This window comes from Carassius carassius, chromosome 3 (genome assembly GCF_963082965.1).
Source record: "Carassius carassius chromosome 3, fCarCar2.1, whole genome shotgun sequence".
NCBI lineage: Eukaryota > Metazoa > Chordata > Actinopteri > Cypriniformes > Cyprinidae > Carassius > Carassius carassius.
The window spans coordinates 7187526-7315302 of NC_081757.1; the positions used below are offsets into that span (position 1 = coordinate 7187526).

Sequence of the window (127777 nt, forward strand, 5' to 3'; positions counted from 1 at the left end):
TCACAGATTATCTAATCAGTATATGTAGAAAATGTGTTATATTGCTAATGTAATATATTAATTTATGAACATCACCACTGGTATAGGCATGAAGAATGAAGCATGAGAGAGAACATGAATGTTTGTTTCTCATCTAGCACATTATCACTGCTCTCTGTAGTTCTGTGCATCTTCATTCGGGACAGAAGCTTCTGAGCTTATATCTAATTCAAGAAGTCACTAGAACAAATGACTTCATCTTCTTATGGCATTTCTGGATGGGACTGTAGGCCTATACACAGCATATGTGCCTGACAGCAGCCACATAGCAACATGCTAAGAACCATGTATAATACCCTAGCAAACAAAAAGAGTAAAAATAATTCCTACTTAGTACATAAATTTACTTGAAAGGTACTAAGTTTTGTTTTATGAAACAATGTAGAACAAAAAATATATAGGCCTATCTATCAGTGGGGTAAGACAAATAATGTTTTTTCCCTTTGAATTTTTTTTTTAAAGATATTAGTAAAAATACATTCAGATAGCCAGAAATGAAACCTGAATTCACATTTTTTAAATTATGTGTGACTATATGAATACTGCATTACAGTGTTTCTTATTTATTAATAAAAGTTACTATACAAACCTTGCCGTGCTATTTTTCTGACCTCAACACAATCATAAACTCAGTTACAAACAAAACAAAGCAACAATCTTAGCACTGAGTCCTTTTTTGGTGATGTTTTGCGGTCGGTCGCGTTCAGTCCCTCCCCTGGTGAATGAGTATTATGTAGATGGGATGACTGTGTTGTGAGTTATGGGGTGTGACAGGTTAATCCGCCTGCACCCCTCATCTCCAGCCTCCAGCCCTGCACTTCTCAATCTCCGTCGGCTGAGGTAAGTCACAGCCTCTGAGGCTTATTAACGTTCCATGCTTGCTCTGTTTTAAAGCTGACAGGCTAAGAGGATACTGGGACTGGATTCAGGGTACATCAATTTATACTTAACAGAAGCTTTTAGTTGCATCACTTTTTTATTAATTGACCGAATACAGATCTTTAGCTTTATCGTAGTAGTATTTCAACTGTTGTAATTGTCTCAGAGGAAAATCACAGTTTTATACGGTTTCTCCTTAAACAGGCATATTGCTTGATGATATTAATATCTGAACCCATCACATTTAATAATGTGTCAGTTCGCTGTATTGTGTAATAGTGTTGTGCTTCTAATCCTATCTATCTATCTATCTATCTATCTATCTATCTATCTATCTATAAATGTTCAAAGTTAGAGGCTTTTTATGCTAAATATTGTCAAGCCAGTGTTCACTTGAGAAAAAAGTAAAATGGAGTTTTAATGACTAATTTACATTTGCAGGTAAAATCTTGTTAAATAAAAAAATATTATAATAAATTATATAATGCATTAGAAAATGTTCTGGGTTTATGTTTTACATCGAGTTTAACATAGACTAAAACTGTAACATTTGAACTACATTTACATTTAGTCATTTAATAGATGCTTTTATCCAAACTAAATAATTTTATATAAATGATGCACGTTGAACAATAATCCTCAAAATGCACTTTCCCATGACCTGTCTCAGATTAATACAGTATTTTGTTTAATTTTTTTACAAGGAAAATAATCTACATGCAACTTCCTGTCTGATACTTTATTTGTTTCAGAATTTACAACTAATATTCTAATTAAATCTAAATATAGACAGTGAAATATGTTTAATTTTTTAGTTTCCATTCAGCCACTGGAGGATCTCTGCATCATGGCTGCTGTAAGTAACTTTTCTTTCAGCTTCCAGAATAAACTCTATTGTTAAATGCAGTCGGAGGGATGAACTAATCTCTTGTTTCTCAAGGTGTTTCAGTAGGTCATGTGATGATGGGGATTATTCAATAATTGAGTTGGGGGCTCTCAATGGTAGACACAGGATTAGTTATCTTTAAACCCTCTTGTCTGTGCTTCTATCAACATAATAAACTGTGTTCTTTTCATGTTCATCCCATTAGACCGGAACATTTCGTATGGTGTCTGAGGAGGAGCAGGCGTTACGCACTAAACTCGAAAATCTGAGCGTTAAGGACCACGGGCCGGTTTACGGACCCTGTAAGAAACTCCCAGATCACACTAAACAGAAGGTACAACTAATATATTCTACAATAAAGCTTACAGTATATCATTTAGTCACACATAAATGTTAATTCATCTTCCTCTCTCAAAGGCTAAAGATGAACTGAATGAAACAGAGGAGAGGAAAGTGTCTTCTATAAAGGAATTGAGGGCCATGATAAAAGAAAAGGCAAGCGGAGGCGGCGATCTGGCCAAAGCTGTGCAAGAAAAATTTGAGAATGAGCCAGATTCCCTTCTTCTGAGATTCATACGTGCCAGAAAGTTTGATGTGACAAGAGCACATGAGCTTATGAAAGGTAAAGCATTTTATTAAAGGCATTTATGACACAGCCCCATTGTTTTAGAGCTAGGCCGAGTCATTGCGGTCATCTAAACATGCTTTTGTCTTCATCTATGCATTCTGAGGCTCTGGGACAGGGAGAAATTCTCTGCTTTAATTGGGGCTTTCTCGAAACTTTCAAAGAGAGCCTTTGTGCAGAAATAGGCCAGGTTCTCATTCTCTGAGAACAGACAGACAGGCTGGGCTTTGATGTTCTGTCTATTTCACACAAACTGACATTTCTAATACACATGCACGGCCCACAGAAACATGGCAAACAAACTCGCACACATGACTGAACCTTTCGATGCATGAGAACCAGGACGAAATACTGCAAAAGAGCAATGCTGCATTCACTAAGATAGTATAACAAGAAAGAGTATTGATATTATTGCATAAAAAAATGCTTGCGATGCAGAAATGTTATCAAAGATTGCTCTTCCATAGCTCCTGAAAATCTTTTTATAAAATATACATTAATTAACCCTAAAAAGTCTGCGTTGTTGTATTCGAAACACACATTTACAAATTAACTTAGCTGTTTTACACAATCGGCTACAAGCCTTTTGTCATCTGATCCATAGTTTGTATCATTCTAGGAAGCAAATATCATTTGTATTGTTCTAAAATTCATGGTTCATGTGTCTTTTTTCTGTAGAAACTGATTTGAATAAAGCAAACGTAAGAGTAACTTTTACATTGTTAGTGATATTTTAAGATGAGCGCTAACTGGACTGAAGCAGCTTAGGAGTGCTTGATTAGCCATTCATCAATTCATGTTAAAATATGTGTATTGAATATTATTATCAGGCTTTTGAGGAGTATTTTGTGTTCAGATCTCAATGTTTCGTCCCACAGTTAAAAACTTTGATCATAAACCTAAGCATTAAATACAGAGTGACTTCTGATATTTATATGCATTTTGTGTAAGTAGTCTGCTATACTGTTATCAGAATTTCATCATAATTTCTGACCATATAAATAACAGCGTCTGCACCAAATTGCATATTTTTGCTCAATTTGAACTCCATATTCTCACTATGTAATTTTATGAGTGATAAAAGCCTGACTGATGTCTTGGCAAAATTGAGAAAAGTTTGAGGCATTATTGAGATCTCTGAGTCTGAAAAGCACATTTTCAGTTGCATTCTACAAATGGTGAAGAGTCTTGTTTTTCTCTCTCTGACAGGTTATGTGCGGTTTAGGCGAGACTATCCGGAGCTGTTTGAGAACTTAACCCCGGAGGCTGTGCGCAGCACCATTGAAGCCGGTTACCCTCGAATCCTCTCCACCAGAGACAAGTACGGCCGAGTGGTGCTGCTCTTCAACATCGACAACTGGGATCTGGAGGAGGTCACTTTTGATGAAGTATGTGTGCTACTTATTACAGCCTAATTTCCATCCACTGTCCAAAAATATCTGTCTATCCATCCATCCATCCATCCATCCATCCATTTTAATGAACATGAATAAATAATAGCTAAAATGTTAAAATGTACAATCAATAATCATTTTAATTATTTGCATAAGATTTTATAACATAATGTACCATATATCTATAATAAACTAGGAAAACATATAATTTATATGACATCTCATATTTTCATATTTTAATGACAACAAAAAGATGTCGTTTTAACGAGAAAACATCTCGTTATTATGAGAAAACATCTCATTATTATGATAAAATGTCATTTTAACAAAAAAAATGTATTTCTAGAAAATATGTTGTTTTAACGAGATGTCGTATTAACATATCTCGTTTTTACGAGAAAAGATGTTTTAACGAGAAAACATCTTGTTATTACAAGAAAATTTTTGTTTTAACGAGATAATTATGTTGTTTTATCAACATATCTTATATAATAAGAAAATATGTCATTAACGAGAAAAAAAATCTAATTTTTACGAGGATTCATTTTAAAACATCTCATTACTATAAAAGATGTCATTAAAACTACATTATTTAAAACTCAATTATGTCATAATATCTTTTTTATAAGTAAACATTTTTATATGTACATTTTTAATGTTTTATTCTTAGCTAATTATAATAACCCTGTCTCAAACATAAATGTGTCTTTTCACAGACTCTGCGTGCCTACTGTGTAATCCTTGAGAAACTTCTAGAAAACGAAGAGACCCAAATCAACGGCTTTGCGCTCATTGAGAACTTCAAGGGCTTCACGATGCAGCATGCATCCGGCATCAAACACACCGAGCTGAAGAAGATGGTGGACATGTTACAGGTAAACACCTTATATCGCCTTCAGTCCACAACCTCATGTATCACATAGTACTGGATCACATAAAGCTTGTGCGGTCTGTACGATACAGGACTCTTTCCCGGCCCGATTCAAGGCAGTGCATGTGATCCACCAGCCCTGGTACTTCACAACCACCTATAACGTGGTGAAGCCCTTCATGAAGAGCAAACTGCTGGAGAGGGTGAGTGGAGTCAAGGGGAAAGAGAGGAATTCAAGTGGATGTGGGGGGAAAAGTGTTGAACAAGATGTTCACTATTCTGGCAAAGGGGTTCAAAAGGAGAACAAAAGATGCATGAAGTAACTATTTCCACTTTAGAAACTTAAACGCACACTCACTAAACCATTTAATTCTACACAAGAATCACACCATGTTGAGATCACATGACTAATTCGATGTGCACTTATGAAAATGTGTTTAAATGGGAAATTCGAACATGTTTGTCTACTAGGTTTTTGTTCATGGGGACGAGCTGGATGGATACTTCAAGGACTTTGGTACTGAAATCCTTCCTCCGGATTTCGATGGGACGGGTCCCAAATGTGACGGCAAAGAGACGGCGATCAAGCTCTTTGGATCTGAAGATACAGCTCTTTAAAAGAATCAAGCCAACAGCATAACACTGTGACCGTTTGTTTAAAATATGGTTAAGATGTTTTATAGAAACTATGAAGGAAATTATTAGAGTACTTTTAACCACTGTATTGCACTAAAAGTATAAGAAGGTAACAGGTCCTTTTAACACATGTACTGTTGGGATGATACTGTACATTATTAGACATCTCACTGGCCAATACATGAAGTGTCTAAACTTATCTGACATTTGTTTTAAACAGAGAAACTTGACGTGTCTTTTCTTCCTTGCCTTTTAAACGTCGGCCTACAATTTAAAAAGAAAATTTAGTACTAGTTGTGTGTAGAAAATAAGTGTTATAATTAGAATTAAATGCATAAACTTGATTACAAGCCTTGATCAAGAAATAATCCAGTTGTTACTTTGTTGTTTTAGGCTTAATGGCTTGTAGATATAATGTTGTGGTTATTGTTGTGAACCAATTTTGGTTCTTCTAGACCAAGAGCTTTGACATTTTCAATAAAGTGGGCAAAATGTTAAGTGTTTTGTACATCTGATGTCATGTGAAAACATGCAGAAAGTGTAAACTACTAATACAAACAAGACACACCACTGTTCAAATGTTTAGTATCAGTAAGATTTAAAAAATAAATTAATATACTTATTTAGCAAGGATGCAGTTGGAAGCAATTTATTGGAAAAAATAAATGCTGTTCTTTTAAACTTTGTTAATAAGGAAATTCTGAAAAAAAAGAAAGAAAGAAAGATTTAAATAGAAATAAATACAAAATTGATAATAAATGTTTCTTGAGTATCAAATCATCAGAATGATTTCTGAAGGATCATGTGACACTGAAGACTGGAGGAATGATGCTTAAAATTCAGCTTTGCATCACAGGAATAAATTACATTAAGATATAATCAAATAGAAAATTGATATATTCCAAAATATTACTGTCTGTACTATATTTCTGATCAAATAAATGCAGCCTCGGTGACTTTTTAAGCTTTAATGGTGTTGTACATATAATTTAGCCTGTAAATGACAGATTTTATATTTGATATATACATACATTAACTTGTAATATGTAGTTTGACTGAAATAGTTGATACCGACAGATTTAAAAATTAAATAAAAAAATTAAAATAAAAAAAAACAATGATTAATCCTAATAAAAGATATCGCTACTGGAAAATAAATAAATAAATCACATAACAGCAATTTGTATTGTTTTTTTAAACAAGAAAATAATTTATTTCTGGAACACAATAACCATTCTTGTAATAATTGATTTTTCAAATCACACACCATTGGTTCTCCAAATCAAAAACACACCAGTGATTGAGATATTATGCTGCATGGGGTTTTGAGGTCATGAAAAATGACACGTTCAAAAATCAGCCACCAAACACAATAAACCGTGATAAGAATGTGGGTCAGAATACTAGGAACAGATCTGGTCTTCAGTGAATAATCGCTAAAGTGATCTTACACTGACAATTGGCCAGCGTCAGTCTCAAAGCTTTGTGATTATTTTACTCTATATTCTGCATTTTTAAAATACATATGGCCTTTCACTTTTCTTTTACAATTCCTATTTGTGACTGCAGCATGAGTACATTTTCTCTAAACTCCATTTGACACAATATGTTCTTTGAGCATCTCAGTTTGGCGTGGAGCAAAAGAGAAAAAAGAATTCAAAGCATTATTGCTGGTCGTCAAACAAATTAAAGTTCCCCAGTTTCCATAAAGCATCATTATATAACAACTAAACACGTTTATCTTTTTACCTGCCAAAACAAGTTAGTTGGTAGTTTTCATAAGCAGATTTGGTGATATGATGCAAACATTATCACATACACCCATTTAAAATCATATTTCTGTACATAAGAGACCAAAAATAACATTGAAATTAATGTAAAGCACAAAAACAAACTGAATTTTGGTTAATGTCTGTAGAGGATGTACAACATGAGCCCATGTTTTCTGTGCAAAAAGTAAGTGGGAGGCAAACTTGATCAACTTAAAACAAAGATTAAATTTGTGCTGGTGCAAAAGGCCAAATAGATCCGATCGCCAGAAACAGCCAAACACTGACACCCAACCAGGAGCTTTCATACTCACGTTTACAACACCGTTTCGCTGTTTTCAAAAGATTCAAGAAATAAGACAAGAACAGCTTCACTGAATACAAAGACTTACAAACCAGAACGAAACCAAACAGAGGGGAGGTAAACTCTCTTTCTAACAACCAACAAATACTAGTTATCTGGATGGGATTTTATAAACCGTTCCAGTTGAGTGTGAAAGTTAACATTTACCTCAGTGCTTTTTCACCTCATAACCCACAGGGGGCGTCTTGACAATTGTAACACGGAAAATTACACTTTCATCAATATTGACAGCTAAACACTAATAATGAAGGCAATTATGCATGTTATAAATGCACATAGTTCACAACACATGACAGTTTTCGGCCCCCAGTGACAATATTTACTCAACTGTCATGTATACTAAATGTTTCATAGGTTATTTGATTGTTTTTTGGTCATCGAGTGGCTTTTTCAGATTTTATTTTTTTTTTTCTTGGAAACTCAAATACACTTTCTTTCACAGCTGCAGCATGATAATAAATCATTAAAGATTACAGAATCACAAAACATGGCAGAGAAATATTACCGAGCCATTTTGTAAGATTTACATGTATGAACGCTTCCCTGAAACAAAGCAAGTCTAACTGCACTAAAGTGCTGCGTCAACGTCTTTTAGAGTCCGCACGAGCCTTTGTTCCCTTCAAATTTCAACTGATATATTTTCCCCTCTGCATTAGATTTTTTTAATGGGTAACAAGATTAGTCCCATTTCAGACAAGTCTTGATTCTAAAGAAACGTAAATGCATCAAGTAATTGCACAAAACAGTGAAATGAACAAACAACACAAGGAAAAAAACATAAAAAGCATACTAGAGCACAAATCCCTTTAAGTAACCAGTTTTCACAGACGTGCCCCATGAAGTCCCACTGGGTCCCGAATCAAGTTACACAATCAAGAGATCTACCAACTTCAATGGTTCTCCACAAACACCAGTCAATACTGCAGCAACAGCGTGTGCTGCTCTTCAGCAGAATGGGATTTGCCATCTTAAACTGGGTCGTAGTGCTTGTGGGACGTTTTGGTAATCACAAGGGATCATGGAGTTCATTCAAGGCTTCCGGTCTCCCTTTCCTTTCTCATTCCTAGATTTAACGTTGTAGGCTAGTCTCAGATCGTATGGCAGATGTCATATAAAAGTGCATCGACTAGGAATGTGACTTTCTATTCAACTGACAAGTCTTCATGAATAATGAAGTTTCACACTATGGTATACTTGACAAGGTTTAGTTCGTTTTAAAATATGAGTGACATGAATGCTAGCCTGTAAACGGTTACCAGAACAAAAATTCAAATATCAAATGACAATATTCACTCAAACAGCGCGCCAGTCGTATCAATAAGCACATAGTGCCTGCATAACTCTCACTACCCATAAACTCAAGTGTTATGTACAGTAAGGTTTGTGTGTCATTTTAATAAGCCAGCTGGGTGAATCTCACAAAACCAGTCAAGAACAACAACGTCTAGATCATATTTTAATCCCAAAACCAATTAAAAAAGGGACATTTTTTAGCTGAAGGAAATTAAGGTTATTATATTTGTGCATTGAGACAATTGTGCAATTGTCATCATCCTAAAATAACTGATAATAAATTATTTATTATTGTTTAATTATAATAAAGGTGTTATTTGTGGCACTGCCTTTCATTAATGATGATTTATTAGTGCAACACAGTAAAAGACAGAGGCACACCCCTGAAATAAAAGAAAATAACAGAACTTTACCAAATCAATTGCCTTAAACAAAAACAGCAATGGGGAGAAATGTGCTTACATTTGAATTAAAATGCTGAATATCTTAATTGTCTAATAAATAAAGTACGCTTCGTTTAATTTATGCACAATATCATCCAAAAAATACTTTATTTTTGTGAGATTCACCAAGATCTGCTAGATCCTGTTTAGCATAGTGATAAACTTTCAGATTTCAGTGTCCTAATTAGAGCGCAAGAGATACTGGTTGTCTCGAAATAACTACAAACTACAGTAAATGGAAAACGCCGCCCTCGCTACACAGGTTATTTGATAGTTTTTTTTGGTCATTGAGTGGCATTGTTTTCTCCCGTGGAAAGTCATTACGATTCATGTTGATAAACCGTGATAAAAAGAGAAACAAATATCCCCGTTGACAGTAAACGCTTGAAGATGGTGGTCCGACCCCTTGTGTGCATGGTGAAAATGTCCCGTGGAGGTGAAACAGAGACGGGATCAGTTAGGATTTACTGTCTTGACATTTGCTTTCGATGGAATGGGCGCCTTGACTTTTGCACGGTGGTTTCTGTTTCTCCCACTGGCAGATGGCATTGGCGTAGCCCACGATGACCTTGTCCATCCAGGTGATGGGCTGAGGGAACAGTACAGCGCCCTCGAAGAAACCCAGGTGTCCACCGTGCAGCGTCAGAGCGAAGATCACGTTTGCTTTCTTTTCTGGAAGGTGAAAATGAACCAACCAATCTCAGAGTTTTAATACAAGTGACTAATTGCAAAAGTCAAATACACATTATGTATCTGCCACCAAAAAAAAAAAAAAAAAACAAGGTAACTGCATGTATATATGTGTGTGTGTGTGTGTGTGTGTGTGTGTGTGTGACCCTGGAGCACAAAACCAGTCTTAAGTCGCTGGGGTATATTTTATAGCAATAGCCAAAAAAAAAAAAAATATAATTATAGATTTTTCTTTTATGACGAAAATCATTAGGATATTCAGTAAAGATCAAGTTCAATATAGATATTTTGTAAATTTCCTACCGTAAATATATCAAAACTAAATTTTTGATTAGTAATATGTATTGCTAAGAACTTCATTTGGACAACTTTAAAGGGGATTTTCTCAGTATTTTGATTTTAATTTTTTTTTTTCAATTCCAACCCTCAATTCCAGATTTTCAAATACAAATTGAGAAATTGACCACCATGACTGGTTTTGTGGTCCAGGGTCACAAATATATTTTGAGAGCTACATCAAAATCTACCATTTTAACAATCGTCAAATATATATCGTAATACATCTGATTGCTACACTTCCTTTGAAGGAGTCATGTTTGTCAATCATTACATCTATCACACTAACAACAAAACATTCAGGTTTCCACTGCACACCAGATACTGACGAAGTCCTCTTGACACACTGCCACTGAGCAACTAAAATGGCTTTAATACTCCACCAGTGTTGACCTTTAGTGTCCAACACTCAGAATTTGTCATAGTTTGCATTATGACACACTTTTTTTTTTTTTTTTTCATTGACACATTATGCTTTTATATTTACACACACACACACACGAGTGTGTTTGAACAAATAGTGATGTCATGAATGTCACATGCATGCTGGTACACATCGATGTGGGGCTCTGGAGGAATTCTGTTTTTGGTATATGAGGTCATCGCCTAATAAAAGATCAGTTTATAAATAAGCTGTAGGTGTGCTGAAGTGGTAGGAGAAGCGGACAGAAAAGACTGCAGCAAAAAAAAAAATTTAAAAGTACTATTAGGTGTTGTGTTTGAGGCAAGCAATACTTTCACTATTTCTCATAAACTCCATCCATGCAGCTCCATGTAATCATGTGCATTCAAGTATTAGTTGGGTGCATTTATCCAATGTACTGTATATATACACACTGAAGGAATACATGGAATTTGCACACCAAAAAATAAATATATAAATGAATTAATTTTGAAATACATTATTTATTTCAGTCTGTTAATTTATTAAGCAATCAATCTTTTTTTCATATATCATAGATGGTATCACAGTCAAGCACCAATCTCATTTTCTTTGGAAGATGAAAAAAAGCAGTAGAGGATGGATTAAAATTGATCACTTTCAATAATACGCTCTCTATCTTTTAGACTTCTTTTCAAATCGCATGAAACTCTGATGGTTGCTGTACCTGCGAGTGTGCGAGGAATGGTGAGCAGTGAGTTGTGCACAAGCGGATCGTCACCAGAGTTCACTAGAAGCAGAGGCACATTTATCTGCAACACAGAGAGAAGAACTAGAGTCAGAAACAGGATGTTACACACAGATAACAGTATTTCCTTATAGACTCTCTAAAGCTATTCACTAAATAGCAATCATATTTTACTCACATTATGAATGTAATGAACACAGCTCTCCTTCTCGTAGTACTCCTTCAGAGAGTTGTGCCCATGGAATTTTCTAGAAAACAAATTGATAACTTGCTATACTAGGAAAACTATGGAAGTAAAATAATGCCATATGTCTTTGAAACAAAAAAGCATGTTGAATAGCACTAACTGAAAAATATAATGCATTGCATTAACAGTGATTGCATTTTAATGCCTTCCATTTTAAGGTCCTGAAATCTAACATAGTTGTTTAAGCTGTGAATATTTCCATTCAAAATATTTCATAGTTTCATAATTAAAAATTCAATAATTAAAAATTCTGCAAATTTCAGTCCATTTTATTTCACATTCCAAATTCGCTTCCACAAATTCAGTGGTTAAATGCTGCAGAAAATTTGCCATTGCACATCCGGGAGCTGCAGGAATAGCAGTAGAGCACAGATGGATGATCTCCATCTTCTATCAGTTGCTCACGGAATGTGAAATAAAATGGACCAAAATTTGCCTGTCGAATATTATACATCTTATTTTTAAACTGCCTGAATATTTTGGAAGCGAATTCTGAAAGGTGAATATTAATTATAAAATTTTTAATTATGAAAATCTGTGTGAAATATTTTCTACTGAAATATTCATAGCTTAAATAAACAACTATGTTAAATTTCAAGAACTAAAAATACAAGCCCTGAAAACAGGCAAGCATTGTTAATGAAATGCATTATTTTTTTTATGTTAGTGCTATTCAACATGCTTTTTTGTTTCAAAGACATATGCCATTATTTTACCTCCATAGAATACACTGCCTACTAAAATACAGAACATGGAAACTTTTCTACTGAACTTGCATGAAAATCATCATCAAAATTGACAAATTTAAAACATTACCATAAGATTATCAAGAACTGACAAGGATCTTTTTTATTTTGCATAATTTATTATTATTTAATTTATAAATTTACTACTTATGTTGTTAATCATTGTTCAGAATACGTTAGTGTTAATTAAAAAATATATATATTTATATATTTGATTATAAATCAAATATATTTGATTTATATATATATATATATATATATAAACATTATATATAAACATTAAATTTGATAAGTAAATGCATCGTTCACTGTAGCTTAATGTAAGCTACAGGGTTATTATCAAACTAACACCATAAAAACAAATTAAATGCATGTTAGCTAAACTAAAAAAATATATATACATTTTATTGTAGCCAGTTGCTAAGGCAACATTTCTCATTTTATTAGTACTTATGTTAGGTAAAAAATGTTAGCCTGATTGCACTGTAAGTCGCTTTGGATAAAAGCGTCTGCTAAATTCATTTATTTATTAAAAATTTAAGTAACTAAAACTGAAATAAAAATAAAAAAGAACTATATATTAATTCTAAACACATACATGCATACATACATACATACATGCATAATGATTAAAGGTCATAAAAAACTTTAAAGAATGAAAAACAATTATAAAATGACAAACTTTAACGGCATGCTTATAAGTGCTTTGTGCCACTCTTTATAGGAGCCTTTTGTATTATAATATTTTTGCACAATAAAAGATTATTAATAAAAACCTTTCTTGTTCTGTCCCATCTATCATATGTTCATAGTAATATTTATTCTCATGGATTATGATATACATACATACCGTAATTAATCAAATAAAAGCCGGGGCCTTTATTAACCTGAACTGCAGAAGGTAACAGGCTTTTATTTGAAGCAGGCTTTTATTAGAGGCAGGCCTTTATTTCTAATTCAATCTGTTTGATAAGTAATTGTTTCAAATAACCCATTTTAAATTAAAAGCGATAGCGTTCCAGCGGACAGGGATTATAACATTAGTACAGAATCAGTTCAGAATCAATCAACAAAAGAATCAGTTCGGTTCAGACGCGCTCTGTGTCCGTCTGCTTCACGTTGAATCATGCATGCACAGTATCATCAGCTCCTCGGTTCTCGAATCGGACACGTCCGTCAGAAACGGTTCTCGGTTCAGTGTACTGGTGATCCGAAAACCAATGCAACCGGTTCTTGACTTGAGAACGAGAAATGCTCCGGCAGTGGGCGTGTACGTCCGTTATCTGCCTCTGCTGCACATATTTTCCCCCGGCATTTATTTAAGACTGGCCTTTATTTGTCCGTGTTGACCACGCCCCTGGCCACTATAGACGGTTTCATCGGGCGCACGCGCCTGGACCTAAGTTAACTTCCGGTCTGTGTTGTGTATATCGGTCTGCCTAGCGGTGCCGTCTACAAACGCAGTTAAAGTCAAGGTGATGAGTAGACTGAAGTTGGGCTCAGGTGGTTGTGCTGCGGGATGTGTTTCCCATACATTTATTTATTTTTGGAGACTCGCCACAATTTTAAAACTGATCGATTTTCAAAAAGGCTTCGTTGAATAAACATGAGTAACATTAAGTACTGCACGTTTAATAATAATAATTCCGTACATTTATATGTTTAAATATCAAAACGAGGCACAGGTGTTTTTATATCGCTGTATTTCTGAAGGAAGACTTGCATGTTATATGCCTGATAAAGCAGCGTGTGAGCGTACGAGCTCTGCTTTGTTTACAACTGTTACTGGGGAAACCTCTATTTCTCGTGCTTTATGTCTGTGCTTTAAAACATCTCCTGCTGGCAAAGAATGAATTTGCATTTTCATTAAGTCCTCCTGATCCACGCAGCAAACATATTTTGTTTGTTATCAAAAAATATCTACTCTAGAGGGACTTGGCTGTTGTTATTGATTCTATTTGGAAGTCTACAGGAAGTTAAGTTAGGTCCGCAAAAGCGCGCATGCGCAGTAACATTTGTTTATGTTGTTACCGTTGAAACCGTCTATAAGAGGCCCGGCGTTTATTTGACTACCGGTTTTTATTTGAGGAATTACGGTATATATATATATATATATATATATATATATATATATATACACACACACATACACACATGCACGCACGCACACACACATATATATATATATATTTTAATTAAGTTGTCTATATTTGGTAGACTGGGTTTAACACACAACACAAAAGGCATAGAAATTCTACATTGATTATAAAAAAAATGTAAAAAACAGTACTGGTATCAGATCGGTATTAGTATCGGCCGATACTCAGAATCTTTGCTATAGGATCTGAAAAAAAAATGGTATTGGTGCATCCCTAGTATTTTATAACAGCACAAAATCTTTGAAAAGGCTAAAGATTCATTTTCAGAGAACATGACTTAAAATAACTCTAAACATGACTTAAAATAACTCAAATCTCAAGTCACAAAATGTGTCTTGTATCGGTTTCACAAGAGAATTTCAAAAACCACATTTAGCAATTTTCCTTTACTCACCTCATGATATTGTCATCGATCTGCATGAGAGATGTTGCAGTGTAGAGCCGGCTCAGATCCGCATCCACCATTGTAGTTGAGCCAACTCCGAATAACACGCCCCTGTTGAACCACAAAATACAACGTCTTGCTGACTCCGTTAAATCGACAGCTCAGTGGTTTGATATATATTCTCTTACCACTCAGAAGATAAGTAAATTTATCTTGTTTTTGTGTCATCAGAGAGAGCACTAGTGTAAGTTATTCTGAGGTCTCCTAATGGCTTGATTGCAAAAGAACACATGAGCTCAAAACAGTTTCAGCAGAAGAGTGAATATCACAGCCGGCCACTCAACACCACTCACACCGACGCCTGTCAGATCAACTGTACCTGTGGGACAAAATGATCTTCTTCATGTTGTCGGCCATCAGGAAGTTATAGAAACGACGGCACTGGTCCCACTGCAGAAACGTCTCCTGAGCCCTGAAGCGCACACACACACACACACAAAAGAATGCTTATTCAATGCTATTTAAACTACATATAAAGTTTGTCTTTCACACGTTTAATGTTTATAAAGTTATGATGAATAAGTTCACTTTGGAACAATAGTTTAAAAGTAAAAAAAAAAAAAAAAAATCTATAGAGACATACATTCAGAATTTTTTTTTTATTTCTATAATATATATAATATTATTTCTTGATATATATATATATATATATCAAGTCAATATATATATATATATATATATGATAAAAAATAAATTTAAATGTATAGACTGCTTTTTATTTATTTGAAAGTTTTTACAAAATTATAGAAAATGTAAATACAAAAATGTATTTGCAATAAATAACTTTATATGTACACACTCGCTGGCCACTATGGTTTTGGTATATAATATATATATATATATATATATATATATATATATAGAAGCCTTCAGGGGCAGAGAGAAAATGGGCATTAAAAAAATTAAGCTTTTAACACAAAATTAAACAAACAACATCAAAACTATAAAAAATATGATCTGCATGAGCCCTTTAATATCAATTCCAGCAAAATTCATAAGGTGCATTAAAAGGGATCAGATAATCAGGCAGAGCAGATTAGCAGAGGCTTTATAGATTCAGTAATCCTGTCTGAAGGCAGAGCTCGACTGTTTGGCAACATACTGAGGGCAGTGCCAAGTGTGCCGACGTGTTTCACAAAACCCCAGCAGAGCCGCTGGCAAACAGCACAGACAGCAAGGGTGTGGCTTTAGATTTACTGAAGCCCAAACACATCCACTGCACTGAAACCCACATCACATGCTTATTCACTCACAGCGATGTGAGATAGCTGATGCTATGGTGCTCTAATGTTGACATGTCAACATCCTTACAGCCAGTGTGCAAAGTTTGCAATCTCTTTTTTTTTTTTGCCATAGTAAGACAGACGTCAAGTTAGATATACATATCGCAAGAATTTATCTAGTGTAAACTAATAAACAGCAACAGTTCTTTGGCTTTGGTTTACATACTGACCAATATTTAATGCTTATTACAGAGAACTCACTACAGTGGCGTTCTGTTGAATTTTTGTAGCCAAATGTCAAAATATAATGTGTTGAAATAAAGGTTTTTAACACTTTTGACTTCCTTTGGGAGGTTCCGAACATGACCTATAAATTCACACACTGTTTATGCCGTAACATTAGGTAAGCACTACTTTAGCTAACAGAGATATGCTTATACAAATGTACAAACAGTAGGTTTTCCTTTGCACGAGTTTCATGCAACATGCAAATGTCAAGCGGAGGAAGCAGGTGGACATAATATGAGACCATCTGTGCATTTTAAATCACAAACTACATTGCACACACTCTCAGCAGTGATAAAATGGTCCATCTTGTACTCAAAGCAAGCAGGCAGCATTTTTATCTGGACAGTACACCCACAGTACACAACATCCAGTATAATGTAGCTTCTGTCTGGGAATAAAGTGGCTCACCTTAGTGCACTGTAGCCCTGGCACACGCTCACACAACACAGAACACGCTCCTGGTTGGTTCGGTTCTCTCCGAGGAACTTGCACACAATATTTCCCCCCAGACTGAAGCCCACGACAATAAGTTTGCTCTGGGGATATGTCTTTTTGATGAAGCCCACCATTGCTGCAAACTCCCACGTACAACCTGTGGAGAGAAAAAATAACAGCAAAACATTAAAACGGAACATGAACTTGACCAGTCACCAGAAGTGAATAGCTGAGCATTATGGAATGAATATCTATAAATTATTATTCAAATCAAAATCTGATAGAATATTAAATCTGATCAAATATAAAATAACACTTGATAAACCAAAATACAATGGCATCTGATCATATAAAAACTGATTAAATAAAATATAAACTGAAAAATAAAATATTATAAATAAATTAAAATGAAATAGATGTATGTATTGACAGTAAATGTATCATTGACATTTTATTGAGATTTACTGTATCCCTTAAGAAATATGAAGTTTCCTGAATAAACACATAATCTATGCACGTCTCGTACCATAGGTGAACATGCGAGGAGAGGTAAGCTCGATGTTCGGCAAGGCCCCGAGGTGATTGAGCACAGCACAGCGGTAGCCCTGTTTCTGCGAATGGTCCACAAACGTGCGGATATAGTGCTTTTCACTGTGGTTCCCAATGCCTGGACAGATGACCATGGTGACGTCCTCTGTCAAACCAACACAAAACATTAAGAGCACTTGCTATGGAAGCCATTTCACACATAGACAAATAAATGCAAATGTACGAAGACAAATGTTTGAGTCGCTCAACATTATCATACTGTTTATCTTTTCTTTTCCAGGTAATGTGTCACAATATTTGCACAGAGCAAGCAAATGCAAAATAGTTTATATAACAACATAGCTGCCAAAGTTCCACTTTCCAACACAGTGACATTGCAATAGTGTTTATAAGTATTTATGTATAGATGCATGTATTCATTTCAATTACATTTTTTGAGTTCTTTTCTGTGCTACGTTTATCTCAAAATTACATTCATGGTCTTATTTGGGGCAATTTTTTGGTTTCTGTTATTCCAAATTATTAAAATGCCTTTGTTTATGACATTAAAATGTCATAATTGCCATTAATAATTGTAATTTTAAATGTGGCTTTTCTTTAAACCAACTTTTTTAAAACTGAAAATTCATTTTTTGTTTTGTTTTTTAACAAAAAACATGGAAACTGGATCTTTTTATCTTTCATTTCTGATTTTTTTTCTCTCACAATTCTAAGTTCCTTTCACAATATATATATATATATATATATATATTTAAAACTATATGTGTGTGTGCTTATATATAAGCACACACACATATAGTTTTAAATATATATCACACTTCTACATTTATATCTCAGAATTACAAGAAAGAAAAAAATCCAGATTTGTAAAATAGAAAATCTGAATTGCGAGACCAATTATCTATTTTTTTTTTTTTTGTCATGGTGAAACTAAGCTTTTATTAAAAAGGTCACATTAGATAAAAGCAAAATGGCTTTTCATATACAGTAGATAAGCATTTCTGTAATTAATACCTCCTCTTCTGAATGATGATCAAGCAAACTCCTTGAACCTTTTTTATCAGGTTTCCAAACAGGAGTATAGTGTTACGCTCCAGCTAAGACTAAATAAACCCAACTACAAGGCACTGACCTCCGGACTGATGATCCGCCAGCGGTTCAAAGAGGTCAAAAGTTGCCGTGGCTCCATCCTGCATGGGCAGATATTTGCGCAGGCCAAACGGGTGTGGTGAACTGACCCGACCCAGCTTTCCATAGAGGGCTGTCTGCAGATGACCGCTTTTACCCCATAGAAGAGGAGGAATGTACCTAGAATATGAAACAATCTCAGATTTATACAGTGACATGTGACTTGATGAAATTATTTGCACTAAAAACTTTCATCAAAAGCCACTTTTCCACCAAAAATACCTGGAACAATTTGTTTTGCGAAAAAATGGTGGATGAAATACAATGCTGCGTGAACTCAACCAATCAGCATGCTCAGATTCTGATTCCTGCAGTGGAAACACACCGAGTACTGACCCAAAGTGCCTAGTTCCTGGGGAAAGTTCTGATGGTAACTGATCAAAAACATACAAAGACGCAATTGATCGCAGAGGGGCCATTGCTCACCAAGAGCTAAATACTTTGATTTTGATCTCTTAATTAAAAATTTACTCATGGACCAACAATGAGATCGCCAAATTTTAAATTAAGCATAACATGTTACTAATAAATATACCAATCTCTGTAAAAAAAAAATTAAAAATAAGGTAAATGACAGTGCCATCTTTCTAAAGTTACTGACCCCTACTGTAATTTGGCTCCAAATCTCCAATTGCACTTTTGATCCCTCTCTATAAAACAGTGGATTACTCTGTAAATATTCATCCATGGCATTTAATAATTTGGCTTTAAATCACTATTCATGTTTGTTTTTATGCAAAACAAAAATTAACAAAATCAAACACTTTACCTGGGGAAGTTCCTGAAATTTGGTTGATTTGACAATGACTCGTAGGTAGTTTTGAAAAACAAAGCAAACTGCTGTCTAGATTCATGTTTCATCAAAACAAAACATACAGAGTGTGCATATTTTCTGATGACTATTAACGAGAAGTGTAGCAGCCCATATTTTTTGCAGTTCTTCAGGTTTGTTTCTAGATCGGTGCAGTGGGACAGGTCACATTACTGCTGACTCCATCCGTCATCATCCCACAGCTGCACACTGCTGTTATGTAATAGTCCCACCCACCAATTAGGTTTGAACCAATTACACACTGACCCTTCTCTAAGCTCATAGGTTGCTTGGTCTGACAGTCTTATAGGAATGAAGTAATTGTGAAATCAATTAAAATGAAAGCACTAGCTTTGACACATAATTCACTGGTCATTTTCAGCTGTACCATTCAATAAAAAAAAAACTTTGTCCTGCTAAATAAAGACATCCAGACCAATTTAACAACGTTCGTTAGCCTAAAAACAGCAGTAAACAAAATCCACCGAGTACCTTCTTTCCTTTCTCACTGTCACTGTGATCTACTCCACACCTCCTTGGGTTTTACATATCATACTCTCATGATATAGCCTCAAGCGTAGCTACATCACCAGTAACTATTACATGTGATTATCCTTAAAATATCAGTTATGAGATGTGAGGAATGAAAGCCGACCTGGTTTAATCTGCTCACAATGACACAGTCAAATAAGAAGACAAGAGGATCAGTGCAAAGAGATTTACCATAAAAAAAACCATGTAATTTGAGGTGAGTTGAGTTCAGAAACCCTAGAGCAGATAAATTAGGCAACACAAACATCAACACAATGCAAACTTGCTTTAAATAACCAGGTGCATCTCTGGAATCTTGACAAACGAGGCTTAGGTGTTACTTAACGAGCAACAGAACCAATTGGAAACAGGCTTTTTTTTTGTTCCCTGTACAGCATCTTTAGCCATTCCTCTCTTTGATGACTGAGCTGCAGTCATCCACAAGCATAAAAGATAAAAAAACAAGGAAGCACGCAGCAGCAGAGCCGCGTTGGCGTGACAAGCCTAATAATGCTCCAAAGTCCAGACCCACAATGCAACATCACAGGCATGAGCGACTATTATCAACGCTCGAAAAAATAACCTTCAGATCTTCAAACTCTGAATGCTCTAAAGCGCTTGTTTTCCTAACAGGCGTTTTGCTGGAAAATCCTCCAGCAAAACAAACATGGGAAAAGTTAATTGTGCCACCAAGGAGATAAGGATAAGTACAGACAATAGGCTGTGTTTGTTGATTGATCTCTTAGCCCCCTAGTGTAGTAGATGTGCTGGAAAATAATGATTGCATAACCAGCCGGGAGTCACTTTGGAAACACCCACCCGCACTGTGCAACAGACATATAACTTATGAGGTCAACATGGGCAAAACAGCTTCCAGAAGACATGTTTCTCATTTTAATTGCAGATCGTGATCTACTGTAATACAACAAAATGAACATTAACCATCATGTGGAATTGAAACCAAGACTAACAAAGGCTTGATAAATTAGCCAGTCAAGTGTGTTACACACTTAACAATGGCAACGCAGGTATATAAACACTCCTGCAGATGTTATTGAAAAGGCATGCTTTGTCTTGGCCTCAAGTGTAAACAGTATAATAACCATATGTTGTTAGAGCTAGCAATAAACTACTGAAGCATTACCTCACTGTTTTCATAAACTGTTGTCATGCAATTTGAGCATGGAATAGAAATGAAATACGTGTATATTAAAAACCTTCAAAGAATGTATGAAAAAGCATTCAACAAAAGCGTTCAATATACCACTGATGAGCAGATTGGCATGAGTTTTATTGCATGTTGCAGAAAACAGACTGTATGGTTATTTTCATCTATAAAATGACCTTGTCGTGTTTTTATAGTTTAAACTTTGTGTTTGAAAGCAATGGTAAACACTGTGCAGTGGTAATGGAACTTGTGAAACCAGAAAGTGTGAATTCTGACACTTTCAAACTTCATTTAGAAGTGTCTAAACTGTAGCCAAACAACAACTGAACTCATGCAAAATTGCTCATATTGTATGAGGAACAATGTCGTTTTCTCTTTTCCCTACTTTGCATTTTAGACGGTTGCACCTGTACATTTTGTGTTTTTAAAGACTGACCTTTACAACAACAGCAACAACAAAAAACACTGAGATACAGTGCAGTGTTGATATTGTTAATTAAAGAACTGCAATTATTTGAAACAGGAATCAACTGCAACATTATATTAAGGTATTTACTGTTACTTTTAAGCAATTTACTGTGTCCCTGTTGAAAAAAAAAAAAGAAAAAAAAAGATGGTAGAAGAACAGTAGAGAATATTTATGTAAGAGATTCTAGGAACGCTGCATTAGTCTTAGCAACCATGTGCTAAAAGCAGTGCAGCTTCAGGAACAGCCTCTAAGCTATTCTGAGATGTGGTTTACTCAGTAGACACAGTAAGTGCAGTGAAATGATAAACTGAAGTGTGCTACTCACTCTTTGGTCAGAATAGGACAGGACTTGAGCAGGAAGTGGTTGAGTGCTGTATCCTGGTAAGTGAGGTCTGGTGGAGCTGTGGGACTTTTCAAGTTTAGACACCGAACGATGACGTAGAGAACGGTGGCCACCGCTGCCAACTTCATGCCGTCAAACATCGCCGGCATCTCCGGCGCCACCGTGTACACCTCCGAATCGTGAGTGTTCATATTTGCGCTGAAAATAAACAAGAACAGATGACTGATGCAATGCTTCAGTAAACTAAAATACGATAAAGCACAAACTAAAAAAATCACTTGGGGTTAGGACCTATGGGCAGGATCTGGTTTAAACTATTTCAGTGTTCTGTCAGACAAATATAAAGTGGCTAGCTGATAACTGAAACTGAAGAAGTCACTTACTTTGTAAGTTAGATGGGTCTTGGAATGCGATCTTGTATTGTCTGATATTATAGGTGAGGACTGTGCGTCACAGTGATCGGGTCAATTTCTCTAAGAAAGGGGAAAGAAGCAACAGTTACACATACACGTAACAGAAACGATAAGAGCAGATAAGGTTGATTACATACTAACAGTGTCAAGCACTAAGGCCATATTAATAACCTAAAAACTTGTGGCATACTAAAAGAACATTTCACCCAAAAATGGTGAATAAATAAAGAAGAAGCTTAAGAGAATCATTATAGAGTGCTAAATGAAATTAAACATTTTAATTAGAAATTGTTAAGGCAGTGTGTACGTGATCCAGCCGGGCTAACTAGAGAAGACTTCAATTTTTAATTGTGAGGAAATGCAACTGTCAACTTGATTCCCTGAGACCATGCTCATTTCTGTCTTAACATGCATGAAGTTTAATGGACTCCATGAGAATTTTGTCCCCTAATTAAATGAGGAAGACTGGATTTCTTTCTTTTGTACCCATCCCCGAGCTAATGATATAATGAATTAATGATATCAATGCAATTGTACATTACAGCCAACAGAATTTACTCCATGAAGTTAATCCAAATTTGGTGTCTAATCTCATTCAAATTTATTTAAGAGCAAGAATCATCTTGAGAAATCTAATTAAATATATATTACATACGCTTTTGTTTTACTTTATCAACAAACATGACTACATAACTTTCAAACATGAGTGTCATGAAATATGGATTTGTATAATGTTCATAAAATACCTATTTATATGTTCGTGAACAACTGTTATGCTTAAATACAGAGATTCTCATAAAACCAATACAGAAAAAGGCCAGGGCATATTTCACTTCAAAATCAAGGGAAAATAATAATAATAATAATAATAATAATAATAATAATAATAATAATAATAATATACATATAATTATTATTTATTAATTTATTAATTATAATTATTATTAATGAAATAGTATTATTGTTTTATTAACAATTTTTATTAGATTTGATATTTTTGCTTTTATCTGTTTTTTATTTATTTATTTAGTTATTGTTTTATTCAATATTTATATTTTATTTTTAGTTAAAGATTTGTGAATTTTCTTGTTCATTTTTTTCTTACATTTTATTTTGTTTCAGTCGACATTTGTTTTACTTGAAGTAACAACAAAAATCTGGTTTTAGTATGTTTAACAATAATTAACCATGTTTAGGATTATAATACATACAAATTTTAAAGTACTCATGAATCATGGTAGCATCTGTTGCATTGCTTTATACCAATTTTGAAATCATTGTATAACAGTATTCATTTACTGTAATGGAGTAATACCATAAGCTACAATATTATGTAATAAGACTCATCATTAAAAATAACAGAAATGCTAAAAGTAATAAGTCAAGGTTGGATTACAATAATAATGAGAATGGAGCGATAAAATCTGATTAACTGTCATCAAAGTAATAGTGCCAAATATCTCAATGCACATAAAAAAAGACTTTATTTTATATAAATAACCTAGACATCCTCTTGACAGCTTTCAGAAGAATGATCGGGACATAAGATTACAACCCACTGATTATGATTATAAATGATCAATATGTTAAATACCAACCAGTAATGTTAAATTAAAGCATATAAACACACTTCATGATGGTGTTTCGATGATCGTGACAGTGTGCAGATGTTTCCTGCAGAAATGGGCCCAGAATATGCCTTTACTTCAAAACACCCTTACATACTGAAATATCCGGTGGTTATTCTATTATACACAGTGTGGATATGTCTGTCTATGGAAAACAAGCGGCATTGCAGATGTCAACAGAGTAGAACAGGAATCATCTGCCCATCATTTACACTCATACTAGAGTGATGGAGAACATTACGTATATTACACGTATACAAATATCTACTTAAGGCAAAACACTCGGCTATCATGATGACAGAGGCTGTTATGTTGAAAATAACAAAATAGCGTTTAGATTATCAAAACAAGCAGGAAAACGAGACGACACCCAGACACATACACAAGTACAAAAAAACCCGCATCGATTCAATACAGATGAAAACATCATACCTCGTTTCCCCAATCGATCACAACCAAACCCGTTTCCCTGTACTGGCCAAATGTGGATTTGTGCGCTGTCACTAGGACACTGTCGTGTGTTTATTTAGCGTTGCATTATCCGTGGTCCTTTCTAGCATTTTCTTCTCTCCTCGTCTGGTCTATGAACAGCCATAGGCGTAACCTCACTTCCTGCTTTAGAGGAGCTCGTTTACATATTGCGCTCCCTATTGGCTTAATAAAAGGAGCGCCGCCTCCTTTTTTATAAGAACGCTTCGACGGCACGTTACAGCCGCAGAGTGCGCAGACGTGCATGTATTCATTAGAGCACAAGGGAAGATTGTTGCTTACAGGGCTCCAGACTAGCGTATGAGATCAGCGACACCAGTGGAACTAAGTCCGTTCAACAGATAGTGGCGCCAGAAGAAGATTTAGTAGCGCTGGGGAGGGGTATTAAAAATAAAATTACTGTTGTTTTGCATTAATAAGTGCAGTTAGTAATAATATTAGGGCCACTCCACCAAACGGGTGTCATTTGCTTCCAAAACTCTTCAAAAAAATAATTTTCTATCTTTTTTAAAGACTGAATCTAGTAATACACATATTTGACTACTCAAAATGTGTATTGATCCATATCAGGTAACTATTACATTTTTATACAATTTTTAAGTGGAAGATGGATGCATTGTTCTCAGTCCTTATGGTGTTTCTTTTAAAGAAAAGGTTGGTTTCACGGTCAAAAAAGATTATTTTAATCGTTAAAAAAATCACTATCTACACAATATGTATTTTTCTAAAGTAGGTCTACACAAACCCATTTTTTCTTTTTAAAGGCAACTCAAAGCTCAAGCTTATCAATTTTCTATGATGCAGTTTAAATGAGATAAATAACGGACCAAATTTAACTTAACTTTAAATTTTTAAGGAAAAACTATTTAGTAACAGGAATGAAACTGGGTAACAGGAATGAGTATCCATTATATTAGGTTTGACTACACATAAGAGATGTTAATGCCATCACTGATATAGTGAAAGTGTTGAACAATGACTAAATTTCTTTTAGCTGATCTCCTCGCTAAAAAAGTCCAAATCATGTTTCTGTTTAAATCTAGTGGTCTGCAGATGTTTTTGTTAAGGTTATTTTTAGGAGTAGAAGACGGATAATAAGATAAAATATAAATAACAAGAAAAAAAATACATATGAAATTAAAATTGCTATTAAAAATAAAAAACTTAACAAATAATATCTGTTCAGTTTTTATGTGGATATTGTTTTCTTATAGTGCAGCTCACATTCAATCATTCCATATATGAGTCTAATATATAAATGCCACAGGACAGAAATTTCAAGTACATTTTCTGTCATACCTGCAGGAATGTAATAAAAAAACAACAATGCAGGAACAACCATAGGTTTTCTCAATATTGTTGGGCAATAACATTGTTCTCAGTGTACAAAGAAGGCCAAAAGGTTGATGCAAAAAGCATGCCAAAAAAAAAAGCATTTTCAAATTTATCTAGATTCATCTCGCCACATGGAGTACAAGCTATATTATGAAAATACTCATAAGCAAATTATAGTGATTTACCAAACATTTTAATTTTTTAAATAAACAAGTAACATCTAAGAAATAATTTAGGTAAAAGGGCAGTATAATTATAATGACGCTCCCAGATACTGCTACAAAACCATAAAAGATAGAGAAAATAAAATAAGACCGTGCTTTCGATCATTTCATTGCCTCCAGAAGATCCAGATGTTGCAATATTATGTTAAAAATGGGTCTTGTGGAATTTTCTCAGTTTTAAGAAGGGGGAATGTGTTAAGGTAACAGGACTGAAAAACCTGGGGACACTACTAAAATGTGTATTTTATCCAGAGTATTATACATTTATTTTGAAATAAATGTATTTAAAGCACAAATGGGATGAGGAGGTACACACACAAACGAATTTATAACTTAAAGTTCAAAACTTTGACAATATTTGATTTCTTGATAATTTTATATTTTATATAATGATTTTATAATTTCAAAATATATAGCAAAAAGTAGAAATGTATGACTAATAACAAGCCAATAAGTACTCCTCTGCTGCCATCTTCTGGTTATAATGGTAATTCGGTGTATTTTTTACATGTACATAAGCGTTTACATAAACTATATTTTGGAGATCCCATTAAAAATGACATTTAAATTGGAGCATTTAAGTGCTGGAAATAGTTGTATGGAATACTTGAAAAGTGTTTGAATTTCTCTCTAAAAAGGTTGTAAAAACCCTTAAATTTATTATGTAATTTCTGCTATAACACCACAGTTAAGTTACAATTTGAATGATTCTAACTAGCTCTCACAGCAAACTTATTCATTCTGCGGCGAGTTCAAATGCTTATCTCTAGATCTCGCAGGGCTGTGCAGTAACAGCTTCGCAACACCAACATTGGTTCCCAGCTAGTAAACCTGTTCTGAGCTTGGTAAACCACTTTGCTTGTGCTGAGCTCAATTATTTATCTTGATTCTTGAACCGTAACCATTGTGTAGCTTCTGTCACTTTTGTCCAAATTGACGCTGGTTAGGTTGTCGTAGTCATCCAGGAAGAGCCGCTTGACATTACAGATCCTAGTCGCAATTTCACAGATTTTCTGCCACATCCACACTTTTTCATCACCATGTCCTGTTTCTTCTGGAACAGCGGGATTAGGAGCATCCCCTCCTACTGACGAGCCTGTGAGATGATGTCTTCTCCAAGACCCAAACCAGAGCCATCAGCAGATCAGACATACTGTGGTATCTGTCAAGGGAGGACAAATGTGCAGGTCATTCTTCATAACCTTCTAATCTGCTTATGTAGATGCACAAAAAACTGGATTCAGATGCAAACTCAACATATCCAGTTCTAAGATTAAAAATTTGATCAAATCTCAAACCCAAAGAGATATTCTTTATAAAAGTTAAGACTCGTGCAAGCCTTCCTAAAAAGCCTCATTAAACCACGCCCCCACATGTCTACTTCACCGTGTTGGAAGATTTGCATAACACCACGCAAATGTTTACGGAAAGGCGGCGTAACTTCTCGCTGTAGTATTGTTGCCGCCACCACCATGTCTTGGAGATGCTGTGTATTTCTAAACATGGTAAGGGGCGTAACATTTCTGTCACATGCTTGAGGTATTCAGCCAATCACAAAGCACTGGATAGCTGGCCAATCAGAGTATACAGTTCTCCTTTTCTTTTGTTCTTTGATTTACATCAGTGACAGACTTAAGCAGTTTCACTTTAAAATTGGCGCTATTTACCGAATTTCCCGCACTATAAGGCGCACCGGATTATAAAGCGCACCTTCAATGAATGGCCTATTTTAGAACTGTTTTCATATATAGGGCGCACCGGATTATAAGGTGCATAGAATAGAAGATACTGCATTCAAACGTTTGACTGGGTTTGTGTTATGCATTCACTAGATGGAGCTGTGCTAAAGGGAATGTCAACATTTTGACAGAGTGCCTTGATCCATATATAAGGCGCTCCGGATTATAAGGCGCACTGTCATTTTTTAAGAAAATTAAAGGCTTTTAAGTGCACCTTATAGTGCGGAAAATACGGTATTTTTTTTTTTAAAATGATGCACATAATGCGGATCTTACGCATATCTTCTCCAAACTCTTAACAGTCATTTAAAACTTTATAACTCATTTAAGACTATGCTTACAAGGTTACATGCTAAAACCGCGTGTTTTTACATAATTGTATGTTTTAGTCTGTTGAAGCGCTACTGCTGCACTGTCTAAAGAGGCTCGGCGTCTGCGTACAGCAGAATTAGCAACCTTTCATATGATGTTCCTAAAAAGAATTTGTATTTGGTGTAATTAAACATATTTATGCAGTTTAAGGTTCAAAAAACACATTAAAAACACGTTTCTCCTCTATGCCCCGACTTCTGAAACGCATCAATTTTTACAAGGCTCATCATTCTGAAAAGTGAGGTGTGCTGTGATTGGTTAGCTATCCAATTCACGATGACCAATCACGATGATCTTGACTTCGGAAAAGATTATTTTATTCGCTTACATCAGGAAAAACATGGACGTAGTGTCTGTGACGTCACCCGTAGACTCCTGAAGAGCGTTTTTGAAGCTCAAAGTGTGCAGAGCGGGCCGTCGCCACCTTGGCAGTTCGTCACCACGCGACTTTCCCGGACAATCTAAATTGGGCAAAAAGGCGGTGTCAGCAGCGGCAATCCACCTGTCAGTCAAGTGGCCACGCACTTAACTATGCAGAACTTTAAGGCTAAATATAATTTAAACGGATGAGTTATAAAAAAAATTCACCCCCCTCACAGTTGTCATGAAGGGTAAAATTAGCTATATAGACCAAAATTATTTTTTTAACCAGGCTGTAAAAGTTTTTTCTTCTATAAAGTTGGGCATTTTAACATGGGGAGTCTATGGGATTGACTCCCTTTTGCCGCCAGCCTCAAGCGGCCAGTCGATGAATTACAGTTTTAGTCACTTCCTTCCTTATTCTTAGGGTGCTTTCACACTTGGTTCACTTGCCTGGTCCGAACCCGAGTTCGGTTGCTTCCCCCTCCCCCTGCCCCCACTGGACTGTGTTCATATTATAATATTTGAGTCCAAACCGCGGTTCGCTTGCGTCATCAAGCCAGCAGCTGTTTAACCCGTTGCTTTGTAATGACAGCGCAGGAGAAGGCGGCAAATGCATAACATTTCTCTCTGCACTTTTATGTATTACGTTTTTGAACTGATTGTTTTGTTTATAAAGCTTCGGTAATAAAGCTAACGGCACTTGCGTCTGTCTTACGAATGTACTTCAGGCCTACCAAGCGGAGCTCTTAAAGGAACTCGATGAAGGGGAGGGTATCACACCCGAGGCCGTGAAAGAGTTACGACGAGCAACGGATTTGGCGCTATGCGCTACCAAACATACTGCTCGAGCAGTGGGCCGTTCCATGGCTGGTTTGATTACGGTCGAGCGCCACCTCTGGCTTAATCTCACTGATATCAAAGAAAAGGACAAATCTTTTCTTATGGACGCCCCTGTTTCTAAGGATGGTTTGTTCGGATAGGCTGTCACTTCGGTGGTGGAAAAATTTAGAGCAGTGAAACAGCAATCAGCCGCCTTCCACCAGCTGATTCCTCGCAGGCCCAGGGAGGTTGAACGCCGGCAGGCGCCCTCGCGTTCTCGCTCAACCTCCTCTCACCGCCAACGAGTTGCCTCACGGGAAGAGCCTTCACCTATGGCGCCCCCTCGTAAAGATTGGGGTCCTAAGGTTTTTCCACCGGCTCACCAGTGACAACGGAAGCGGTTAGACCTGAGCTCAACGGCTAATGCCTCTCGTTCTCGGGCCCCGAATAGCAGCTCCTGATGTTATCGCTGCTTGCCAGGGACTGTGCCCTCCACTAGAGAGCGCTGTTGGACCGCTTTTGTGCATCCAACCCTCTCACTGCAGTCCCCACACTCAAACACTGACTGGCTTGCCGCAAAGAGCGCCTCGAGCAGCATTGGATCGAGTTGCGGCTCCAAGGCGTTCGCGTTTTGAACTACTTAGACGATTGGCTGGTGATAGCACAATCGCAGACTCAAGCACACTCTCATCTGGATCTTGTGCTGAATCATTTAAAGGGGGGAGTGAAATGCTATTTCATGTATACTGTGTTTTTTACACTGTTAAAGAGTTGGATTCCCATGCTAAACATGGACAAAGTTTCAAAAATTAAGTTGTACGTTGTTCCAAAAATACTCCTTCCGGTTTGGCACAAGTTTCGGAAAGTTTTTTTCGAGTATGGGTCTGTTTGACGTTAGATGGAGCGGAATTTCCTTATATGGGTCCTAAGGGCACTTCTGCCGGAAGAGCGCGCGCTCCCGTAGAGCAGGGCGGAGCAGAGACATTCACTGATCAGAGCGAGAGAGCGTCGCGAAATGTCACAAAAGAAGTGTGTTTTTGGTTGCGAGGGCAAGACAACCCTGCACAGATTACCAAAAAAAAAAAAACATTAAGGGACCAGTGGACGGAGTTTATTTTTACAGATCGTCGATGGAGTTGTGCAAGTGTTTTTGTTTGTTCCCTGCATTTCGAAGATGCTTGTTTTACAAACAAGGCCCAGTTTGACGCCGGATCTGCATATCGTTTATTTAAGGATGATGCAATCCCAACGAAAAAGGGTCACGATCGTGTGTTGGAACCGCAGGCGGTGAGTAAAACTGCTTCAAATATCTCTGTGTTGTTAACTTAGCTATCGGCGCGTAAGCACATCAAGTAAACCTTGTACACCTTTAAAGAAAAAAAAAGACGACAAAGTGGAACTTAGTCATTTTCCAAAACCGCTAAGCAAATATATACAGTTTCAATACATACCACATAGAGACGTCCTGCTGTAGTCATTGCTGCTGCTGCTCTCGTTCAGTTTCAGCCTCGTGATCTGATTCTGGATCATAAATAAACGGCTGAATCTGACTGTTAGCCATGGTTTGTTTTGGATGATGGTTTTTTTTTTCCTCACGGTAATGTCACAACTTCCAAACGCTCTCAACGCAAAAGCCTACTCGCGCTCGTGATTCTTTAGCTCCGCCCACACGCCACGCCTCCAGACGCTCGTGTTTTTCCGGAAAAAATCGGCACAGACTATTTTTCTCTTATAAATATAATAAAACTAAAGACTTTTTGGAGATATGAAGGATGCAGTACTACTCTATAGGTACTCAAGATTAACAGGAGATTGAGTGAAAATGAGCATTTCACCCCCCCCCCCTTTAAACAGCCTGGGCTTACGCATGAATTTCCAGAAGAATGTTTTAATTCCCTCTCAACGGATAACCTTTCTGGGAATAGACTTGGACTCTCGCGCGATGACAGCAAAGCTATCTCTCCCGCGCGCTCAGTCGATCGGGTCATGTGTGCGTCGCTTCAAAGCGGGTCGCACGGTGACGGTGAGCTTGTGCCTCAGACTTTTAGGTCTAATGGCAGCGGCATCCCCCGTAATCCGTCTGGGATTACTTCACATGCGCCCTTTTCAGTGGTGGACGAAAAGACGGAACATTTCACCCCGTTGTCTTCCGCATCGGACAATTTCGGTGACACGGAGGTGTGTTATGTCGATAAAACTGTGGATGTCAACCGAATTTCTTCTAGCCGGTGTTCGGCTGGGAATTTGTGCTTCCCGAGAGACTGTCACGACAGATGCGTCTTTGACCGGTTGGGGAGCTGTTTGTCAAGGGCGCCCAGCCCACGGAGTGTGGACAGCGACACAACGCAGTTGGCACATAAACAGGTTAGAATTACTGGCAGTTTTTCTAGCTCTCCAGTATTTCTCGAATCTGCTGATCGGCCGTCATGTACTGCTCAGGTCAGACAACACAGCGGTTGTGTTGTATCTGAATCATCAGGGAGGATTACGTTCTCGCCCCCTGTGCAGGCTGGTGAGACATATTCTTCTTTGGTCTCAGAACAAATTCCTGTCGATCCGAGCGGTTCATGTCCCTGGACGTTTGAACTTCGGAGCGGATTTGTTATCCAGACAGACTCTGGAGCAGGGGGAATGGAGATTGCACCCCCAAACGGTGAACCTCTTATGGCAGATTTCTGGAGAAGCAAGAGTGGACTTATTCGCGTCGAACATGACTACGCATTGCCCGCTATGGTTGCCCTCCATCGCCCCTGGGCTTGGATGCGTTAGCTCACAATTGGCCCAAAACCAGCTTGTATGCTTTCCCCCCGATTCGTTTAATTCCAACGGTATTATCCAGGATACGGCTGGACAGAGTGGAACAGCTGCTGCTGGTGGCTCCGCGGTGGCACACACAGCCGTGGTTTGCGGACCTGATCAGTCTGTTAGTGGGCTCTCCATGGGAGATTCTCCTCAGACAGGATTTACTATCACAAGCACAGGGAATGATTTGGCACCCAAGGCCAGATCTATGGAAACTGTTGGCGTGGCCTTTGAGCGGAGTGAGCTAGTATGCAGCTTCTACGAGACGCTTATATGCTTTCAAGTGGAAACTGTTTACAACTTGGTGTGGAATTCGTAATATGGACCCAGTTTACTGCCCAGTGGCTTCAGTACTGGAGTTCCTTCAGGACCGTTTTTCTGATGGAGTGACGCCAGCCATTCTGAAAGTTTACGTGGCTGCCATTTCAGCTAACCACGAATATATAGATGGTGCCTCAGTGGGCCGTCATCCGCTGGTTTCTCGTTTTATACAGGGTGCGCGACGGCTGAGGCCTTTCCGCCCTGTGCGAATTCCTTCATGGGATTTATCTATTGTGTTACAAGGTTTATCAGGGCATCCGTTTGAGCCCCTGGAATCTATACCGGATAAAATCCTGACTCTGAAGACAGTTCTTCTTATGGCTTTATCCTCCCTCAAGAGAGTTGGGGATTTACAGGCTCTTTCTGTCTCACCCTCGTGCATGGAATTTGCACTGGGCTCTGTGAAGGTGTTGTTGTGTCCGAGGCCTAATTATGTCCCTAAGGTCGCTTCTAACCCCTTTCGTTTTCAACAAGTGGTCTTGGAGGCTTTACCCCCTGCTGAGGCGGGGTCAGGAGATCTAAGTCTTTGCCCTGTCAGAGCGCTAAAGACTTATGTTGATCGAACAGCCCCATGGCGTGAGTCTGACCAGCTGTTTGTCTGTTTTGGACATAAGAATAAAGGCCATGCTGTCAAAAAACAACGCATGTCCCATTGGCTGGTGGAAGCAATATCTTTAGCCTATGAGGCGCGCGGACTCGCTTCGCCCTTAGGAATTGGAGCTCATTCCACGAGAGCAGTGGCTTCTTCACGAGCTTTTCTCAGTGGATCTTCTATGGATGATATCTGTGCTGCGGCAGGATGGTCCTCACCGAGCACTTTTATCAAGTCTTACAGTCTGGATGTGAGGATGGCTCCTGGCTCCTGGCTCCCGGGTTCTCTCCGCTTGAGCAGATGCTTCCTTGGATCCCAGCTATCAGGTACGTCAGGCGTTATGGTATAGCGTTCCCATACGGTGACGTCACCGCAGCATCGAAGTGACCTATGAATGGGAACATCTTGGTTACATATGTAACCATGGTTCCCTGAATAGGGAACGAGATGCTGCGGTCCTGGCCGTTCCATACCTTGACAGCATTCTTCTACTTCATTTCATGAAATCTGAGCAAAATAGCGCGCGGCACCCAGGTATACGATGCGTGCGCATGCGTAGGGGTGGTGCCAAGTGCTATTTGGCCAATAGGATTGGCGGGATGGTATAGGGCTTCAGACATTCGTCACACCGAGGGGTGTTCCCATACGGTGACGTCACCGCAGCATCGTTCCCTATTCAGGGAACCATGGTTACATACGTAACCGAGATGTTAGCTGCCTCACTCACAGAAAGACGACAATAACGGTCATATTTTTAAATGTAGAAAAGTGCGAAACGATTCATTGTCCAGTTTCCTGAATGACAGCCAGATTAACCAATCATGATCAAAGTAATAAAATAAAACTACCAATAGGAGTTGTTTCAGTGTGATAAAGTATTTAGTTTAGCGAAATGTATTTAGTTTTATTGTTGTTAATGATGATAATATTTAACATAAACCCTTTAGATTTTAGAATAGGTATCATGACTAAAATATTTTAAAATGCTATTAAGATAATAATAATCTTAAATAATTTAATATAAATAATTTAAAAGTTTGTTAACCTTTTTCAACCATTTAGCATTAAACATTTTTAACGTTGTTTCGTTAAAACAACTGACCTTATTTCAATCATATTTCAACGTTGAAAGTTGGTCATGTGCTGGAAGTTTTTCAACCATTCGGCTTTAAACGTTTAATCAATGTTGTTTCAATGTTGAAACCACAACTGACCTTATTTCAACCATTTTTCAACCTTGAAGGTCGGTCATGTGCCGACTGGGAGAAAACGCGTAAAGCTTAAAATAATGCCAAGTAACAATACATCTTACCTCAGAATAAGCATTTGATGTCCATAAGCTCATCAGTGAGCTAGAAAATAACTATAAATAGAAGCATTTTGCATATTCATATTTTCAGTTAACCCATTGTAAGAAACAAATACAAGGAGCTAAAGATAAAACTCAACATGAATTACGTCACTGGATGAGTGCAAGACATATGACATCATTTATAGGATGGATTGAGGAGGAGCCCAAACTACAAGATGGATTAAAATACTGATAAAGACCAGAAAAGATGAGACATTAAACACATAACAATATGACTGAAATGTTAATAAAAACAAACAAACAACTAACACACATTTATTCTGTGGCAATAACAATAAAAAAAGCATATAAAACATTAAATAAATAGCCAACCTCTATGTGAATATCGTGTCTTCTCTTTGGATATACTGAAGAAGTGGCCTATAAGAAGTCTGCTTCTGGAAGAACCAGATGAGCCTATGATTCCAGAGTCGTACCACTTAAATACATTTAGTTAAAACTTAATACTTAAAAGCAGTCATATGACAGACATTTGAAAACAGTGAGGCTGGTGAAGACCAGCTTCTGATGAAGATGATGATGATGATGAATATTACTCATCAGAAGAGTGAAGCTCAGCGCATAAACGTGCACTTGAAAAGTAGTGCATAAGAAATTAATATGCATTTTTTCCAATGAGGTGACTGGAAAAAAAATGTCTCAGATAATCTGAGTTAATCATGAGGTGTTGCCCACCGTAACATTACAGACAAACTGACAATTTTTTTGGTCAATATACCACTGCACTGTTACTTTTCTTAAACACAAAAATAGACTTTTATCGCCATCTTGTGTTAAACTAAATATCGTTATAGTACTCGATACTCGATATAGTATTCTTTACAACTTAACCAAAGATCCAGTGGTCCACCATGCAGATGACAGCCAGGAATTGTGTTTTCTGACATTTATTTGTGCCTGATTTCATCGCTGGGGAGATACATTACAACATTTTGAGATCACATTTTGTAAAAAATGTGTGTGTGTGTGTGTGTGTGTGTGTGTGTGTGTGAGAGAGATACTCTATATATATTTAGTCATGTGAAAAAGTTAGGACACCCTCTTAAACTCCATAGTTTTCCATATCAGGACATAAAAAAATATATATCTGGTCCTTGACAGGACTTTACGATTTGGAAAATAAAACCTCAGATAAACAACAACACATGACATATTGCACCATGCAATTGTTTATTTAACTAAATAAATAAATAAAGACAAAATGGAAAAACCATTTGTGACAATGTTAGCAAACTCTTTCTACTGACATGGGAATGAAGAGGGAAAGTAGCAGTCAGTCACTTCTAATTAAAAGCCTTTGATTAACTGATCTTCACAAAGTGTGAGCACACTAGCAGCACAGTTTAGGTTTGCAAAGTTGCATCTAAACAAACCATAAGACTTCTAGAACATTGTCCTTTGAACAGATGAGACCAAGGTGGAGCACAAACACCTCATACAAAAAGTCACACATGTTAGTGGAGAGGTGATGATTTGGGCTTGGTTTGTAACCACAGGACCTGGACACCCTACAGTCATTGAATCAACCATGAACCCCTGTGTCCCAAAATATTCTAGAGTCAAGTGAGGACATCCGTCTAACAGCTAAAGCTTGGCCAAGATTGGGTGATGCAACAGCACAATGATCCCAAGGCTGAAAATAAAAGAGTCGAGGGGTTGCAGCTATCCAAAGTATGAAATGCTGTGGCGAGAGCTGTGCAACAAATGCCCTCAAACCTGAATAAACTGGAGCAACGTTGTAAAGAAGAGTGGGACGAAATTCCTCCAGAACATTCTGAGAGACTGATTAAGTCATACAGAAAATGATTAATTTAAGTTATACACACACACACACACACACCGTACCTCTAAAGTAGAAAAGTAAAGGTTCAGAATGAGAATCTACTGTATGTTCCAGTAGGTGGCGGAACTTTTGAATAATACTGATAAAATAAGATTTTCTCCAAAATTTCAGTAGGCCTGCTTGTTTAAATTTTTAAACAGAAAAATGTACATCATGTAAATGGAAATTTTTGGGCAGCTGTGATGATGAGGTGTTCAAAGGTTCAAAGCCTTGAAAGAAACATACATAAACTACAATGCTGCAGAAGTGTAACGATTGATCACAGGAAACGAGAGATCCAAATGCAGTGTGTTTAATGGGGTAATCCAAAATCAAAATCCAAAACAGCCTAGAAGTCAATAACGAGGAAAGCAGAAGTCCATGCATCAGTGTAGCAGAACCTGATTTTACCAAGTGAGACATGTTCCTGGGACAACATCTTTGTTGTCCCTGGAACAGCATTGTGATTAACCAATCAGATTTGAAGAACCAGTTTATAGATTTTGTGAAGTTTACGCTTAAAATCACTGTTTGGTGCTTGTACATTAGTGTCATTCATCTATCATTTCCCCTGATTTTAGGGATTACTCATGGTTATGGTTAGGTTTAGGTGTAGGGATATGGTTAAGAATATATTTTTGGAGTAAAATGTTGTTCCAGGGTCAACAAAATATGTTGGCCCAGGAACACCTCTAACTCAGCAAAATCAGGACGTGCCATCAGTGTATGTAACATCAGTTTACTCCGTGGAGGATGATGCAAACATGTTTATCTTCAAGTCAATCTTAAAGAGATCAAACTAGATTCTTAAAAATTCTCCTGAAGATTCCATTTCCCATCTCAAGGGATCATCACAGGATCATCTCAATTGATCCATTTAGAATTGGTTTCAAATGATCCTGTAGCTCAATTGGTAGAGCACTGTGCTGTCAAACGCAATGTTGGGGGTTTGAATCCCCGGGAACACATGATAGGTAAAAATTTATAGCCTGAATGCACTGTAAGTCGCTTTGGATAAAAGCGTCTGCTAAATGCATAAATATATAATAAATTATAAGGACTATAAATCCATTATGATTTTTGGAGCTATAAGTAAAACATTCTCAGTATTGTGGTACAACAAGTGGCTTTTATCACTTCACCTCTGCAACAATGAAAGTGACATCTAGTTCATTCACCTCTAACCGCTCCAAGGGCTTGCTATAAAGAAATAAAACCCACCTCTCTGTCTGCCCAAGCAAACATACACATATGTGACAGGTTCTTGACCGACGGGTCAGCGGCTGTGTCCCTCTCATCAGTATCCTGCGGCACTAACATGACAAGGCTGGAGCAAGGCTATCCAAACACCGAGCAGAAAATGGTCTTAAAGAACATTACCATTCATAACCAGTGTCTAGAATGACTTTTACTTTGGCTAATTAATTTATTGCCTGCATTGATCTCAAGATTAGTTCTTTAGAAAAATACACTGTATTTCCCAGATGGCCTAGCCCCAGATTTGTACAAAAGAAACTCCAAATGTTCATTAAAAAAATAAATATATATACAATAAATTCAGCTTCACCTAATTATGTAAAGAATATGAGCTGCTAACTCATTCCCTCATCTTCTAAAACCAGATTGCACTGTAAAATGGAAAGTAATCACATGAGTGTATCTCCTCCCATTTGAACTTTGGAAACCCTCTGCCGTGGCGTTCCCAACATGAGTAGTCATTCTTTCTGTTCTACACCACGTCTGCCTCTCAAACTGTGCTCTTCAGGTAAGTTGATATCATACATGTAAAAAAAAAAATTAATAAGCATCCGTATGGATCATACAGAAGCTCTGTGATATTTTTATGCCTTTGGTTTATTCTTATGATAAGAAATGCTGATCAGAATTATTGAATGGAATTGTTTTGGTTCGATAATGCTCATTTTAAAATATTATTGTACTGTAACATTGTTATGGCTTTTAATTGTTTTATACACTGTGAAACTTTTCTGTACTTTTCTGTCTATACTTAAACTTTAACTTCAGTTCAATTGATTCTGAAAATTTTAAGCATAATCAAAATGGCTTTTATTTCAGATTAAACTATATTAAACCAACTTAATGAAAAGTCAAGCTGAATCTCATACAGCTTAAAATATGTTGAAATTGGTTGAATTATTTTGATAACAGTAATGGAAAAACATATGTTACATTAAAAACATACAATTTAGTTAATGATGTAAAATCCACTGCTGCTTTATATAGGATTGTCTATTAATGCAATTACATCAGAACTAACTATAATTGAATTACAGAAAATAATAGGAGTAATCCCTTACTTTACATTCAAGGGAAATTGAATTACTGTAATTAATAACACCTAACACTGATAGGGACAAAAATGCTAAATAAAAAAGAAAATGATAATTTAAACTTTATATATCTTTACTAAGGTAGTAAACACACACACAAAGACAAAATGGAAAGCAAAAATTGTGTAACACTGAGGTGGGTGAGATTCGACATCTGGTTTTTGTCAAGGCATGATATCTCATTCTCTCATTAGGAAAGGTTAAAATATTGCACCATGATTTGCACCGTTGCATCTTTAGTCAAGCTGACAACATGTTCAGACATTGCATGTGTGGGGGAGAAATTCTCCAAAATCAAAGCCCAAGGCTAATGAAACTTGATATGCTGTTTTTTTACTGTTTTAATACATGTGGATGTATTAACACCTTGCATTGTGTCTTGTGTTTAAGCAGACTCTGTATTACAAGAGCGATGCTGCTGTTATGGATAGGACTATCTCTCACATGGTCTGGTATAGTACACTCTTAACCTCATAAAATTAACTGAGTAAATCTAATGATAGAAGAATAAATCCTGGCAAGTACTTGTCCACGGCTGTGCTTCCCAAAAGCATTATATATAAATACACTCTGAGAAAAACAGAATAATTCTATCAGTGGAATAGCACGCTTTCAAAAGTTACTAAAAGGCACACTTTAACTACTACTATGTACTTTTAAAGTACTAATATGAACCATTAAGGAGTGGATAAGGTACAAATATATATCTTAACTTGTGCCTTAGGGCAGTGGTGTCCACAGACCTCCCGAGGGGAAGGGGCGAAATGGCGTTACGAGGGCACAATCGCGGACTGTTTGGGGTTTTGGAGTTTTTTTGTTTTGTTTAGTTTTTTGAAATATCATAATTTTATCACGATTCTTAGTCATGTTGGTTTTTCTATTTTGCAGGCTGTTCGAGCATCACAGCCAAACTTATTTCCCTATTATAAAGCCTTTTAAGGTCACAAAATATGAAATAGTATGACAGATATTTAGGCCGAAGTGCATGGGTGAAGATAAAAATTGTTGCTTTTATTTTATCTTTGTTATTAAAAAAATTAGAACAAAGATACACATTACAAATACAGATAGTATACAAATAAAGTGTTTTATTTCCAGGTACAATAGGTGTATTTAGCAGGAGCATTAAAAAAATTGATTCATGATAAAGCAACTGTGTTAAAGTTTTTCAGTCAAGAGTATTGAGTGATCTTTCTCTGTGTGTTTGGAGTTTTATTAACATCAAAGGAATAATTCACCCGAAAAAATAAATAGCGTTTTATTTTTTTATACCTTCATGTACTCACTCAAAAGTTGTTTTAAACCTGAATAAGTTTCCTTCTTCTACTGAACATAAACACTATTTTGAAGAAGGTGGAAAACCAAACAATTGCTGGTTCCCAGTGACATCCACAGTGGTTTCAAAAGAATCAAAGTCAATGTGGACCTGCAACTGTTTAGTTACACAGATTCTTCAAAATATCTTATTTTGTCTGCAACACAAGAAAGAAGTTAATATAGGTTTGGAACAACATGTGAGTGAATAAACAATGACACTAATTACATTTTAGGGTGAACTATCCCTTTTACTACAGTCGGCAGCATGAAGCCTACTGTCCCTTTAAGACCTGCAAGCATCTGATATACAGACATGCATCTGTTTCTTTCAGTTGTTTACTTTCATTTTAGACATATACAACTGAGTCTATACATAAACCTTGTGTGTTTTGACAGTATTAACACAAAACATATCTTAGTTCGGTAATCAGGCACAGTTTAAAGGGCTTTTTTGTTTTCGTGTGCGCGCTTTGAGTGTGATCAGAAAAACCACATGTCAGAACAGCACACGAATGAAACGTTTAAATAACCAGTAAGGCTTTAAAGCAGATGCAAAAAAATAATTTTTTTTGAATAAGTGTAGTGTCCCGTGAGAGTAGCCAAACTCATAGTCTATGGTTAACACTGATGTTAATGTACTGTAACTTATGTCGCAGTATATTTTTTTGGTGGCGCCAGAACTGCAGCGATGTGCAGAACAATACAAAGATATTTCTTCAAAAGCTGATCGTGGAGACATTTTTATTGTCATATATATATATTTATATTTATATATATTTATAATTATATGTGACCCTGGACCACAAGAAAAAGAGGCAATTTTTCGAAATTGAGATATATACATCATCCGAAAAGCTGAATAAATCAGACAGCAAATGGAAATCTGGAATCTGAGGGTGCAAAAAATATTATAAAATATAAATAAAATCACCTTTAAAGTTGTCCATATGAAGTTCTTAGCAATGCAATTACTATTCAAAAATGAAGTTTTGATATTTTTACAGAAGGACATTTACAAAATATCTTCATGGAACATGATCTTTACTTAATATCCTAATGATTTTTGGCATAAAATAAATTGATAATTTTGACCCATACAATGTATTTTTAGCTATTGCTACAAATATACCCCAGTGACGTAAGACTGGTTTTATGCTCTAGAATTACATATAAAGATAAAATATACAAAATGAATTAAGATTTGTAATATGCTAAAAGTTGTTTTCCCCCCCAAAGGCACAATCGGGTTTACGATCCACAGCATGAAGGCAGGTCTGTGTCTAGAGGACTCGTCTGAAGGAGTTGTTAAGTTAAGGTCATGCAGTCTAGACTCTGTCCTGCAGCAGTGGAAGTGGACAGATCACTGGTTCCTGGTAAACACAGGCACCCTGAGGTGTCTTTCTGCCATCCACACTGACCCAGTCCAGACTATCGCTTGTGATTCTGGTGAACATGTCAAATGGCATTGCAAAGCTCAACAGCTCATCAGTCTGCAAAACTCTCTGGTATTGAGCAATGAGGGAGGAAAACTCAGACTGAACGCAGGTCAACATGACACCTGGAAATCTCTGGATGCAGGTGACATCTGCCAGAATAAACTGAGTGAGTAGAGGCATAAAAAACAAGTAATCATTACTAATATTTATTTAATACTTTATTTTGAATTATGTGTCTGAATTGTCATGTTCACTTTATCTGGGTTGACATATACTCCCAATGCTACATTTATTTGATCACTTATTCTACTATTTAAAATAACTGCTTTCTATTTTAAAATCAATCTAAAAAGCTCACTTTCTGCTCAAAAAACACCCTTGATGTATTGAAACACAATAACAATAAATAAAATAACATTATTGATGTATTTTTGATCAATGTAATGCTCATTTACTGAGTAAAAGTATTGAATTCAATCAATTCTCTGTATGTATGTACCGTACATGTGGAAGAATTGACAATAAAGCAGACTTGACTTGATTAATTTCTAAATAACACTGACCCTAATTGTTTAAACAAAAATTTAATAATTGTCACTTATAATCTACAAGAATGTATATTTCACCCTAAAATCAAAAATAAATCAATGTGAAAAGAAACTCCGCTGACCTTCTTCGCTTCGTCTCTTTTGTTGTATTATGCTGTGATATATATATCTCATCTTCATCGATTCTCACAGGATCCAGAAGAGAAAGTGATTTAGAGGCCGATGAGTTTGACTTTGCTGAAGGGCCGCCTAAACAAGGAATGACAGAGGCACAAATGAAGTTTTTACAGTGGTATTACCGCACAGAGGACCGTGAGTGTGGAAAGCTTGCATTTACTCTGCTGTCCTGTTTTATTTATGTTTACATAATTTCATTTCCCCATGTATGAAATGGCCTGAATGACTTGGAGGTTGCTGTGAGAAAAAAATTATGCACTTTGTATCACAGTAATACTCACAAATGGTTCAATGCCGTTCTTTTGTTTAACAGCAACATCGTGGAAGTTTGGCATGCTAGCATTTGCGTCTCTGGGTATTCTGATTGGTGCGATGCTGTTAGTCATGGGCATGATGGCTAATAGGTTAGTGGCACACATGAGTAATACAAAATAACTGTAGTTACCAAAGGGGAGGTTTATAGTTTTAGAAGTGCTACTCCTCGGGGAAAATATCAGTAATAAATTGTTTCAAGAGATCACAAAAGTGCAACTAAATCTGCCAAGATACCATATATACATTATATATATATATATATATATATATATATATATATATATATATATATATATATATATATATATATATATATATATATATATATATATATATATATGTATGTATGTATACACTAAATAGCAAATCCCAGCTGCTTGACTTTTATTTGAAATATATATAGAGAGAGAGAAAGAGAGAGAGAGATCATGGAATATTCTTACATAACTTCCATTTCTGCTTCGTATACAGGAACAGGAAGCGAATAGCCAAATACAAAGCAGCCTCAAAAGCCACAGCGGTGGAACCTGAAATGGAGGAACTGCAGGCCATCGTCACTGATAAGGTCACAGAGGTCAAGGAGGAAAAAAAACATTTTACCCCATCTGAACCAATTACTACACATAACTGCCATAGGGAATGGGATTGGGAAGATAGCAAAGCCTCAGAGGGACTGAAGCCCGGAGAAATTGTGGTGACCTGGAAGGACGGGAATGTGTCTACTCTGTATCCTGAACCTGCGGAGGAAGGACAAGGGGAAGAGGACGTCCACAACACAAATGCAGAGTCTCTGTCACAAAACTCCTCCCAAGTAATAGCTTCATCTGAGACAACTGCATTATAAGTCCTATTGTTTGTGATCATTTTAACACTTTATTCAAGATGGCATCGGATTGGTTGATAGACTGTTGTAGAGTCAACCCAGGACTGTGACCACACCCACGTGATTCAATTTAGCGGTCAATCAAAATATATATTTTTTCTTTTACATTGGCAGCCAAAAATGTTTAAATGTTTTAAAAGAAATTACATAGCGAACAGTTATTTTAAATGCTTATAATATTACTGCTGTACTGTATTTTGTTTTAATAAATGGTGCGCATTAGAGATTTCTTTCAAAAACATTAAAGGCATTAAAAAAATCTGCCATTTAATAACTGCCACTGTATATTATTACACTTGGTTTCCCTAAGCTAACAAATAGCCTTACAGCCTTGGGTCAACCAACCATTTTTATGATTACACAATATATTTACACATATTCATTTCACGTTTTGCAGTTTATGTTTCAAAGGGTTAGTTTTAGATTTTTTTTTTTATTAAAAAAAACAAAACAAAAACACTTTTTTTGTGTGCATCAATATAGTGTATAGGATATAGTGCATGAAAATTGGTCATGAACTAACTTTTTTTCTAAACCACACAGTAATAGTGTACCATGCAAGCTTATACGGATAAAATCAAATATTTAATCTTTATATTTGTCTTTTTATGCTCCCCATATGAAGCAGTGCAAATATTGTCTATATTCGCAATGTGATGCAAAACAATACACTTAATCATTTCAATGTTTAATCAATACTAACATTTTTTTTTTTACAGTTTTACAAGAACCAATAAAGATTAAGGCGCTTATTTTGTCCTGAAACTTTCTTTGGTATTCTGTGCATGATTAGGTTTTTTGTTTGATGTGTATAAAAATAAACGGCCAAATGATTTCTGTAAAATTAATATATCAAGTGGAATTTTTTTTTATCACAATAGAATACAAGTATAATTCCGGTGCAAAAGTTGGTAAAACAAACCAAACAAAAAGAAATCAACAATTATAACAATATAATCAGCTATGCTAACAAAGACATTCATTAGCACTCTGATATACTGTTCATATTCATAAAGTTACCGCTTTCTCAAGTTCATGAGAAATGTTGTAATCCTTCAGGTCCTGTTTGTTTTCATGCTAAATGAGCTGATACGAAGTCAAAACAAGCATTCCTCCTTGTAGATACTCTAGACAAAGCATCAGAAGATCTTGAAGCCCTTGAGCAGTGTAAGCGTGGGGGCTCTGCGTTTGCTCTGAGCTCTCGAGGACTTGACCGTAACCAGCTTAGCGGTGGCTGGGGTGGGCAGCTCTTTATAGCAGGTGGTGAGCGGAGGGGCGGAGGACAGGCTGATCGCAGACTTGTCTTCGCTGATGAAGAGCGGACGGATACTCCTCTCTGTCTCTCGTCGCACTTCTCGAACTGCTTCATGAAAGATCTGCTGAACGGACAGGAAGTCCAAGCAGGCAGAAACTTCAAAGAACAGGCAACCGAACCGCAAGGCCAGAGCGGCACCATCCGCCTTGCTCACCTGTCTAAAAAAGATGTATTATAAAATGTTTATTTAACCAACTCATTATGAAAGCATGTTTCATTCACTTTACTTACATAAAATGCAGCCCTTTACTAAAATTACAAATTAATTCTGAAACATAATATATGCTAATAATAAAATAACAAAAAAATCCTGAAAAAAAGTATCATGGGTTCCACAGAAGAAAAAAAAATAGTTTTTAACCATAATAATAAGAGGAAATGTTTCTTAAGCCGCAAATTAGTATATTAAAATGATTTCTGAAGGATCATGTGACACTGAAGACTGGAGTAATGATGCTTAAAATTCAACTTTATCATCACAGGAATAAATTACATTTTAAAATATATTGAGATAGAAAACAGTTATTTTAGATTATAATAATATTTCTCAACATTACTGCTTTTAATGCATTTTTTTAATCAAATAAATGCAGCCTTGGTGAGCAGAAGATAATTATTTTTTTAAAAGCTTACCAAACCCAAACGTGTTAAGCATACTGTGTAAATACTAAAACGTTATCATGTAATAATGGATAAAAACAAAACATAATAGAAATAAAAAGTGCATATGATAACTACAGCCTTAACTAAAATTGCACAATAAAGAGTTAAAGAAACTCTCTAATGTAATAAGAATGGCACAGCAGAAAAAAAAACTGGGGATGAGCAGTTAAAGCTTTTATTTAAAGTTCAGCTGGCAAAGAAGCACACATAATTCTGCAGTTACATAAATAGATAGATTTGATTAAGTCCAGCTGTATTATGGTCATTTCAAGTATGATACTGCATAAATCATGCACTGTGTTTGCATAATGAAAGGAAAATATAAAGGCGATAAATGGTCATTTCCTGGACCAATCAAATCCTTCCTTAAACATTATAGGGTCATGAAAAACTGAAATCTAAATAACTTACGGTGGTACTGAGCATAATTGTTGTAATTATATCCAGTCACAGGTCATACGTTCTTCAGTTAAACTAACAAAAGGACATTCATACAACTATGTAAATTCCTGCTCTGCTTGGTTAGTGTTTTGACTAACACACACTCTTGACACAGGAAATCTGGCTGTTTAAGGTTCACTCGTAAAGGAATAGTTCACCCAATTTCATGTAGATGAGTTTGTTTCTTCATCAGAACTTTTTTTTTTTATTTTTTTTTTTTATACTTTATTTTTATTCTTTTTCCTTTTGAAAATACACAACAACAAAAAACAAAACAGCCATAACAAAATACCAACACAACTAAACAAAACGGAACAATCGTTTGGTCACTCATACATTCTTACATAAAACAAAATTGGTGAAAGTGTATTATGTCATACATTGGTCAATAAACATGTCATGAAGTTGTAAACACAATCCATTTTTCCCAATACTGCAAATACTTATCCATCTGTACGTTTAAAGCGAAAGTCATCCTCTCCATACTTTGGACACTGGTAATAATGTCCAGCCATTCAGCCTTTGTTGGGGGTTCAAATTGTAGCCACTTTCGTGTTACAGCTTTCTTGCTGGCTGCTAATAATATCTTTATAAGGTACTTGTCTTTCCTCATCAATTGAGCTGCTAAATTGCCCAGGTAAATTGTAGAAAATGAGCAGTCAATTCCATCACCGAAAATAGAATGTATTACTTGTATTACCTCCTGCCAATATGACTGAATGGCTGGGCAGCTCCAGAATACATGAAAATGGTCTGCCAGCTGTTCCCCACATTTCCTCCAACATAGACCACTTCCCTTCTCGCGAGACTGAATAGATTTTAACTTGGGGGTAACAAAGTATCTAATAAGATTCCGCCAACAAAACTCTCTCCACATACCCGAGCTGGTAGAAGTCGCCTGTACAGAACAAATATTCAGCCAATCTTCCTCTGAAATAACTAGACCAGATTCTTTTTCCCATTTTAATCTAACCTTATTTGTTGATTGTTTCTTTATGGATTGGATGGCTAGGTATAGTTTTGAGATAAGTTTATTATTATCTTTATTTTTATACATGTCAGTAAATAGATCAATTAAATTAGTGTCATGCTTCTCCATGAATCGGATCTCTTTATTAAAATAAGTTCTAGTTTGTAAATACCTAAAAAAATCAAGTTTTCCCAAACCATATTTACCAGAAATCTCCTGAAAGCTATCTAATTCTCCCTTTGATGAGATTGAACTAAAAGAGGTGATGCCAAGCCTATACCAGAGCTGAAACCTCCCATCGGCCCTTGCTGGTTTAAAGTCGGGGTCGAAAGCTATCCATCTTAATAGTCTAGATTGTCTTTCAAGTAACGGCGATTTGCATTCTTTAAACCAGATTCTAAAAGGAACCTTAGTCCACTGATTTAAACTTTTAGAATGCTGTTCATATAAAGGTTTGCTACCCAGCACCGATTGCAATGGAACAGTCAGCTGCGAGATCTCCAAGTCCTTCCACTTTGCTGTATACTCTGGGTTACAGCAGCATGCTAAGGGTTTTAGCTGGGCTGCTTTGAAATAATCTGATAGACACGGCAGTGATCTACCCCCTTTCTCTTTCGGTAGCTGCAGTGTTTTAAATTGAATTCTTGGCCTCCTACCCCCCCATACGAATCTTGAAGTCCATTTATCCCACTCATTAAATTGTTTTAAAGGAACTTCAACTGGTAAGGATTGGAAGAGGTATAAGAGTCGGGGGAGCATGTTCATTTTTACTGAATCTATTCTGTTATGCATCTCTAGGGGCAGTTGGGACCACCTATCTATATCTGATCTAATGTTCTTACTTATAGGACCATAGTTGCTATCAAACAATTTAGAAATATCCTTTGTTATTATAATCCCCAGGTACTTAATACTTGGTGAATTCCAATTAAATTTAAATCTACCCAGTATGTCATTCTGAGGGGTGTAGTTATAACTTAAGATTTGTGTTTTTTGAACATTTAATTTATATCCCGAGTAAGTACCGAACTTTTTTAAGACAGACATCAACCTAGGAATACTAACCTCTGGTGCAGTAACAAACAACAAAACATCGTCTGCGTACAGACAAATCTTTTGTTCGAAACCTTGAACCGTAATACCTTTTATCTCCTGTTCGTCTCTAACTGATTGTGCTATGGGCTCAATGAATAAAGCGAAAAGGGCGGGGCTGAGAGGGCATCCCTGGCGGCAGCCTCTTTCCAGGTTAATACTCTGAGTGAGATGCCCGTTGATCCTTATTCTAGCCTTTGGTGATAAATACAACATTTTGATGCATCTAATAAACTCATCTTTAAAACCGAATCTACTCAATGCCAAATACAGGTACTCCCAGCGAACCGAATCAAATGCCTTCTCGGCGTCTAAACTAAGTACTACTGCTCTGATGTTTCCTTTAGTGACATGATCGAGTACATGCAGCACCCGCCTGATATTATCTTGTGTCTGTCTGTCACGTACGAATCCTGTCTGGTCTGAATCCACTAATTCTGGTATTATATCTTCCAGTCTTTTAGCTAATATCGACGCATATAATTTATAATCCACATTTAATACAGAAATTGGCCGAAATGCGCTACACTCCTTTTTGTCTTTACCCTCTTTAGGAATAACTGAAATTATTGCCTCACTCCATGTTTTTGGTGGTTCACCCCCTTTTAGTGTATAGTTAAAACAATCAAAAAGTATAGGGACTAATTGATCTTTTAAAGCCTTATACCACTCGGATGGAAAGCCATCTGTTCCCGGCGCTTTATTAACTTTTAATCTAGAAATTGCTTTCCCTATTTCTTCCTTTGTGATCTCTGCCATTAGGGCTTTATTTTGTACTTCACCTATAGAAGGTAAGTCAAGTGATTCTAAAAATAAATGCATTTCCTGTGAGCTAGTTGTATTTGGTTCCTTGTATAGATTTTTATAGTAATTTTCAAAAATATTGTGAATATCTTCTTGCTTATGACAATTGTTTTTGGTTTTGGGATCCCTAATTTCATATATAGTATTATCAGCATGTTGCTTCCTTAACCTCCATGCCAACAGCTTCAAAGCCTTAGGGCCATTTTCATAATATCTCTGTTTAATGAATTTAGCCTTTTTCTCTAATTCTTCCTCATATAATTTATTTATTTCCTTTTTAACATTGTTTATTTGATTAAATATATGTATTTTTTTCTTCTCAACATGTTCTCTCTCTAAGAGGCTCAGATTTTCTTGTAGTTCAAGCAGCCTTCTACTTCTTTTCTTTTTTCTATACGATGTGAGAGCTATGAGTTTTCCTCTGATCACTGATTTTAAGGCGTCCCACAGGACACTAGGTGATACTTCCCCGTTATCGTTGTTATCCATATAATCCACCAGTTCTTTTTGGACGTATTCCTTACATGTACTGTCATTCAAAATGCTTGTATTAAGTCGCCACAACATATCCTTCTTTTTATTATCTAAATGCAGGGTCAAGTAGACAGCGGAGTGGTCAGAGATATCTCTGACTCCTATCTTGCAATCTATAATTCTGTGTCTGTCTGATTGAAAAATAAAAAAATAATCAATTCTTGAATAAACATCCTGACTTGCAGAGTAGAATGTGAATTGTTTGTCTGTTGGGTGGAGATCCCTCCACACATCAATCAGTCCCATCTCCATCAAAAGTTTTTTCGTTATACTAGCTCTAGAAGTTAACCTCTTTAGTGCATTAGAAGAATCGAGTTTAGGCTGTATTTGGGTGTTCCAGTCTCCTCCACATATTAAAACCCCAGAGGATTCAGAAGCAATTAACTGAAAAATTTCTTTAATACAGGAATTGTCCTGCTCAGGGGCTATGTATACATTAACTAGTGTAACTTCTTTCTGATCTAGAAATCCCTTAACTAAAACATACCGTCCCTCTTTATCAGTAAATTCAGTAACCACTTGAAATTTTACACTATTAGAGATTAGTATTGCTACCCCTCTTCTTTTCCCTTTCTTATAGGATGAGTAAAATACATTCTTAAACCCTAGTTTTTTTAATTTTTCGTGCTCTGCATTGTTGAAATGAGTCTCCTGCCAAAATATGATATGTAACTTTTCCTTTTTCATCTTTGCAATAGCCTTGCTTCTCTTAATTGGGTTGTGTAAACCATTTACGTTTAGGGTTATCACCCTATATTCCTGACACTGCATTTAAACCACAGCAAGACACTGTTTGTAAACCACATTATTGGTGACCAAACCTGAACTATATTAGAACTATATAACAAAATGAGAACATCACAAAAACAAAAAATAAACCAGCAAATCAAAAAACATAGGTAGACCTCCATTGTGAAGTATTAACACTTCGTGATGTGGGGGGAATAGTCCAGCAGCTAACCACCAGAGCCCCCCTTCAGTGCAATCTATAGTACACTCAAGGATGTACTGTGCACTTAGAAAAGTCAAAAACATAAGTACCCGTACTTGTCGGTCAACTATTCTCATTAAAGGCTAAGGTTGATTCTGAACAGTTAAATTGTATATTTAAACTCCAACAGAGCTGAGGGATCAGCAATAGATTCAATAGGGAAAATATTATGAATAAAAAATAAAAGACTTGTGGGGATGTGAAGAACAACTTAAAAGAGCATAGGAAACTTATCCTAGTCTTTACTCCCACATTGAGGGCATAAAACCTTGTCCCTTGGTGCTAATGTCATTAATGCATTAGTGTCCATAACCATACAACCGCTTGATGTTTTTTGCTCATATTATGCAGTCACTTAACGATCTGTTGTCACCCGAATCCAACGTTACCTTAATGGCTTTAACGATAGATCTATCTTTGGCCGGTGAAAACTCTGTAGCTTCTCCTTGATCCAATCCTGGCGGGACTGCCGATTTGTCATGTTCGCGCTCGTTGATCGTTGCCAGACGACCTTCTGTGCTTTTTCCGCAGCCTCAGCGGTTTTCTCCCACTCAATCGGGAATCCCCTCTTCTTCAGATCCTCTGCTGCTTCCGATGCATTTCCATAAGTAACTGGCCCACTCTCAAAAAAGACTCGCAGTTTCGCTGGCGGCGGTGTTTGAAAACGTATTCCTTTTTCTCGGAGAACCCTCCTAATCTGTGTATACGCCTTCCTTTTTGCTAGCGTTTCTGCAGGATAGTCATGATCGAAGTAAATCCTCCTGTCGCTGTGGTATATCTCCTTTTTCTTCCACGCAGAATGTAGAACCATCTCTTTAATTTTAAACTGCTGGAAGTACACAATCACCGATCTGGCTTGCGCCTCTCTGGGCGGTCTGGGGCCGAGTGCTCTGTGGCATCGTTGGATACCAAGGTCAACGTCAGCAAGGGGTTCCAGCTCTTTTCTAATAAAGTTCTCTATGAACTGGAATATGTTGTTTCCCTCGGTTCCCTCCGGGATCCCGTAAATGCGAACATTGTTACGCCTTGAGCGTGCTTCCAAGTCCGTTAGCTTTAACTGCAAACTGTCCTGAGCTTGTAGTGACTGGCTCAGTGCCTCTCTAAAGTCCACGGACCACTCTTCAGTTTCGGCTATCCGAGCCTCGGCCTCACTCACTCTGTCAGTAGTGGTTTTTAGATCGGTTGCGACCTCGTTAAGCTTCTGATGGATTTCCTCTCGAATGTCCGCTAGCTCCTTTTTCAAGTCGTCTCTGATTCTATCTCGAAAGTTACTCAGTTCAGTCTTCATCTCCGTTGACATCATCTTTATATCTGTGCGGATGGCGGCGAAATTAACTTCCATATCCACCGCTGTTGATTTGGCATTTTGTCCACGTGCGCCATCACTCTCTCCTTGTTCCTCGACCATGACACCCTCCGTCGTTATTTTTTCACCCTTCTCCGCCTTCCCAAACTGCTTTCCTTTGCCTTTCCTGTACTTTTCCCCTTCCATCACTGATTATTAAAAAATTAAGTCTTACAAATATTCAAATTGGGGAATAAACTCCGACCGAGCGGGAGTGCGGGATTATGCGGCCATACGCTTCGGATTACCACCGGAAGTCCTTCTTCATCAGAACTTTTTTTGAGAAATATAGCATTACATCACTTGCTCACCAATGGATCCTCTGCAGTGAATGGGTGCCGTCAGAATGAGAGTCCAAACAGCTGATAAAAACATCACAATAATCCACAAGTAATCCACATGACTCCAGGGAAGCAAATAACTGCATGTTCATAATAAACAAATCCATCATAAAAACCTTTTAACTTCAAACCACTGCTTCCAGCTACAATGTGCATCCTCTATTCATAACACTGCTTTCCCCAGAGAAAAAGTTGTCTCATCTGAATCAGGAGAGAAATATGCACCAATCAAACACTGTTTGTAAGTGAAAACAGTAACTCTTAACAAATATGTTGGTGGATTTTGATGTGAGAGGATAACAGGAGATGGACTTCTTCACTGGAGGAAGCGTTATATGGATTATGGACACATATTTTGGCCAGAGCGAGGCAATGGTTTAAAGTTATAATTAATGATGGATTTGTTTCTTACAAACACACCGCTTTTTAATTCACAAGACGTTAACTGATGGACTGGATGTTTTTATCAGCTGTTTGGACTCTCATTCTGACGGCACCCATTCACTCCAGAGGATCCACTGGTGAGCAAGTGATGCAATGCTAAATTTCTCCAAATCTGTTCTGCTGAAGAAACAAACTCATCTACATTTTAGATGGCCTGAGTTTAAGTAAATCTTCTGCAAACTGTCATTTTTGGTTGAACTATTCTTTAAGATTACCAGGCATTATAGCCTACATGTGTGCTGTAATAATAATGTTTACTGAAATGTGAAATGTAACAGAAGGATGTTTAATTCACCTGTATCTCTCCATGTCCACCTTGTTTCCTAAAAGAATGACAGGAGCTTCTGGCTGCAGGCCTTTTGAGGACAGAGTCACAGTCTCCAAGTACTGCTGGCAGGCCTCAAAGCTGGTCCGGTTGTCAATGCTGTAGACAATGATGAAGGCATTGGCCCAGCCTAAATAACGCTCACAGTTGACTGGTCCATCCTGATTTAAATAAAGACAGATTTGTTTGCATTCTGTAAAGATGCCATGGTTATGCAACAAACTTCCCTTATGAGAAAGTAAAGCATCAACCATTATGAAAAGATCAATCTGAGATAAATGTGAGGTGTCAATCTGCATAAAGAAGAGTATTGTTAAAAGAGACAAATAGACATCATTACCTGATCAGCCGTGTCCATCACTTTAACCAGAACTGGCTGCTGGTCCACAACTTCTTCTGAAGAGTAGGTATCTTCTGAAAATTAAATATGCAAAAAGATACTGCATGTGTTTAAAAAACAGAAACAGAAACATTAAAACACTGCACTCCAGCTCAAGTTTCATGACAGTTACATAATGTGTTTTGTCTTCAGTTGAAGTCTCTATTTTTATTTTGCTTCTTCTCTAATAAAGATGACATTTCGGTTCCTGACATCCATGTGTGTTTTATAATTTATTTTATTATTATTTTATACAAAGATTTCATAAAATAATTACACTGGAACAAAATGTGAAAATGTGATACAACTACAAAGCACGAAATTGAAGAAAGAAATATATGGTGCATTGGAAAAAGACTTAAGACAAAGTTTTAAAGTGGTTTGGCAAAGACAAAGTCAAGCTTGTCATTTTAGTAATGTAAAATCTGTCAGTATAAACCTCAGCCAGTATTCAGCTTTTTTCATCTTCTCCCAATGAAAAAAACACGAAACTGGGGACTTTTATGTAAAATCCTTTAAAGTTTTAAAGCCACCCATCTATGGCTCTAAATCGCCCTTAATTATATCTGTATGAAACTAAACTGCCCTGAAGTTAATGCTCCAGTAAGGTAAAAATAATCTGTATGATTGACATGTTTTATTTTAAGATCAGGACCATAAACGCCATAGACATTGAGGAGGACACGTCTCCTATATCCAGATGTTCAGTCACTCATTATTGTTTTTCAATGACCATTTGATAAAACTCACCAAGGTTTGGGTCATATTCACTGATGAAGCGCTTCGTGAGGAATTTCACTGTAAGTGCTGCAGGGGACAGACAAACTTCCTGTAAATCTAAGTTCGGAAATATTTGCAATTACATAACAGAGCATCCCAACAGGATAATGGGAAATATTTCGCTTTTTTTTTTTTTTATAAAGCATTTTTCTTAACAGCAAATCTCATTATGAGGAAAAGTTTTCTCTCTTGGTAAACCACCTAATATCATCAACATATAATAGCATGACATTCATTAATAAAATCATAATAAACATTATGCAAAACTGTTAGGTTCTGATACAATAGTTCAGATAGCATCGAATATAAATACATAAAGGAAAATACTAATTCAAAACGATTTACAATGCATTCAAGGACAAATTTTTCAGTGTTCTCCCCAAAATTAAATGCACTACATACATTACGAATATGTCATGACCAAAGCATAATAATTAAACTGTTTGTTATTTATGAACATTGCATGTTAGTCATACCTGACTTTCCAGATCCATTAGCTCCCAAAATCACTATGTTACACTCCGAAGGCTCATGCTCAGGAACTGTGACAATGTTGCAAGTTCTTGCTTTCCCAAACATCAGAGACATCCTGAAGACAGGATGAGATAGAGGAATGAACACGTGAGGAAGCAGATCCGAGTCAAGGAGCCCACTAGACACAGTGCAAGTGTGATTTGATCTTCAGTTCATACTTGGATGATGCTGGCGCCTGATTTCTCACCAGCGCTCTCTACAAAACAGCTGGATCGCGTTATACTTCAGTATAAAAGACATGTCCACAACCACCGAAGACTCAGATGCACGTCTGTCCGAGATTGCAAGACTGTTTTCTTGTTTTTCCAGGGCATTAGAAGCCTCTTTTGTTCGGAAAGGATGTGGAGAGAGGAGAATGAACAGTGAAATGATGGGATATTCTGGTTCGGTGGGCTGGAGCACATGATGGACTCAGTCTATGCAGTGGATCCGCCTCCCATGAACATACAAATAAACTTCAAACCCCATACTCTACAATAATTATTTTTAAAAACGTGTTTAATAAATCAATCCCCATACCTTTACTAATTTGCGAATTATCCAATGACTTTTGAGAGGATTTACAGGAAATTGCCGGGGGGAACTTTTTGTGGACGCTCGTCTCGCTTAAAAACCTCTAACGGTAACCTTACGACGTTTTAAACAAAACAATACATATGATTTGTAATGTTTTCAATTAAGTTTTCAATTAAGTGATAAATAACAACATTTAGTTACGTCAAAGTTTCAGCAAAAAAGGTCCCTACTGTACTGCTACTGTTCCCACGGTTACAGCCACCAGAGGGCCTCAGTAATTTTGTAGTGGATCAAAAAAAAAAAAAAAATAATAATAATAATAAAAAATAAAACCGGTTCTTTTTTTGTTTTACCTGTAATAAAAGGACCAAATGTAAGAAAAGTTTTTTCTTTTGCCATTCATTTGACAGCTCGTTTACGCGTTTCGTAATTTGCGTCACGGTTGATTATCAGACGTGATAATCAATAATGTTTGGCGTCACTGTTTTTTTTTTCCTGTGGATTTTTTAAACCTCTTTAATAGGCAAATAAACATTACCATTGGGAAATTCTGTTATCGATTACTTATACTCTCAAGTTGTTCCAAAAAAAAAAAGCTTCTTTGTTCGGTTGGACACAAGATATTTTGCTGTTGGTTACCAAACAGTTGCCGTTGTTGCCATTGACTTCCACGGTATTTTTTTTCCTCCATACCATGGAAGTCAGTTGCAACTGGCAACTGTTAGTTTCTACTCTACAATATATAAAAACAAAAATAAAATGTAATTATTAAGTTTAAATTAGTTACTCCTACAATAGGTAGACATGGCCTATTTACAGTGGCATTTCTATAACATTTGGGCTTATGCTCTGTAAAAGAGAAATATTCTTCTAACTCAAAGAATATATATTATTTGGAGTCACAAGATAATTAAACAGTCTCCTGTCTGCAATCTAATCAACTGTGCTTTTGAAGGCATCCCCTATATCCAATTGGACTGTACGAAGTCTTTTTATTTTCATTTGGTTATTTTGAGCAGTCACCTGGAATGCTGACCCACAGCAAAGACCGACCCTTACAGGCATACCATTGTTCTAGCTTTAGGCATTTCACCTGTTCATCAAAAGGAGAAAATGAAATTTTCAGCCTGCTTTTAATGCCTGCCAAGAACAAAAGGTATTAAATAACCATGATGACGGCTGCCCTCTACAGCGATGGCTATCTGAAACTGCTTTCCTAGCAGCATAATGCTGCCAGGCTTTTCACTTCTATGCATAGCCGGTTCTATTCTTGTAGTTGTTAGGAGTAATACAGCCATTGCACACTCGGTCAAATGCATCTGCCTTGCTTTAGAAGACATCATGGATAGTCAATAGTGCTGTGAATGTCTTCAAAGACAGGTTTGACTTTGCAGAAATGGGTTTTTGTAGAAGAAAATGACAGGAGGTAACTTGATGGAGACGAGCACAGAGATCGACGTGAGAACAATAGTGAACATGAGATTTGCTGAAAGTGTCTTTACTATGGACAGAAGTCTCCTGGAGCAGCATTGTGAATAAGCTCTTTTCCAATCTGGGATGAAAGAGTGCATGGAGGATGAGATTTGTCTTCATGTGCTGAATGTTCAGTAGCCTTCCATGTGCTACATGAAGAAATGGTCGATGCCATCCAATGTGCCGCGTTTCTTCAGATAGAGCTTCTAACTAACATCTAACTCATCAATGTTATCAATTCAGACAACTGTCTTCTAATGTATCATGCAGCGGCGACTTTTAGGCTATTGAAGTTATTTTGGCTATTATAAAAGGCTATTTTGAACTTTTCAAAAGTGCAGCTTTGTTCATTCGCGACATGTATGCAGAGCTCAAAGAAGATGTGAAGTGCTTGCCAGAGGATTTGATTGAATATGTTGAGTCTCTTGTTCCTAGTACATACGTCACCGTTGGCTCTCATTCGTTTGTTATCTTGATGAGGATGAGAAAGCCTCTCAACGCCAGCACCACCATGGCATGAGTTATGGTTTTAGTCAACATCTCTACATTGTCAGAGGATATTTCCAGGAAAGTTGTGGATTCGGGTTTCTGCTATGATGTTTCTACAGAAACTTGGACATTTTTCAACCCTCATCAACTTTGCTACAACTGTGCTTTGGTAGGCCATGTGGGCAACCTTTATATCATCGGCGGAGAGTTTGAGAAGTGTCCTCTGTGGAGAAATATGAAGTCTCTTTGGACACCTAGAGCTTCGCTGCTCATCTTTCAAGACCTGCGCAGTGTGGACGTTCCTCTTGAGAATGTTTCTGCTTTGCTTTGAAAGATAATGGAGATGAGATCTCCTCTGGCCTCAGCTCAAGTGCTTCTGTACATTGTGTTGACAGAGTTTATTAATAATAGCAGTAAATGTTACGTAACTGGATTCCTAGCATTTCACCTAATTTGACATTAGTTTAGTGCCTCAAATATTTTAAATGGCAGCAAAAGAGAAAGGTTGCAGGAGGGATTTGCATTTTTTTAAATTATTACTTAAAAAAAAATGAGGTAAGTGGCTGTAATTCACATATTTGGAAATCAGTAATTCTTTATGTAATATATGTATTCAACCTTACAAACCTACATTGTTCTTTGTGCAACTATAGTGCAAAATTTCAAGCCTCTCTTTCCTTCCTCTAATCAGTCAATTCGCTTATTTTGTGTTAAATCTGATTAACATTAAATTATTCACACACTGCCAGAACAGCACAGACCAGTTGGAGGCAAATGCAATGGAAAACGAACAGACCCTATAAATCTCCACATCTGTATTAGACATGATTGATGGTCCTTACAGTATATGTTGCCATGGCCACATGAGACCAAAATATAAAAACATATATCAAACACGCCATCTGTAAAATGCAATCCCTGGTGTAGCGCCGGGGTCAGATAAGGCTACAAGGAAAGAGCGCAGAACCTCGAAGACTGTGAGAGAAAGTTTAAGATCAGTTGGGAGGAGAAACATGACCATCAGAAATGATACTTTATTCATACAATCATTTATGGCCTCATAAAGTGGTAAGAGTGTAACAGTGTGGCGACTCGTTGACTGTTCAAACACTCAAATCATATCCAGACATTCCTGCAAGCTTTCGTAACGATTGTAGAAGGTCCTCTCATTACTTGGGAACCTGAAGACACACTGATAACTAATCATGTTACCACAATGAAAACATTGTGTCCAGCCTCTGGCAGCCTAACAACAGAATCTATAGATCTTGGCAGGACTTTGCTATTCACTCTTGATGTCTGGCATTGTTTAACACTGAAGGTAACCTTTTATAGGAACTTTGCCATATAATAATGTTCACAAATACCAAAGTGAAATTGACAAATGAGAGCGCGTGTTGACCTCACACAGATTTCACAAATGCTAGGTTTTTTTCTGAAACGAGCACAATGAGACATGGGTATTATTGTTTAGATTTGGTTTGTCTTCCAAAAATTTGACTGACATTTCATATTGAATAGTCTTTTTTTTTTTTTAAGTGGTCATCTTTGCAAATGCATCACCCAAACGCAAATATTTTTTTGGGAACCTAAGCAAATGGCCATTGCTTGAGCTCTGCAACAAATTGAGCCATTTATAAGTACATTATTTATTACATCTGTATTGTCTGACACATAATATTTATATTTATTACGTCAGGGTTTTCCCGAATTTCAGGGTTGGTGAGGGTTTGTGAGTTGATGAAAAGCAAATAAAAAATTGAATTCATATAATGAAAAATTGCAGAAAATGAATAAGGCTGCAATCGAAACCGCGATGGATGGCTTAGCGCATTTATTAAATTAAAATGAGTTCAACCTCATTTGCATAATTTCATTTTCTATTACAATTTAAAAATTGTAAAGTAGCATGGAATTAAAAATTACAAAATTAATTGGAATTATTAAAATTAATTTATTAAGTAATGATCAAATATTCTGTTTATTTTAAAGTGCAATTGAGATATTAAAATAATTTACTTCGGTCCTAAAATAATAATAATAATAAAACAAATAGCTTTTTTATCAATTAAATTGTCTATTTGTTCAGTTTTCATTACTTTCATCATTACTTTAAGAAATGAAGGTCAGTCAGTCCGAAAAATTGGGAAAACTTTGAAAGTGTCCCCAAGTCTTGTCACAAAAATCATCAAGCGCTGCAAAGAAACTGGCTCACATGCGGACCGCCCCAGGAAAGGAAGAAAGAGTCACCTCTGCTGCGGAGGATAAGTTCCTCCGAGTCACCAGCCTCAGAAATGGCAGGTTAACAGCAGCTCAGATTAGAGACCAGGTCAATGGCACACGGAGATCTAGCAGCAGACACATCTCTAGAACTGTTAAGAGGAGACTGTGTGAATCAGGCCTTCATGGTAGAATATCTGCTAGGAAACCACTGCTAAAGAAAGGCAACAAGCAGAAGAGACTTGTTTGGGCTAAAGAACACAAGGAATGGACATTAGATCAGTGGAAATCTGTGCTTTGGTCTGATGAGTCCAAATTTGAGATCTTTGGTTCCAACCACCGTGTCTTTGTGCAACGCAGAAAAGGTGAACGGATGGACTCTACATCCCTGGTTCCCACCGTGAAGCATGGAGGAGGAGGTGTGATGGTGTGGGGGTGCTTTGCTGGTGACACTGTTGGGGATTTATTCAAAATTGAAGGCATACTGAACCAGCATGGCTACCACAGCATCTTGCAGCGGCATGCTATTCCATCCGGTTTGCGTTTAGTTGGACCATCATTTATTTTTCAACAGGACAATGACCCCAAACACACCTCCAGGCTGTGTAAGGGCTATTTGACCAAGAAGGAGAGTGATGGGGTGCTGCGCCAGATGACCTGGCCTCCACAGTCACCGGACCTAAACCCAATCGAGATGGTTTAGGGGTGAGCTGGACCGCAGACAGAAGACAAAAGGGCCAACAAGTGCTAAGCATCTCTCGGGGAACTCCTTCAAGACTGTTGGAAGACCATTTCAGGTGACTACCTCTTCAAGCTCATCAAGAGAATGCCAAGAGTGTGCAAAGCAGTAATCAAAGCAAAAGGTGGCTACTCTGAAGAACCTAGAATATGACATATTTTCAGTTGTTTCACACTTTTTTCTTATGTATATAATTCCACATGTGTTAATTCATAGTTTTGATGCCTTCAGTGTGAATCTACAATTTTTATAGTCATGAAAATAAAGAAAACTCTTTGAATGAGAAGGTGTGTCCAAACTTTTGGTCTATACTATATATATATATATATATATATATATATATATATATATATATATTTATTTATTTATTTATTTTTTTTTTTTTATTTTTTTTTTTTATTAAAAACAATAGTTATATTGTTATCATTGAAAATGATAAAAATGTCTCCTGGTTCTTTTTGCATGGATGTTTTAGCAGTAACATGAGACTTTTTTTATAAGATGAGAGATCATATCACAGTAAATCACAATTGCAATGTATGCCAAAAAAAAAAAATATATATATATATATATATATATATATATATTGTTTGATTGCAAAATAAAAACCACCCAAATAAAACACACACATGATGAAATATTTTATTTGTTTACCTGCATGTCATTTGACCATTAACTAACATCAGTGCACCATAAATATGCAAATGAGTTGTTAAATTATTGAAATATTAACCTCAGGGGTAATTCCAGTATATACTGTATATATATATATTATGTCAAAGGGGTTCGGCTGACAAAAACATTTAGATAAATAAAAACCAGAAATAATGCAGATTACACTGTCTCACCTTGGGTTTTTCAGTTGTAAGTAAATGGAGGCACCATAAAGAAACTGGAAAGATGGATATGATGTTAAAGATGATGTTAAAGATATATATATATATATATATATATATATATATATATATATATATATATATATATATATATATATATATATATATATATATTCATGGACTTACAATTATAATGCATTTTAAAAAGCTTAATAATTGTATGAATTCCAAGAAGAAAATTAACATAATAAATACCAGTGGTTTACATTTCAATAAATAAAGCAACAAAAAGTTTGATTGCTATGGAAAACACAATAAAACCGTATTATTACAGAGCCGTTCTCTGGTGTCGACTGTCAAATTGTGCTTTTCCCCAAGGCCTCAACACATGTCTAGAATGTGCAACGAATAAACAGTGCAGAATATGATAAACAAGCAACAGCTATACAAGCTCGGTGAACAGCTCAGACCATGATCGTAACTAATTCACTGCATCATAAGACGGATTGGATCAGGCCACACGGGTCATGAGCTCCTCCAGTGCTCGCTCTCTGTGGTTCTCATGCACCAGAAGAACCTCTTTAATGGCGTTCTGCTGGAAGCCCATTTCATGAAACTGAGCAAGAAGGTGAAGGAACTCCTCGGCCTAAAATAGAGAAACAAATAAGGTTACAATATACACTAACATTCAAAGCTTCGTAGTTGGTAAAAATATTATAATCAATACTTTTATTTAGCAAGGATGCACTGAATTGATGAAAAGTAACAAAAATATTTAATTAAAGACAAAATGTTCTATTTCAAACGAATGCTGTTCTTTTCAACTTTGTATTGATCAAAGAATAAAAAAATGGCTGTTTTCTTAAAAATATGAAGCAGCACAACTGTTCTAACAATGATGATAATAATCATAAATGTTTGAATGATTTCTGAAGGATCGTGTGACACTGAAGACTGGAGTAATGATGCTGAAAATTTAGCTTTGCATCACAGGAACAAATTATAGTTTAAACCATATTCAAATAGAAAACAGTTATTTTGAACTGTAAAAATATTTCACAATATTACTGCTTTTTACTGTATTTTTGATCAAATAAACGTAGCCTTGGTGAGCAGAAGAGACTGATTTGTGTTAGCACATTAAAAAAAAAAGTCATATACATACCTTAGTCTCACAGTTCTGAAACATCTCAAGTGCTTCTTCCACCTGAGCTTCATCGTAGCCAAGTTCACATAACCGATCACACGCCACCATATAACTCAAGATCTGCAAGAGAACAAATAAACAGTCCTTCATACTGTACATGAACACAAACACAATACGGATCACTTTAACTGCAGGAAACGTGACTGAAGAAAAGCCCTCATGAAAGCTTCATGAAAACAAGGCCAGGTGGAGTTCTAATTGACTTCTAGGGAGCACTGGTTAATTCCCTAACACTAAGTGATTAGATCAACTGATGCGGTTATCAGGCACACTGTTGACGCAACAGTACGTCATCATAGCTGTGGACTTCTGAAAGATCATTAGATGAATGTGAGCGATCATAATTCATGATCAGACTGGATGTCAGGCTCAGGCGTGAAACGTGAGAAGTGTGTGGATAAGAGTCACAGAGGAGTGGCTGGTCTGATTAATCTGTAACAGGATGAGCTTTGTTGATTCAAATCTGATCATCCGTCCCAAGCAGCTGTCTGAGGTCATGCTGAGCGGCTCACTGGGCAACTGAGGATACAGCTGGATAGAAATGAATCAGGTTTGGCTGGTCAGTCAGTGACTTCACAGTGACATTAACACATCGCTTCAACGGCTTTCAAGGAATCCAGTGATCTAGAACAAATTCAGGTTATTCCTACGCACTACAATGCTTTATTATTGGTGGAAAACACTTTTAAGATGAGAAGCATTTATTATTAAATAAATTGATATTTTTGTAGTTATTATTATTATTATTATTTAAAAACTAATTGAAGTTGATAATAACAACAACAATAATTGAATCATTTACATTGCTTTAAAAGTAACAACAGCATAAATAATAATAGTTATTATTATTCATTTAATAAACATATTAGTTACATACAAGTATTTATTATATATTAAAACATTTATTAATTAGACATCATTCTTTATACCAGCCGCCAAACCAAAAGATTGAGAGATATTTTATCACTGATATTCGTTTACAGATTTGAATAAGACTTTATTACATTTTCTGTTTTCACTTCACTTCAAATTTAGATTTTTTTTATTTTTTTTACTTTTGTTGAGTGTTTTTGTAATTAGTTTTGTTGAGTTGAACAACTATTATATTATATAACTAATATAACTCATAACCTATTTTGAGGAGTTTTAATATTTGATATTTAATATTTTTAAGTCTATTATTTATATTTTATTTCAGATTGAACAATTTCATTTCTTTAATTTCAGTGAAATTAAAAGATTAGTATTACAAGGCATTTCAAACCTATCTAAAGGTTTTATGATTATGAGAAACATTAATGTGGTCAAGCATTCATATGCATGTTCATAAACACACATTCGTAATTGAACTACACTGGTAACCCAGCATTTGATTGACCTTCCCCTGTGATACACCAAGGACAGTGTAGAGAATCTCAGCATTACATCTCGACCCATGAATGAATCCCATTTTTTATTTCACGCTGACTCCTCACTGACCTGCTCTGGACTCTGCTGGCCAGTTTTCTGGAGGGCGATGATGGCCGTACGGAGAGGGTAGCCCCGCTCGGTCACGGCCGCCAGCAGCTCCCTCTCCTCTGGGCTGAGAGCAGAGAGCAGCTCCACTGAAGAGTCCAGGATGGCAGCGTGGGAATTGAGAGGCCGTGATGGCGCCGGGGAGGAGGATGAACCCTGGGCCTGGAAAAAACAACAACAACAGTGCTTCGTGGTCACAGTACCCTTGAGAGATGAGGGCTGGAAACACAATACTGAGAATATCTAGAATGATAAACACACTATTGTTGGTGCAAGGTCCGATTCATACTTAAAAACAACATTTTAAATATGTGACCCTGGACCACAAAACCAGTCATAAGGGTCCATTTTTGGAAATTGAGATTTATATATCAACTGAAAGCTGAATAAAAAATCTGAAAGAAAATCTGGAATCTGAGAGTGCAAAGAAATCTAAATATTGAGAAAATCACCTTTAAATTTGTCCAAATTAAGTTCTTAGCAATGCATATTATTAATAAAAAATTATGTTTTAATATATTTGTGATTGGAAATTTAATAAATAACTTAATGGAACATGATCTTTACTTAATATCCTAATGATTTTTGGCATAATTGAAAAATTGATCATTTTGACCCCTACAATGTATTTTTGGCTATTGCTACAAATATACCCCAGCGAATTAAGACTGGTTTTGTTCTCCAGGGTTACATAGTTTCTGAAAACATTTGCATCGATGCTTTCGGTTGACACATTTATCTAAAGCCATTTACAGCGTTTTCAAGATGTTCATTTTATCAGTGTGTGCATTTCTTGGGAATCAAACCCATGACCTTGGTGTTAATAATGGCATTATCTACCAGCTGAGCTACAGAAGGATAAACTAAAAAAATAATTACAGAAGTCCATGCGCCTTAAAGTTCACCCAAAAATGTAAATTCTGTCAGTATTTATCCACTGACTTCCAAAGTATTTTTCCATAATATAGAAGTCAATGCTACCGTCAACTGTTTGGTCACCAACATTCTCCAAATGATCTTCTTTTGTGCTCAACAGAATAAAAAAACCCACACAATTTGAAGGTGAGTAATTGATGACAAAGTTTTCATGCATAAAAATATAATGTATATTAATGAGTAAACCTAACCACCTAAATGCAAGATAAAAACAACAATTTTAAGTAAATACTGTATAGTTTTTAACTTGTTATTGTGCCACCTATTGCCATCTTAACAAAAGTTTTTTTTAAGTTTTGTTTAGGAATTATAGGGTTTTGGGTAAATTTGGTCATTCCCATATTTTAAGTGACCCTGTTATAGCCATTCAAACACTGAAGATCACAAAGAGTTTCAGCACGAGTCACAGTGATCTCTGGAAGAAATAGCCGAACATGGAATAAAACAACAGCAAAGGTCATTAAACTCCTGGAAAATGTCATGAGCTGTAGTTGAGGATGTTGGGTTGCTGGATGTGGAAGCCAAAATTGTTGTTGTATCAATAGTTGTTGTGGTGTCAGGCATAGTTGTTGTTGCTGCAGCAGTTGTTGATGCTGGTGCTAGAGTTGTCGATGTCAGTGGTGTGGTTGTGGATTAGACTATCAACAAAGGCATAACCTTGAATTGTAGCTTTGCTGAGAAGGACATTTACCAAGCACTGCCACTCGCTAATCCAGACAAATTTGCTGCAGCTTGGGAAGATTCCAGGAAAAGACTTAGCATTTGCTATTATTATCTAGTTCATCTTCTGAGACATTGCAGAAATGTGCACCAAACCAAAAGAGAGAGAGAGAGAGAGAAATACTTTGGGGAAGTCATTTATGTTTAATGCCTGAATGAATTGAATGGGATGCTTGTTCTTGAGGAACAACACAATACCTTTCAGTCACAGCAAGACATATAAGTGCAAGATTTACAATGAATCCTTCTGGAACATGGTGAGAAATGACTAAATGCTTCTGGAAGACCGGCAGGACTCTGATGTCTCTTGCTCGAGTGATTTAAATACCTTTCTAGACTTATTGGAGGCTTGTCAGTTAAATCCATTTATAGTAAGGCCAACGGTTGCCTTCTATGGACAACTGTTATTGTGAGGTTTGAACTATTAAAAACTTCAGTGAAATCGAACTGTGAAAAGCTCTTCTCCATAGACATGCAAAAATATTTTGTAAATAGATTAAATAAATGAGTTGTCTGTGCAGAGCTGCCTGTATTTATACTCCCCCAAAGAGTACAAACTGTAATTTCGGTACATCAAAACATACCCAAACAGTAAAGAGGAGTGTTGTTTATTTAAAATGTTTATTGTCACAGAGCCACTAATGACCTGCCATTTGCAGTTAATTTAAACCACACCTTTGGGCATCTAAATGAACCATGTGTCTGTTTGTGTTTCATTGGACTGTGTACTTCATTGCACTTTATACTTGTAGTAAAATTTATATGCTGAGAAGGATGTGTGCATAAATGTGGGAGAAAAAAATTTTTTTTTTTAGTCCCCCTGCATTGAATTCAAATGAATACCATTTGATTAGGATCCACTCTTCCCACTGACAACCAAAGACCAATAAATGTATTTTGCTTAGCATTAACAACAGATATTACTAAAACAGGAGATCTGAAAAGTCAAATTTGGTCTCTATGACAATTCCTCACTTTGTAAAAAGACACAAAATTGCATTCTGGATCGCCTTTAGTTTAAGGTCACATTTACCTTTGCATGGCAAAATTATGTTGAGCGAAATGCAGGCGTCTCAATAGGAGTAAGTGCAACTTATGCACATCTGTGAAGTCTACAAGAAAACAGCATGTCCCATTTTTAACTTTAGGTTTCAAAAAGCCTGTTTTTGTAGGCCAAAGCCTATGAACGAGTTGTCCCAAAATCAAAGGGGTTTTTAATAGGTTTTTTAAATGCTTGAAATAGAGGTCAGTGGTGAACACAGTCTCAAGATATTTACACATTTTCAGCAAAATACACGGTAATACTTTATTTTGATAGTCCACTTTAAACATTCAACTAACTTTGCAAGAACATGTCAACCAGGACTCATTAGAGTATTAGTAGACTGTCTTCTTGATATCGTCTAACATTTTATTTTGTAGGGTCCACAGCATACAATGTACTGACTATGACTCTTAAGTCGCTGGGGTAAAAACATTGTAAGGGTCAAAATGATCCATTTTTCTTTTTTTGCCAAAAATCATTAGGATATTAAGTAAAGATCATGTTCCATGAAGATATTTTGTAAATTTACCACCGTAAATATATCAAAACTTAATTTGTTTAGTAATATGCATTTTTAAGAACTTCATTTGGACAACTTTAAAGGCGATTTTCTCAGTATTTTGATTTTTTTGCACCCTTAGATTCCAGATTTTCAAATAGTTGTATCCCGGTCAATTACTGTTTGATCCTAACAAACCATACATCAATGGAAAGCTTATTTATTCAGCTTTCAGAAGATGTATAAATCTCAATTTCGAAAAATAAATTGACACTTAAGACTGGTTCTGTGTTCCAGGGTCACAAATGTCAATTTATTCTACTAACCCTAAAACTAAGAGTCTGCTCTGACATGTAGACAAGTAGACATTTAGTTGTAAATTAATGAGAATTAGTTGACATGTAGTTGTCATCATAGTTAGTAGAATGACTGAAGTGGACTAAAAGTGTAACCAAATACACCAGTTATACTCTCTTGGGTTTTTTTTGTGGTTACAAAGGGCACTATAGAGTTTGACAGGGACATTAAACATCACACAGAACAAGAAATCAACTCACGAATCTACTTTTACAGCCTCGGTGTGTTTAAAGTCACACTCTATTCTAAATTAAACTTTCAGGGAAATGTTTTTTTAAATAAAGATTGAAGTGATGGTGATGTCTTGCGAGTGTAGCGTAGTTCATTCACAGCCTAGACTTTTTTAATTCTGCCAAGTGTATTTAGGCTTCAAAAAAAAAAAAAAATTTAAGACTACCATGATAAACAAAGTGTGTAATAATAAACTTTTATTGGTCATGGACCTTATTTTCTGCAACAATCCAAAAACTAGGGATGTCCAGATCCGATCACGTGATCGGAAATCGGCCCCGATCGCGTGGTTTCAGACTCGATCGGAATCGGACGTTACCTCCCGATCAGGACTCGGATATATATATATATATTCTCATTAATTTTTAACACATCTTTTGTTATGCGGTGGCACAGAGTTAGACCCTTTTGACTCCACACAGAAACAGCAACGCGTGCGGCATGACATCACTTTGTTTTCAAGAGCTGATAGACATGATAGTTTGCGCATGACCTGATATTTCATTCGGACCCAGGATACAGCGAGATGAACATCACAGAGCGCTAAACTCTCATGCAGTGTGTGTTTCATTCATACTCGAAGCCGGAGCACGCTCTCACGCTGATATCAGGATATTCCTAATATGGACAAAAGCGTCCAGCTATGCTGTGGTGCGCACAGGAAAACAGAAACTTATGCAAACACGAAGACATTAATATACGATCACGACAATAAATTGTTCTTCAAAGCATCTCCAGCAGGTGATAAATAAAGTATGAACAATGCAGTGCTGATTGACATAGTATTTATTACAGTATAGAAACTATTCTGCATTATTATGTGATAAACAGTGTTTGTAGTATATAAACAAATCATTATTATTTGTTATTGTCCAGCATTTATAGATTTCTAAGCCAATTAAAAGCTAGAAATTAGAGAAAAAATAAAGTTGCCTATACTACCAGTCAGAAGTTTTTGAACAGTAAGCTTGTTAAGGTTTTTTTTTTTTTTTTTTTTAAGAAGTCCCTTCTATTCACCAAGCCTGCATTTATTTGATCCAAAGTACAGCAAAACAGTAAGATTTTGAAATATTTTTACTAGCCTATTTAAAATAGCTGTTTTATATTTGAATATATTTCAAAATGTAATTTATTGAAGATCCTGGATCTGTTTTTTCGCTCTTCTTTATTCTTTTTTTATGTATTATAGAAGTATCGGATCGGGACTCGGTATCGGCAGATACTCAAAATCAAATGACTCGGACTTGGACTCGAGGACAAAAAAACCTGATCGGGACATCCCTACCAAAAACCAACTGAAAAATCCTTTTGGGTTTTTGTCAAGAGAACCAGGGTGATGCCAACTTCCAGGCTGGCCTATAAAAATACATCAACACTCTAGCGCTCTACAATGCACTCTACTATGCACTTTATTTCATAACCAAAGTTTGGACTCTGAAGCAGACTGCAAGAGTTGAAGATGATGTCTTACCTTAGGGGTGGGGTTGTTAATGCATTCAGACTGCAGGTTGTTGGGAGATGCACTAGTATGACCAGCAGAGCTCTGACTCCTATTGAAGTTTCTTCTGGGTGAGTTATGCCTGCAGTGGGAAGACAACGTCTCCTGGTGCTGTGCGGCGAGGCTGCAAGGTGAAGGCAGCTTGAGGAAGTTTGACGATCCACAAGTAGGCAAATCTTTCAACCCTGGCCCCTGTCTTGGCAAACCCATACCACCCCACTTGGACTGTGCTTCACCGCCAGGAAGAGCGGCACCATCCTCTTCTGTAAACTCTTCATCTTCTGAGTCAGAGATAGTGAATTTGACTCGAGCGTTCATCGTGCGGTAGTGGGCCGCGTTTAAGCTGCGGCTGCGGGGACGAGGGTTGGGCTCCCAAAAGTCACTGCTCCAGCGGCTGGCTAACCTGCTCTCCTGAGGGCTGCTGAACATCATCCAGTATGGAGGACAGGTGGCCGAAGGCTCACAGGAAGAGCGGGGATTGAGGGTTGGATAGCCGCCCTGGAGACCCATAAGAACCCAGTTCTCCAGGCTAAAGACATACTGAAACATCAAAACACAAACATGGCAACTTTAGAGTTTCACACGCTAACATCAATGTCAAAAATCATCTGATGACATCTAAATACAATAGCTATGTTTCCATCCACCAATTGAAGGCACATATTTTAAAATTTCATGCATCTCTTTCAAGGAATTACTTGAAAGTCTGCTAGTGTGCGATCCTCATTCATTTTGTGCATGTGATGCCCAATTGACCATTTCTTAAGTCAGCAAGTGCATGATGCCTAATGTTTTAAAATTTCCAGAAAGTCATGTAGCATTCCAGACATAAGTTGTCTGCATGGGCTGTTGCGAACAGTAAATGCTAAATATAAACGATACCCACTTTTAGATTTTAAAATCAAAGCTCAAAGGTAATTATTAATGTCAGCAAAAGCACTGGTAACTGAAGACATTGCGTGATTCTTCATCCAAGCAAATGAGTGTCAGTATAAAGCCCAAGACCACTAACATCAACAAAACAATTAAATACACACAATTAGGGATAATTCCTAATAACTGCATAAATACTGTACTGACTAGCCCTCATAATGAAAGATTTGCTTCAAGTGTTGCACTAGTTACTTAAACTTCATCTAAATGTATGCTGAGCTACTGCTACGGGAATCCCTCTGAATATTACTAACATCTGCCGTTATCAGCATTATGAATCATTGAGCACCACAAAACAGATGTGAAAAAGAGAAGCATTCACACAAGCCAAATATTACACAACAAGTCCTAAATTCAAAAAGTGTGCAATGTTCTTAGACAGGTACACAATGTTGTTCTTGGACAGACGTGGGACAAATGACTAAGAATTAACAGAAACTCAAGTTCAACACATAGCCATAAAAGGTTCACATTAGCTTATTTTGATTAGATTGTAATAACCCCTGACAGTGGTATGTTTTCTTTGCAAATATCTTGACCAGTAACACACAGCAAACCCATTTGGAATTTTAGGCATTTTATCCCAATGGATCTACAGTAACAATTACATCAACAATATTTCAATGATTACTGAGTCCCAAGAACTCTTTTCACCTTTACTGTTTAGTTTTTGTAATCAGAGATATAATTGTACTGTATTTTTGACATGGTCTTCATGTCATTCGCACACCTCTGGGTTAAACAAACAGTGTACTAGACAGATTACATGTCAGTGTAATTAGAGCAATCATGAAATAATAAATCGTATTTATGTCGTACCCAGTCTTCTCTTCTCCCGAGTTCCTCGCTTTCTGAGTTCCGGTTCCTGTTCCCTTCCTGTGCCTTCTTTGTTTGTTTGTTTGGACTGTTTTCTGTTTTTAACCCTGGTTTGTTTTGGATTACGTTTTGGATTACCCTAATAAAAACATACCTGCACTTGGATCTCTCTCTCCCTGTGTTTCACTGGGTCGCGATCGTCACACTTACCCCATAAAACAACAATTGAATGGAACACATAAAGTTCATCAAAAGAACAAATAACCTGAGCTTCTATCCAAATTCATTTTCTGGATATATACACATAAATGCACATCAGCAATTGTTAATTTGCATTAAAGAATTAAGGTGGTCAAATGTTAGTGGCACATTAATGTAAGGAAAAACACCAGTTTGAATCTGAGAAGAACTGACTTTATGCATCCACTAAAATTCACTTTGGCACCAACTAGTTAAAAGTAGATCCCAAAATGGCTCAGGAAAAGAATACTTGCAATTGTTTCACGATGTGAATGCAGTTGATGCCAACAGATCACGTCAGGTCAAAAACATGCATTTTAGAGAGCATCATACCTCAGTTTCCTGTAATATCTTCAGGTAGTCAGGCAAAACGATTTCTGGAGCTGTGATGAGCTCAGCCTCCTCTTTAACATCCTCAAGAAAGCCAAGATGGATCTTAAAGGTCACCTCATCCAGACCGGACATTTCACCCTTATCTGAAAACACAAATGGCAAACAAAGAAACATCTGACATCTGTGCCCCAGATCTCTATGGGTTTTAAATTTACACCATCTGAAGGATTTCTGAAGGATCATGTGACACTGCAGGAGTAGATTCAGCTTTGCATCACAGGAATAAATTGCATTTAAAAAAATATTAAAATAGAAAACAGGTATTTTAAATTGTAATAATATTTCACAATAATATAGATTTTTCTGTATATCTGATCAATTAAATACAGCCTTGGTGAGCAGAAGAGACTTTCCAAAAACATTTAAATCTTTTAATCTTTTTACGGGTAGTGTAGTAACAAGACAAAAAACAAACAAACAAACAAAAAAACAAAAAACATTTGTATGTTTTTCCCCCTCCAAATTCTTGCTTCTCAGAAAACACCTATTTGTTCTACGCTTGGTTAAAATGTCTCTTTTTTTTGTTTACCTGTTACACAATAGTAAGGAGACTAGAGGATTAGGGATTAAAGATTACTGAGACTCGAGCACCTTACCGTCTCAACATTACACATGCTTCATCATCATATGTACACCTGTCAGAGACCTTACTGGAAGAGATGATGCATTTTTCCTCAAGACTAGTTATAGTTTGTCTTAAAGTAGTTATAGTTATAGGCCCAGTGTTAATGGGAAGTCAGTGTCCTGCACCAGATGGCCTGCTGACGCTCTTCACTTTGGACGGATGCTCAGATCTGCTCCCAATATGCTGCTCCTCACCTTTTTCACCAGATGGTTTTAGATTTTCAATCTGAGCTGAGTCTTAACAGCTAGATGCTCAGTAAGCTCTTAAGTTGTTTTTCTTCTTGTGCAAGAAAGAACAATGAAAAGTTCTATAAGTTGCAGTATTCTACAATAAGATCGCATTAGTATCTAACCTAATCAGTTAACATGAACTAACAATGAAAAAAAAAATAAGATAAATTAATGTCAATTTAGCATTTATTATTAGATTAATAAAATCATAAGTCATATCTGTTATTGTTATTTAATGCACCTGAGTTAACACAAACTATGAACATTTTCATAGTTTTTTTTATTAATTAACATTGAGGTGATTAAATACTGTAATGCTTATTGTAAGTGGATGTTAGGTAAATCATTAACATTAACTAACAGGACCTTATTGTAAAGTGTTACAAACAGTTTGCTTAATTTTACATAACAGAAAAAATAAATGGATAAAAATAATGAATTTAATACAAAATTTTATTTATTAGAAAATCTTAGAAATCTATTATTTTTAAAATCTTGGATTTTTAAAAACATACTGCAATTCCGAAACATACTACAGTATTTAATGTAAAAAAAGATGTTTCATGTAATATCCGCATAAAGGTTTATTATATTTCAAAATTTCTACATTATAGTTAAATACTATAAAACATTTATAAAAATATAAATTTCTACATTACATTTATATTACATACACTTCAATCAAACAGCTTTCATTTAAGCAGATAACATTAATGAAAATAATGACTTATGAACATAACAAATGCAGTGAACATTATAAAAAAAGGAAGAATTTTAAATTAATATAATTAAATGTATTTTGAAAGTTTATCAAATTAAATTTCAGTGATTAGTTTAAAGCACACTAGCCACTTCACACATACTCTACTCAGAACTAGAAGTTGGTGGTGTGTAGTGATGAAGGTTTCCTCACCTCCTGGGTCTCCTGCGTGCGGCTGGTCTCAGTGGTGTGCTGTGGACAGTGTTAATGTCACTCTTCACAGAGCCGTGTCTTGATTCCTCTGCTCCACTAATCCACTGACAACTGTTTACCTGAGCCGCTCACACCTACAGCATCCACATTTAGAAAACCTTCACATTTATTTTCTTTGCCAAGTAAAGAATTACGTTGTCATGTAGAATATTACACAAACGTAGTGTATTCTGTACATCTCTAGATGTGTTATAATTTTTAAACAACACCATCAGCCTGATTTTCTTAAGCGGTCCACAGGAAAACAATGTGATGTAATCAGTCTTCTGACGTTTTCACAGAATCACATGTGATGTGTTTGGAAGGAATACTAATAGACTTAGATTCCTTCAGATAAATGGGTGAAATCTCTGCCAATAACCTCTACATTTCATATTTCACCACAAACGTAAGCCTGTTCTTTACATCATAGCATTATTTGTATGAAGTTTAGGAAGAATCATATTATCATTACCATCAAGCATATATATATATAGTATTGTTTTCATGAAAATGTATATTTATAGAACTTAGCATTTACTAACAATTAAACAAGGGAAGAAGTGCCATGCCATATAAATACCACTGCACAAAAAGATTAACAGTAGGTTTATTCTGTACAATTTCAAGATGTGCTACACTAAATATATATATATGTACATATACAGTGAAGCACATACCGAAATAGAGACATGAGTGCACTGCTAACTAGTGGTGTTTTAAGGGAAAACAAGCCTAATGAATGATCAGGAAACTTGCTTTGGACCTATATTGTTTCATGCATATTTTACATTTGTAGTGTGCATATATAGAGAAAAACAGATAGAAAACAAATAAAGCTGAATGAAGTGAAATAACTACTTTAAAATACTTTTCCATTTGAATACATTGGCTATTATAGTATATTACACACACACACACACACACACACACACACACATATATATATATATATATATATATATATATATATATATATATATATATATATATATATATATTTTATATATATATATATATATATATATATATATATATATATATATATATATATATATATATATATATATATATATATATATATAGACGGTTTCATCAGGCTCACGCACCTGGTCCTAAGTTAACTTCCGGTCTGTGTTTGTTTATCAGTCTGGATATGGAACCAACTAAAAACGCAGTTAAAGTTAATGTGACGAGCAGACTGAAGTTGGGCTTAAGTGGTTGTGCTGTATGATGTTTATCATACATTTATTTATTTGTGGGGCTTGCCACAATATCAAAACTGACCGATTTTCCAAAATGCTTCGTTGAATAAACATTAGCATGTACTGCACATTAAAAATTCAAAACGAGGCCTAGGTGTTTTTATATCACTGTATTTCTAAAGGAAGACTATCGTTAGAAAATGTTCTGTCATTTTCATTTCATCTTGCATGTTATGATTTATATTTTTATATAAATAAAAATAAAATAATATAAATAAAATATATATAAAGATAAATTTATATTTAATTTTTTTTTTTGCCAAGGTTCCGGTTGGGTGAACGCTGGCGCGATTTGGCTGCCACTGCTCTCCGGTGTGTTTTTATCATTTTAAATATTTTATTCCATAACACTCTCTACCTCTGCAGACTGCAATCGACTGACACGATGTGGATTTACCATCCTTTCTCACGTGTCACCATTGTCTGGTTTGATTTATCGTCATTGCTTCATCCAACGACCTCGCTGTTTCTGTATACAGCAACTGAACTTCACCGGTTGCGGTGCTACTCTGCTGAGCTTCCGCCTTCACTCTACCCCGACCAGGATATTGTTTATCGTCCCCGTCCCAAATGCATCCATCGCGGGTCTCGTCGGGGTTTTAGGTACGATGACTCGAAGGATATAAGATCATTCTGGACCTCGACTCCCCGAGCAGCAAGGAAAACTCGGCGGACTACACCAGAGTGCGCTAACTAGCGTATCCAGATCGACCAGCTCTTCGTTCGGTGGAAATGAGCTCAAAGTCGGACTCCTCAACATCCGTTCACTTTCCAACAAGGGTCTTCTTATCAGCGACATTATTGACAATAGTAAGTTTGATTTCTTCTGCTTGGTTGAGACCTGGCAGCAGGAGAATGACTTCCTTGAGTTGAATCATGCATGTCCTCCTGGGTTTGTTTACATTTCGCAACCTCGTATCTCCAGACGCGGGGGAGGCCTTGCGATACTTCACAACTCGATTTATAAAACGTCCCCGCTGTCTGTACAAAACTATGTTTCTTTTGAATCGGCTGCACTACTCATCAGCGGTCCAACACCCACAGTTTTAGCTGTTATTTACCTACCTGTCTCTGAAATACTGCAATACTTTTATAAGTGAATTTTGTGCAGTTTCAACCCATCTGTGTACCTTATCATCCAATCTTATTCTCCTGGGTGATTTTAACATTCATATGGATACTGCCAGTAACCCACTCACAAGGGATTTCAATTCTTGCTTAGACAGTTTTGGTCTCCAACAATATGTGAACTTTCCAACTCACTCTAAAGGCCACACTCTGGACCTCATCTGCTGTTCAGATGTCACACCTCGGGACTGTACTGCAGATGTGATACCCATATCTGATCATAAATTGCTTTCCTTTAATGCTGATGTTACACTCTCTAAATCCAAACAACAACGCTTGATGTCATTTCGGAATATAAAAAAGATCGACCTTTCTGCTCTGACTGTCGCAATTGCTGATTTTCCACTCAGTGACCAGCTCACTTCTCCTGACAATTTGGTCTCCTTTTACAACTTTGAACTACAGCAGCTCCTTGATACTCTTGCATCTCTTAAAACTCGGACTGTATCATTCACCCATTCTGCGCCCTGGTTCACTCCTGAACTTCGCCAGCTCAAAACCAGAGGCCGGCGTTTGGAACGCCTTTACAAACGAACTGGTCTTATGATACATAGAGAGCTGTATAGTGAACATGTTCATCTTTACAAAGATGCTCTTTATGCTGCCAAAAATGTTTTCTATTCACATTTAATTGAGTCTGTAGATAGTAATACTAAAGCACTGTATTCAACTGTTAATCGTATTCTGAAACCTCCTGACACACTTCCCGCACACCTGTACTGCACTGCTCAATGTGATAAACTTATGTCTATCTTCAATGACAAAATAACTACCATCCACCAACAATTGGCCTCTTTGGCTACCCCTTACTGTAGTTCGTCACACAGTGTCTCAATTAATTTGCCCCTCCTCTTCCTTTCTTCTTTCAACTTGCCATCTGAAGAAGAAATTTCTCAGTTAATTTATAAATCTAATTCTTCCACGTCTACTTGATCCTATACCAACTCATTTGGTAAAGGCCTGTTTTCCCTCTTTATCTTCTCTTATAACTCGTATTATTCACACTTCTCTTAGCTCCGGCATTGTTCCATCATCTTTTAAAATAGCTGCCATAACCCCTGTTCTTAAGAAACTTGGCGCAGACCCAAACAATTTAGATAATTACCGTCCTATCTCAAATCTTCCATTTATTTCCAAAATTCTTGAAAAAGCAGTGGCAGCACAGGTTCATGCTCATCTTAGTAATAATAACTTGTATGAGTGTTTTTAGTCAGGGTTTCGTCCTAAGCATAGCACTGAAACTGCACTAGTGAGAGTAACGAATGACCTTATAATGGCTGCTGATGGCGGGTTGTTATCTATTCTTGTTCTACTTGACTTGAGTGCAGCTTCTGACACAATTTCACACAGTATTCTCTTGCATCGACTATCTGGCATTGGTATCACTGGTATTCCTTATGCCTGGTTCACTTCATACCTTTCAAACCGCACACAGTTTGTACAACTAAAGAAATTTCATTCCCAACCTTCTACTGTTAGCTGTGGTGTCCCCCAAGGCTCTGTCCTAGGCCCCCTATTGTTCCTAATTTACCTTCTCCCACTCGGAAATATCTTTTCAAAATTCGGTATTAAATTTCACTGTTACGCCGATGATACTCAGCTTTACATTTCTACAAACCCTGATTCCATTCTCCCTCCCGCCTGTCTTACCAACTGTCTTCATGAAATAAATGTTTGGTTTTCTGCCAATTTCCTCAAACCTAATGCCAGTAAGACTGAAGTACTCCTCATTGGTACTAATTCTACTCTCTCTAAGTCATGCAGTTTTTCATTATCCATTGATGGTTCTTCCATTTCTCCCTCCCGCCAGGCTAGGAACTTGGGGGTCATCTTTGACAGTACCCTGTCATTTGATACTCACATTAATAACATAACCAGTTCTTGTTATTTTCATCTCCGCAATATTGCTCGCCTCCGTCCATTTCTCACTCCACATAGTTCCTCTATTCTTGTTCATTCGCTTGTCACCTCCCGCATCAATTATTGTAACTCTCTATTATCTGGTCTACCACACAAATCTCTTCATAAACTCCAGCTGATTCAGAATTCTGCAGCTCGTATCATAACCCGGACTTCACCTATTGAACACATCACCCCATCACTTCAACAGCTACATTGGCTTCCTATTAACTTTCGGATTGAATTTAAAATTCTCCTCCTCACATACAAATCTCTTCATAACCTTGCTCCACCTTACCTTTCAGACCTCTTACATCCCTACACCCCTTCTCGAACTCTCCGTTCCTCTTCACTGGGTCTCCTCCATACACCTTCAGCTCGCCTAACCACCATGGGCCATAGGGCTTTTAGTCGTGTTTCTCCTCGTCTTTGGAATTCTCTCCTAGTCAACATCCGTAATTCAGACTCTTTAGCTCAATTTAAAGTCAAACTTAAAACTCATTTATTCAGGACTGCTTATCTTCTATGATTACTTTGTGCATTCAAGCCCAGTATTTATATTCTTTCTTATTTATTTATTATTATTGCTGTTTTTTATTGACATTGTTATTTGCTGTTATTTTCTGTTTTAATATTGTTACTGTTGTTACTTGTTGTACGGTGACCTTGAGTGGTTTGAAAGGTGCCTTAAATAAAATGCATTATTATTATTATTATTATTATTATTATGCCTAATAAAGCAGTGTTTGTGAGCTCAGCACTGTTTTGTGTACAGCCCTTACTGGGGAAACTCTGTTTCTCATACTTTGAAGAACCTCCTGCTGGCAGAGAATGAATTTGCTTTTTCAGTAAGGCTGTCAGATTTATGCAGAAAACATATTTTGCTTGGTATCAAAAATAATCTACTCTAGAGGGACTACTTGGTTGTTGTTATTCATTTTATTTGGAAGTCTACCGGAAGTCAAGTTAGGGCCACAAAAGCGTGCATGCGCCGTAATGTTTGTTTATGTTGTTGCCGTTGAATATATATATACACACACACACACACACACACACACACACACACACACACACACACACACACACAGATATATATACAGACAGACGCAGGCAGACAGATAGATAGATAGATAGATAGATAGATAGATAGATAGATAGACGGACAGATAGATAGAGATCTACATGTAAAATTACCTCCAAACAGAACTGTATCTGCCTCTGGCTACTTCTGGAACAGCTTCTCTTTTTCTTTCTTCTGTCGTTTCTTGCGATCTTGTTTGCGCTCCTCCTCCTGCTTTCCCTCCAGCATGACTCTCAGATCTTTCTCATCTGTCGCGTACACTTGTGTGTTTATGGATCAGACTCCTCAACTGCTCCAAGTCACACTCAAAACTCTCATCACTCTCCTTTCCTGGAAACATGCCTGGTAAAATTGGAAAAACATTGTTTTTCATACATTATAGGTTAAGTAATTAAGCTAAATTAACTTTTGTCAAAATTATTTTTTAAATCCCAGTTTAATATATAGAAAACTACAAAAAAGCAGTTCATAGACAGATTTCTACAAAAGGTGTGAAGAATAATGTTGTACAAAAAGTGTTTTTTTTTTTTTTTTGATTAAATCATGCAAACTTAATGATATTTTTATGTTTTACCCTTCCTGGACGCAGCCTCTTTCTGGAGTTTTCTGAGTTTTTACAGAGATTTGAGGATGTCTAGCATTCTCTTGGCATCGGCTTGTTTCTTTCTGACCTCTGAGACACTCTCCTGAACAACAGCAAGACATTTAGATCAGACACTGCTGGACATTTAAATGAATACTCTCAACTGCATTTGAGAGTATGCACTCTCAAACTATAGTATATACTTTCTCTCTCTCTAAAATATATACCATAATTAGTAATATACGGTTTGTGCATGGTTAACAAAGCAGTGATGTCCAATTTGTGAAAAAACATCTTCTACAGGAAAGTTCATTAAGAGACTTTTGTTTGCTAAAATGATATCAAACCTATATCTGATTATAAACCAATATTCACAAAAACATGTCTGATTTTAAATGTAAAGATGTTTACATTAAAAAATGGCAACATCTGTACAAAGTGTGAAATTATTTAAAATTCATAATATATTTAATTTTCTCTTAACTGAAACATTTTTTTAAAAGAACACTAACTCAAATAAATTATTTAAAAATATTTTATACAATATCTAAATTAAATTAAATATATGAAAAATACAGTATGATTCTTATTAACATTAACAATTATAAAATGTTATTATACATTTAAATAATATGGTATGTTATTAATATATTATAATAAATATGTGTGTGTGTGTGTATATATAATAACTAACTTCAAAATCATAATATATTACTTAATTATAAGCTGCATAATATTAGTATAGGGAATATACTGATGGAGATATTTAAATAATACAGTACAATATTATATATTAGTATACCATGTAGCTAATATAGAATAATATGATCAAAATTGTATCATAAAATGTTATATGTGTGTGTGTGTGTGTGTATATACACACACACACACACACATATATATATATATATATATATATTCAATAATTACAATAATGATATAGTATAATATTAATTCATGTTTATAAATATATTTTATGGGACATTATAATAAATGTATGATTGGGACATTAAAGTATAATTGGGTAAAGTGTTCAATAGGGGAAAGTTACACAGGTTTGAAACAACGTGATCTTTCTCCAATTGTCATTGCCGTGTTCCTTAAAATACAACAAAGATCTACATTGCTCAGTGAGAATATTTACATTTTATTCCTGCATACATTTGTTTTGTACATATATGCTTTGACTTGAATGGTGAGGTTTAAAAGCATACATGGCTTGCACTTAATCAGAGTATATCCTGTAACAAACAGCGCAATTCAAAATAAAAATAATCTATTTCTGTGAGGCGATTTAAAATGAATTACACCAGGAGATGCACAACTTTTTCAAAGAGACCAAAGTTACTAGTGTACAATTTGTTTTAATCTGGCCAATACAAATAAATCCTCCATCACTGGGCCACTTTGTGAATAACAGTAGAAATCAAGACAACACATTGATACAATTCAATACAATTCCAGCCAGTTACTGATTTTCTTGACCCTTATCCTAATGCAAATAGCAGCTTGAGTGTACTAGAAAAAAAATGAGATTTAAAAATCCCATAGCATTGATTGAAGGAAAAGAAAAAAGAAAAAAGCCAGCTCATTCAGAGGCCTAATTCAATTAAACACACCTTAATAAAATACATATTCAGATGGGGTACTGATTATAATACACGTGGTTCAGCTACAAAAACTGATTTACCATGGGCATATTGGGATATTTTATGAAAGTAATCTGCTATAGTTTTATAAGGTACTCTATTTATATCGATATAACCAGTACATGACCAGTGCGAAACAATGTGTAATTTTATTCCAAGCATGGCAAAGAGAGACACAGGGAATCTGAAGTCAAACATACATTGGTACAAGCCCTCTTCACTTTCTGTTTGGTGTCCAATCAAATGGTTCATAAAATCACTTACAAGATCAAGTTAATAAGAATAAAATAAAATTCTCTTTACATTTCATATACGGTTCACAATCTCTTTATGAGGAAAGTGTCAGGGGAGAATTTGGTTGACTTTAATTTCACATTTCTCTAAGCGAGAGTAGATTTGGGATATTTTCAAGGAATAAGACGTAGTACTAAAGTGAGTAACAAGTCATGACAAGCATAGTGAGAAATGGACCCTTAGGAGAACCGAGGAGGCAAACAATCAACTAAAGAAAAGTCTTGACTATAAACCGGGTTTTTGTAGTTTTTAGTTCTTAGCGGCATCAGCCTGTCTTGTCCAGTTTTCCTCCTCGATTCCAGAGTCGTACTCCTCCTCAGAAGAGACTTTAGCTGCCGCTCTGAGAGGAAAGAACAGCAGTACAGTCAATGGGACTAATTAAAATCACCACAAAGTGCCATTAATCGAATGAGGCAGTGCATTCAAAGTGACAGCAATGTGTGCTGGTTTACTTATCAGGTTGTACATAATAACATCAGTTTAAGAAGTTTTTATTGAACCCAGAATGAGAAAACATTATTTGTTTCCATAAAAATAAATTATACTGAGCAGATAAAGATTTTTTTCTTGTTTTGAATAATATTTATTGAATTATAAGTATTACTTATTATAAGTATTTATTATTTTTGATAAAAAGAAATTCATTGCAGGGTGTATTACAGTTCAAATAAATATATAAAAGAATAAAAAGATGATGGTACCTTTGTAATAAATTATTCAAATGCATGACAAACCTACATATATTTTAACTTTTTATTCGATTTTTCCTTAAATTTCTCACTCTCAGCAAATTCAGTCATTTAAAAAAAATAACGTCAGGCATAAAAAGAGTCCATAGTTCCATCTGTCAAAAAAGACTGTAAACTTTATTGCAGACACCCAAGATGATAAAATAACAAACAAGGTCATGTCAGCTCTCACCTTATGTACTGTGGTTGTGCTTTTCCTTTAACTACTTCCTTGTTCACTTCCACGGCCACGATATCTGAATGTGGCACCTCAAACATGGGATCTAGCAGCAGTTTTTCCTGTTGGGAAACAGTGGCAGCTTATGACCTCACAAGAGCACACGTCATTATACCAGCATGCCTTGAGGAAGTGTAAACGTCACAAAACAAACAAAACAGCATTCTCTTACCATTATGGATCTCAGCCCACGTGCTCCGGTTTTACGCTCCAGAGCCAGCCTGGCAATCGCTCTCAGGGCATCAGGTGTCATGTTGAGATCACACTAATACAAAACAAAGATATTCAGAAACACTTCATGATTCACTTTTTTTTTATCTTTTGCATTACATTATACCATCTCATTGACACTCAAAGTGCGGTACACAGAGGAATCACTGAATTAAATTAATGTTGAACACTTTTAAATAGTTTGCAAGGTGGCTAAATATTGCCTGTGTTTTCAAGTACTGTTCATTTTTTACTTTACCTTTTAGTACAGTTTTTATTTAACTTTTAGGTACAGTTCATTTTAATTGAATCATTTTAGTTTTTTATTGACCTGTATGTAAGGACAGTGCAGTGGTAATGTTCAAACTGTATTTACAATCTTTAAAGCGGCTGACAATAATAAATATTCTTATTAAGAATAAAACTGCCTTGTTTTTGCCTACTATGCTACTGTATTTTAATGTTACTCATTATGGTGGTACTTGGTGTAAACCGTTTGAGAACTACTGTACTATACTATATAGTGTGTAGATATTTACTAAATTATAAGCACTATAATCCATCTGATTAATAATCTAGAAAAAAATATATATAAATGTGATATTAATTTAAACACTAAAATATAACAACAGTGATTAAAATTTAATAAGACAGGTTAGGGTTAGGTGCAGTGTTGATTTAGTACAGTATTACTGATGTATTTTTGTAGTTATAATTCCATTTCAATTTTAAAGTTTTTTATGATTTTTTTTTTTTAATGTTTTTTACTATTTTTTTAATGTATCTATTTTTTTTTTTTTTAAATACATTTTTATTTCAGCTTTAGTTTTAGTACTTCTTACACTAAAAGTAAATGAGACATGAAGCCTTGGCAACTAGTTGAAATAAATTACATTTTTAAACCTTTATTTCCAGTACAGAAATTTTTTTTCTTTATGGTTTTAGTGTAGTTTTTATTTTAGTTACAATACTTTAGGTACAATATTTTAGGTACAATAATAACTCTGCACCCAGGAAATAATTATGACTACAGTGATAGGCACAGGACTTCATTGTTGTTTGTATATTAGGCACCAACCTTGTCCATGCTGAAGAGAGCCTGATACTGAGGCACAACAGCATTGCGTGGCTCTGTGAGGATCCGTACCAGTGTCTCCTCATCCAGACTGTGCAGTGGAACCACAACAGGAAGACGGCCCACAAACTCAGGAATCATGCCGAACTCAATGAGGTCTCTTGCCTCCACGTGTTTCAGAAGCCGGTCCTTCTCCTCGATCTCAGCCACTGCGTCCACCTCTCCACCCGTGGTGTTAGCCAGGTCAGCTGCTGCTGCCGCTCGTCGACCTTTCCCCATATTAGACGGTGTTCCAAACCCAAGGTACTACAAATAGAATATGAAGGCAACAATTAGATTACATAAACATCATTTTCAGTCATGAAAACTCTTCTTAGACACCAACATTAATTAACTGAGAAGATCTCGCATCACTGTGTGATTAAGTTATTACTCATCCTGTTATTACTCACCTTCTCATTCTTTCTCCTGCTGATGATACGATCAAGGCCATTAAACGCTCCAGATGCTACAAACAGGATGTTGGTGGTGTCAACTTGGACCGTTTCACCTCTCAGCTTCCTTGAGTTCTTTTCAGGAACATTAACAATAGTGCCTTCCAGTAGCTTCAGTAAACCCTATTAAAAACAATGAAGCACGTGTCAGTCATCACCACAATGTCTTTACAAATCTGAATTCACAAATCGTTATTTTGACAAAAATATTTTAGAAGCTGCGTTTTATTGAAGCTTGCTAAAGCCACGATAAAATCTAACAACAACAACTAAATAAAGCATAAACACTGCAAATAATGCTTTTCAAGCAAAGATTTTTTTCTTGTTTCCAGCCAAAATATCTAAAAGTTATTAAATCAAGAAGGATCTTCTAGAATAAAAATTGTTGTCTTGTTTTCATAAAAAAAGGCAAACTTAAGTGAGTTTTTGATTGAAATAAGACAATCTAAGCTTGAAAAGCATTTTTGAAAAGAATAGGAATTCCTATTACACATAAAATTATATATATATATATATATATATATATATATATATATATATATATATATACATACATACATGTATATATATACAGTACAGACCAAAAGTTTGGACACACCTTCTCATTAAAAGAGTTTTCTTTATTTTCATGACTATGAAAATTGTAGAGTCACACTGAAGGCATCAAGGGCTATTTGACCAAAAAGGAGAGTGATGGGGTGCTGCGCCAGATGACCTGGCCTCCACAGTCACCGGACCTAAACCCAATCGAGATGGTTTAGGGGTGAGCTGGACCGCAGACAGAAGACAAAAGGGCCAACAAGTGCTAAGCATCTCTCGGGGAACTCCTTCAAGACTGTTGGAAGACCATTTCAGGTGACTACCTCTTGAAGCTCATCAAGAGAATGCCAAGTGTGTGCAAAGCAGTAATCAAAGCAAAAGGTGGCTACTTTGAAGAACCTACAATATGACATATTTTCAGTTGTTTCACACTTTTTTGTTATGTATATAATTCCACATGTGTTAATTCATAGTTTTGATGCCTTCAGTGTGAATCTACAATTTTCATAGTCATGAAAATAAAGAAAACTGTTTGAATGAGAAGGTGTGTCCAAACGTTTGGTCTGTACTGTATATATATATGCGCATACATATATACAGTCGTGGCCAAAAGTTTTGAGAATTACATAAATATTGGAAATTGGAAAAGTTGCTGCTTAAGTTTTTATAATAGCAATTTGCATATACTCCAGAATGTTATGAAGAGTGATCAGATGAATTGCATAGTCCTTCTTTGCCATGAAAATGAACTTAATCCCAAAAATCCCATTGCTGTCATTAAAGGACCTACTGAGATCATTTCAGTAATCGTCTTGTTAACTCAGGTGAGAATGTTGACGAGCACAAGGCTGGAGATCATTATGTCAGGCTGATTGGGTTAGAATGGCAGACTTGACATGTTAAAAGGAGGGTGATGCTTGAAATCATTGTTCTTCCATTGTTAACCATGGTGACCTGCAAAGAAACGCGTGCAGCCATCATTGCGTTGCATAAAAATGGCTTCACAGGCAAGGATATTGTGGCTACTAAGATTGCACCTAAATCAACAATTTATAGGATCATCAAGAACTTCAAGGAAAGAGGTTCAATTCTTGTTAAGAAGGCTTCAGTGCGTTTAAGAAAGTCCAGCATGCGCCAGGATCGTCTCCTAAAGAGGATTCAGCTGCGGGATCGGAGTGCCACCAGTGCAGAGCTTGCTCAGGAATGGCAGCAGGCAGGTGTGAGCGCATCTGCACGCACAGTGAGGCCAAGACTTTTGGAAGATGGCCTGATGTCAAGAAGGGCAGCAAAGAAGCCACTTCTCTCCAAAAAAAACATCAGCGACAGATTGATCTTCTGCAGAAAGTATAGTGAATGGACTGCTGAGGACTGGGGCAAAGTCATATTCTCCGATGAAGCCCCTTTCCGATTGTTTGGGGCATCTGGAAAAAGGCTTGTCCGGGGAAGAAAAGGTGAGTGCTACCATCAGTCCTGTGTCATGCCAACAGTAAAGCATCCTGACACCATTCATGTGTGGGGTTGCTTCTCATCCAAGGGAGTGGGCTCACTCACAATTCTGCCCAAAAACACAGCCATGAATAAAGAATGGTACCAAAACACCCTCAAACAGCAACTTCTTCCAACTATCCAACAACAGTTTGGTGAAGAACAATGCATTTTCCAGCACGTTGCCATAAGGCAAAAGTGATAACTAAGTGGCTCGGGGACCAGAATGTTGAAATTTTGGGTCCATGGCCTGGAAACTCCCCAGATCTTAATCCCATTGAGAACTGGTGGTCAATCCTCAAGAGGCGGGTGGACAAACACTAATTCTGACAAACTCCAAGAATTGATTATGAAAGAATGGGTTGCTATCAGTCAGGATTTGGCCCAGAAGTTGATTGAGAGCATGCCCAGTCGAATTGCAGAGGTCCTGAAAAAGAAGGGCCAACACTACAAATACTGACTCTTTGCATAAATGTCATGTAATTGTCGATAAAAGCCTTTGAAACATATGAAGTGCTTGTAATTATATTTCAGTACATCACTGAAACAAAGATCTAAAAGAAGTTTAGCAGCAAACATTTTGAAAACTAATATTTATGTAATTCTCAAAACATTTGGCCAAGACTGTATACACACACACACACACACACACAAACATATACATATATATACAGTACAGACCAAAAGTTTGGAAAAATTACTATTTTTAATGTTTTTGAAAGAAGTTTCTTCTGCTCATCAAGCCTGCATTTATTTGATCAAAAATACAGAAAAAATATTGTGAAATATTAATACAACTTAAAATAATAGTTTTCTATTTGAATATACTTTTAAAAAATAATTTATTCCTGTGATGTGAAGCTGAATTTTCAGCATCATTACTCCAGCCTTCAGTGTCACATATAACATCCAGTCTATCACATGATCATTTAGAAATCATTCTAATATTCTGATTTATTATGATTGTTGGAAACAGTTCTGCTGTCTAATATATTTGATGAATAAAAGGTTAAAAAGAACTGCATTTATTCAAAATATTTTTTTTTTCTAATAATATATATTCTAATAATATATTTTCTTTACTATCACTTTATCAATTTAACACATCCTTGCTGAATAAAAGTATTGATTTTATTTAAAAAAAAAAGAAAGAAAAAAAAAATTACTGACCCCAGATTACTGACCTATAGTGTATATTGTTATTACAAAATATTTATATTTTAAAAACATAGCTTTTTTTTTTTTTTTTTTTTTTACTTTTTATTCATCAAAGTATCCTAAAAAAGTATCACATGTTCTGAAAAAATATTAAGCAGCAGAACTGTTTCCAACTTTGATAATGAATCATCATATTAGAATGATTTCTAAAGGATCATGTGATAATGATCCTAAAAATTCAGCTTTGCATCACAGAAATACATGATAATTTAAAATATAATACATTTAAAAACATTTATTTCAAATTGTAATAATATATCACAATATTACATTTTTTTCTGTATTTTTGATCAAATAAATGCAGGCTTGATGAGCAGAAGAAACTTCTTTCAAAAACATTAAAAATAGTAATGTTTCCAAACTTTTGGTCTGTACTGTACATATACATACATATACATACACACACATATATACAAATATAAATTGTGAGATAAAAAATAGCATTACATTTTTATTTCATGGTAGAAACAAAAAGTAATAATAAATTCACTCATTGAAGTGAGATTCCAAGAGTAACAGACTGTTTTTCTGTTAATCTTTAACAGCCATGTGAGCATTCGTGTGATTTAGGACAAAGTTCAGCTGAATATCACTGACATATCTGAAGTGTGTGACCTAGGACATGGAATCTGGTTCATTTGTAATGACCAACCTGCTGCACTCCCTCTCCTCCCACGTCCCTTAGCTGATGGATCCCAGGAACGCTCCCTATCTTGTCTACTTCGTCCAAAAACACGATACCTGAAACAATTTCAACATCCAAATCAGAGTTGAATTGAACAAACTCTTGGACTACATGGTCTGTGGTTAAACGTCACAGGAAGTGTTACCTTGTTGAGCTTTCTCGATCACATAGTTGGCGTCCTGCAGTAGCTTTGCGATGACTGACTCAATGTCCTCTCCCACGTATCCTGCCTGAGTGAGGGTGGTGCAGTCACAGATCGCAAAGGGAACATCCAGGCATTTGGCCAGCGTTTGGGCCAGAAGTGTTTTCCCTGTAGTACAGATTAGGTATGTTTTAGGGCTGGTGTATGTTTTAATGTGCATCTGGTCAGTAAAGCCGGTTCCCTAATCAGCTGTAAATTCCATCAGGTGCGTGATTTCACATAGAGCAGCTGTTACTACACAGAGCCGTTGTTAACTGAGAAGATGCGCAGATAAACGCTGAAAATGAACGTGGATTTGCGCATCTTCTCAGTTAACAACGGCTCTGTGTAGTAACAGCTGCTCTATGTGAAATCACGCACCTGATGGAATTTACCGCTGATTAGAGAACCGGCTTTACTGACGAGATGCGCATAACGATCGGCACAGCCCTAGTATGTTTCTAGTTGTTCATATTAGCACAAGACAGAATTTTTAGACTGCTTTTATTCAATACATTACCATGTACTTTTTGAAATGTTTTTAAAAGAAGCCTCTTAATTCTAACCAAGGCTGTGTTTATTTGATCAAAACAGTAAAACAGTGACATTGTAAAATATTGTTACAATTAAAAAAAATTACTGAAGCTGAATCTTCAGCATCATTACTCCAGTCTTCATCACATTATCCTTCAGAAATCATTCTGATATTCTGATTTGCTGATTTGAATAGAAAGTTCAAAAGAACAACATCTATTAGAATTTGAAATCTTTTGTTATATTCTACATGTAATTACTGTCACTTTTGATCAACTTAATGCGTCTTAGCTGAATAAAAGTACTAACTTTTACAACTGTCATAATGTACACAACACTGAAAGTGTGTTTCTGTCTCACCTGAGCCGGTGGGGCCCAGCAGCACTATGTTGCTCTTCTCTAGTTTGATGTCAGTGTGTGTGGAGTCCAGCACTTCTCCTCCTCTCTTCTCTGCAGGTGCCTGCTGGTTTAGTTGCTGCTGCATGGAGGCGCCCAGAGCGTTTCCATGAGGACTGATCCCTGCGATCTGCAGCAGCTCTGGACAAATCACATAAAGCAAAAACAAACATAAAAACCAAAAATTATTACTTTTTGGAGCTGAAATGACTTTTGACTTTCAGGGAATTTTCATTATGTACATAATAATTCAGTACTTTGAACAAACATTTTTTATGTCTTACATAATTAGTCCAGTTTACATAAGACCTATAAAATGAATGTTCCACAGATATAAACTCCTCACTCATTACATTAATGTTAATGCACTAACTGTGGCAATCTATAACAAGACATTCAAAAACCGTTTGTGAAACCATCTTTACAATACAAAGGTGTATAATATTTAAGATAAATTCAATATAAATTTACACAGGCAAAATTAATAGCCAACTTTCTCAATCAAACTGAGGGATGAGCTGAAAGTATTTTTTGTTGTATATGACAGCATATATGATGTCGAATCAGATTAGTATTAATTAGACATTAGAACCGAACATTTCTTTAAGAGTCAATTTGTTAAAAAATATTACGCAAATCATAAAATCAATTCAAATTAAAATAAAAAAATTAATCAAATTACTAATTTAGAAAAACCAATATTACTAATACTAAAAAAAAAAAGTTAAATATACATACATATATATATATATATATATGTATATATATATAAACTAATGACAAACTCACATTAAAAAAAAATATCTAAAAATAAAAGCTAGCAAGAAGAAAGTACATATTTTGGCACTGTAGTCATCTGTTATTTTAAGATTGCTCATATGATGCTGGTAAGGTCAAATTGTAAGGTCAATAGTGTGCACAGCTGCACTATTCACAGGATCTAAAGGGATTTCCTGTGACAAAAACTTCTGAAAGTTGCATATGTGACACATGAGCATGAACCAGCAGCTAAATCAGGTCACTAGGGAACTCTCCTTCTCTGCTTATCTGATCAAAACAAACCAGCATTGTTTCTAATCCATGCACGGTCACTTACGTCAATATGCATAAATATAACACATCAACAGTGACAAAGGTTAAAGGAAATGGAAAAACTAACTACGTGTTTTTTGGCACACCCAACCAAAATCAAAGCAAATTAAAACATCACAGAACAGATTAGTTTAGAAAAATAAATGGCTTAAATGACACAGACAATAATGCAGATTATGGGTGTTGACATACACTTACTTGTAAACCTGTATTCATCCTCCCGTCGTCTTAGCTCTAGCTCTACGGAGAAAGGAGGACAGTTACGACGAAATCACTATCAACTCTCACACAACAAGAAACTCATTTCCTAATTCAAGAAGGTACACAATGGAAACCTGTCATGGAAGGCTTGTCCTTTATTTCAAACATGACAAAAAAAAAAAAAAAAAAAATTTAAAGGAAAAGCTCATCCAAAAACTAAAAATGACTCACCCTTATGTCATCCAAGATGAACTAAAGATGAGTTTGTTTATTCATCACAACAGAAATTTAGCATTTTATCACTTGTTCACCAGTGGATCCTCTGCAGTGAATGGGTGCCGTCAGAATGAGAGTTCAAACAGCTGATAAAAACATCACAATAATCCACACCACTCCAGTCCATCAGTTAATGTCTTGTGAAGCTAAATGGTGTATGTAATAACAAATCTAAATCTAAGGATGTTATGTGTATCTGTGTGATTTATTTATTTTTGAGTCCGTAGGTGGCGTTGTGGGAGGATTTCTTATGCGAGAATTATGTGACGTCATCGGGGATACCGGATAAAAGGCTCCGAGACAGCAATGGCGGTGCTCTCTTTCTCTCCGTTGCTCCGCTTCCCATTCACCAGCGTCTCTCATCGCCTCTTGGAGGCGGTTTTGTTTGTTTTATGTTAAGGTTGGGTTTAACGTATAAAGTTGTGTTTTGATATTTGGTATATTTCTTACTTTTCAGTTGCGGGTAGTGTATGCATTTATTTATTAGTTCACATTTGCTTATTTAGTAAGAACTGAGTGAGGGAAGCAGATGTCCGGAAGACTCACCTGTTCTTATTTTTCGGTAGTCAGGTAAGAACTTTATTCCGAGAACAGGTGTAGTTAGGGGACTGTTTTCTTAGTTTCCCTACCCGTGAACTGATTGTTCTCTTTATCATCCATTAGATTGTTTTTCTTTCTTATAAATATTATTTGTGAATGTTTGATTTGAATTCTGTTAATTAAATAGAGACGTCTTGGAACTCGCATCAGGGGTTGTGATTCTTTCTTTTTATATGTTCGGCCTGTGTCCTTAGAATTCACGAGCCTTGAAATGGTAATGGGCCGTAACAAAGGCGTTTTGACATTAAGCCACTACTTCAGGCCAAAACTCGTGTCCATAATCCATAATAATGCTTTCAGACAGTGTGACATTATGAACATCTTGATGATGGGTTTGCTTCTTACAAACATGCAGCTTTTCACTTTAGAAGACATTCATTTGATGGAGTGGAGTCATGTGGATTACATTTGGATTATCGTTATGTTTTTAGTTGAACGGATTGCAGTTGATCTGTTTAATCCATACGGACTAAGCCCTGGGGTTCGGCACGCATGTGATCTGCGGATGAATTGCAAAATGTAACCATAATAGAGTGAAAGTTTACCATTTGTGCGTTTTTAAACATACAAGTGATTTTAAACCATTCCAGTGAAGGAAAAGGCAAAAGGGAATTTGATTAGTTACTTGCACGCTGTTTTCAGACTGTGTGTGAACACCTTTGTGTTTGAACAGATAAATATACACATAAAATTATGACAAAAAAAATAGATCTCCACAATCATTCTGGTAAATGTAGTCGCTTATGTCTTAAGTAAACAACAACAGCTGAGAAAGAAATCAGATGTGTATCTTTATATTGAATCCATGCATCAGGGGTCTCATGTATAAACATTGCGTATGCACAAATTGGGCATAGAGATGTGCGAACGCTGTTTTAAACTCTTTTCATTAGGTTTCATTTCAATATACACATTTACATTAAATATTCCACTCTCATTAATGGAGATAACACACACTCAGAAGCTAAACCAAAATGACATGAATTTAGACATTTGTAGTGGATTCGCTTGATCACTTTTCTTGTGGCATGCTACGTTTTAATGACAGCAAGGAGTGCTCTAATAATTCATATTTAAACCAAACTGCAGATCTCATGTAATGAGAACTTTTTTTTTTATTTTTTTTTAGCAAGAACAATGATCAATCATGAGCACTTACTTCAATATAATAGCGGCCCATTGTCAGGACTAATGAAACAGCTTGCCGTATAAACGCAGTTGCACGGAGGTGTTGATGTTGTGTGAAGGCATCTCCACATTATGGAAAATACCACTGTAGGCGTATTTGAAGAATACAGCTTGAAAAGAAAATGTAAGATTTTCTTTTCTTTTTAAAAATACTTTGTCAGTGACATGCCGAATCAGACAATTGTATTTACACTGCAATATAGGCTTGTCTGTTTCCACTAAAAATAGCTAAAAGATGTTCACCTTTTTAGAAAAACTGATACATTTAATTTTATTTGACTTAAAGGGACAGCAGCCTATAAATAACAGCTGCTGTTATAAATGCTAATAATAATAAAAAAGCTGACAAAGATGAATATATATTTAATTTAAAATTGAACACTATGCAATGTTATTTTACACTTAATTATTAAATTTCTGTACTAAATTATTATTATTATTATATTTAAGTTCTAAATGGAAAGCTAAATTACACTGATATATTTTTTATTTTCTTGTTGATCTGAAAAACGACCCGATCCGTGGCTCAAAAACCATAAATGTGATCCGAATGTGAGATTTATGATCCATTGAACAACTAGATGTTTTTATCAGCTGTTTGGATTCTCATTCTGACAGCACCCATTCACTGCAGAGGATCCATTGGTGAGCAAATGATGAAATGCTACATTTCTCCAGATCTGTTCCGATGAAGAAAACAAAAACTCATCTACATCTTGAATGGCCTGATGTTGAGTTAATTTACAGCAAATTTAAATTTTTGTGTGAATTATTCTTTTAAAAGTGGGATATGAGATTATTCTCATATTTAGGTTTAGGGATTTGAACAAACTACTAAAACTTTGATATGTAACGGAATAGCACACTTCAGCGAACATTACATATATTTTTTAAAAAGCTGGATTCGTTTTAATTTTAATCTTCAAAGCACAAAAACCTGTGTGTTTTACCAAAGAGTCACATCTCCGTTTTTAGCTTTCAACTGATAGAGTGAAACCTGAGGGCACCAAGTATAATTTGTATCCTGGAACAGATTTATTTCTTAATTGCTATGAATTACATAAGAACCATTGAATGAAAACCACCTGTTCCTACCTGCTATGTGTATTCAACACACATCCACAATCTCTGCAAGTACAAACCTCGAGGAGTGAAGGAGGCCTGTTTCTCCACCTCCACCTGCTGCTGCCTGGAGCCTGCCGGCATGTTGTTGTAGATGCGTTTATAATGATTGTACACGGCCACCGATAGAACCTTCTTAGCATGATCCTGACCCACAACATACTTATCAAGATAAGAATAGATCTGCGAGAAAACAAAAACAGAGACATTACACACAAAGATGGGAACCACCAATTAACGTTGTGTGTTACATTGCTTTAAAATCTCAAAGTTAAAAGAATGTTTACCTTTTTAGGTGGCGGAGGGGGTTTCTGCTGGAAAGCCAACTTGACAGCTTCTGCAGCAGACTCTGGGTCTTTACTCAAACTCTTCTTAGTGTCCGTTTCTGAAAGCACCACAAAAAAGTGGTGGCATTTTTCACATTTCACAAAGCGAGTTGATGCTGCAAAAGAGAAATAACATCTTTCTCAGTGTTGTTTTTCTAAGATATGCATGATTAATCGAATTAAAACCATAATCACAACATTGCGTAGTGAGATTATCAAATCTCAATGGCCGAATTTAATTAAAATATAGGTTACATGTTTTATATTGAACCGAGGTACTCAAGCAGCTCATGATCCAGTGTTTTCAGTGTCTTAAAGTCTACAAAAACTCACCTCTGCATCTGTTTTGAGTTTAGGATGCTTATAATGTTTATTTGGGAATGCAACATGCACAAATCATGTTATATTAAAACTGTAATTTCAGTTGTACTGTAAAATAAAATTATAATTACATTTTTTAATACAATTTATTATTTCACAGTGAAATACTATAGCAGTAATTTTTTGGTTACATTTTAATAATCTTTTTTTATTTCGCAGTATTTTAAAGTAAAACTTTGACATTACAGTTCTGCTTTTATAGACCTATGCATATAGCATTCCCTATTATTATTATCATTATTATTATTTCAAACAACTACAAACAAGTCCGCAAACCAGAAGATTTGAAAGAAAGTCGGAAAACAAGAAAAAAATAAAATTGCAGTTTAAATCAATCTCAGTCTTTACTTTTAACTAGGCAACTTTTAAACCATGTTACTAATTAAAGCACCAGCAGTTGAATAAGCAACTTGTTGTGTATGATTTATTTTTAGCATTGAACAGTTAGTTCAGTGAACACTCTGGCCTGCTTAAACATTCACAAGGCCAAAAGAAACCGTAATCCTTCGGAAACAAGGTCAGTATCACAAAGAAAACACATAAAATAAATAAATAATAATAATGACCTTGAGAAATCCAGTAATACAGCAATCAGCAGACATTTTTTGAAAAATGAATAAAATAAAATAAAATGCAATGATAATAAAATAAAAAAATAAACCAAAAAATAAAAGTAAAACCTTATATGAAATTAAGTACTCACAAACAAATGTCTCTACGTGTGTGCAAGGATCTCCACATTTGGGGCATCTCAGCTGACTTCCCCCTTTGCCCGAATTACTAGAGCTGGTTCTTTTTCCACTTCCTTCACCAACTGATTTCTTAAAAGGAAACAAAAGTATAAAAAACACACAATTTCCAGGAAGAGAAAGAGTTGGCAAAAAAAACACTGGCAAAATAATTACTTCCTTCTCAGACCCTTGTTGTTAGAGAACAAGAAGTGTATGACATGTAACACCGCATATTTGTCATCTTACCTTTCCACCATCTCCATCTTTCATCCCATCTTTTGAAGCATAATACACAGTTGTCTCAGAGAACGACCTCACGGGGACGTGGCGCCCCAGACGAACCTCAAGAGTCCCTGGGCGGCTCAGTGACAGTAACTGGATTCTGGAGCTGGATATCCCTGTGTCATAAACACAAACATCACTCACAATAACAATAATGGTATGAAGCCATATTGTTTGAAGAGCGTCTGGCAACAAAATTCACACTTTACTGGAACACATATCCAAGCCATAAGATAAATAATGTTTCTAATGTGTCTACATGAGTCTTGATAAACCAAGTCATTTATTTTCCTTTTATGAATCGTGAAAGAAATAATTTTAATAATTTTAAATAATCACCACGCCAAACTAACTACATACATACATACATACTAATGACATACAATAAACAACTGAATAAATTCATAAGAATAATAGGTTATGGTTTTAATAATCTTATTATATAAACAATGCGCATGTGTACTGCAGTAGAAACGATAGTTGACAAATGTCCAGTTATTAAAATTTTTCCTTAAAATGCGTTTTTCTAATTGAAAGCTAATTTGTATTATATATATATATATATTAATGTATAATAGTAACTTACATCATAGTTTGTTTATATATTTAGCGCACTAGCAGCAGCGCTAGCCAAACTAAGCAACATACAAACATCAATATTTTTCAAAATATGACTTTCTTCTTACCTTTATGTGCTGAATTTATGACTTTTCTCGCTGCTAAAGCACACGTACACGACATGTTTGAGTGTTGTTGTTGTTTGTTTGACGAACTGAATCTGTTGAATTTGAGGAGCGCTTGAAGGTTAGCGCTAGCAGAGAGCTAACGTTAACGCACTGTAAGCCATTCAACACAGGCCCGGCGATAATAAATGACTTAAACTCAATCTGTGAATTAAATAGCAATCAATCACATTACTAAACGAAATACGTTATTTTGAGAGCTGCTGTAGGCAGCTGAACTAAACCCACACTGCTGTCTGCGCAAATACACTGATACGAGTAAACAACTGATGACACTTTTGAGTCACTGAATCATTCTGACCGAGAATCATCGGAGTCAGCGAATCAATCTCCAAAGATTCAAAGAATCATTGTGTTCAATTAATCGGTCAACCAATGAATCACTTGCGTTTCCGAATTAATTTAGTAGTGAATCAAATGAATCGATACAGTACTAAAGCCTGTGAGTCGGATAGTAGTGAGTTTTCTACAATATGCGGAAACAAAAAGTCCATCACCACAGCTACAATACAACAACTAACATTACTCCCTTGTATTATTACACACGGTCATAAAACTGCACAGAGTGTACAGAGAAAAGTACAAAATGTGCGTTTGAGTGTCAATACACTTTTTTAAAATACTTTTTATTGTTCATTACAGATAAATTACAAAATAAACACCCTGAAAAAAAACTTTGCAGTATACATAGGACACCTAACTAACTTACGGTGCCCCTAAAATGACATGATTTACTCATAATATATAACTCATATCTCATTACATACAAAACACAGTGAAACACTTATAAAGGAGTTGTGAATATATAAATTAGTCGTCAACCATTCTGTCATTCATTTCCTTTTTTTCGTTCCACAGAAGAAAGAAAGTCATACGGGTTTGCAACAACAAGAGTGTGAGTCTTTTTAGATTTTTTTTTTTTTTTTTTGTAAGTTTTTTTTTTAAGGTGAACTGTTTCTTTAAAGCTCTGCTTTGATCTCACTGCGCATGCGCAAAGTTCGCGGGTGCTGATTGGCTGGTGTGCTTGTTGGCTGCGGAAGCTGCTGTCATGTGATTCAACGAACAGCTACAATGTTTTTCAAATCTTTGGATTAAAGTCAGTAAAACGTGATTTATTTCACAAATAAGCACGGTAACATTTAACGTTATTCATCTATTGCTCGAAATAGTCTCCAGATGTACGCTGTTATGAAGCGTAAACAAACGCCAGTTTTGTAGAGGCAGATGTTGTGTTTTTGAGCATGTAAAACAGTCTTACGTTGGTTTTTCATTTGTTTAAACGGTTATTTCAGAGAAACCGTCAATTAATTATTTGATGTACTGGCAGAAACTGTGTTTGTGCGTTCGCCTGTCGCATTTGCTCACGAGATCATTTTGTAGTCTAGTCACATGTTTTTCTATGGTGAAATACTTTACATGAAAAGGGTGTAAAACCAATGACACAGTAGTTCCTATTCTTTTCATCTAGTGGATCGTGTCAGTTATTCTGTGAAACATACTGTACACGTATTTAACCTCATCTTTCATTTGCATTTCAGCAATGGAGGAGATAAGAGTATCTCCTGACTATAACTGGTTCAGAAGCGCCGTGCCTCTGAAAAGAGTAAGTTCATCTAGCTTTCTATCGGTAACAATTTCATATAGGGACCAATTTTCACTATTAACTAGTTGCTTATTAGCATCCCTGTTATTTACATATCGGCTGTTTATTCTTATATTATGCAGGACCATATTCTACAAGTACATTTGTGGTGTAAAACAATGCATAATTGTCATTTGCCATTGTTAATTGTCTTTTTTTTTAAGTATAGTTAAAATGAAATGAATTAGAACTGCCATAAATGTAAATTAGAATAATATATGTATATTATAAGGCTGATGTAGTACAACTGTGAGACGTCTTGCCTGTGCATCTTCTGTAGATAATCGTGGATGATGATGACAGTAAAGTCTGGTCGTTGTATGACGCCGGGCCGAAAAGCATCAGGTGTCCCATCATCTTCCTCCCACCTGTGAGCGGCACAGCAGAGGTTTTCTTCCAACAGGTCCTGGCTCTCTCCGGATGGGGCTACCGCGTAATCTCCGTACGTTTTCACATCAGATACAGATAGACCTGCTGGATATGTTAACAACTGAAAGCGTTATTCAGTTGCTTTCCATTTCAAAAATGCCATTTTGCATAACTAACATATCCTTTTGCTTCATGTCATTTTGCTTTTTCCTGATTTATTTCCTGAAATTTCCGTATGCAGCTCCAATATCCTGTCTATTGGGATCTGCTGGAATTTTGTGATGGATTTAGGAAGCTGTTAGACAACTTACAACTGGACAAGGTATGGTGTATTGACTGTTTTATGTACCGTATTTTTCGGATTATAAGTCGCACCTAAGTATAGTTCCCATCAGTCCAAATAAGTCATGACGAGTAAAAAAAACATATATAAGTCACACTGGACTATAAATCGTATTTATTTAGAACCAAGAACCAAGAGAAAACGTTACCGTCTACAGCCGCGAGAGGGCGCTCTATGTTTTCAGGGAGAGGCAACAGGAGCACTGAGCAGCATAGAGCGCCCTCTCGCGGCTGTAGACGGTAATGTTTTCTCTTGTTTCATGTCAAATTAATTTTAATAAATAAGTCGAACCTGACTATAAATCGCAGGACCATCCAAACTGTGATTTCACATAGAGCAGCGTTTATTTGCGCATCTTCTCAGTTAACAACGGCTCTGTGTAGTAACAGTTGCTCTATGTGAAATCACGCACCTGAGGGAATTTACCGCTGTTTAGAGAACCGGCTTTACTGACGAGATGCGCATAACGATCGGCCGATCGTGATCGGAGCAGCCCTAGGAATTATAGTCCGGAAAATACGGTATACAAGATGAGAAATGGGTCTCTTTCACAAACTATTCTTCGTTTTCGGTCTGCCTAGGTGCATTTGTTTGGTGCCTCTCTGGGAGGATTCCTGGCTCAGAAATTTGCTGAAGTCACGCATAAATCTCCCAGAGTTCATTCTCTGATCCTGTGCAACTCATTTAGTGACACATCGATCTTCAACCAGACTTGGACAGCAAACAGGTTATATACTGGATACTTTTACAGTAATAACATCTCCATCATTGTGGGTTTTTCTCATGTATAATGTTTATTTTCTAGTTTCTGGTTGATGCCTGCTTTCATGCTCAAAAAGATTGTGCTTGGTAACTTTGCCAAAGGACCTGTGGACCCAAAAATGGTAGATGCAATTGACTTTATGGTTGATAGAGTGAGTATTTCTACTGTACTGACTTTACAGTGTTGATATAATTCATGTAATGCTACAATATTTGACCTACAAAAAAACAATTACAAATCATACATTCAGAGCATTTATCATACATCATACATATAATACATTTAATATGAACATGAAATGTATAAAAATACATGCAAACTTTCATTGTACTGAAATAGTTATGTGGAAACTGCACATAAATCAAACCACGTTTAGTGCTTATTCTGGATAGATGTAGTTAGTAATAGATCTCATACTGATGTGCGAAGGGAATTTGTCTCACTCTTTGCTCATTTATCAACAAAGCACGCTCTGTTTGTTTGTGCTCCAGCTGGAAAGCCTGAACCAGAGTGAACTGGCCTCTCGACTCACGCTGAACTGCCAAAACTCCTATGTGGAGCCTCACAAGATAAAGGATATTGCCGTCACTATAATGGATGTAGGTCTTTTTTATACACTCATTTCTCTTTGTCTTTATCGTTATAGTTGTGCTGTGGACTCTGCTATTCTTTAATATTGAGAGAGATTTTTAGAACTATATTGTTATCTTTATCTTCCTTGGTGTGAACGGGCCTCTATTTTAAACTTTGTATAAAATGTTGTGATTCTTGAACTGAAACACTCTACATAAGTTACGGAAATAAGATGTAAGTTTAACATTTTAAAAACATTTTGCACATATTTTCACTTAGGTTTTTGATCAGAGTGCCCTGTCACATGAGGCAAAGGAAGAAATGTATAAGCTGTACCCCAATGCTAGAAGAGCTCACCTCAAAACAGGAGGAAACTTCCCGTATCTGTGCAGAAGTGCAGAAGTCAACCTGTACATACAAGTGAGTTTCAAGTCGTTGAAAGGAATATTTCAACCAAAAATGTAAAAACTGTCATTATTTACTTACCCTCATGATATTCCGACCTCAAATAACGCACTTTCTTCTGTGGAACATGTATATGAAGAACATTTTACATGCAAATTTTCCTGCAATTAAAGTAATAGAAAGCTTTAAAAGTTAAAAAAGCACCAAGTAGAAGTAGTCAAACTTCAGTCTGAATCTTAGCCATATGATAGATTTTTGCGAGAAACAGTAATTTTTAAAAAATCTTCAGTTCTTTCGATTCACAACTCCATAATCAGATTGCAATAGTTAATGAGTTTTTGGAGAAAGATTCTCAGTGAATAAAGACGACATGTTTTGAAGATCCCGTTTTTCGTGTTTTTTTGAAGCTTTGATTGTGTTTACAGTGTGCAATATAACGTGTTTTGCGTGTAAAAAAACACAGTATTTTTCACACAATTCACCTATCTGTATACCGCTGTTTTCACTGTCATAAAAACGGGCTGATGACTTCCATGTTCTATAAAGTCCCTCCTTCAGAAATACGTAACGAGTTCTGATTGGGCCAGCGGTTCCTGTGTTGTGATTCGACAGCAGCTGAGCACAGGCTGCCCTCCTGGTAACACGATTGGACTAGTTTTGAGAAGCAAGTGGGCAGGAGCGTGTGCTGAAGATGTACTTATAATCACAGGAGCGTTTTTACTGACGAGATGCACATGAAAATCGCATTCAATTTATTTGCACAGCCCTAACATCTAGTTAACAAAGCTAAACAGCGTTGCCCTTTGTGTAATAAGTTACAGAAACTGTTAAACACACCAACTTAAATAATAAAATACACTTACCGGTTGTGGTCCATAAACAACGCCTTCTCCAGACAAAGAGGGAACTGCTCCATCTTTCAGGAATAATCTTTGTGCGAATCCGGCATTAAACTGATTGAGATTGAGGAAGCTCGCTGTCCTCAGCAAAATGTGCTGCAGATAGTTTTACATGTGGATTATAATTTTCGGGAACCGAGTTAAACATAAATTGTAACCATTAATCTCCAAGTACAGCGTCCCTGGGAAGCCCAAACAAAGGTGACTGGACTCTGAGATGAAAATAACAGCGTTTCGACGACATGGTGACAAACACAAACGCAGCTCTTCCTCTTCTCCATCGGAGCGCAACAAGACCACGCCCCCTTTTTGTGTATTCATGTGGGCAGAGGTTAGTCAAAAATTTGTTTTAGTGATGTCATTACTGCAGGAACTAGAGGGATGTAGTCCAAACGGGTCGTTTTTTGTAGGCGAATTCTGTTAAATAAAATATCTCGCTTGGCATTGAACTTTGAGCTTTATAATTTTACAGATATTATTTTTACTCTAACAACAACATTACACACTAACTAAAGTTTAAAACATGGGATCACGAAGAACGGGACCTTTAAAGACATAAGGACCAGTTTTCTGTTACTAAAGCTTGCATTTTCAGTGAATAGTGATTAAAAAAGTGCAATCATGTGAATTTTTTCATTTTTTTTTTTTTTAAAGGTCCCCTTCTTCGTGATCCCATGTTTTAAACTTTAGTTCGTGTGTAATGTTGTTGTTGTTAGAGTATAAATAATATCTGTAAAATTATAAAGCTCAAAGTTCAATGCCAAGCGAGATATTTTATTTAACAGAATTCGCCTACAAAAAACGACCCGTTTGGACTACATCCCTCTAGTTCCTGCGGTAATGACGTCACTAAAACATTTTTTTGACAAACCTCCATCCACATGAATACACAAAAAGGGGGCGTGGTCTTGTTGCGCTCCGACGGAGAAAAGGAAGAGTTGCGTTTGAAGCGTGTGTTTGTCGCCATGTCATCGAAACGCTGTTATTTTCATCTCAGAGTCCAGTCACCTTTGTTTGGGCTTCCCATGGATGCTGTACTTGGAGATTAATGGTTACAATTTATGTTTAACTCGGTTCCCGAAAATTATAATCCACATGTAAAACTATCTGCAGCTTATTTTGCTGAGGACAATTTGCTCAATCTCAATCAGTTTTAATGCCGGATTCGCACAAAGATTATTCTTGAAAGATGGAGCAGTTCCCTCTATGTCTGGAGAAGGCGTTGTTTATGGACCACAATCGGTAAGTGTATTTTATTATTTAAGTTGGTGCGTTTAACAGTTTCTGTAACTTATTACACAAAGGGCAACGCTGTTTAGCTTTGTTAACTAGATGTTAGGGCTGTGCAAAAAAATTGAATGCGATTTTCATGTGCATCTCGTCAGTAAAAACGCTCCTGTGATTATAAGTACATCTCCAGCACACGCTCCTGCCCACTTGCTTCTCAAAACTAGTCCAATCGTGTTACCAGGAGGGAAGCGCGCACTCAGCTGCTGTCGAATCACAACACAGGAACCGCTGGCCCAATCAGAACTCGTTACGTATTTCTGAAGGAGGGACTTTATAGAACAAGGAAGTCATCAGCCCATTTTTATGACAGTGAAAACAGCAGTATACAGATAGGTGAATTGTGTGAAAAATAGTTTTTTTTTTTTTTTTTTTTACACGTGAAACATGAACACGTTATATTGCACACTGTAAACACAAAGCTTCAAAAAAGCGCGAAAAAAGGGACCTTTAAGGCTTAACTTGCATTGTTACTCTGTAGATACACCTGCGTCAGTTTCATGGGACACGGTACGCCTCTATCAGTCCAGAGATGGTCAGTGCAGAGGAGCTGGAAGTGCAGAGGACAAATCTGAGCAACAACAGTGAGAGTGACAAGGAATCGTAGAGAGACCAACAGGCTTCATCCAGGCATCCTCTGAAGGTTGACTAGATGAATCTGGATCTGAAGTGAACCCGTTTAAGAGATCAAGTGCCAGGATTCTGTTTTTCTATGACCTTAAACTCAGTTAAATGTGAATGGATTTTAAAGAGCCTATTTTTACTTAACAATATTTTGATAAGTATTATGACTGTAAATAAGTGAAATTGATTACATGGCAAAAGCGTTTTCATAGAATGCCATATTTTGACCCGGTTGCCTAACACAATATAAAATGCACGCATTTGTTCAATTTAGCACTTTTTACTCCTTGAACTTCATTTTCTGCCTTTTGTACATTGGTGTACATTTTTTGTCATCTACTTGGTTTGTTTGTATGTATGAATGTTGTCGGTGTCATTATGTCTGTTGGAGTCATGCACTGATATAAACCAAAACTGGTTTTAACACCAGATTGTATAAATCTCTTACCTTTTCCAAATGACCTATCAGCAGTCTTTGATTTGGAAACAAATCAAAAAGTGTCATTATTTACTTAAATAAAAGTCCTGTAACCGCAAAAGACAGGTATCGATCATTATTAAAGATTTTACAACAATTTATTACAGGTTCTGCATGTGTTAAACTCTCACCTGCCAATAATGTAAATCAATAACTAAATCATTACCACACAGTTACAACACCTCTATGGCTACACAATAAAAATTATTCACATCTTGTTAAGTGTTAACATAAGAATCAGATTAATGAATTGGGCATTACAAAATTATGGCATGCAAATAAATTCAAGTCTCTACCAGAGCAGACCAGATGATTATTTTATTTTTTAGACATCACCTAAATACAATAGTATATGAATATCATAATCATTCAGTACCATGATATTTTGATCTTGTACCACCACAATTATTTTTGGAAGGGGCCATCACATTAAACTTGTCATGAAACAGAAGTTGCAAAAAACATTACAACAGTATTGTGACGTTTTTCCAACTGTAACATCAGGATCCGAATTGAGGTGGATGTGAATGCCGCTGGCTTAAAGGACGTGTTCACCCAAAAATGTAAATTTGCTCCAAATTTACTCACCCTAAGGCCATCCAAGATGAAGATAAGTTTGTTTCTTCATTGGAACAGATTTGGAGAAATGTAGCATTACCTCACTTTTTCACCAGTGGATCTTCTGCAGTGAATGGGTGCCGTCAAAATGGGAGTCCAAACAGCTATTAAAAACATCACAATAATCCACACCACTCCAGTCTATTGATTAACATCATGAGAAGTGAAAATCTGTGTGTTTGTAATAAACAAATCCATCATGGTGTTTTAACTTTAAATGATTGCTTCTGAATCAGGAAAGAAATATGCACAGACCAAGCACCAATTAGATGTCCAAACAGTCCAAAGCAATTAAAATAAAATATTATGCACTATTACAGACACTAAGATTATTGGACTGATTCTAAAACGAAAATACAGAATGAAATAAGCAGAACTTCCTGTTGTAATATATTTGTTTATTGAGACTATTTGTGTTGCTTGGAGACAGCTTGCAAAATCATTCCAAAAGAAAACCACTTCCTGTTCCTCGGAGATGGCTGGTTTTCATTGATTTGTTTGCGTCACCTCATTTAAAAATGACAACAGCATTTTGGTTGGCGTACATAGTTACATTTGGTTACTACCCGATAACCATTGGTGACAGCAAATTTGCATCTTTTGTCTTTGCAGAAATATATATATATATATATATATATATATATATTTTTTTTTTTTTTCCTTTTAACCTGCTTCACATCTGCACTTAATTTCCTGTTGAGTCACAGTCCACTAAAGCCATAGTGCAGTAGTAAAAACAAAATATGACAAAAAAAAACATCTAGAAATTAAAGTGCAATAATTAAATTAGATTAACAGACTTTTAGTGTGGGAAAAATCAACAACTCTAGTCATGCTGCAAACGGTGACTCATACCATACTCAATAGGCTACTTTAAAACAAGTACACTTACAAATCAAACAAGTACAGTTTCAGTTACAGTCTTGCATGCATCAGTGTAGCATCTCTAACATCACAAGCAACATTTACACATCTCTTGCTTAGGCAGGCTGAATATATTGTTTGCATAAGAACTGGGTTGACACAGTTTTTTAACTCTCCAGCTTGCGATTCGATTCCGATCTCGACTCGATACGGATTCATTTGGATACGGAGGCTATCAGGTACGTGTCAGGTTTTCTCAAGTAAAGAAATCTCAACTGACATTGTAAACTGTAAAGGGAAAAAGATAGATGTACTTATCCTATACTTGTATACTTAACGATATAACTATGCTCCAATTTTCTTTTCTTTTTTTATATATAATCATTTAACAGTTGTCGGCATTGAATGGCTTTTCTGAGGTAAACGTTATGTGACATCGTCCAACAACATATTTTGCTATGGCTGTCTTTCCGCTGCTGAAAACTGACTGAGGACGTACATGAGACATGATACATTTTCAACACAACTTCCGAAGTTTATCCATGTTTATTTCATGCAATAACTAGTAGTAGGGGAGGAAATGTTTGGTTCAGGTGCGCTCGGAGTTGCGGCTGGAAATGAGGCGCTACAACGATCCGCCACACTTCATTAAAAAGCGCCAAAACTGTATTGTTTACATTTCAGAATTTAAGCTAAGGCTTTGTTTTATATCAAAAGTAACAAACCACAAAGCTTGTTGTGATTTACTACAAAAAAAAAAGAAGATGAAAAAAAAAAAGTAGAGAACTCGATATCAACCCAGCCCCAATCTGCATAAAATACTACAGTGGTTTATTCTCTTAATTGTATAGCACCTTCTTCACTTTTTTTTTTTTTTTGCCTGTGTTCACTTAAGAACATTTGCACATACAAAAAAGTTTGGACCTTTCAGTCTTGCAAATCCTATAATGAACAGGATGATCACACACATTTAAACACACACAAAACATGTTACCCAGTATCCTGAGCTTAGTATAGTATTAGTATTGTCTTTGTTTCTAGCCTTAAAAATAACAATTACAGCAGAAAAGCTGCAACTACAAATAAATATAGGACAGAAATACATGCAGAACTGTAAAATTGAAATGTGGAAAGTGAAATTCAGCATGACCAAAAATGTTATTGCTTGGCTTTCGACAGAGAAAAGTTTCGAAAGTTTTTCGACAGAGACAGAAAAAGAAAAAAAAATCTGTTCTCCCAAAAACTGCTCCATCATATTTTCTCAATATGAATGGTTCCAAAGAAACCCATACAAAGTCATGCTTGCTGTAAATATTTGCTCTTGGTGTGAACAGGCTAAGTTTTCTTCTCAGACACATCACTGAGGTTATATTTATGTATTTGTGTTTCATCAGTACTGTGTATTTGAAGAGCATCCAATCTCCTGGTTGGTATGCACTCAGTCTAGACCTTTCTCAACAAATCTCACATTACATTGTAGAGCATTTTTTAGCAGAAGATGGATCCGCATTGGCCTGCTGTCGCATGCTTTCTGTTAGGAAGAAAAAAAGTTATAAAAGAGGGAAGGTAAAGCAAGACTGTGAAACTATATATATATTTAAAGAAAAGAAAAAAAACAATAAAAATTATATATATATATATATATATATATATATACACACACACACACACACACACACACTCAATAGCTCTGAATAGCTTACAATCTTTAGTTGGTCACACACATGAAAAGATAGACATATGAAGTTGATGGTTCTTGGCAAGAATAATAACCTAATAGATTTTTTTAAATTTAATTTGCATACTAATTCACTACAATGCATTCTGCATTTGCCTTCCAAAAAATGACACCCGCAATTATGCCAAAAAGATTTTCATTTTGCTGCCTTTGAGTCTGAAATGCACGTGTGATGCATAAAATTTTTGTCTAGACAGGCATAACAGTAGGTTTAGAAACAGATCTTATACACACATGAAGAGTAATGCTGAATTCACCTGCCAAATCAATCCTGGAGATTCCAGTCAGACCTTCGTACAAGCCCTTGATGGGGTTTTCTCCAGCGGTGATCACTCCGTACAGCCAGATGAGCAGCATCCTATGCCCATGCTCCTTGTAGCTCTTTGTACCTTTAAAAGTTCAGAGCTTTTCATCACTATGACAGATATCTTATCACACTGAACACACCGTTTTTCCTTTATTTTGTTAAAAAATAACAGAACGCTTCATTTACATGTTAAAGGTGGGGTATTTATTTGTACAAAAAAGCTTTAAAAAACTGAGTCGGGCAGAGTTGCAGTAAAAACTTGTAGCCAATCAGCAGTAAGGGGCTGAGTCGAGCGACGACAGAAAGACAGAGATGGCGGATAAAAAACAAAAGAGGAAAATGTCTCCAGAATAAAAGGTTGCTTACGATAAGGCAAGAATTAGGAGCTGTGTAAATATTTGATCAGCTTTCCAGAGCTGGAGAGAACTCAGGGAGCAAGACGCCGAGGTTGCTTTGTTTCTTCTCGATAGTTGAGTAACATTGGTTTTGCTTCGTTTCACAGAACTAATACAGTATATGCAGTTAAAACACATTGCTATAATAGTTGCCTGGGTTCCGTATGTATATGCATACATGTGATTTTGGGGATGCGCTATCAAAATAGGGGCAAGGCTCTTTTGGGGTAGGGGCGTGTTTGTTTTGGTGATTTTAAATATCAACATTGGCTACCAGAAATCACTTACCCCACCTTTAAATTCTCAAAATATTCCAAAAGATGTGACCCTTTTTTGCAGGTACAGTATGTGAAACGCACAATTAAAAAACATGATTTGTGAAAATTTACCTGTAACAGAGTTACCTGTTTTAGCAAATGAACTCATCTATATCTATATATCTATATATATATATATCTATATATATCTATATATATATATATATATATATATATATATATCTATATATATATATATATATATATATATATATATATATATATATATATATCTATATATATATATAGATATATATAGATATATATATCTATATATATATATATATACACACACATGCATACATACATACATACACACACATACATACACACACACACACAGCAGATGCTTTTATCCAAAGCGACTTACAAATGTACACATATATATTTTTTAAAGATGCACTCAGCAGATTATGTTAAATGACATACCTATCCATTGGTGCTCTATGGCTCGAATATGTGCATCTGAGAACTTCCAGTGCCGAGCCAGTGTTTTCCACTCGCCTGGTTTGAGATATTTGGAGGCTAGTTTCCACAGGACAGATCGGATATGTTGTGTCTCCTGTCGATGATCTTGCTTAAATGTTAGACTCGCTCCCACCAGAGAGTCACTCGTCACATTTTCCTAGAAAGCAAATGAACATTTAAAATCTTTCATATTCAAATGATTTCGGAATCAATTAATTTAAGATTAATATATACTGAACAAACCTTCTCCCATTTGTAAAATCTGTCAGCTTTGATAATCATGTCAACGACATTCACATGGTTGCCTCGTGCTGCAACATCCAGAGATGTCTTTCCCTGCTGTAAATACATTTTGTTCAATCGTTTGATGAAGTGTATTAGAATATGGAAATTTATCAACCACACTCAAGTGATTTGCACCTTGTCGAGCAGATTGAGGTTGACTCCAGATATCAGGATCATCTCAGCGATGTTCTGCCGTCCGTGTTCTGCTGCTATGTGCAAAGCAGTTTGAAGCCGCTGTGAGGAACAATTGATGAATGAGTGAAGAAACCATTACCTTAATCTGTGAAATCATAAATGTTTGACACTCACATTGTCAAAGATGTCCAGGTCACATCCCGCATCGATAAGATCCTTGACTATTCCTGTGGAGTTGTTGAGTACTGCCAAGTGCAGAGCTGAAGTATGTTGCTGGTAAAGAAAAATGTCTCTACTGTAAATACATTGGATATTCTGAATAGTAAAACTTAGAATTGTAAAGTTTCTGGGGTTTTAGCTCCTCACTCGCGAATCAGGTAATTTGTCAAATGTGCCCAAATGATGCACTCCACATTGTGATTGTACTAAAAATATATTATTTCGTCAGTGTACTTTTTTTGTTGTTGTCTGGATGTGGCCTTAGATGTGTGCATGCACAACAGAGAATATTCTTTAGCTCACACTCTGGCAATTGTCTAACGGTTTATGAACAAGTAACATTAATAGAATGTTCATTCAAAATGTCTAATAATGTTCTGAAAACGTTAGTACAAAACATTTTTTATGGAACTTTTTTTTCTTTCTGAAACATTTCAGTTGGCTGTTAATCTAAGATGGTTTATAGAACATGCAAAAGTAACATTCCCATAATTTTTGTAAAATAATGAAATGTAACACTCCCCATAATGTTGCCTTTAACACTGACATTTGGACAGGAATAAAACCAAAAAATACTTGTCCCAAATAGTGCTTTTGTCATGCTCTTAAAGGGTGCAAAATCAGCCGAATGATGCAGTAAAACTCCTGTATAATATAATGTCTTAAACATGTCTTTAACATAATCAAGATGGCCTTGTACCTATACTGTACCTATAGGTCTGTGAATATCTGTTATGCAGAGCATTATTATTGGACACCGTTAACGGAGAATTCAGCAAATTAGTTGTATTCAATGGGCATACCATTGCCATAGTGAATTTTCCCCCCAGAATTCTCTCCTGTTCTACAGTGAATGTCATACCAAAAACATAAAAAGCAAGTAAGCTTGGGGTTTTAGTACACACTGTGTCTACTGAATCCAGATTGATCCCAGCCTGTACCAGCAGTTTGATCTCTCTTCCAGAGCCATGCTGGGCCACCAGATGGAGAGCTGTCCTGTTACTCTGTAAGAAGAAACAGTTTAAGGTGTGCTTTGACTTGTACTGAAAGTTGAAACCTGATAGTATAAAACAATGTCCTCACATGAGTAAGTTCATTGACATTGCAGCCAGCTTCCAGCAAGAGTCTGATACATTCATAATGCCCTCCTTCAGCTGCCAAATGTAAAGCCGTCATGCCATCCTGTTAAAAGAATACAGTGTGACGCAAATAACACCAAAAAAAAAAAAAAAACCTTTCAATGCACACAAAAAACAGGATCTACTTACAATGTTTTTTTCATCAATGCTCTCGCCGGTTTCCATGATCTTCTGTAGGACATCACTGTGGCCTTGCTTAGCTGCTAAATGCAGTGCAGTGTTTTCCTTCTGCAGTTCATGGACATCATATTAGTGCTGCATCGATGTTGTAAATGTTTTCCCATTCTTTATATGTTTTTGTTTTGGTTAGTTTAACTTATCAAATTACGGCAAGTGATGCATCTACTGTAGCATGCTAAATGCGTTTAGTTTCTCTTTTTCTTTTGTCGTGAGGTCAGATTAATACATATGTAGTTGATTTCTTTTCTATTTTGGCAATTTCTTTGGAACCGCTGAATTTGGCACCACTCTGCATTGCATTTACTCTTATATAAATATCATATTTTCAATGGGCATGCCATTGCCATAGTGAATTAGATATAAGGGATTCTATATATGGCACATTTGATGTCAGCAAACACCGATTAAAATTATAATTCAGTGCCACACCGCTCAAGTCTAGAGTTTTTATTTGGATCACATTGACAAGTTCTCAGAAGCATTATTCTGAAAACTTTGGCTCGCTTTGCCCTCTACTTTGGCATTTTACATCTAGTAGTAGTGAAAATCTAATTAGCACACACTAAGGAGCGTCTGTGCACCCATGACTCTTGCTGTCCCTCACCTTGTCCTTGAGGTCATGAGCACAGCCCATACCAATGAGAAACTCCACCACCTCCAGGTGTCCATGCTCCGTGGCCAAATGAAACGCTGTCTTGCCTGACTGACACAGCAGATGGACACACGTTAGAAAGGACATAATGTACAGTACTACACTCTTTAAAATAAAGGTTCTTCTATAGTAATGCAATAGAAGAACCATTTTTGGTTCCTCAAAGAACCATTCTGTGGACAGTTCTTAAAATAATCTCTCTTTTTCTTAATGTTAAGAATATTTTAATAATCTGAAGAATTTATTTCCATTATAAAGAGCCTTTTGTGTAATGGAAAGGTGTAGTTTCCATAAGTATCATAGCTTTGCTTCATCTGTTATTATTTCAATGGTAATAATAAAACATCCCTGCTGAAAAAACAAACAAACAATAGAAACCATCACAGAAATTCTGATGGTTTCCGCTACATATACCAAACTTTTAACCATTAAAACCATTGAAAATTTGTATGCTGTAGTTGTGTTTTGGGACATGTTCCATTAAGATTTAGTGGTTTTAACTAGCCACCAATAGAAGGCAACCTATTTTCAGCAGGGATGTTGTGAAAAAGCACAATGAAACTACTTGAGAATATTGATTGTGTGATATAAGTGACCCTGCAGCACAAAGTCTTAAGTCACTGGGGTATACTTGTAACAATAGCCAAAAAAAAACATTGTATTGTTCAAAATTATCGATTTTTCTTTTATACCCAAAATCATTGGGATTTTAAGTAAAGATCATGTTCCATGAAGATATTTTGTAAATTTCCTACTGTAAATATATCAAAACTTCATTTTTTATCAGTGTTATGCATTGCTAAGAATTCATTTGGACAACTTAAAAAGCTATCAATTTTGAAAAATCGACACTTAACCTTTTGTGGTCCAGGGTCACATATTTGTATTATTGATCTACTTTGCAGAACACATAATGGACCATAAATCTCATCATAAACTCATGTGTAACAAGTAGTACAATTCACAACAACTGGAAAAACTTAAATCAGAGTTTTAAGACAACAAGACATCAAAATGGACCCTGTTGACATTCATAATACAGCGGGTTCAATAAAATAAGCATTGAACACGTCACCATTTTTCCCAGTAAACAGATTTCTATGAAGCTATTTGTCCTTTCTGATGCTTGACAGCTCCTGTTCACTGGCAGCTTTTTTAAGTCAACAAAACTTTTCCTAGCACAATTCCTTCCTTAAAGCCATTCCTTAAACATGTTTAACTGGTATTTGCATGAACACTGTGCAATCATCACAGTCGTTATCAGTCTCTCGGATGAAGAGAGCGTCAGCAAATACAGGATGGTTAAGAAAACCCCAAACATTTTCGGAAAGTGATGATCAAAAGGTCATGTGATCAATGACCTCCTTTAACTCCCAACTTTGGAAAACAAAACCCATTCGGTCTGTAAACTTTGTCTGGGCTCTAGTATTTAGCAGGGAACTGAGGGTACAATTAAAAGACATTACACATGGGCACTGTGGCAAAACATGAGACTCTCACGTTGTCGACTTTATTAAGCTGCACGTTTTCCAGATCTTCCATAATATACTCCAAAACACTGATGTGACCCCTCTGTGCAGCACAGTGCAAGAGATTCAAGCCATTCTGAAAGAAAAAAAATAAAAGAAACCGTTCAGTCAGTGAGATGCATTGAAATGAACGTTGAAGCCTGAATGTAGGCCAGTACACACATCAGTCTCACTTGTATTGGTTAGTGGTCTTTAAAGAACACCTTCAGAACGCTATTCGTCAAGAGGATAGTCAACCGTGAGAGAGCGCAGCACATAAAAGATATCTGAAACATGACAAAACTTTTTGCCAGTAGAGTCTTACTTTGTTTTCACAGGTGAGCTTCGCTCCAGTTGAGACAAGGATCTTTAGGATTGAGAGGTGACCAAACCATGCCGCCAAGAGCAGAGCGTTCATACCAAACTGGAAAACAAAAGAATGTATGTCACACAACAGTATTAGCCTAAAGTGACACTTCCTTAATTATATAATTAAGAATCATATTCTAGTGGTTCATGAACAGCAGTGCATGTGTAGAAACTACTACTGGCAACGCTGAGGACAAGGGTTTGATTCCCAAGGAATAAACATGCTGGTAAAATGTATTGCTTGCTTGAATGTATTGATGTGAGTCACTTAAAAGTGTCCAGCAAATGCATAAATGTAAAAAGTTTAATAATGGAGCTAATTTTTATTTCATGCAAAAGTGTATTGAATGTTATAGTGTGACAAGCTCTACTTCATCAGAACCTATTCTAAATAGTATGTTTAAATATTATTTTAATCTCCTGTAAAATTGTATCAAATAAAATTAAGATAATTATGCCCACAATACTACTTGAGGGACAACATGGAAAATTTGTATTTAAAAAATAAAAAGACACTTCAAAGGACCATTTACATGAACTGCAGAAATAAAGATGTGATAAAAAATGTTTTTGTTTGTTTTTTTATCTTAACAAGCTTTTTTATTATTTATTTTAAAAATGCTCTGTATACAAATTTTTAAATCATTTTGCATTCATTTTTTAGCATATGATAAAATATTTACTACATAAAAAAATATTGTCACATGGTAGGTGTATTTATGTAAAATTCTAAAAAGATGATACAAAAATAATGACCAGTTACAACATACACCAAAAAAAAAAAAAAAATTAAAAACACTTTTACTATGTAAATTACAAAAAAAAAAAAAAATAATTATCTACAAGTTCTGCCTTGCATTTCAGGGCCACTCTTTGTCTGTTTAATCATTGCTGGTGTAACAAACTCATAGCCTCCAGTAATTTACAGGCCACATGGTGAACAGCAACCCATTAAAAATTTATTCAGTGGAGCAATATTTAACTTACATAAAATATTTAGCCTAAAATGCAACTAAATTTGAACCTGTTCCCCGTTTGTTCACACAGTGTGGCAGCGCTCAAACAAAATGCATTTGACACGTACGCTGTCCATATCATCCACCTCCATGTCGTGGTCCAGCAGCAGACGCACTGCCTGCTCACTGCCGGCTCCTGCTGCCCAGTGCAAGGCCTTACGGTCCATCTTTAAACCAGAATCACATGAGAAAATTAAACATCCACACTCACTGGCTTTAGATGATAAATACCATTGTCTAGGGTAAAACAAAGGTCATATCCTGTGCTGACGACCACAACATGTGGGTTTCCGTCACTCTGGTGCATAACTGGGAAAAACAAAGCATTCCAGGCAGAGAAACTGGCATGGTGGATGGCAACATAACTTCCGCTGACACAGCTTCCTGTACATTCGGCATGCTTCACTACGCTTTCTTAAACGTGCCACCATGTTTAGAAGTGTACTTCACAGTTTATTTACTTATTTAAATAGATATACATTTATTATTACATCTTATTTTAGTCAAGGAGACAATTTTAAACCATTCAAAAGGCATCCTTTATTAGAAAGACTGCTTTAGACTGTCTAGTATATTGCATATAATCCATTCCTTGCATGTAGATTTGCATTGTGCACATGTTTCTGTATTGGTTATATCTCACCTTATTTTTGACTTTGATGTCCACCCCTCTTCTGATGAGCTCCTGCATCCTCTCCGTATCGTTCCTCTTTGCAGCATCATGAAATTCCTTCTCTGAGCAAAGCACTGGAGTGAAATAAACGTGGAAGGTGACAAGAGTTATATACAGTATGGTGTATACCGGTACAAACATGAGCATGATCCATGATTGTCCACATGCATCGGTAGTATTCATATTTAATGTTTCTCATCACTTTTTAGAGATCATTTCAATCTAGGTTTTAGATTCTATCCTGATTGTGTACATAATTAAGCTATGACCCCCACAATTTAAAAATGTATACAATTAAAAACTAATATCTATCTATGATTTAATATAAATAATAATATTTATTATATGTTCAAGAATCCAACAAAGCCTTTGTAAACAAGTCTCTTTAGTCTTATATAATACCATTTTTATTTATAACTATTAGCCACAGTTAGTTTTAGAAGCCATTTAGAAATACAGTGAGATAATGAATATTTAAGCCATTGAATATAACCTTATTTCTCTCACCTGCCCTACTTAGTGTCCGTACCGCACTACAACACGGTCACTATTTTATCTTTTCAGTATTTTGACACTCACAAATATCGTCTTCAGACACCAGTCCGTCTTCCATCGTCCTCAGTCGATGCAGTGTTATGCATCCGATGTGCGCATCTTGTGATACATGTCTACATCTTCATCTTCCGACGCGATGTTGGGCTGTGTTTCTGAGCGCTTCTCCCACAGCCGAGCTCAAGCCTGCCGCTTTGGGAAATGACGAATCCTGCTGAAGCGAACGAGGGTTTGGCTCATGAATATTAATTAGGGCCATGATGACGTTTCCTCGTGTCCTTCGGATGTGATTATAAATATTAATTAGATTATGTTGAAGTCATTTCCAATGGCGAATTGGCAGTTAATGAATATTAAATAGGTTTTGTCAACGTTGCTTTTGAGACATTAGTTAAATATATTTGCTACCACTTTTCTTCATCCGGGTAAATATTGTGACAGACAGCAGATGTCATTTTTTGGCAGTTAAGCTTCTTCTTCCCTCAAATGAACGTAGGCTACAATAGTAACCAACTTAGAAAAAAATATATTATAAAAAGGTGAACAAAAGAAATATCTAAAATATGCTATATAAATCATTTATTTAAAGAACAAATGCATATGATTTATTCTAAACAAAACATGCATTTGTTTTTATTGAATGATATACATAATATTGCACATACATTTAAACTCCTTATTGAATCCGGGTATTTTTATTTCATTCACGAGGTTTCATCTTTATTTTATATTCGTCACCAAATATTTAAATTAATTGCTCTTTGTTATCAGATTCGTTTCATTGAGAGCTGATTCTTCATGGGTTAATTTTCTCATCGGATTTAATATTTGTTGTGTAACAATAGGCAATTGTGCTTGTTTGTCTGCCTGTTGGCTTAAGGTAAACTATCATGAATGCTGGACAAATGTTGACCTGTTTAAATAAAGAAAGTTGTGATATTATAATAAGGAATCTCCACTAGGGAGAGCTGTAGACTCACAGACTGCTTTTACTGTCACGATGACAGGTTTCTCCCCAGCTTCACTTTCAACACTTATTTCAGGCCAATTTCATTTTCCATGCACACCCGTAGAGGCTAATATGCCATTTAAAGTTTGTGAGTCACAAACTGAGTTGATTTGTGTTTGCATAGTTGCATAAAACCTTCCGAATCTAAGCAATGCATGCTGGATAGAGAAGCAATCCAATATCCGTGTCAGAAAGAAAAAAAACACTGTGGACAAGGCGCAAGTATTACTTTTTGTTTGGCAATTCAAGGAAAAGGCTTAAAGTAATGGTTTAAGAAAAAAAAAAAACTATAATCCGAAGTCTTGTGAAGTGACAAGTGGTGTGGATTATTGTGATGTTTTTATCAGCTGTTTGGGCTTTCATTCTGACGACACCCATTCACTGCAGAGGAACCATTGGTGAGCAAGTAAGCCAATGCAACATTTCTCAAAATCTTTTCTGATGAAGAGACAAACTCATCTACATCTTGGGAGGCCTGAGGGCAAGTAAATTTAGCTAATTTTAATTTGGGGGCAAACTATGCCTTGAACTACAATAGGCTGTATAGCATGAATAACAGGTTTTAAAAGTGTTAATCAGAAAATCCAGCTCTAGATTAACAGCACAGCCAGGTCATGTAAACAACACTCTATTTAGAGCAACACTGTCCAACACTACATACTAAAAATACTACAAACTAAAGAATGCACATAAATGTAACATTTTAAACAGTAGCACTGTTGTCTGCATACAGTAATAATCTTAAAAACATGCTTATTGTTTTCATTTTTAATCTTATGTGCAACAAAATCGTAACTCTTGACAGTCTGATTAAATAGTCTCATGTTAAATCACACTTAATTTAAGAGGGCTGCATATCTCACACATTCAGCATGAGAATCACATCATGCAACTGACACTGTTCTCATGATCTCACACCGCACGTCCATTTTCTCATGCTGGGCCACTGACAGACACACGCACAGTATATATACACTCTGTATATATTGCTAAGAAAATTAAGGGAACACTTAATCACTGTGTAAGACCAAATCAATAAAACATAAGGGATATCGGTCTGTCCAGGTAAAAAGCATAAGTGATGTTCACCTGCTTTGGTGCAAATGAAAGCGACATCAACCCTGCATCCCAGTGTGCATACAATCCACCCTCTCGGTCCTAAATAATATTGAGTATGATTAATATCACATAGAATTTAATATGATAGTATTTACGTTGGGATACAGGTCTCTGCTCTTCTAGTTTTTCATCACTTTGGAAATTAAAGATCACTCTGCACTTTGAATTGTGGGATACAGCATTCTCTGCAGTGTGCTTGTACATTATATAGGCTAGTGGGAAATATTCTAGTCATTATTACTGAACATTCGTGTAATGTGCATAATACATATATACTGCATACAGTATAAATAAGAAAGGTATGTTATCATATACAGTCTCAGTATGTTTACTTTGCAGTATGCCAATACTGTTACTAGGGAAACAAAACAGACATGGTTCCTAAAAGCAGAGGGAAACGGGTGAGACCGAGGCCTGTTATCTACTAACTATTTTGATAGGAAATGACAAATACAGATGACTTCTATCAACCTTATTTTGCAATGAGGAACTAAGATATTTACATTGAATGTGCCAGACTTCTGCTTTGTTAACCATAACAAGCAAATAACTAGAACAATAAAGTGTAGTAAAAATTTTTTTTTTTGTCATTTTTGATAACGAAAATACATTAAAATAATACGATAAGAAACACCTGTCTGCATTATGAAGCAGGGCTGTTTTGTACAGCCTGAATAACTGGAATATTTAAGGTACAAAATGACTGTACGTTATAAATAAGAGGGATAAATGAAGAAAATAGAGGAGAAGTAACAAAATGGTTTACCAAAAAGATGTTAAAGAGCGGAATCATATTGGTCAACATATTGCCATGAGAAGTTCCACATTTTACTATTAATGCATGAAGCAGAACCGATTCTTCTGACTTGAAACCAATCATACCTCCTGCCTGTGTCCAAACACACACACACACACACAAAACTTTCCACATTTTCAAAACAATTCACTTAGTATGATTTGTGCTCTTTTTCTCATGGGGAACAAAAAATTTTCCCACAAGGTTAAAAATACTGCTATTGCTATACAGTACATACTTGGGGAAATTTGGTCACCATAACAATTTAGAGAGAGAGAGAGAAAAAAAAAAAATTATATATATATATATGTATATATATGTATATATATATGTATATATATGTATATATATATGTATATATATGTATATATATATGTATATATATATATATATATATATATATATATATATATATATATATATATAAAACTTCAGAAATGTTTTTATCGGCATATGTTTCATATAAAAATGGACAGATAGAGTCACAAAGAGTCTGGCAAGAGTAAATAAGACACTGTCTTTATTAAGACATGTTTTGCAAAGCAATTATTTCCCATTTTTGCACATTTAATATGCATTTAGATAAAGAAAACAAATTAGTCCAGTTAGTAAATGCAATTAACACATAGATACTGTAATAAAATCATCAGCCTCTTCAAACTTCAACAGTAAACATTTAACAGTAAACAGTCATTCTAAATTTTGTTCTTTAGCTTTGTTTTAGACCGATAATACACATGAATGTCAGAACATTAATAACTTAAATATTAAGCATTTCCCTGGTGGCCATGTTATTTACAGCATAATGTTCAAATATTCACTGAGCTATAGTTTCATCAAAAATATGAGAGATGATACAAATCTAAACTTCAGAGGGAAATTGGGAAATTAAACACTAAATGTACTGCGCAAAGGACAAAGCTAAAATTAATCTCATTATCAAAGACTATGTACTTTATATCAGGACTATTTACATGTAAGATCATATCTTTTAAAAAAATAAAAATAAAAAAAGGTACCACAAAACTACTTTTCATCAAGGGAATATTCAAGATTCTGTTAGGTCTAGAATGCATTGAAGTAAAACTACCTTGATGTTACCCTCTACACAGTTGGTTTTGCAGACTCATTAACCTTTACCCATAATAGCCTTCGCTAACCAGTTCTCACTGCGTAAGGAAACTAAAGGTAGAGTGCAGCATGAAACTCGCATCAGTAGATTACTAATAGACTGTGTGAATAATAGGGAACCGTGGTGCCCACCGCATCAGTATGGCCAAGAACACAAGAAACAGACTATTAACTACTCTTTGCATGATTATGTGGCTCTTTGCAGTGTGCGAACACTTTCAGACGAGGCTGGCAGAAAATGAAGGCATTGGTGAAGTAGCTTCAACACAGTTAAAACTAAGTTACTTAACTACTGTTCAAAGGTTTTGATTTATTTAAAGAAATTAATACTTTCATTCAGCAAGGATGCATTAAATTGATCAAAAGTGACAGTAAAGACATTTATATTTCAAATTTCTTTTAAACTTTCTATTCATCAAAGGATCCTGAAAATAAAATGTATTATGGTTTCAACAACAACAAAAAATTAAGCTGCACGGTTTCAAACAGAGATTTGATAAGATCAAAAAACAGTTATGAATCCAACTTTTAAATTCATTTTTTTTTTTTTATAATACAATTTCACAGTATTACTGTTTTTACTGTATTTTGACAATAAATGCAGCCTTGGTGATCATAAGAGACTTCTAAAAAAAAAAAAAAAAAAACTACAAAAAACAAACAAAACAAAAAAAACTTACAAAACCCAGATGTTTGAACGGTAGTGCATTTATGAAAATCTAAACTGTGGATATTTTTCAGATTAGGTAGTCATTAATTATTCAGACCTGAATGCACAAAACTTAAGACTAACTTTAAACTCTTAACTGCACTTTATACAACAGACACGGTATCGGTATGCTATTCATATGTTACATATTTAGTTAACTGTGATCATTAACCTTCATATATAAGAAGTTTAAGGTGCTTTAATTAAATGTTTTTTTTATTTTACCTGAAAGATATTACTGTAAAAGGTGTCTTAAAGATGTTTAATGGGGGCCAAACAGGAAAATCTCCCTGTGAATTATCTTGCATATTCTGGTTGGCTGAGATGGCTTTGAAGGGCCAGAGTTTTGAAAAGAGATTGTGTGGTTTAAGGGGCCAGTGGTCCAATTCAGTTTGGCCAAAGTTAGCAAAATGGCTTTGGAAAATTGGTGAGAAAAACATATTTTAAAAGAACTCCGGTATCTAACTGCTTTGTAGCTACTTGCTAGAGATTGTGTACGTGTGTGATGTCACTCAACTCTTAATTTTCAACCCCTTCTTTCTACACAGAAGTTGCAGTGCAAAAATTCAACATACAACATTTCCCCCTTTAACAAATGTGCTAAAAGTGTAAAACGTTAACTTATCCAAAAAGTGGTTATGTGCAGATGTAATTTATGGGGGTTTAATCTAACTAACAAAGTGGCATATAACTAAACCTATGGAATAAGAAACACAGTAAGCTAAAACCACATTACATGACATAACAGCGGGTATATTAACTGGCTAGCAAATTTTGTATGTTACTCAACAAAATAAAACATAGCATGTACAAACTTATCTCAGTTTGGAGAGAAAATGGGTTGTCTTCCTACCAACAACACGCAGGCGTACAGTGTCAGCATCTAGAGCAGGGCTCCTCAAGGTCCACTTTCTTGCAGAGTTTAGCTCCAACCTTGATCATACTCAACTGCCTGTAATGTCTAGTAATCCTAAAGAACATGATCAGGCTGTTCAGGTGTGTTTGATTAGGGCTTCTTGAGAAACCCCTTGCCTTGCCAAAGTACCCAAACTTGCGGTCTTTGCACTTGATCACTTGACTACTTATATGACATATTATATTTCCTGTATTTTGCCAAAGTGTTCAAGTGAGGATGAAGACCACAAGTGCGTGTATAACTTTTCATTACCTTATAGGACACACTTTAATTTCTGGTGTTTCTAATTAAGTGATAAAAAGCAGTTGCAAATGATGTACAAAATAAATATACGCTACTCACCTTTGCACTATTAAAACATGTAGTACTTTGTTTTACTACCAAATTATATGTAATATCTAATTATAATTAATATTTAACTTACATTGCAACGTTTTCAGTGACCTCTTGCAATCTCTGCAAGAAGTCTTGCGATTTATTTCCACAACAAGATGCATGATGGGATACACTAAGTCTCGAATACTGCACTGGAGCAGTGTGGATTCAGTGTGTGTTAAAGGCACTGCGCTTTAGCGCTGTTAAGATCTGAACAGTCATGCACACTTAGTTCCTGTCGTGTGCACATTCTTTCAAGTGGCCAAGACCGCAAGTGTGGGTGTTAGGACAAGGCACCTGATTCTAAAGCAGGGTTGCCCAGTCCTGTTCCTTGAGATCTTTCTTCCTGGAAATTTCAGTTTCAACCCTGATCAAACACACCTAAAACCACCTAAATAAGAACTTCAGGAGCACATTGTGGAGCAAAGCGGAAACTGACAACATGGCAGACAAGACAGAGCAGGTTACTTTGGGTATAAAACAAAGTCTCAGCTTTAAAATTCTGTCTTTTTTTAAGGAATTTAAACAATACCATTTTGTGGCTTTTTAATGTGTCGTGACAGATCGCTGTAGCGCCTCAGTTAAAGCGGCACATGAACCAGTCATCTCTTCTGTTCTTATTAGAAATAAACATGAATGAACATCAGAAGGCATTTTGTTTCAACCATGTAAAGATATCAGTGCACTCCATTTTTAAAAAAATATATATAAATTCGCAGACGTTAATCGACTCTCCTGACTGGTTTGTTTGTCAGACAAAAATGGCAGATTCGCCGTTATGATTGGTCAGATTGCCTGTCAAGGGTCAATTAAACACACAAGCTCGTCGAGATCTTCAGAATCACTTGATCAAGGTTTGAACCAAACTCTGCAAGGCAGTGGCCCTCCAGGACCAGATTTGGGGAACCCTGCTGCAGACGCTATACAGCTACATTAGTAAAACTTTAAAGCCTAAAGTATACTTTGGCCATCCACGTTCTGCAAGACTGTCTACGTGACACAATTTAAGTCATCAGAAGTGTCCGTGGACACCTGTGCATACCAATTTTTTTTGTCCACATACAACAGTGTGGGCATGTAAATGTTGAGACAGAACGAGCCCATAGGTGGTACTGCGCATGTGTTCAAATCATCCGCTGTTGAGTATACTTTGAAAGCTGTGTGGACAAGGCTGAGCACAAGACGAAGTGGAACGTGGAAAGCAGTATACCCGTGCCTTAAGGCATCTTAGCCATGCAGGGTTTAAAAAGTCGCTCAGAGATTTGAAAATGGTTGGGTATAAGAATTGTATTTGATCATTTGCATACTGTGAAACTGCATTTTCAGCATACTGTAGATAATCCCTACAGGTTCCTTCCACCAACACTTACCATTACAAGCTTAATCTGTTTTTTTTATTAAGATCTTTAAGATTTGTGGCTTCCTTCAAGAACTGGTCAGCTTTCCTGAGCTTCTCCATTGCAGCAGAGAGCAAGAATTCTGGACTCGAGTCCCCCTTCATTTCAGTCTCACCACTCTGTGCAGTCGCGATTGCGTTCAGTAGCTCTCCAGTCTCTTTGATCTCAGACGACACTTTGCTTTGCAAGTCCATTACATCATTTCCTTCTGGTTTAATTGGTATCTTCTTTCCATTGCTCTCCATTTTCTCTGCATTCTCCACAAGGAGGTCACCTAAGGATGCGGAGCGAGCATTGGAGGAAAGCTTGAGAGGCATGGTGAGGTCCAGGGACGTGTTGGCACATTGGCTTGGGATTGGATGTGCACTGAGGACTGAGGTCTTTGAGGTGGTGGACGGGGTTTCTAGCGATGGCTCATCCAAACTCTCAGCTTTGCTGTTGGATGGTTCTAGATCATCCTCGCTGGTTTCCAAATCTAGTCCCTGGGAGCTTCCTTTAAGCTTTGTGGAAGATGGCGTAACTTGGTCACCAGTCTCAGACTCCTCTCCTGAGTGCTGGCCACTGTCTAAAGACTTCTCCTCCAAATCTTCACTTGACACATCACCAGCTGGCTCAGTTTTGGGTTCGGGAATCGTCAATTTAACGTCAACTGTTTTCGAAGATGAAGTGGTGATGACCATTGGGTCACTTTGTGTGGGAGTGTCCTCTTTCTTGGCAGGTGCCTTAATTGGGTTCTTCTTGGGTGGAGCAGGGGGCCCGGGGCTCTTTTTTACAGATTCAGGGGTTGAAAGTGGAGTAAGATTAAGTTGGGGATGTTCTAGTGAGGTTTCCACTTCTCCAATGGTATCAGAGGTTTTCTTTGAGTTTTGCACTTCTTGCTCAGCACTCGGTTCTTTTGATGGTTTAATTGGTGAATCCCACATCACTACTTGTGGTTTCATGACCTTTGTGGAGAGAACAAAGGTCTCTACTTCTAACTTATCCAGGTCTTCTTTCTCATTTGATACTCCATCTGCCTTGGTACCTTCTCCGTCAACCACCTTATTTTTCTCTTTTTCCTCTATTGTGATTGTAGCTGGTGTTACTGGTTGGGTAGGCTTCATATTTTTGGAAGGAGGAGTAGGGGGCTGGATGCTCTTGGTGGAAGGGGTTGGTTCGGAAGAGTCCTCCACTTTACTATCCAAGGTATTCTTCTCAACAGCAGCCCCTTCAACAGAGATGCAAGGCTTAGACTCTTTTGATGGAGGCATCAGTGGCATTGTCTTCTTTTGAGCTGCAGTTTCCTCATTTTTGGGCTCATCCTCTTTTTGAGTTTTGTTGGGTTTGTTGTCTTTTGATGGCGGCATGGGCGGCTTTATAACTTTCTTTTGGGATGTGGAATCCTCATCAGTGTCCTCCTCTGGGATGTTGTTCACCACCTCAGATGGTTTAGAAGTTTCGGTTTGTTTATCCTTTGCTGTGTTCATGCCTTGTGTTCCATTCAGCACGATAACTTCACCATCAAGGTCCAGTCTTAATATTCCATCACTTGAAACATTTGCAACCTGTAACAATAGGCCGAATATTACATTTAGAGAATATTTCTGGCTTGTTGTTTTCAGTGATTTAATGTAAGTATTAATTTGATCAAAAGTGACAGCAAAGACTTTTACATTGTTAGAAAGGATTTTATTTCTAATAAATGCTGTTTGTTTGGACTTTTTATTCATCAAATATTTCTATACAAATGATCACCTTTTCAACAAATTAAACATCACAACTCTTTTCAACATTGATAAGAAATGTTATGTGATTTGACATTGTCAACTGTAATGATGCTGAAAATTCAGGTATGCATTAAAGTTTTTTTTTAAATTATTAAATCAGAAAAGAGATGATTTAAATTATAATAATATTTCACAATGTTACTGTTTTACTGCATTTTTGAGCAAATAAATGCTCATGATAGACCTGTTACAAAAACTTACTCTCAATACTGCATATTTAATATTTTCTTTATTACCTTTTCTATCATCGAACACTCATTTAAAACACTAATGATTTCATACTACTCTTAAATGAAAAATTTGGCATATAAAAAAATTAATATCCATTTCCATACTGTACATTATAAAGTTGGGATGGCTAAATTCACTTATTTATATTTCAGTTTGTTATTTTATTTTTTGACACATAAGTATAGAATTTTAACATCAGCTTTAGTCAGAGATTGTCTGTTCTGCAACAGGAATGATAAAGTATTTTTTGTACGTCTGAAATTATTATATCATACCTCCTTCATGTGTATCCTTGTTGGCGGCCTTCTTCCACGGTTCCCCTTCGGTCGGTTCCGAGTGACATGATCTAAAGAGCAGCTTTCATCAACTTTTACCTGATATTTAAAGCATAAAAAATAAGAATATTTAACTATATCTATGTTCATTCATGCAACACCATATTTATTCAGGAAGATCACAGAGAAAGGAATAATAAATTCTGTGCTCATTATCATACTTTTTAATTCATATATGGCTATTGTAAATATTTTTATTTTCAGTCATGGTGCTATTTGTGCACGTGTGTCTTAAAAAAAAAATCACAGTAAAATTTTACAGGTGAACAATAAACAGTACCTCATCAAAAATTTTGTTCTTTGCCTTGTCGATTCCTTCACTGAGTGCCTTGATCCAGGCTTCTTTCTCTTCAGGAGTTTGTGCCTGAAGTTTGACATCTTGGACCTAAAATGAACATAAACTTATATGAAGTCATAGAAACTATTATACCATGAATAAACATGAATAAAACACTGAAAAAAAAAAGACAGATTCAGTTGCACATGCTAATCCTAGTTTGCTTTTCTGTACGAAATAAAATTAGGAATTAACCCGAGCTGGATCAAGCATCTAGTATTATGTTGGATCACAAACATTACCCTTTAGACCACATTTGAACAAATACATTCAGTGCAGTATAAAGAGTTCATTAAAGATCCAGTTTCAGTTTTGAAACTTCATTAAAATGAAACAGGAAAATACAAAGTGTATGTCTGTATGATGTCCCATTGTTCAGTTAGGTTAATATAAATTGTGTCTAGCATCCTGTATATTGCCAGACTCAGCATGAGTCTCCGAAGTGCACTTCCCCCTAAAAAAGAAAAAGAAAAAAGGAAAGATATGTTCTTAGAGTAGGGTGCGTCTAAAATATTTGTGAAACAGGAGAGTTTGGAATCTCTTAAATCTTTAAACTCTTTTCAAGAACTACAGTATGTGGGGTTTAGCTATAAAATAAAACACTAGGCAGTGTTGTCTGACTCATACAGCTGGCTGGTCACAGTATTCAGGAGAGGAAAAAGTGACAAGCTGGTCTGGTTGATCTTCACACACACACATTTTCTCCTCTAGAGAAGTCTCTTGACATCTGCTGAGCTCTTTGCAGTTTGCCAAGGCTTTGCTCTCGTCATCTGTTAGTAATAATGCATATTTCGCCTGTTAGGTATCTTCCGCATTTCTCAAGTCCTCCCCCCACCTCCAAGACTCTAGATTCAGTGTTATAATGTACAGTAAACAATAAATATATATAGACTATTCAAAGGAACTATACTTCCCAAGTAAAAAATAAATTAGGTTGTAATAGATATTAGCTCATGGAGCAGTATGACACAATGTGTGTGTGTGTGTGTGTGTGTGTGTGTGTGTGTGTGTGTGTGTGTCCAAAAGTTATGACATATCATGTGCAATATAGTACACACACGCACTCCTCAGGATGAAGTCATCATTTACCATCAACTGTAATGCGTCAGGAAACAAGGGTTTGACGGGTAAAACAATCCAACAGTTTACAAGCTTAAAGTGAAGCTAATCTCAAAAATATTTAACCCCAGAACAAGACACTGAATGCTTGTACATTTTCTAAAAGTGCAACGCCCTTAAAACTGTCTCTGGGTCAATGACATGAGGCTCTTTATAACGTGTCTATTAATTTTCAAACATACATTAAAAATGCAGTTCATACAGACAATGACTTCAATACACCTCTTCTATTATTAATATGCTTTCAATTTTTTTTAACTAAAATGCATTTCTGTGGAGCTTAACATCAAAGATTATATGTTGGTGAAACCATCTGGAACTGCCATTAAAAGATGGAAATAAAAACAATCATTATTTATTTAAAAATACAAGTTTTAAATCATTCTTATTATACTCCTGCCTGTGTGTCAAGATCAGTAATCCATTAAAAATATCATTATGACATTGTGGTAATGAGAGTGCTTGTGGTTGTCAGATCTCAGATGGATAACAACTAGAAAATGCACAACATTTTATTCAGGATTCAAAAATGCTTGATATTCGACAACAGATACCTATATATTAAAATAGAAAAATAAAAGCTGATACAAATATATTAATAGTAATATAATAGTATATAGTATAAACACTTAAATAAAATAATATTTTTTCTTATTTTACTTGTCATTTTTAGAGTCATCAATTCAAAACATTCTTTAAAAAAAATCAACAACCAATATTAAAACAAAGATAACATTTAAAAAAAAAGTGTTTTCCTTTTATCGTCTCAAACATCTTTATTCATCAGTGACTATAGTTTGACACTGTACATATGGTCTACAGAGGAAAATCCACTTTTCACTAGAAAGTGTAAAAAAATGGTATGTGGCTGTTTTGATATACCACAAGCATTTGCCTAGTTATACAGAAAATCTTGCCTCTGCATTTTTGAATATATAAACACTAGGACAAGAAATGATACCTAGCTAAAGGTTGTTTTGTGTTTCACATTATGACTGTGTCAACATCTTTTTAACCTTGATTAAAGGCAAAAAAGTCAGCAGCATTTTTAAACCTGGGTTGTTAAACCTATACTGAAGTACAATGCCAAAGGTTTATATCATGAATTACCAACTCATGATAAAGTTTGAACAATGTGAAAAATAACCCTGGGTGAAGACATTTACAGGATGTTTATCATGTTATCTCAAATTTTATACAAGTGTTGCGATATTTGTCACCAAGCATAAAGGCAAAACACCACTCATGCAACAGGCGACCTTTCGCACGCGCACACACACACACACACACACGTTCTGCCATAATTTAAAGCAACATTGAAAGCCATGAAGTGTCACAGAGCATGAGGCAGGAGTAACTGGCTCATCATTGGTCATGTGTCTGTTCAGATATGTGTCTGATTCATTAGACTCAGTACAATGAGCTAGTGTGCCTCTAGTGCATGCCATATTGAACTACTGACATCACGACTACAAGCCAGCCAATGACGACTGTGCATTGCATTGTCATCCTAATGTGAGCCACTCTTTATGTCACACACAAAGGGAATGGTAGACTGATATATTTGACGTGGTACAACACTGAAATGTTAATTATTACCTTGTTACCACACTTGGGGCTTCGTATTAGTACCAGTCTGTGTTTCTTCTTGAAAGGACTCTTTAACTCGTGGCAAGTGTGGTAGTTGTCCAAGTCCAGTTTCTCCAGGCATGTTTTCAATTCCTGCACGAAAGGGAAAAATTTTCTTTATTGTAAAATAATAAACCAGAGGAAAACTGTATTGTACAAAGGTTGTTCAGTGGAGTTTAGTTGTTTTATTTAAAGAGAATATTGAGAATTTTAAAGAGAAAATTCTGTCATCATTTACATACATATTGTTTCACACCTGTGACTTTCTTTCTTCCATGGAAACCAAAAGAATATAGTTCGCAGAATGTTCATACTGCATAAGCACTGAAATATTCACTGACTTGTGCACTACATTGCAAATTTTTGAGATTATGTTATACAGATGAAGAAGAGTCATTTAGATTTAAAAAGACAGAATTTTCATTTATTGCTATTATCTTTGTCTCAGATGCAAAGTTATTATCGTTAAATAAAATTAAACTCACACTGTTAAAAGCGTTGTTGTTAACTGAAATAAAATGTAGCATAAACATTGGATGGAAAACAAACTTACTGAAAATAAGGAATGTTGACTGTGCACCTAAATGTAATCATTTTAAGCAGTGACAATAAAAAAAAATTAAACAATTAAAAAATAATACAATTTTACAAAAGCACATAAAATGCATAACATTTTAATTACAATTATTAAAAAAATAAAATATAAAAACTTATTCTAAATATATTCAGCCTGTCTTGTTGGCTGAAGCCAACACTGCAAAA

At 36.0% G+C, this 127777-nt stretch overlaps 9 protein-coding genes across 12 annotated transcripts in view; 3 read left to right on the forward strand and 6 right to left on the reverse strand.

Annotated features, from left to right (window-relative positions):
• The first annotated feature begins 790 nt into the window (after positions 1–790).
• rlbp1a (retinaldehyde binding protein 1a) lies at positions 791–5828 on the forward strand. 2 transcript variants are annotated; one of them, XM_059527028.1, is made up of 8 exons: positions 791–879; positions 1734–1774; positions 2010–2138; positions 2222–2426; positions 3639–3817; positions 4540–4698; positions 4787–4897; positions 5166–5828. In XM_059527028.1, the coding sequence occupies exons 2-8, from the start codon at positions 1766–1768 to the stop codon at positions 5310–5312; spliced, it is 939 nt and encodes a 312-aa protein (XP_059383011.1). In that variant the 5' UTR covers positions 791–879; positions 1734–1765; the 3' UTR covers positions 5313–5828. The 2 variants fall into 2 exon arrangements, with proteins under 2 accessions (XP_059383011.1, XP_059383005.1); XM_059527022.1 differs by lacking the exon at positions 791–879 and adding an exon at positions 893–969.
• Positions 5829–7674: 1846 nt separating this feature from the next.
• LOC132117718 (monoacylglycerol lipase ABHD2) lies at positions 7675–24597 on the reverse strand. Its single transcript, XM_059527036.1, has 11 exons — positions 24431–24597; positions 22341–22430; positions 21940–22155; positions 18580–18755; positions 17425–17592; positions 16872–17055; positions 15272–15364; positions 14902–15003; positions 11534–11603; positions 11335–11419; positions 7675–9871 (listed from the first exon to the last, which is right to left on the reverse strand). Exons 3-11 carry the CDS (start codon positions 22146–22148, stop codon positions 9657–9659), a joined length of 1302 nt encoding a protein of 433 aa, XP_059383019.1. The 5' UTR covers positions 22149–22155; positions 22341–22430; positions 24431–24597; the 3' UTR covers positions 7675–9656.
• Positions 24598–37588: 12991 nt separating this feature from the next.
• Positions 37589–43499, forward strand: LOC132117804 (uncharacterized). The gene is made up of 6 exons (XM_059527115.1): positions 37589–38013; positions 38993–39051; positions 41153–41518; positions 42093–42212; positions 42391–42481; positions 42864–43499. Exons 2-6 carry the CDS (start codon positions 39012–39014, stop codon positions 43234–43236), a joined length of 990 nt encoding a protein of 329 aa, XP_059383098.1. The 5' UTR covers positions 37589–38013; positions 38993–39011; the 3' UTR covers positions 43237–43499.
• A 609-nt stretch (positions 43500–44108) lies between these two features.
• On the reverse strand, positions 44109–54893 carry LOC132117816 (ras-like protein family member 12). 3 transcript variants are annotated; one of them, XM_059527129.1, is made up of 7 exons: positions 54753–54893; positions 54392–54556; positions 54176–54288; positions 53670–53756; positions 52881–52954; positions 52511–52701; positions 44109–44748 (listed from the first exon to the last, which is right to left on the reverse strand). In XM_059527129.1, exons 3-7 carry the CDS (start codon positions 54285–54287, stop codon positions 44415–44417), a joined length of 798 nt encoding a protein of 265 aa, XP_059383112.1. In that variant the 5' UTR covers position 54288; positions 54392–54556; positions 54753–54893; the 3' UTR covers positions 44109–44414. The 3 variants fall into 3 exon arrangements, with proteins under 3 accessions (XP_059383112.1, XP_059383106.1, XP_059383116.1); XM_059527123.1 differs by lacking the exon at positions 54753–54893 and having other exon boundaries at positions 54392–54645; XM_059527133.1 differs by lacking the exon at positions 54753–54893 and having other exon boundaries at positions 53670–53726; positions 54392–54643.
• Positions 54894–60670: 5777 nt separating this feature from the next.
• On the reverse strand, positions 60671–78408 carry LOC132113862 (ubiquitin-associated protein 1-like). Its single transcript, XM_059521897.1, has 7 exons — positions 78190–78408; positions 72665–72798; positions 70837–70979; positions 68488–69054; positions 63193–63390; positions 61672–61773; positions 60671–61152 (listed from the first exon to the last, which is right to left on the reverse strand). The coding sequence occupies exons 3-7, from the start codon at positions 70966–70968 to the stop codon at positions 61018–61020; spliced, it is 1134 nt and encodes a 377-aa protein (XP_059377880.1). The 5' UTR covers positions 70969–70979; positions 72665–72798; positions 78190–78408; the 3' UTR covers positions 60671–61017.
• A 1378-nt stretch (positions 78409–79786) lies between these two features.
• On the reverse strand, positions 79787–95628 carry LOC132117729 (ATP-dependent Clp protease ATP-binding subunit clpX-like, mitochondrial). Its single transcript, XM_059527045.1, has 14 exons — positions 95272–95628; positions 94550–94701; positions 94276–94393; positions 93153–93307; positions 92886–93048; positions 89677–89718; positions 88351–88527; positions 87421–87585; positions 87243–87331; positions 83306–83470; positions 82857–83159; positions 81741–81833; positions 81524–81630; positions 79787–80942 (listed from the first exon to the last, which is right to left on the reverse strand). The coding sequence occupies exons 1-14, from the start codon at positions 95324–95326 to the stop codon at positions 80852–80854; spliced, it is 1875 nt and encodes a 624-aa protein (XP_059383028.1). The 5' UTR covers positions 95327–95628; the 3' UTR covers positions 79787–80851.
• A 672-nt stretch (positions 95629–96300) lies between these two features.
• LOC132117739 (maspardin) lies at positions 96301–102772 on the forward strand. The gene is made up of 9 exons (XM_059527055.1): positions 96301–96460; positions 96867–96931; positions 97251–97412; positions 97581–97661; positions 98264–98409; positions 98488–98596; positions 98937–99044; positions 99298–99438; positions 102091–102772. Exons 2-9 carry the CDS (start codon positions 96869–96871, stop codon positions 102214–102216), a joined length of 936 nt encoding a protein of 311 aa, XP_059383038.1. The 5' UTR covers positions 96301–96460; positions 96867–96868; the 3' UTR covers positions 102217–102772.
• Positions 102773–105440: 2668 nt separating this feature from the next.
• On the reverse strand, positions 105441–114357 carry LOC132113870 (ankyrin repeat and death domain-containing protein 1A-like). Its single transcript, XM_059521909.1, has 15 exons — positions 114174–114357; positions 113565–113668; positions 112990–113088; positions 111862–111960; positions 111529–111633; positions 109981–110079; positions 109326–109424; positions 109141–109239; positions 108963–109061; positions 108013–108111; positions 107839–107937; positions 107662–107757; positions 107380–107575; positions 106189–106320; positions 105441–105724 (listed from the first exon to the last, which is right to left on the reverse strand). Exons 1-15 carry the CDS (start codon positions 114205–114207, stop codon positions 105663–105665), a joined length of 1521 nt encoding a protein of 506 aa, XP_059377892.1. The 5' UTR covers positions 114208–114357; the 3' UTR covers positions 105441–105662.
• Positions 114358–120281: 5924 nt separating this feature from the next.
• The window catches only part of LOC132117749 (pleckstrin homology domain-containing family O member 2-like), a 16820-nt gene continuing 9324 nt past the window's right edge, over positions 120282–127777 (reverse strand). Inside the window, exons 3-6 of the mRNA XM_059527065.1 lie at positions 126986–127108; positions 124211–124315; positions 123871–123969; positions 120282–123142 (exon numbers count right to left, since the gene is read on the reverse strand). Coding sequence (XP_059383048.1) covers positions 121574–123142; positions 123871–123969; positions 124211–124315; positions 126986–127108 — 1896 coding nt within the window. The 3' untranslated portion in view covers positions 120282–121573. The remainder of the gene's footprint in view (positions 123143–123870; positions 123970–124210; positions 124316–126985; positions 127109–127777) is intronic.

Coding starts and splice junctions, on each gene's coding strand:
- rlbp1a (XM_059527028.1), top strand. Junction 2,427..3,638: donor AGCACATGAGCTTATGAAAG/GTAAAGCATTTT, acceptor TCTCTCTGACAG/GTTATGTGCGGTTTAGGCGA. Junction 4,898..5,165: donor AGAGCAAACTGCTGGAGAGG/GTGAGTGGAGTC, acceptor TTTGTCTACTAG/GTTTTTGTTCATGGGGACGA.
- LOC132117718 (XM_059527036.1), bottom strand. CDS start 22,148: ATGAACACTCACGATTCGGAGGTGTACACGGTGGCGCCGGAGATGCCG. Junction 11,420..11,533: donor GTGTTCATTACATTCATAAT/GTGAGTAAAATA, acceptor TCTGTGTTGCAG/ATAAATGTGCCTCTGCTTCT. Junction 9,872..11,334: donor CATTCCTCGCACACTCGCAG/GTACAGCAACCA, acceptor TTCACCTTCCAG/AAAAGAAAGCAAACGTGATC.
- LOC132117804 (XM_059527115.1), top strand. CDS start 39,012: ATGCTGCTGTTATGGATAGGACTATCTCTCACATGGTCTG. Junction 42,213..42,390: donor GTATTACCGCACAGAGGACC/GTGAGTGTGGAA, acceptor TTTGTTTAACAG/CAACATCGTGGAAGTTTGGC. Junction 42,482..42,863: donor ATGGGCATGATGGCTAATAG/GTTAGTGGCACA, acceptor CTTCGTATACAG/GAACAGGAAGCGAATAGCCA.
- LOC132117816 (XM_059527129.1), bottom strand. CDS start 54,287: ATGTCTCTGATGTTTGGGAAAGCAAGAACTTGCAACATTGTCACAGTT. Junction 52,955..53,669: donor TGAATATGACCCAAACCTTG/GTGAGTTTTATC, acceptor TTTAATTTTCAG/AAGATACCTACTCTTCAGAA. Junction 44,749..52,510: donor GTGGACATGGAGAGATACAG/GTGAATTAAACA, acceptor CATCTTTTTTAG/ACAGGTGAGCAAGGCGGATG.
- LOC132113862 (XM_059521897.1), bottom strand. CDS start 70,968: ATGTCCGGTCTGGATGAGGTGACCTTTAAGATCCATCTTGGCTTTCTT. Junction 69,055..70,836: donor AGATATTACAGGAAACTGAG/GTATGATGCTCT, acceptor TTGATGTTTCAG/TATGTCTTTAGCCTGGAGAA. Junction 63,391..68,487: donor TTAACAACCCCACCCCTAAG/GTAAGACATCAT, acceptor TGTTTTTTCCAG/GCCCAGGGTTCATCCTCCTC.
- LOC132117729 (XM_059527045.1), bottom strand. CDS start 95,326: ATGTCGTGTACGTGTGCTTTAGCAGCGAGAAAAGTCATAAATTCAGCA. Junction 94,702..95,271: donor CATAAATTCAGCACATAAAG/GTAAGAAGAAAG, acceptor TTTATGACACAG/GGATATCCAGCTCCAGAATC. Junction 80,943..81,523: donor GCACAACCACAGTACATAAG/GTGAGAGCTGAC, acceptor CTTTCCTCTCAG/AGCGGCAGCTAAAGTCTCTT.
- LOC132117739 (XM_059527055.1), top strand. CDS start 96,869: ATGGAGGAGATAAGAGTATCTCCTGACTATAACTGGTTCAGAAGCGCC. Junction 96,932..97,250: donor GCGCCGTGCCTCTGAAAAGA/GTAAGTTCATCT, acceptor CATCTTCTGTAG/ATAATCGTGGATGATGATGA. Junction 97,662..98,263: donor ACAACTTACAACTGGACAAG/GTATGGTGTATT, acceptor CGGTCTGCCTAG/GTGCATTTGTTTGGTGCCTC.
- LOC132113870 (XM_059521909.1), bottom strand. CDS start 114,207: ATGGAAGACGGACTGGTGTCTGAAGACGATATTT. Junction 111,961..112,989: donor AGGTGGATGATATGGACAGC/GTACGTGTCAAA, acceptor TTTGTTTTCCAG/TTTGGTATGAACGCTCTGCT. Junction 107,576..107,661: donor GATTTTACAAATGGGAGAAG/GTTTGTTCAGTA, acceptor TTTGCTTTCTAG/GAAAATGTGACGAGTGACTC.